Here is a 126768-nt window from a genome sequence, read left to right as displayed (position 1 = left end):
TTTTTTTTTTTCATTTTTTTTTCTTTCAAAAATTATATAAAAAGTTAAGAATTTTTAGTTTCAAATTAAAATACGCTCACATTGAAATACAATTTTTTTCATCAAAGACAATTTTTTAAAGAAATTTTATAACTTTTTGTACTTGTCTATTAACACCTTTTTAAAATTATTATTAGAAAAAGTCATAAAAGCATTCTTATCTCGCTCAAAAACAAAAAAAAATAACGAAAATTTTGTTGAAAGTTCATCGAAGAACTACCACGTCGCTCTGTGTCTCCATAATATTCCGCACACACAACTCTCATCTCAATTAATCCATTCATCTTGCATCTAATTAAGAAGTAATCTGTATGATAATCACCCAACACACGAACAAAAAAAAATTTAAAATTTACACAACACGAAAATGTGATTATTAATGCGACTTTTAATCGTCTGACAGTTTGTTTTACCATATTTTATTAATTTATTATTAATCTTCTTCTTCTGCGTCTCTCGTTTTTCGTTTCAACCGAAATTCAATTATCATAAATTTCTGTGGTTTTCTGATGTCACTTCTTTTATCTTCGTTTTTTGTTTATTTCAAATTTATTTTACAATCATGCTGTTGTCACATCGCTGCTACTGGACTGCAAAAAAAAAATGTTTGAAATTTGTCATTCCGCCGATGTTGTCGCGTTGAATCGAGTTTTTGGCATGGAAGGCAATCATCACAAGGCATGTCACGAATTAATAAATAACATTTTTTTCGCCGTGCAGAGAAATGGCTAAAGGCAATTTTATAATCGACCGCCAAAAAATGCGCACGAAAAGACAATAAATACATACACCTTCCAAAAAAAGCAGTTTTCAAAAAAATTATATTGCTGCGATGGTGTGTAATAATAATAAAAATTAAATAAGTACAACATCGTGATCAAGTCCAGTTCAGGTAATTTTTTTCTCTCTTTTATTTTCCTTTTTTAAAGGCATGTAATCATTAATTGGACACAATAAATTTAAGTTGTAATTATGTTCGTTTTTTTTCGGCTCTGTACATGGCAAACAGGCAACTTAACTTGTAATTTGGAACGGCATGACAATTTGTGGGCCCTTTATTTTATCTGACAAGTCATTGACAAAAATGGACTCAAGTGCTTGCATGTGTTTTTTTTCTCATTCGAACAAGTTATAAACAACGCAAGGAACGTAGGAGTTAAAAAATGAAATAAGATGGCAACAATGTAAGGAAAGTCAAGTCAACATGTCAAGAAATATGTGTTAATATTGCAAATTATCACGCCATCGCAGTTTTTTGAGAGAATTTTTGATAAAATGAAATATGTTGATTGGGCAAGTTAAATTAATGGATTTTAAAATTATAGTTTTTGTGAATTTTTATGACATTTTTCGTGATTAAAATTGACAGAATTACAAATAAAAAATCCTCTTATCTTAAAAAGTTACAAATTCTTTGTAAAAATGTTCATTTTGAACGTAAAAAGTTAAATTAAAATTAAAAAAAAAATAAAATGTCAATTCAAAAAATAACCGTTGAAAATTTGAAAATCGCCTTCTTGCTAATTCAACTTTAAAATACTTTTAATGTGAACCATTTTTCTTTAATTCTTCAGATTCATTGATAAAACGAAAAAAATACTCTCAAAAGATATTTCACTAATTTTTGTCATAACAACATTGTCGTTGCTGATGACCAGAAGTAAGATTTCACAAAAAAACACAAAATTTAAAACATCATTATACGAAAAAGTTTGTTAATATTTATCGTTAATTTATGTAAATTTTATGACACACAAAATGTATTTTATTGTCGCCGTTTTTAAAAGATTATTAACCATTTATAAACATTATTATCGGTATATTATGATTATTAATATTTATATTTCTACTCATTTATTTTATTTCAACTTTAAAATTTTATTTATTTTTTTTTGTAGAAACGCGAGAATATTGTTGAATAATCATAAAAGTGATAATGGGTACACGTTAAGTATAAATGATGGTTACTATTTGGACGTTAATTTTCCATTTTATTTGTTTGATCTTTCTTTATTTATTATTTTATGGCCTTTCGAGAGAGCGAAGACAACTAATTTTTTATGATTTTTTCAGCTTCTTTTCTTTGCATACGAAATTATTATTATCGCCATCATTAAAATAATCGTCAATAAAATAATGGGTATCCGATACTGAAACGAAATTTATGTGACACACACACAAGGGTGGCATCAGGATCGGGATTTGCTTTGAAGATTTGCCGACGCGCGCGGCTCTTTTCTCTCTCGTTTTCTCACTTCGCTTCGAATTGCGTCGTAAAATTTGCATTTTGTATCATTTCCTTGACACTTATTAGAGTGTAAATTATGTTCATTTCCAAAAAAGGTGAATTAATTTTATTTTTTACGACGTTGGTTAATTTTTAATGTGTGGGGGGATTTTCAGTGTGTCCTTCGACATCTTGAGTAATTAAAAAAAAATTTTTTTGAATAAATCTGAAACTCGTGTCAGATTCGTAACCAACGCGTAACTGAGTCAGAAAACGATTATCTCGTAAATTATTTGACATTTTGGTCATTATTCCGCTCGATACATAAATTAAGATTAAATTTTAAATTGACTGTTTACTTAAGAAGGATTTTGATCATCATCGTCACACCGCATCGACGACATATTTGGTCATCATCAAACATTATTATATTATTGTTATTACTCATAGACTGCCATTTATTATTATTATGGGCTATTATCGACAATTTATAACGACATCGCGCATATCGCAATAAATTGAATTTTATTACAGTGTGACAGCGTCTTATCTCAATCAATTTATGACATTTTACCGGTAAATAATAATAATATGAACGATGATCGTAGATGATGGCGCACCCACAGTTTATTCATCATCTTTTTTTTTTCTTTTGAAACGAGAAATTGACGTGGGCTCCGATTTATGATTGACGAGCGTCGCCCATGAAGTTCAATGTCAATTTTCTCACAAAAATTTTAAAATAAAAAAAATTATCATGACGTTGCAGTCGATAAACGATTGGAAACCCGAATTCCGTTCAATAACTATAATCAAGAAATAATTACATTTCGATTAAAATATAGCCTTTAAATTTTTTGAACTCATTTAATCGCCATAAAAACTGCAACAACGCTCGATGAAAGTGTGTAATTTAACGAAAAAAATGGTTTTAAGCGTTGAAAATGATTTATTGCATCTTGCATGTAAATATCGCACATGTACTTGTTTTTGTCCGACGAGACGACGACGAGAGATAAAAAGTGTGCAAGTAGTAATGATAAATGACTTGCAATTATTTTAATCGATGCAGCAACACCCTTTTGATTGGCAATTCCCAAAATTAAAAAAAAAACATTTCTCGGGTATATTATCAAAAAATTACATGACCTTTTTCCACGAATTGGCGATCACCTTTCAAAAAGCCCAATTTAAAACTGTTGATCAATTTGTGTCGATTATAAAATTATTACCGAGCTGAGCATGACGAGTTTCATCAACGTTAATGATGATTTCCTTGATGATCGCGATGCGAGTGTAAGTAGACACCTGTCATCACATTTGTTCAATAACACGCACTTAAAATAAAATCATTCGTTCACAGTTTATAAATTTGCCGCTTAACTACGCGGGCGCGCATCACGGCGTGGCAAGATGAAAAATAACAGAAATCGTTTGACACATGATCGTGTTTTTATATTTGTTTGCCTCGTAAAAAATTCTTGTTTGATCTTATTTACGCGCGGGGAAATTTACTGCGCGTGATGATGGATGAATTTGAACGAGATTTCTTCGAAATTTGCTATTTCATGGCTTTTTAATGTCTGTCTGAAACATTTTTTGATTTATTTTAAGATATTGAATTGAAATTTTTCTTATTTTACGATAATTTAAAAAATTCTATATTAAAAAAATAAAAAAAAATATATAAAATTTTCTTATTTTAAAAATTTTTCAATTTTTCATGCTCAGTTTAAATTTCTTGAAACAGAATTTTAAATTAAAAATTTAAAAAAAAAATTTTTTTTTTAACTTTTCATGCTCAGTTTGGATTTTAAAAAAAAATTTTAAATTAAAATTTTTCAAAAAAAAAAAAACTTTTATTTTTTGTTTTTTTTTTTTATTTTAATGAGTTTGGATTTATTAAAATAAATTTTGAATTTGAAAATTTTAAATAAAATAAAACTAAAAAAATAAAAGTTAAATTAAGTTAATTTTCATTTATGCAAAAAAAAATCAATTTTTTTACCTCACACTTGTAATTAACCCAAAACTTTCTCCGCGAGACCCCCAAAAAAGTTAATCGAAACCCAAAATCAATAAAATGATAATTATAAAAAATATTGCGACAAAACTTTCATCATCGTTAACAAAAAAAAAATTAAAATACGACGACGAAAACAAAAAAATTAAAAAATTAAGGTGAAAGTCTGTCATTTCTGTTTATTAACTTTTTATTAATTTTTATTGCCACACACACGCATTTTTATTTTTCGGACTGAAACGAATATTCAAAAAAAAAAAAATAATTAAATTTAAAACACCATTCACATAAATAAATTTGAATATCCATCCATTTCGGCGATTATTAATTTGTTTAAAAAAAATTGGTCGTCGCTAATTTTCCACGCATATTCATCATCCGCAGTCGCAGGAGAGGAAAAAAAATATTTTTTTCATGGACATAACACCCATGGAACGAGTGAACGAAATTTATTAATAATAAATAAAATGTCAAATCAGATTAAAAAACATTCATAACATCACAAACTCATAAATATTCAGAAAAAAAAAATTTATCGCAAAAAATTGATAATAAAATGTTTTGCACACATACTGGATGCTCTTGTTGATGACGACAAAAATTATTGTGTTATAGTATTTCAACACCATTTTTGTCGCATTTTTTACCCGATATGTGTTCATGTTCGTGTTTTTGCACGACAACGACGACGACGACACATAACGACAAAGTGCAAGCAACAAACGGAACTCATGTGTCATCGGGATGCCATTTTATTGTATTTCTGAAAATATTTTACTAACAAACTACGGTACAGGAGATAGGAGACTTTTTCTCTGTATGATTTATGTTGACTTTTTGTTGTCATGTCGTTTCGTCGTTTTGATAACCACTTTTGTACATGCGATGGAAAAATGCTGGACATTTATTTCGCAACACACACACAAAAAGTCACAACTGGAGTCAACTTCTTGTCAGTCACTCATTCATCAGAGACATTTTTGGGAAATACGAACTTTTTCTCTGTGCAGGCACGTTTTCGCATTCCCCCATGACTGTACCTGGCAGCTCTTGACAGAAATTTAATCAAACAAACGATGATCCTATTTCCTCCTTTTTAAATGTATCTTATTGTGTGTCATGTGTCTTCCAATCCGGAATGCTCGTTGCTCGTTGCAAACGACGTGCTTGCACAAATGCAGCATACCTACAACATAGAATTAATCAATCAATGACAATTTATCAGATTGAATCTTGTCAATAATTTATTTTATATCGCATGACTGTGCTTCTGTGCTATTATTATTGCATTGCGATTATGTGAAAACGGAGCAAGAAGCAGTAAATATAATTTTCGAGTTCGAGAGACAACCCGATGCATGGCATGGGGGATAAAAAAAATTGAAAATTGACAAGCAATGTCATTGCATGTCGGTTAGAGAAAATATGCCATCAGCAAGCAAACACACACAGAAAGTAGTTATGATACGTTTCAACAGTGACTTGACTTGACATAATATTAATATTTTTGCTTGTTTGTTTGAAAATTGAAATTATTGTTGTTGTGCAAATACCGAAATATGTGAGGCAAAATATTTTCGAAATATAGAGTTATTTGTGAGATGATGCATGCTACTGTTATCAAAACATTGTAAAGTGCTTTTCTCGACATCATCGTCGTCGTCGTCGTCTGTTTCGTCAGTCAGTAAATGATAAATGCATTTGCGATGCAACCAGAAAGATATTTTCTATGTGCTTTTATTATTATTGCTCCGTTCACAATGGAGATATTTCAATTGCAACAACAGAGTAGAGTAGCAACAAATCATAAATTTGAGGTCTTTCAAGCATGAATCGCATGGGGATGATGGAAAATTGATAGAATTTTGAATCCAAACTCTAAATAGTCTCCATGAGAAATTTATTAAATGATTGAAAATTATGTAGACCATCTTGTTTTGTATGAAAATCGATGCAATATGAGACAAAATGAAGAGAAGCAAGGATTGCAATGACGTATGGCGGTGCAATGACACGAAAAATAAATCATTGTTGGTCTTTTGGGGACACAAAAAGTCACTTAGTGTACAAATATCAAAGGAATTTGATTATTTGAAGAACCTGAATTTCGAAAAATGCAATTTTAGGTGAATGTAATTAAAAAAAAAATATTTAAAAATTAATCTTATCAATTATTTTTAAATTTTTTAAATAAAAATTTGCTAAAAAAATCTTGAATTAAAATAAATATATTTAAAAATGATCATTTTTAAAAAAAATTATTAAAAAAAAACTAAAATACTAAAAAAAATTATCCATCAAAAATATTTGAGAATTTCAATTGAAATTTGTATCATTTTTAACAAATTTTCATTAAAAAATCTTAAAAACAAAAAAAAAAATTAAATCAAAAAAAAAAATAAATAAATAAATTTTAGTTTGAAGTTATCCAAGTGTATCATTGTTAATAAATTTTCATTTAAAAAATCTTAAAAATAAAAAAAATATTTCAATTTTAAAAATTTCAATTAAAAGTTGTAAAAATTAACAAAATCTCAAAAAGAAAAAAAATTATTATTATTTTTTCAAATGTTAAGAAAATGTTTAAAATTATTTTATAAAAAAAAATATTTTTTTTATAAATTGAAAATTTTTCGTTCGTTACTTTAACAACCTTCAGCACTCGGTAGTCTGTTGAGCACCCAAAAAGACGACAAAAAAGCCTCTTGAGAACGGCAAATCTCATTAAAATAAACTTAAACTTCTTCCTCCATACTCGAGTGCTCGTCTATCTTCATGGCGAAAAACTTTCAACACACACAGGAAATTTTAACATTTTATCGCAAAAGCATTAAATGAAATTATATTGCCATCATTACCCCTTTTCTTTAGTAACTTGCTTTCTTGTTTGTGAACAACACAAAAAAAAACTAAGTAGTAGAAATGTTATTATCATCACAGCGACTCTTCCATAGTGCAAAAGAGAACAAGATGCTAACACATCAACATACACAGAAAAAATTTCCTTTTTACAAATTCCATAAGTTTTTTTCCCATTCTTTTGCTTTTTCTTATCAGTAAGTAAGAAAAAATTTGTTCAATACATTTGTTTGGAGAGTTTCTTACAAATACAACAAACACCCCTTTCTTCGTTTTTTTCGCTCAAAAGAGAGAAAAACTGCTGTTTAGGAAATGGCTGTCGTCATTTCCCGAATGAGTCGTTAAATTGCTCCTTTTTTAAAGGAACGTCTATCGCAACGACTTTTTTTTCTTTTTTAAACCAAACATTATGATTGTTATTAGTGTGCTTGTGCGATACTATTCGAGAGGATCCCAATGTAAAAAAAAATATCTAAAGAGTTTATAAAAAGGGTGATAATAGTTGATGTGTGTCGACAAAAGAAATGAACAATTCAACTATTGTTGTTGCATGTAGTTGTCGAAGAGCGGAGAAAAGAAGAAAAAACTCGCAAATGCGGTGATAAAATTTAGTTGTTATCACTCACATTTCGTAACGAGGCTTGATAGATAAAATAATAATCATAATCGTAAAGTTACTGAAAGGTGAGTTCATTTTTTTTTGCATTTTTCTTTTTTTTTCATAACAGACACAACAAAGTGTTATCTTAATGCTTAATAAATTTTACGATTATTTTTTTGTTTGTTTTTTTTTCTCCTCTGCAGATAAAAGTCCTTCGCTTGAGTTAATTTTTTTGTAACATTGTAACCACAAACAACACCCTTCATCCATATTTTGCTTCCAAACGTAAATTATAGAATATAAAATTACACATGATTATAATTTACGATCTCTTAGCACACTACTATATCATTTAATTTTCATTTCAGCAAGCAGGGCAAGCAACAGTAGCTCCTTCACAGAAAAAATGTAAATAAGGTAAAAAAAACGTTAGAAAAAATTTTTATGATTAGTTACAATGTGTTATTAAAACTAATTGGTACTTTTTTAATAACGTGCTTGGATCGGAGGTTAAAAATGTGTTTTTAGTATGAAAAAAAACCTTTGGTAATTTGTTGGTTATTTGTATTGTTATGATCGAGTAACACGTTTACTTACATAAAATTTGAATTTTGTGCAGGTTTTTTTCCATGGAAAATTACTTGGTTTGCATTAATTGAAATTAAGTTTTAGCTTAAATATTTTTTTATTTGAAAAATTGAAGAAAATTTTTAATGAGATTATTAAAATCTTTATTTTAATTTTTTTTTTTATTATTTTTTAATTTTTCATTTAATTTTTTTTTAATAATTTTACTTTTAATTTTATATTTGTTTTTAATTTAAAAAAAAATTCAAATTTCCGAAAATTATATTAAATTTTACATTAATTAAAATTAAAATTTTTGTATTTTATCTAAAATAAAATTGTAAAAATTATTTTCTTAAAAACTGCTAAAAAATTTTTTAAAATAAAATTTTAAATAAAAAAATATAAGAGAAACAAATTTTTCAAAATTAATTTTTAATTTATTAAATTTTTTCCATAAAATATGGCAAATTTTCAAATAATTTCAACTCACATTAATTCAAATTTTTCCTTTAAAAAAAACGATAATTTTTTTCATTAACCATTCAAGAGTGTTGCTTAAAATCATAATTTCATTATTTATTGCAATAAAAATTTATATCATTTCAAGTCATGCATCAACCTACATCGAAAAAAAAAACATTGATCATAACAAACATAAATACAAGGTACACGATAATAATAATAACAATGCAAATGCACATGGCAAAATTAATGATAATGTTGTCGATTTATAGTTATTTATGAAAAATTACACGTTTTACTCACTTATTATCATTATTTTTTTTTACTCTCTCGTAAATATGAACATTCAACGCTACAACGAACAAACAATATAATCATAAATGTTGTTGTTTTGTAAGGTTTAACGACATCGTAATGCATGTTCTGTTACCTCTTGCCATCATTATTTACTTAATTTTATAAATATGCAACAGATCTAATCTCGGGCGCAACAACGAAAAATGCGAAGCTTATTACAATGAAAGCAACAGCAGCGCACTGCACGAACAAACATTTTTATTATTTATTTATTTATTTAAAAAATGAGCATTTTTCAACACAAAAATGGAATTAAACGTATATTTATTGTGTGTTGTGATGATGATGATTACATATATTATGACTACCAACATTTTTTCATATTTATTTGCTTTTAACATGACATCAAGTATGATTAATTTCGCATCGTTAAAATGGCATGCAAGCGATTTTAGGGAAGAAAGCAAACGAAATTGATGAACGTCGAATACCTTCTTGACAATTCCAATAAATTAATTCGAGAATACGGGCGAAATTTATGAATAATTAATGAAAAGTCAGCTTGTGAACGCCAAGACATTTGTTTCGCTTGCCAACCGCAATGACGTTCGTACTTAATCATCAGCGATGCGATGAGAGAATTAATGAAAAGAGCAAAAAAAGGGCTAACGAGGATCAAGGTCTCGGCGTGCATATGAAAGTAGGATGCAAAAAAATCGTGAGAGCATGATCGCGTTTCAACATTCACTAAATCAGAACAAAACGTAACTCTGAACATGGATACGACACGATCTTGATTCTCTCTGTTTTTGGGTGCAAATGTAAATTTTTTAAAGACACGAATACTTTTTTTTCTGCCTTCTTCTTGTTTGAGCAAATCACGGCACAAAATGGGTAAGTACAGAAAAAAGGCAGGCAAGAACTGCACTTTTGCTTATAGTATTTATAATTTATCACGCGAATTAATTACTATTTTTACACCAACATTGAGTTCATATCACACTCTCGCTTCATTGAATTGAAATGAAGCCAAAGTGAGAGAGCAAAAAAAAAAATAATAAAATAAAAAAAAACGGTCAACATAAATTGACAACAGTCACTTAAATCGAGTTTTTTGCAGTGACATGCACTTCGAATGCAGGGATGGAGACATCAAACGGTGACATTAAATTTTTACATTGGAAAATACATCGTTTTAACAGTTTTAAATTAAAAGCTTCGAGCTAACAAAGTATTTTTTCCTTTCAAAAATTATTTCCAAAATTATTAAAAATTAAAAAAAAATATTTTTCAAAAATTAAAAAAAATTTTAAAAATTTTTTTTTTTTTATTTTTTTTTCGAATATTAAAAATTTCGAGTCAAAAATTAATTTGTTTGAAAATCTAAAAAAAAATAATTTTTTTATTAAAAAATTTTCATTTAAAAAAATTAAATTTTTCGATTTTTTTTTCTTTGACTTTTTTTAACTTTTAATCCCTTGTTCGATAATTAAAAATGAAAAGTAAAAAATTTATTTTTTTTAAAAACTGAAAAATAATTCTTTAAATAGATTTTTTTTCTTTTTTTTTAATTTTTAGCTTTATGCCTATCAATAAAAAATTTTAGGTTAAAAATTATTTTTTTTTTTAAATTTAAAAAAAAGGAAATTTTTTAAAAATTTTTAATTGATTATTTTTAAAATTTTGTTTTCAAGTTTCGAGATAAGAAGTACGAAGCAATCAAAAATAAAAAAATAATTCAATTGACGATCGAAACAATCTTTCAACATCCCTGTTTGTCATCACATCAGAAGCATTGCAAGTTAAATAAAATTGTAAATGAGTGTTAATTACTTAATAAGGCAATAGATCTTGTCTATAAAATATGGTTGTGACACATCTCGTCGAACGACGAACAACGACGTTGTCGGTGCATTTTTGTGACTTGCAATTTATTTTACTCCGCATGCAACTTCTTGAATCACACTCAACGACGACGACAACGGAAAAAAAACTAAAGCAATAAGTCTTTCAAAGCACTTTATATATGGTAGCTGTCAATCAATCTTGTTTCGATATGTTTTTTCGCGAACACTTGTGTACGCTTGATTTTTTTTTTCATTAACTGCGATGCAGTCACTGCTGTCAAGTGAATGATTTAAAACTGATTCGAACGCGATGAAAGGCAAGTTAGGGAAAAACGTTTGAATTCATCGTTTTATCGAGATTTTCTGACGATCGCAGGACTTTTTGCGCAGCGGAATGAGACGAAGTCACAAATTAACTTCAAAAAGCGCGATAAAAAGATCAAACTATTTAAAATATGTGCATTTTAAGCGGTTATTGTAGCAGCAACAACCAAGTAATAACATAAAAATATGGCAAGTGAGATATTTTTACAAGGAAAAAAAAAATTGTGTGTATTGGAAAATTATTCCAACGCGACATTCCGCATCATTTTTTTTTCTCCCTGTCTTGTCAATTATTACCTTTATGTCACTTCGTACGCAGCACACGAAATAATAATGAAAAAAAAAATGAAATATTTATTTAGCAGCAAAAAGGAATGCAATGCGTGATTATGGCTCGAACGAGCACAAATAAGGAAACAATGCGATAACAGCCAAAGTAGCCACTGTGTGAGAGAGCAACTACATGTGCATCGAACGTGATATTATTTGTCACTTGTTGAGGCAGCGCAGCGGTACTGCATGCTGGCGATGTGACGACGATAAAAATTATGAGCGGCAAATAAGCCGTGAACAATTCCATACACGGTTGCGGGCGCGATAAAGAAATAAAATTGCAATAACGAAGCAGCGAGTAAGGTAAAGGCAAAATAAATTGTCTTGTAATAAATTAATAAATAATAATTAAATAATAATAATAATCATGATGTTGTTTGTTGCTCGCTTGGCTTGTAAAGCATTGCATTGTGATTGCTGCTATTGGTGCTATGTTCACTTTTTTTTTCGCTTCGCTCGTACATAATAAATATTTATGATAAATAAATAAGGTAACATGCATTGCGAGTAATTATCTGACATAAAATGCGATCTGTTTCCAAGTAAAAATAATAAATAAAAACATAAATATGAAATGCATTCATTGAATTACTTATCTCTCTTTCTCGCTCCGTTGTTGCCTTTTTTGCCATAGCGCTTATTATTATGGCTTATTACACCTTTTTCATGTCTTTGCATTTTTCGTTTCAGGTGTTGCGTGAGGATTTCATAACAAAAAAGGACCTTATCGCATCTTAAATTGACTTAAAATCATCAAAAATGTTACTTTTTGTGACTTTCAGTTGAATTTATTAATGAAAAATTGTCAAAAAAATTTTTTTTTTGAACTCAGAACTTCGAAATAATTTTTTTTTCTTCGAAATTTTATGAAAAATTACGTGAAAAGTTTATTTTTGAGATTTTTGAACTATTGAAATCGACTTTATTTGACTTATGTTGGTCAAAAATATCATAAAATTGATGAAAAAATTTTCATAAAAAAAAATTCTTCATTTTGACTTCATTTTGAAACTAGTGTAAACACTCGCTGAATATTGAAGCACAATCAAATTCTGCTCAAACAAATCAAAATCATGAAGAATCGCATCGACACTTTTTTGTGTTGCCCAAAAATCCAACTGATTTCCCGCAAAATGAACGTATCTCGATTTTGGAAATTTCGTCGATAACTTTTCACAATCCTTCATATTTGAAAGAACATCAGATTCAAAGGCGCAAATTGCTGTTGCAATTTTAATTGGCGACAAATCATACTCTGGAGGCGTCTTTTGACCATAAATTCGTTTGTTTTCCTCTTCGCCATAGTCAAATCTCGCAAATTTATGCGATTGGATAATTTGGTTCAAGTGCTTGACGGTATTCATTCCCACGCAATCTCCAATAACGTTTAATGTCAAGTTCAAAATGGATGTCTAAAAACATGAGATGAGAAATTTGTACAGAATTTTTGAAAAATTTCTTACATAATCCAAGTCGGGATTGAATTTTCCAACAAGTAAAGCTGTTTCTTGCATGAAACGATCAACTTCACTTTTGCTTTTTAAAATTGGTTCCATTTCTTGATACAAATACGGATTTCCAATATCCCAAACAATATTATAAGTCAACGGATTAAGAAAATTTTCCTGAATTTTCTTCAAAAATTTCGAATATCCAGTTTGAATTGAAGGCGAAACGTTACATTCGTAAAACGGCGCAATTAAATAAGCCCCGAATATTTTTCGATTGTATTCCGGTTTTGTTGCGAGCAACATCATCAAAAGACTCGCTCCTTGCGAAACTCCCACGTAATTCAATGGTCTTTCTGTTTTCTCGAAAATGTAGTCGATGGAGTTTCGCACGTCAAAAAGAGCAAGTTCGTGCAAAGTAAAATTCCAATAATAATGAACCGATGGATCAATTGTAAGATGCCCGAGAGATTCTTTCGTGCCACGATGATGCAAAATCCAAATATCGTAACTGCTTTCGAAAATACTGATGGCGATTGGTTTTGCATTTGGTTGAAATGGAACAACCCAAATAACGCCTGACGTTCCCATCGGATGAACAAGCAAGACAGGAGCTCTTAAAGGGGATTTTATGCGATGTAGAGTTATGATGTATCCATCTTCCGTTGTTACTTCATGTTTTTCGACGGCATGACCTGCTTTTTTGATAAAATCTTCCTAAAAAAGGTAGATTTTGAGAAAAAAATGATTTTTTTGAACATTTTTAGGATTTACTGTTGCACTTTCAGCTCTAACTTGAAATCCGATGCAAAAACAAAGAAAAATTGTGATGGTTTGAACTTGAAGCTTCATGATGCAAAACTGAACTGAACGATTTTTTGTGCTTTTGAACCTTTTTAATGTCAAAAATTTGTCTAAAATCATTAAAATCGAATTATTTATAATTGCGCGACAATGAGAGACTTCCTAAATGACAGTTTTTGATCATGATTCAAAATTTTCCTAATTGAAAATATCATAAAACGTGATGTTTCATTCTCGCACGACGCCCCGCTTTATCATAAATTCACTGTAAGTAAGTGTTTTTTCATTTATATTATTTCACATTCTGGCGAAACAATTATTTATGGTTTGGGCCGGTGATCAATGTAATAATATTTTTATATATCGCTCGTACATTCGCTCAAAGGCCAGCAAAAAACAACAACAACACAGATAGTGCCTTTAATTTTTTTTCATACTTTTCTCGCAAATACATAAATTATTACACTGATCGAGTCACTGATAGGCTTTTGTTTCGCATATTACCTTGCGCTTCTCGTCGTCGGTTGATTTGCGCGTTATCCAACAACCTCTTTTTTTATTGCACTGAGCGACGACGACGACGATTGTAAATGTATTTACATTTATTACATCGTTCAACGTCCTACGCGTACACTCACGATTTATTATGATTATTAAAAAAAAGTACGCGAAAAAAAGGAATAAAGATGTGAATCGATATTATTTTGTTGTTATTTAAATAACGATCTTCATTAAATAATTGTGGTACTGCGTTTTTTCGAAAGTTTTTTCCTCATTTTTCAGTGTAAACAGCAATTATTTCAACAACAACGAACAAGATGAGAAAAATTAAGTGAACATGTTGTTAACAGAATGCCGAAAAGTATTTTTATGTCGTTTTTTAAAAGTAATTTATGTATTCGAAGGGATTTTTTTGCCTCAGAAAAGTAGTTTTTGAACAATTTTTAAATTTTTAAAACAAACGAGATTCAATTTTTAGAGAAATTCACTAACCTGCTAATTTCACGTTGGCTTATGCGAAAATTTCAAGTATAAAATACAAAAATATAGGTACCTAAAATAAAAAGTACGGAACTCCTCATCATGAAGAGTTCCAAATTAGAATGGGTTCATTGCGAATTAAGAACTTACCTGATTTTTTCATTTGCCTCGTGTCAGAAAAAGATCCCATCCTGCTTGCGATGATCGTCTCTTCTATGTTTTGCCTTTTTCATCTCATTTTTTGTATGATCTCCATCATTTTCTGTGCGAATTTTTCATTGCGTTGCTCGTCCTGATTGAAAAATCCTTAAAAACCATCATTTATTGGGGGAAATTTGATAAATTTTAAGACCTCGATTTGGTTGGCGTCTAAAATGGCGGGTTTTTGACAAATTTGCTTCACGCTAATTCAAATATTTATTTTTTAGTTCTGATTTTCGCCATAGATGTCGCTTCAAAAGATTAAAAAATTAAATTCATCTCTTTTTCTCTTTATTTTCAGATAAATTAGCAATTATTTCAACTCCAAGATAGATCAAGAAGATAAAAATCAAGTCAACATTATGTAAAACAAGATAAAAAGCAAGATTTCTGTAAAAGATAAAGAAGGAATGCAACTCGATACAATACGCAAAATACGTAAATTTGTTTTTGGGCTCCTGTAAATTTAACGCAAAATTTGTAATTTGTAGGGCTCCTAAGTAAAATTTATTTTTACGCAAAACATAGAATTTGTCAAAATACGTAATTTTGTTTTTGGGCTCCTGTAAATTTATTTTTGCGCAAAAGGCATTGTGACCTATTGTAATTTGTAGCTTTGAATCATATCTTTCAAACGAATGTAAATTTGACTGTCTACGATAAGTACAAAGCTAAAAATATCAAATTAAAATATACGTAAAAAATAAAATACGTAAAAAAATCATAAATTAGACTGTCTACGATAAGTGCAATGCTAAAAATATCAAATTTCATGATATTGCAATTTTCACGTAAAAATACGTAAAATACGTAAATTTGTTTTTGGGCTCCTGTAAATTTATTTTTGCGCAAAAGGCATTGTGACCTATTGTAATTTGTAGCTCTGAATCATATCTTTCAAACGAATGTAAATTAGACTGTCTACGATAAGTGCAAAGCTAAAAATATCAAATTTCATGATATTGCAATTTTCACATGCAACAGTGTCGCACATAGAATTTGTCAAAATACGTAAATTTGTTTTTGGGCTCCTGTAAATTTATTTTTGCGCAAAAGGCATTGTGACCTATTGTAATTTGTAGCTCTGAATCATATCTTTCAAACGAATGTAAATTAGACTGTCTACGATAAGTGCAAAGCTAAAAATATCAAATTTCATGATATTGCAATTTTCACATGCAACAGTGTCGCACATAGAATTTGTCAAAATACGTAAATTTGTTTTAGGGCTCCTGTATAAATTTATTTTTGCGCAAAAGGCATTGTGACCTATTGTAATTTGTAGCTCTGAATCATATCTTTCAAACGAATGTAAATTAGACTGTCTACGATAAGTGCAAAGCTAAAAATATCAAATTTCATGATATTGCAATTTTCACATGCAACAGTGTCGCACATAGAATTTGTCAAAATACGTAAATTTGTTTTTGGGCTCCTGTAAATTTATTTTTGCGCAAAAGGCATTGTGACCTATTGTAATTTGTAGCTCTGAATCATATCTTTCAAACGAATGTAAATTAGACTGTCTACGACAATTTGTAGCTCTGAATCATATCTTTCAAGTGCAAAGCTAAAAATATCAAATTTCATGATATTGCAATTTTCACATGCAACAGTGTCGCACATAGAATTTGTCAAAATACGTAAATTTGTTTTTGGGCTCCTGTAAATTTATTTTTGCGCAAAAGGCATTGTGACCTATTGTAATTTGTAGCTCTGAATCATATCTTTCAAACGAATGTAAATTAGACTGTCTACGATAAGTGCAAAGCTAAAAATATCAAATTTCATGATATTGCAATTTTCACATGCAACAGTGTCGCACATAGAATTTGTCAAAATACGTAAATTTGTTTTTGGGCTCCTGTAAATTTATTTTTGCGCAAAAGGCATTGTGACCTATTGTAATTTGTAGCTCTGAATCATATCTTTCAAACGAATGTAAATTAGACTGTCTACGATAAGTGCAAAGCTAAAAATATCAAATTTCATGATATTGCAATTTTCACATGCAACAGTGTCGCACATAGAATTTGTCAAAATACGTAAATTTGTTTTTGGGCTCCTGTAAATTTATTTTTGCGCAAAAGGCATTGTGACCTATTGTAATTTGTAGCTCTGCATCATATCTTTCAAACGAATGTAAATTAGACTGTCTACGATAAGTGCAAAGCTAAAAATATCAAATTTCATGATATTGCAATTTTCACATGCAACAGTGTCGCACATAGAATTTGTCAAAATACGTAAATTTGTTTTTGGGCTCCTGTAAATTTATTTTTGCGCAAAAGGCATTGTGACCTATTGTAATTTGTAGCTCTGCATCATATCTTTCAAACGAATGTAAATTAGACTGTCTACGATAAGTGCAAAGCTAAAAATATCAAATTTCATGATATTGCAATTTTCACATGCAACAGTGTCGCACATAGAATTTGTCAAAATACGTAAATTTGTTTTTGGGCTCTTGTAAATTTATTTTTGCGCAAAAGGCATTGTGACCTATTGTAATTTGTAGCTCTGCAATATCTTTCAAACGAATGTAAATTAGACTGTCTGCGATAAGTGCAAAGCTAAAAATATCAAATTTCATATATTTTTCACATGCAACAGTTCGCACATAGGCATTGTCAAAATACGTAATCTTTGACTTGTAAATTTATTTTTGCGATTGTGACCTATTGAAATTTGTAGCTCTGCATCATATCTTTCAAACGAATGTAAATTAGACAAACGAATGTAAATTAGACTGTCTACGATAAGTGCAAAGCTAAAAATATCAAATTTCATGATATTGCAATTTTCACATGCAACAGTGTCGCACATAGAATTTGTCAAAATACGTAAATTTGTTTTTGGGCTCTTGTAAATTTATTTTTGCGCAAAAGGCATTGTGACCTATTGTAATTTGTAGCTCTGAATCATATCTTTCAAACGAATGTAAATTAGACTGTCTACGATAAGTGCAAAGCTAAAAATATCAAATTTCATGATATTGCAATTTTCACATGCAACAGTGTCGCACATAGAATTTGTCAAAATACGTAAATTTGTTTTTGGGCTCTTGTAAATTTATTTTTGCGCAAAAGGCATTGTGACCTATTGTAATTTGTAGCTCTGCATCATATCTTTCAAACGAATGTAAATTAGACTGTCTACGATAAGTACAAAGCTAAAAATATCAAATTTTATGATATTGCAAAATATTTGTCACGTTTGCGCAAAAGGCAAAAATATATCGTCTACGATAAGTACAAAAATTAAAATATACGTAAAAAATACGTAAAATATACGTAAAAAATACGTAAATTTGTTTTAGGGCTCCTGTAAATTTATTTTTGCGCAAAAGGCATTGTGACCTATTGTAATTTGTAGCTCTGAATCATATCTTTCAAACGAATGTAAATTAGACTGTCTACAATAAGCGCAAAGCTAAAATTATCAAATTTTATAATATGTATTTCAATTTTCACATGCAACAGTATCGCACATAGAATTTGTGAAAATACGTAAACAACGCAACTTAAACAACGTTGATCAAATCAAGAAGATCTTAAATTTAAGCAAAAATTTCCCATTTATTGTCTCACTTTATTACGTCATAAAACCTCCGGAAAGTATCCTGATGACGATAATGAACTGCTGATAACACATTTTTGTAAATATTTTCTATTTTTTTGTTCTCTTTCACGCAGGTCATATTTAAATATGCTTCGCCGTGCTTCACAGATAAAGAGAAAATCACAAGCTTAGGTAATGCGGTAGGTGTAAAAGTTCAAATTTAATATCCTTTCTTCTCATCTTCTTCTTTTTTATCCCATTATGTGTTTATTTAGTAACCTGAACGAACGGCGACCACGGATGTGCAGAAAGGGCTTAAAAATTCCGTGCAACCGCTAAATGTGGCAATCTGCGATAAAGTACATAAAAAAGGATAATGGCAAATAATTTTTTCCTTCGTGCGGTTAGCGAGAAGTACGGAAGAGGAAAACAAACAAAGCAAAGAGAGAGAAAAATCGGAGAGTGGTAATTTTATGGTTTACCGCGATTATTTTGCACTATGGTTTCCTTCGTTGTTGGAATTTTATCACTTAGTCCATCTTCTTGCGCTCCTTTTTTTATTTTATTTCATGCCATTATTAGCACATTCGACACACAATGCGACGTTAATGCTTGCTAAGCTAATCTAGATACGAAATATATCGGATAAAATGACATTCGGAGTAATACATAAGAAGAAATAATCTGCTTGTTTAATCTCTTTTCACGACTAAAAACATACACAATTCGTGTAAAATTACCTTATTACAATTTTTTTTTTTCATGTGCACAATGAAAGAGTGCAACATTAATATTATTTACACTTTTTTTGTCGGATTTTCTTTCTCCAATTTTGACAATTTTCGGTGCAAGACCTGTCGGATTATCGTCAAACGTATAAATAAATAAATATAATTAAGGTTTTGTGTCACAAAAGTTGTGAATGACAACAAACACAATTGTCATGCGAGTGTAATAGGATGAGGATTAGGGATTAAAAAGGAGTTCAATTGAAATTTGAATGCATTTCAACAGATTATTGATACTTTTTTTGCATTGACATGCTTATGAAGAGGTTGTTGCATGAAGTGTGAGTAATCTAAATGGAATTTTATGATGAAATTCGATCGTTTTGAGACAAGTATTTGATCACTTAATTACAGGAACTTTAATTTTTTGTATTTTTTCTTTCAGATCGACATCAACGAAGGACGGTTCAATGTTAGAAACAACGACACGAGTTATACAGGGTTTTTTGTGTTTAACCACTAAGTACTTCAACAAGATCAAGGTCGAGTTAAATGTAAATTATAAACATTTTAATTAATAGTAAGAGGCAAAAATTGTCTTCGACACTTTTTAGTTCTATTTTACATCATGAACAAAGCAGTTGGATACATTTTTGCGATAATTTTTTCAATTATTCTTATTGAATGTCGAGCGAAAGACGCTTTAACAGTAATTTTTTATCAATTTCCTTGACAATTTTTTTAAAAATTTATCTTTTTTAGGAGAATTTCATCATTGCAGCTGGATTTCCTGTAGAAACTCATCACGTTACAACCGAAGATGGATATATCTTGACACTTCATCGCATTCCTTCAACAAATCGATCATCAACTCCTGTACTACTTGCTCATCCATTGTCGTCTTCAGGCTTGATATGGGTCCTTTCTTTAGTTCCCAAACTAAAACCCATCGCTTTTTCGCTGTCAAACAAAGGACATGATGTCTGGATTTTACATCATCGCGGAACAACAGAGTCTTTTCGACATCAAACTTTAAAACCCTCGAATCAATCTTTTTGGAATTTTACGTTACACGAGCTCGGAGTGTTTGATATCGCCAATTCTGTGGATTATATTCGACACGAAACAGGAAAAAATCAAATAAATTGTATTGGAATGTCACAAGGATCGACAACGTTACTCATGTTACTCGCTTCAAGGCAGGAATTCAATCGAAAAATATCGACAGTGTATTTGATAGCTCCTGTTTTCGAATGTAAATATATTCCGATGTCGGTCAAATTCATTTATGGATCGGATTTGATGGATTTTTTGTTGAAAATTTTCGATCCTGATGGAAAAAGTTACGTCGCATTGGGAGATATGAACTTTACAGAAAATGTCAGTTTGATAGCTTCTCACGAAATTTTGATGAAAATACTTTTGGAAAGTGTTTCTTTAGGAATTGGAAGATTTGATCAGGATTTGGATTATGTAAGAATTTAATTTTTTTGAAAATTTTCTAAAAATTATTTTTTATTTTTTTACAAAATTTATATTGTAAAATAATTATAATTTAAAAGTTTGACTATGTTTAACATGCTTTATAGAAAATTTTTTTTACTCTCCTCGAAGTTAACTTTTTTAATTTTTTTTAGAAGTTGAAAAATTCATTAAATATTTTTTTTAAATTTTATTATTTTCATATTTTTACCGCATTTCGAAGAAAAAATGCGGTATTAAATTCGACTTGTCGTCTGTGTGTGTGTCCATCAAAAGTTTACTTAAACTTGACTTGAAAAATTTCATGACCGTTTTTAATTTTTTTTTCAAAAAACGGTCATGAATTTTTTTTTTATTTTTTCAAAAATCAAGGAAATTTCGATCGAAAAAAAAATCTTTAGAATGAATATTTTTTTAATTTTAGGCTTAAAAGTGATCAGTAACGCTGTGCCCCAAAAAAATTTTTTTTTATTTATTTAAAAATCATGGAGATTTTGATGGAAATCATCTTTAGAATGAATATTTATTCAATTTTAGGCTTAAAAGTGATCAAAAAATGACTTGAAAAAAAATCAGAGTTTGAACCTCCAAACTCTGATTTTTTTGTTACGTCAAATATCGACCCAATATGAACAGAAATGAACTTTAGAATGAATATTTATTCAATTTTAGGCTTAAAAGTGATCAAAAAATGACTTGCAAAAAAAATCAGAGTTTGAACCTCCAAACTCTGATTTTTTTGTTACGTCAAATATCGACCCAATATGAACAGAAATGAACTTTAGAATGAATATTTATTCAATTTTAGGCTTAAAAGTGATCAAAAAATGACTTGCAAAAAAATCAGAGTTTGAACCTCCAAACTCTGATTTTTTTGTTACGTCAAATATCGACCCAATATGAACAGAAATGAACTTTAGAATGAATATTTATTCAATTTTAGGCTTAAAAGTGATCAAAAAATGACTTGCAAAAAAAAATCAGAGTTTGAACCTCCAAACTCTGATTTTTTTGTTACGTCAAATATCGACCCAATATGAACAGAAATGAACTTTAGAATGAATATTTATTCAATTTTAGGCTTAAAAGTGATCAAAAAATGACTTGCAAAAAAAATCAGAGTTTGAACCTCCAAACTCTGATTTTTTTGTTACGTCAAATATCGACCCAATATGAACAGAAATGAACTTTAGAATGAATATTTATTCAATTTTAGGCTTAAAAGTGATCAAAAAATGACTTGCAAAAAAAATCAGAGTTTGAACCTCCAAACTCTGATTTTTTTGTTACGTCAAATATCGACCCAATATGAACAGAAATGAACTTTAGAATGAATATTTATTCAATTTTAGGCTTAAAAGTGATCAAAAAATGACTTGCAAAAAAAATCAGAGTTTGAACCTCCAAACTCTGATTTTTTTGTTACGTCAAATATCGACCCAATATGAACAGAAATGAACTTTAGAATGAATATTTATTCAATTTTAGGCTTAAAAGTGATCAAAAAATGACTTGCAAAAAAATCAGAGTTTGAACCTCCAAACTCTGATTTTTTTGTTACGTCAAATATCGACCCAATATGAACAGAAATGAACTTTAGAATGAATATTTATTCAATTTTAGGCTTAAAAGTGATCAAAAAATGACTTGCAAAAAAAATCAGCGTTTTTACTTCCAATCGCTGATTTTTTTGTTACGTCAAATATCGACCCAATATGAACAGAAATGAACTTTAGAATGAATATTTATTCAATTTTAGGCTTAAAAGTGATCAAAAAATGACTTGCAAAAAAATCAGAGTTTGAACCTCCAAACTCTGATTTTTTTGTTACTATTGAAATCCATCGAAAGTTGATTAAAACTTGACTTGAAAAATTTCATGACCGTTTTTCTTCTTTTTCGAGGAGTACTAAATTGTGAAATTAGGGGTACAAAATTATGAAATATATGCAATTCAATGGAAAGTCTGTAGTTGATAAAAAGTTCGGAAAATTGAAATGAGGAGTATGAAATTGTAAAGTGAGGACAACAATAAAGATATGTATATAATATCGAAATGCGGTATAGTATGTCGTTCTTTAGACGACTACTTTTTCTATTTTTTTTTATTTTTTTTTTCATTTTTTTAAATATTTTTTTAAATTTTTTTTTTATATTTTTTTAATATTTTTTTAATTTTTTTAAATATTTTATTAAACTTTATTTTAATTTTTTTAAATATTTTTTTTAATTTTTTTTAAAATATTTTTTTTTTTTTAATATATTTTTTTTTTAATTTTTTTAATATTTTTTTTAAAATATTTTTTTATTTTTTTTTTCATATTTATTTTTTTAGCAATCGTTCATTAACATGGCATCAAAGTACGTTGGCGATAATATGGGAGTTCGTACCCTTGAGCATTACAATCAATTTTTCCGTTTTCAAAGATTTGCAAGATTCGACTATGGAGAACGTGAAAACTTGATAAAATATAAGCAGAAATGTCCTCCAAAGTACGACGTGACAACCATTGACATTCCCATATCGATTGCTTCGTTGACATCTGACATTGTCGCAACTCCCAAAGATTGTCGATCTCTCAAGAAAAAAGTTAAAAATTCAAGAATTCGTTTCTTCGTCGGCAATCATTGGGACTTATGGGCCTCGCCTGCAACAACGAACAAAATTGTCGACGATTATGAAGAATTTATCGATTCAGTGAAAAAAAGTCATTAATCAACATATTTAGTCATACACGTGCATCTGCAATAAAGCGCGTCTTTGCAATATTCAGGTCAAGTTCAAGATAAAATATATGTTCAATTTCAAGAAATTTTAATCAGTTGGTATGTGCAATATGAGGCAAGCAGTCATAAAAAAATTTTTCGCCTTAATTTTATGTCTTTTTCTTCGGATTTGTCAAGCAAAGGATGCTTCAACGGTAATTTTTTTCAAATTTTCCTTAAAAAAAATTTAAATTTTTGCTTTTTTAGGAAGATTTCATCATCGCAGCAGGATATCCTGTTGAAACTCATCATATAACAACACAAGATGGATACATTTTAACACTTCATCGCATCCCATCGACAAATTTTTCATCATCTCCTGTTTTACTCGTTCATCCAATGACAACTTCGGGCATAATTTGGGTCCTTCCATTGACACGAAAAGCAAAACCAATTGCTTTTGGCTTATCAGATCTCCAACATGACGTCTGGATTTTACATTTTCGCGGAACAAAGGAGTCTCTTCGTCATCGTTTCCTCAAAGCATCGAATATTGACTTTTGGAATTATACAGCACACGAACTCGCAATTTTTGACATTCGTAACTCTGTGGATTACATTCTCGAGAAGACAAAAAAGGAAAAAATTAATTATTTGGGAATTTCTCAAGGATCGAGCTCTTTAATGATGCTTCTCGCGACAAAACCGGAGTACAATGGCAAAATATCAGCAGCTTATTTGGTGTCTCCGATCTTTGAAAGCAATTTTATCCCATTTTCGGTTCAAATGATCTACGGTTCTGACTTTTCGGATTTGTTAATTTTCATGTCAGACACTGAAAGAAAGAATTTTGCGGATTTTGGCAATAGAAATATGCTTGAAAGGATGAAGTTTGTAGCTGGAAGTGATTTTCTCATCGATTTGATGTTGAAAGGAGCTTCTCTTGTCGTTGGAAATTTTAATCCAAATGTTAATTATGTGAGTTTTTTGAACTTTTTAATTATTTTTTACTGAAAATTCAATTTTTAGTCCTCAATTTTCAAAAATTTCAACGTAATTGGAGACAAAGTAGGACTTGGAACCGTCAAACATTACAGCCAAATATTACGACATCATAGATTTGCAAGATTTGACTACGGCGAAGATGAAAATCGACGAGTTTATGATCAAAACTGGCCTCCAACGTATGATGTGACAAAAATAAAAGTCCCAACGACAATTGTTTCGCTCAAATCTGATATAATTGCGAATCCCGAAGATTGTCAGGCGCTCAAAATGCAAATCAAAAAGTCGAGAATTGTAGATTTTGAAGGAAATCATGTCGATTTTTGGTCGTTGCCACAAACGATTAACGGAATTACGGGGGATTTCGAAGAATTTGTTTCGAAAAACCGTTAAAATCTCTCACGAACATCTTAATTACCCGCAACAGAAAATAATTTACTTATCGTTGACCCTTGACATGAAGCATTTTGTTCATCCTCCGTTGTCGCATCATTAACAACACAAACAATTTTAAAATTCCTCGTAAAATAAGGGAAATATTTCAACATGAAACAAACGAGACAGCTATAAATTTCAAATTACTTCACTTCTCAATTTTTTTTCCTCAGTTGCGCGACGTACCTACACACAAATCCATAAATTATCTAATCAAATGCATTGCACACCACATGAAAATATTTGTTAGAAAATAAGATTTAATGCGAATGTTAATTGAGACGAAGAATTTCTCTCTCTCGCTGTGTGACATTCGACGGGAAAAACGACGCGGCGGCGGAGAACGAATAAAATGAATTAATTTTGGGACGCCCCTTTTTGCTGCTTTTTCTATAAATCTATTCTGTATATTCGCGATGTCGACAGAAGAAGAAGCGCGCAACGTCTTTTTTTGCCGGTGATAAATTTTGGTCGTAATTTAAAGTACTTGTCTGACAAATATATTTAAATGCTTTATGTCAAACAGCTGAAAGAACATTAACTATGAAATTTTAATTTCTTTATGACCGACAAACAAACACACGCAGACTCTCTCTGTGCTGTAAAATAAATTATTTTGAAAACATTCTCAGATTCTATTAAGTGATGTCGTAAAATTTGTTGAATGATCTCATGTTTTATCTTCTGTGTGATGTTTAATTTGATGAAATTAATTTAGTAGTTGGAGGCAAGAGTGTCTCGTCGTCTCGAACAAGCACAGAATTTCTTTACTGCACAAACGCTCACTCTACGGGATTTTTATTATCCCTCAATGTAATTAATTTATCTCTTGTCTTGTCATATGTCACGCCACTAATGTCATTTCATGTATTACTCAATTATTTTTTTTTTTTTTTAAAGAAAAGTAATTTTTTGTTTGGGCACACAAATAAGTAAACTGTCACAATACTAACTTAAGTCAAGTTGAATAAATTCTAAAAAAAATCTCGGTATGGGACTTTTTTCCGACGTGATATATGGGAGTCGTTGATAAAATGCAGCTGTTTTTGTTTTTTTCTTTAGTCATGTCGAATAAATGAATGGAGAGAAAGAAAGCGACAAGACAAATTTACTTTTAAAAGACATGATGATAAATATAAACAAATAATTTAAAGGGATTAATTCAAAAGGAAGATGCGCTCTGTACACTTTTATCATTATTTGTCATTCAATTAATAGAGTGCAAGCGACAGTTTTTTTTTATAATCTTGAATTTGTGAGTAAATATTTAAGAAGAAAAAAAAGATAAAATTGAAAAAGGGAGAAGACTGTAATTAACGACGTTTTTTTTGTCTGCAATTAATGAATGGATTTGATTTTTGGATGTTAAAAGAATTTCAGGGGAGATTTTTATGAGAAATTTTAATTTTTGTTTGCGAGAATTTTCAAAAAATTTATTTTAAGAAAATATAATGATAATTTATCAAAAATTATGCAAAAAAAAAATATTAATTTTTAATATTCATGAATACTGAAGAAAATAAAATTTTAGAAAAGTTATGAACTTTAAAATTATTCGAAAAATTGTTTAAATTATTAAAATTTAAATTTAAAAAAAAATATTTTTTTAAATTAAAAAAAAATAAATTATAATTATTAAATTAAATAAATTAAAATTAAATTTATTAAAATATTTTAATAATTAAATTTTTAATTATTTTATTTTTTAATTTTAATTTTAAATTTTGTTTAGTTTTGATAAATTAAAAAAAAAATCGATCAAGATTAAAAATTTGCAATCTGTTTCTTAAAAAATAATATTTAAAAAAAATATTAAATTGACATCAAGGTTAAAAAATTGAAACCTGTCTTTAAAAAAAAAATAAATAAATAAAAAATGAAAATTGAAAAAAATTGACCATTGAAAATTATCAATATTCATTTCGATCTGTGCATATCGAATTCAATATATTTCGCAAAAAAAAAAAGAATTGAAACCATGTGTCACAAAGCATCCCGCCAAAGAAACAATTCCGCACAAAAAAAGCTTTCCTACTTTTAGAGAGAGCGAAAAAAATGGTGATAGCAATAAAAATGAATTATGAGCATTACTTGGTCTGCCATGAAATCGGATAACATATTTTTATATACGGGAAATATTATTTATTGTGCACTAAGGGCGTTATTTGCTACTGTTGTGCATGCCGTGTATATTAGCTAAAAATGTGTGCAAAGTAATTTATTAGATATTTTTCTCTATTTTTTATGTTTTTTTTTCACCCGAAAAATTATTACACTCTATTCGGCTCCGTACTCCGAAGGACAACAACGAAAGCTTTATTACATATTTTCATAAATATTTTTATTATCATCATCATTATTTTTCACATTTTTATTTATTAATGGGCGAGTAAATAAAAAATAAAACATTTGTGCGTTCCTTTTGCGACTTTTAATGTGTGATAAATTTATTTGCGTCGTCTCCAACGCGCGCATTTGCGGTTACCTACACACAACTCCCCGCCCGTAACTCATCTTTAATGGCACTTTATTATCCGTTGTTGCGTCGTCGTCGTAACGGACCTCCGATGGAACGAACATGTTCATCAGCTGCTTCTAAGTAATTAATTTTGCATGAAGACGACACAAAATTCGAAAAATTTAAAGTAACTGTGACATAAATTATGAAATATATATTTTTCATGACACGTTAATTATTTCTGCATCGCGCACTTTTAATATATCGAGAGCTTCTTATACGGATTTTCGTCGTCGTCGTCGTCGTGTTGCTCGCAATTCCCAGTTGGGTATGCGACAGACAAAACAAACACGCTACAGAACGTTCATGATACAAACTAATTTATTTATGAAAAATCTTGTAGCGAAATTAACTATCGCATAAATTTTGTGTCATGACTTGTGTGTGGACAGATTATAAAATATTGTTGACAGTAGCTGTTAAATGAATGAAAACACACACTGTGCGTTGCTCTTTGGAAAATTTTTCGCTTTTGGGGTTTGATCTGCTGGAAAGCGTAATTTATGTCACAAACGCCCACGTTTCAATTTTTTTTCCATCTCGATCCGCAATAAATGACCGCTTGTACAATCAATAAATCTCGACGCGTCGCCCATCATCGCATGAAAAGTCTGCTATTTTAAATATTTAAATATGCCTTACATAAAAATGTCTTCTTGACAGTTTTTATTACACACACACGAACGGAGCTGCTTTTCGGAATTAATGTGCCACGCTATTCATTTGAGTGATATATAGGCTAATTATCGTCTTTTTTCACGTTATGTCGCATCATATGTACAAACAGCGAAAAAAGAGCTGCGCGGGTGATTAGTAGCAAAATGTTCGAGACAGGTGCCGACAGAATTTTCTGCTTGATTTTCTGTTTCCTCTGAATCTTTTTTACTACACTACTTAGAAACAGTAAAAAAAATTTAAAATAAAAACGAAAAAAGAGTACAAGTGACATGAATGACAAAATTTATGAGTCGTTTTATATGAATAAATTTTCATTTTGTGTCTTGTTTTGTCATGTCGTACTCGTTGGAATGAGATGGCGAAGAAATTTTCCGTTGAAAAGTGAAAATAAGATAATTAAAAAGTCAAATAAGTGACTTTTAGTGTTGCGATGGCATGCGGATTGGAATTCCTTTTGGATGTTTGTTTGTTTTTCGGTTCGTGTGTGTGTTGAAATTGAACAAATTCTAATGGGTTTTGAGGCAATACAGGATGATTTATTGCCATGAACTTGAAAAATGTTTTTTCGTTCATTTTTCTTTTTTAAAAAAAAAACCTTCAGAGACTCGAAAAATGATGTAAATTTTCAATTTCTGAAATAAAAAAAATAATTATTAAAAAAATTAAATATTTTTATTTTTCAAAAAAGAAAAATCTTTAAAACCTTCAAAACCTTTCAATGAAAAAAAAAATTAGTTTCATTAATTTTCTTAAAGAAAAATAAAAAAAAAGGTCGAACATATTCAACTAAAAATTAAATTAAATTTTAAAATATTTCAAAAATATTTACTTTAAAAAAAAAAAAAAATTAAATTTTATTAATTTTTTTTTTTTTGAAAAATTTTTATTGAAAAAATTATCCTAAAATAAAAATAGAAAAAAATCAAAAGTTTTAAACCTTCAATTTTTAATGAAAAAAATTTTTAATTAAAAAAAAATATAAAAAATTAAAAATTTTAGTTTTAAAGAAATAAAAATTTTTAACATCTTCAATTTTTAATGAAATTTTTTTTTTAATTTAAAAAAAAATTAAAATTTTTTTCTTTTTTTATTTTCAGTGTTTAATAAAAAAAAACATTTATTTCTAAAATTAAAACTAAAAAAAATTAAAAATTTACTCATGCCTTAATTAAATTTTTGCAAAATTTTGAGTTTAAATTGAATTGAAACTTCAAATTTGTCACTTAAAATTAATTTTGTTTCAAAATGTAAAAAAAAACTTTTTAAGAAATCGAAAAAAAAATTAATGTCAACCAAACAAATTTAAGCGTGTCAAACCCCCAAAATGACTTCTATTGTCTGTCGCTCGTTAAATATCTCTTAAAATTTGTTTATTTTTCGTGTGACAAGATAAAAATGTTGATTGTTATTTTTTTTTTCGTAAAAACCGCAACGAGTGGGCACTCTTAATATTTATGAGACTCACAATAATCACCTATTTTACTCTTTTATCACGTCTAAAAGAAATTTTTCATCAACATTTTTGTGACAAGTTAAGCACTTTTGAAATTTTTCCGCTGTTTTCGTGTCACACATTCACCTAACACTTTAACGCTTTCGAGTCTTTCTATTTTTGGGAGAGAATCCATGAGTTAGAAAATAAATAAACAAGCTTCGCAGCACGACACTTGAATAAAGATGATTGCAGTAGTTGATTAATTGATGAGCATCGCGACTTTTATGGTTCACGAGATGGATCGCGATACGAAGAAAGAGACGAAACAGGACGTCGTCGTTGCTCTGCAAAAGGGAGTCAATTCCTTTGAGGCACAATTGCCATAAAAGACGACAATATTTCAACACGTTATTGATTTATGTGACAGTTTTTATGTTTTATTACTCGTTGTTTGTTTGATTTGCTGCTCACTCACAGCTTTGCACTCTATTTCGCCCAAGTCACGACATTCCGCGTTCGCAAACCTGTAAGCAAGAAACATTGTGTGTGATAATCAACTAGTTAACTGCTATTAAATATATCGAAGTTTATATCGTGCCTTCCTGCCAATCTCGCTTGCTTGCCTGCCATATAATAACAAAATCGATTATTTTGAGTTAATAATATAATAAATTTATTATATGGCTTGCAGTAATTTTATATTTAATCATATTATTATTATTGTTGGAGTCGTGAATGGACTTGTATGGCGAAGCAAGTTGCCGAGCTTTGTGAGTAATGGGCAGCAATGAACGAACGAGCGAGAGAGAATGAGAGACTTGCCTCGTTTATTATTACAATTTATTAAACTATAAATTTATAATCACCTCTGACAAGGAATTAATTGGTCATTATCTATGCAACAGCGGAGTTTAGTTGAGATTTAATTTATTTATGAGCGAATATGGAATATTGCACTTACTTTGTGGTTGTCGTGAATTATGAAGTTGTTGGAAATTTAGTGCCCGATTCTCGGAAATTATTGATTATTGAGAGCCATCTATTGAGATTCAAAGTAAATTTATGTTAATTTTTGATGTAAAAATATATTTTCAAGATATTTAAAATATTTTTTTTAATTTTAAAACGTTATCATGTTTAATTTTTTAAGAAAAATTGAATTTTAATACTCAAAAGACACGAAAAACTAAAAATTCATTAATTAAAGCGCCATCTGTTGTTCGTTTCAAACATTAAAAGAACAATTTCTGAAGACAATTTTTAAATAATTTTTTTTAATAATCTTAAATTAAAGATTTTAATATTTATAAACGGAAAAAATTGATTTAAAAAAGAAAAAAATAAAAATTTTAAAGCGCCATCTATTGTATAAATTACCTTTCCTTTCAGCAATTAAAAACTTTCAAATTCTTCAGAGCCCTTAATTCCGTGAAATCGATATTCATACGTAACTCCCCTTGTTAAAAACAGTAAACAACTTCTGTATTTCATTAAAAATCAATTAATCTCTTGCATGTTTGGCTCATAAATGTTCGAACAAGAACAGGCAATAACAACATGATAATTATCTCGAAGAAAAGAAAGCAACTTGTCAACCTTCTTGCATATTTCTTATGCAAAAAAACATACCAACCATGCAAAAATGGGTTAATTGAGTTTCTCTGCATACACTTTCATGCCTCGTTTTCCTCAAACGAACGGAACGGAACATATCTTTTTAACACAAAATCAATTTCGTATAAAATTGTTTATAAATTACCTCATTTCAATAAAGCGATAAGTCAATACATGCACCTTCTTCTATATTTCTCTCTCTCTGTTTCTCCTCGTAGTTTTATGATAAATGGCAGAGGTGATTATTATTAAGTGTCTGTTGTTGTGCACGATGCCACAAAGTATCATGACGAGAGGGAGAATACCGCAAGCCTTTTATTTATTATAAATAATCATAATATAAAACGTGCGAACGAGCATAAAACTTTGTGTTGTTGTGAAGTATGTGAAACGCAGAAAAAGGAAAAACCGACAACAGACACTTTGTAGCAAGCAAGCAGATTTTGTGCATTTATAATTTATTTAAGCCTTCTTGTCTACTAAGTCGGGTGTTATGTGCACTTGCTGCCGTTATTGCTGTGAAAAATTCATTTTTCGCAATTTCTCATACAAGAAAAAAAAATTTTTTTGATCATCAATTTTCCATTTTTTTTTTAATTTCATGATTTTATGAAGAAAAAAAAATTATAGTAATTTTTAAAAATAAAATAAAAATTTAAAATAATTATTTTAAAATAATTTGTGAACAAAATAAAATTTTTAAAAAATTTTAGTTTTAAATAATTTTTAAAAATCCAACATTTTATGATGTTTAAACTATTTTTTTTTTATTTTGAGAAGAAAAAAATTAAAAAAATAAAATTTTTAAATAATTTCTCAAAAAAAAAAAATAAATAAATAAAATAATTAAATTTTATATCAATTTAATTTTTAATTAATTTAATCTCAATATTAAATATATTTTAAATTTTTCAAAAATTTTAGTTTTGAAAATGTTTAAGAAATCTGAAATTTTATGATTTTAAAACATTTTTTTAATAAAAAAAAATTTTGAAAAATTCTTCCAAAAATTTTAATTTTGAAATAATTTAATTTAATATTTATTTTGAATATTTAAAGAAATTTTAGTTTTTTATTTTTAATCTATTTTTTATGATTTTTAATTTTTTTTTTTTTGTGAAAAAAAAATTTTTTTTCGAGACATGAATTTTTCATAGCAAAGTATAATTTTCCATCTCGGTAAGATGCAAAAATTTTATTTATTTTAAATTTTATGTTGTGTGATGTTAGTGGCCTGTCTTTGGGTTTTGCTCACATTATCTACTGCTCGCTTGCTGTGTTAGAAATTGTTGTTGATGTGATAAATCGGCTTGACTTGTATAAGTTAATGAAACATTTAGCAACCGAGATAAGATAAATAAGACTTTAAGCTCTTCTTTATTATTACTTTTTTCAAAAAATAGCGATTTTTCTAACTCTGTCATATATGAACTTAACATTGATTGCATTGAAATAGTACATTTTTAAAAATAAATGTCAATTAAAAAAATAAAAATATCTCTCAGGTTCTAAATAGAAATTAATAACAACAACAACTAATTAAGTAACTTTCGTTTGTTAATAAAAAAGGAAACAATTGAGCTAAAATTTGTCTTCACACGAAGATTTCAAGACACTTGTTACGTATTATCAACTACTTTGTTGCGATTGATTCTTCAACTTTGCTTGATGCTCGAGTCGTTGTGCGTAAATTTCACTAACTATCTTCTTCACGAACGGATGTTGGAATTTCCCTTCCGTGCTGTCGAAGAATTCTTGCAGTCTTTCGGGATTTTCGTCACGTTTTTCGTACTCAAACGCTTGCATTATCAAATCCAAACGATCCAAATCCTTCACGAACTTTGCTTCCGGCGTCTCTCCCTTCTCGTATTCGTGAAAAAGTTCCATGAGTTTGTCACTGCCGGAGTTTGTGAGTTTCGCAATGTCTTTCATCGCTTCCAATTCGCGTTGTTGCTTCTCTTCGCGCGAAATGCCGCAATATGGCGTGATGTCGCCGACAACAGCTTCCGCCAAATCGTGCACGAGAGCCATTTCCATGCACTTGACACGATCCAAATTCTCGTTTTCGGGATTTTTCTCCAAAAGGAACGTCATAACACTCATGCGATACATGTGCCCGGATATCGATTCACAGTCTTTCACATCGCGCAGCACCCATCCTGTGCGTTTGATATGCTATGGAAACGAAACAAACAGATTTTTGGTAAGAATTTTTTTGATTTTTCTTGAAAAAATTACCTTTAATCCGCCAACCAACTCCAAAAACTTCACGTAATCCTTGTATTTGTTGTCTGTGCTGCTCGCAGAACTCATTTTTCGACCAAAATATTGATTTTTAACCAAACTTCTGAAGAACGCTCTTGATTCAATCACGGAAAACACTGTTCTACTACTGCGGGCAACCAAATTCATCCTTCGCTGTGTGTCCTTGTACAAGTTGTGTCGTGTTGTATTTTCAAGGTGCTCACTTAATTTATCGATTTTACGCTGAAAGTTTCGATAATTCTCCAATTTTGGGACATATTTGTCCGAAATGTGATGCTAAAGTTTCTTTAACGACACCAAATGACTCGAATTCCAATGATTTTCACGGAAATTTAGACGAAAAATGCAATTCCGAAAATTGTGTGAGTGAAAACAATCAGCTGTTTATGTTTTTGTCCCATGACAAAATTTGAAGACATTCCAAATGCGCAATGGCATTGAACAGGGTCGTAAAAACTTTTGACTTTTACTTTTGATTTTAGTTTTTAAAACTTAAGTCAAGTAAAAATTTTTTCTTTATCTTGTTGCCTTTGCTTTTACTTAAGTCAAAAGTTTTTTAGACCCTGTTAGCGTTTCAATGCGTTAACCAATTGAAAAATTAAAATTTTAACGTATTTTTTTTTAATTTTAGGAAAACAGCATTTTGGAGATTTTTTACGAAAAATTCCACAAAATAGGACTCATACAAATCATAACATGAACAATAGATGCAAGAATTCAATTCTGTGAAATCAAGAAATTCACAAAAACTGATTTTCAAAGGATCAATAAGGAATTTTTATGACGACAAATAAATGGAATTCTCATAAAAATAACAATTTTTAGTTTCCCAAACGACATAAAAAAAATGTTCATAAGTATCCATCAACATTTCAACTATTTTTCTTTAACTCTTGTATTTTCAACTCTTTTCCCCAACCAAGTCCATTAACTTCGCCGATCGTCAAAAGGTAAGCATGCCACTAATAAAGTAATATAAAAATAAACAATTTTCAGATTTATCGCAACGAAAAGACGGCAAACAAAGTGCTACAATCTTATCTTTTGAATGAAAATTATTTTACAACTCGACACAAAACAACAACGAGGAAAAGCGACGTCGGCGCAAACGAAATCCTTTTATTCATTCATTCTTCTTCCCATCCAACGTACTATGAAGTCTAGAAGAAGCGCGAATCCTTCGCACAAGAATTTTTACTCACTCATTTGTATGTTGATCGTTTACGAAGTTGGATCGCAAATTCATCAAGTAAAAAAATATTTTTTTGAAAAAACAAAAATCTCAAAGAAAAATATTATTTTTTGCAGTAAAAACGAAAAAGTGCATAAGAAGAAAACTATCAATAATAATAATATAGTTGCAGACATGCTTTTAAATGAAGATTGACGGATTATATTTTTCTATTTTTTCATGACGAACGGTGAAAATTCATAAAAATAGAAGAACCAACGAACGAAAGAGGGATTATTGCCCACATTTGAAGTTGTGCAAAAAAAAAAAAAATATTCAAATACAGAGAAATTCATATAGAAAAATCAAGAAATATGAGCAATGTCATGAATCATAATTTCATTCAATTACTGACATCAGTTTTGATAGTGTTAGTGATTGCATTTCCTTTGAGGATATTTTGTGGACTAACTGATGTGTTGGGTAAGTAAATTTTTTAAGAAGTTAAAAAAAAATCTAAATTGGAAATATGATTTCAAAGAAAAATGAGACAAGTGCGTGATAAGCTCTGATAATAAATTTTTGAAAGTTAATAATGAAAATGCAAAAAAGTAAGAGTCATGTGGTTAAGATAGATGTTCAAGATATATCATGTAAGACAATTGTAAATTTTGCACTTTTTGCTTTAAAAAATGGGGATTTGTGACATAAGGTCGAACAATGTAATCTTCAAGGGGTGTACGAGCCGATTTATTTTTGTATGAGAAATTAAGTTTTAGTGTAAAGTTTAGGTTTTTTTACATTTTCAATTTTAAAAAATTTTATTTTCAACTAACATTTTAAAATAAAAATTTTTTAAATTTTTAAAATGAGAAATTTCATCGTTTTCGTAATTTTTTAATTTAATTATTTTTATTTTGTAATTCTTAAAGTTTAATTTTTTTTTTTCAATATGATATAAATTCTAAAATGAAAAAATATTGTTTTTTTAATTAATTAAAATAAAAAAATTTTTTTTAGAGTTTAAATTTTTAAATATTTTTTTTAATTTTTAAATATTTTTTTTTTCAATTTCGTAAAATTTTAAATTTCATTATTTTTATTTTGTAATTCTTAAACTTTAATTTTTTTTTTCAATATGAAAAAAAAAATCCAAAATCCAAAAAATATTTTTTTTAATTAATTAAAATTAAAATTTATTTTATTTATCAATTTAAATTTAAAAAAAAAAATTTTAGAGTTTTAATTTTAAAATATTTATTGAAACCCAATTTTTAGATTGATTTTTATGAATTTAAAAAATTTTAAAATTCTCAAGAATTTTTAATTATTTCGATAGTTAGAGGTAATTTATTAATATTTTTATTTGAAATTATTTTTTGTTTAAATTTTTTTAACATGAAATAGAATTTTTGAGAAATTTCATTCTGAAAAATTAAAAAAAAAACAATTTTTTTTTAAATAAATGAAAAATTTTTTACTCAACTACCCCTTGAAACACATGACTTCAATTCGCATCATTTTCAACTTTCACTTTTGCATCATCCATTACCTAACGTTACACAAATACGTGTAAGAAAAACATTTTAACACCTCTTTTTTCTTCGTTCTCATACGAAATCGTTCTTTTTCTTTTCTTTCTTATTACCCCATCGTCTCACACAAAATTCCAGCCAGCTCATAATCTTGATCATTTACATTTATTGTTCTTATTATTTTAGAAAAGTCGTTTTCTCTCTCTGCGTTGTTAGAAATGAAAAAAAAGTCTGTCAGTAACTCATTTTTTTTGTTCGTGTTGTTGCCATGATTGTTTCACATGATTTGTGGTTCGTTTTTGTCCTCCTTCTCCTCTTTTCTTGTTTTCGCATCCTAACAAGCAAAAAACCGATGAAAACGCACAAAATAATAGTTTTTACGCGCGCACTGAAAATTACGGACAAAAAGTTGACAAATTGCCACATTTTGAACCGAAAATGTGTGAAAAAAGCAACATTTTTAAATTGGGTGTTTAAAAAGTTTTTTTTTTTTCATGAACGAAAAATATAATTTTCAATGTTAGTAACGGAAATGAGCTGTAACGACACAATTTTATTGATAAAAGTAAAAATTTCGAGTGACACGAGCCAGAAGAGGAAAACTTTTCGCAACACACAGACAATAATTTTCCAATTAACGTCGAGCGGGAGTCGACTGTTTTCCGTCAAAGTTATTATCACACATCGCGTCACAGTCGATTAACTGCACTGACATTTTGGGAAAACTTTTATGGCGAAACATTTCCTGCTTCTCAACGATTTTCCTCTCTCTGTACGAGAAAATGTGAGGAAAAGCCAACAAAATAACAAATGCAATGAAATTACGTCACAGACATTGCACACACACCTGCTGATTAAATTTAGCTCATAGACAAGGTGAAGGCAGTACTTTTGCTGCAACGAAAGTGGCATGTTGCTATTTTTTTTTTCAAATTCTTATCGAAAATTTAAATCGCCAACACACAAATGTTATTTATTTTTTGATTGCTTCCCTTACATGTCATTATATTTTTTTCTCTTCGACTTTCTTTCATTAATATAGTAGCAAGGAATTTTTTCACCCCATAAAAAGAGGAGAGAAATAGCAATAAATAATAATATGCCAAGAAAATCACACAGAAGAAGAAAAATAACCGCATTCAAGTTTAATGATTTTCCTCACAAAGCCACGAACCAAAGTCAAAGTGCACAAAACAAAAACATAGAAATCGCTGAACGTTTACACCTCATCTAATTCGCAGGGCAATCAACCTAACGCCCGCACAAAATGCAGGAATTCCCTGCTTTTTATTCGAGGAAATCCGTTCCTCTGTAATTTGCATAAATTTAAAACGCCGTAATTTCCGTGTGAACGTTTGGCAAAACTTGAAAATGTGATGCAAAAATAAGTGTCTAGACTTGAATAGCTTTGTGTGTTTGTCGCGTTGTTTGCGTCGCGTGTACCTAATGAACGAATAATTACGGATTTTAAAGTCGAGAAAAATAAATAAAGCTCGAGTGACATAACTCAATTAGATTTATTGACATTTCTATTAGCGGTCAACGAAGCAAAAGGATGAAAAAATTTTATAAATTAAAAATTCAATTTTTTATCCTTTTAATTTTTTTTTTTGTTTGAGGTATACACAATAATTTGATTTTTTCCCATTAATTAAAATATCTCACATTATAAAATATTTTTTTAAAAAATAATTATTTTTATAAAATATCAATAATTAACTTTAATCATTTTAATAATTTTTTTAAATTTAAAAATATTATTTATTTATTTTTAATTAAATTTATTTTTTTTAAATATAATTTAATTTCTTTTGAATTAAAACAAAAAAAAAATTATTACATTTTTTTTCAAAAATTTATTTTTTTTTTATTGAAAAATTTTATTTTTTTTTATTCAAAAGAAAATTAAATAAAAATAATGAAAAATTTTCTTTTGAAAAAATAAAATGATAAATTTTTGAAAAAATGCAAAATAATATTTTTTTAAATATTTGTAAATTAGAAAGAAATTTTTATTTTTTTAAAAATAAATTTTAATTAAAAAAATTTTTCAAAAAATTAAAAAAAAAAATAATTTTTAAAATTGATTTAAATTACTGAAATTAATAATAATTAATTTTTAATGAAAATAATATTTAAAAAAAATATATTTTTTAATGTGAGAAATTTTTCCATATTGCTTCAACCTAAGGTCAAGCAAACTCCAACAAGCACTTTTTAATTGCTCACTTTTTTTCACTTCTTGTAAAGAAAATCTTTTCTCCCCTTTTTTTCATTCACAAACACACGAATACACGTTCTGTGGGCGAAAGAAATGGTCGACGCGAGCATTAAAACCTTTTCAAAAATAGCCATAATCAAGCTTGTATTCATAATATTATGACAGAGAACAAATATGAACACACAAGCAAAGCAAGCAACGTGAATGCTCTTAAAAACTGTAATAAAAAAGTAATAATTTGAACGCAATCCAAGCTTTTATCAGGATTTTTTTTATATTATTATTATTTTTACTCGACTTTCATATACTCAAACACTCGAGTGTGTATGAATTTCTCCGCCAAAACAGGTAAAGAAGGTTTTGTAGGAAGAATGTTATGAGCTGCGAGAAAAAAAAGAACAATAATGTCATAATAAGCAAACAAAAACCGGAAGAAAATGAAGAAGAAAATTAAAAAATTAAAAGTTGAGAGTTAATGAAATAATTAATTAAAGCGCATTTTAAATTATTTTTCAATTTTTGAACGAAATTCGATAAAAAATTTTTTTGGAAAAAAAATTTTTTTTTTTGTCTGAAGGAAAATTTTTCCAAAAATTATTAAAAATGCAAATTTCATAACAAAAGAAACAAAAGATGATGTAACACAAAAAAAAAATCTTAAATGCTGAAGGTCGTCTCAAAATTTTCCTTTTTATCTTTTCAGTCGATCCGAGTTTTACGTCGCCAATCACAAATATTACTGTACCTGTGGGTCGAGAAGCAATTCTCACGTGCACCGTTCATGATTTAGTGAACTTTAAGGTAAGTCACATCAAAGTTAATGGATCAAAATCACTGTAATTCCGTATTCAAATGAGTGGCGAAAGTCCATTAAAGACGCTAATTGACAAAAAAAAATTTGCCATTTCCGAATTCCTTATGGGTTTCATTTGTAGGTAGCTTGGTTACGAGTTGATACGCAAACAATTTTGACGATACAGAATCATGTGATTACCAAAAACACGCGAATTGGGATAACGCACACGGAAAAGAGGATTTGGCAGTTGCGGATTCGAGATGTGAAGGAAGCTGATAGAGGATGGTACATGTGTCAGATAAACACGGATCCGATGAAAAGTCAAGTTGGGTATTTGGATGTTGTTGGTAAGAATTTTTTTTAAAGAAAATTTTTCTTCTAAGTCAATTTAACTCAAAGCTTAAAAAAAAACAAATTAAAAAAATCAAAAAATTTTAAAGAAATTAAAAAATTTATTAGTCAATTCATCAAATCAAAAATATAAAAAAAAATAAAAAATTTCATTTTGAAGAATGAAAAAAAAAAATTATAAATTGCATTGAAAAAAATAAAAAATTTTTGAGACAATATAAAAAACTTAAAATTTTCAAAATTTTATTGAAAAATGAGAATTTTTTTAAATTGAATTTAAAAAAAAAATTTTTTTGATTAAAATTAAAAAAAATAAAAGATTTTTAAAAAATTTTTGAAAAATTAATGAAATTAAAGGAAAAAAAATAATTTTTGAATAATGAAAAACAAAATTAACAAAAAAATTAAAATGTTTTGAGTTTATCTATGTAAGAAAAATTTAAAAATTTTTCAAAAAAAAAAAAAAAAAAAAAAAAAAAAAAATTTAACAAAATTAAAAGACAAAACTAAAATTAATACAGTTGGAGACTTATCATTTAACCTCATTGACGCCTATTTCATCAAATTCAATCGAATTACAGAAATAATTGCATTGTCTGTTGTTCTATCGTCACAAAAGTCATGCTCGATTACAATTTTTCTCCGAGTTTTTTTATAGAGCGACGATAAAACAATAAAAATACAAGAAAATTTATTTATTGAATGCAAGAAAAAAGGATGCAAGCAACTTTATCTGATTATTTAGTTCTCAATAGGATGTCCGTTTTTCCATTTTATGCATTTTCCTTCAACGAATCGTTAAAGTTTCGCCATCGGTCGATGCACAAACAAACATCTAAAAGTAGAACAAGAGAAAAATTGTTAAAATTATGAAGGAATGAGAACAGCAGTTAAAGATGAAAAGCAAGAAAAAACGTCTTATTACCATTACGCCATGTGAAGGCGGGCGGCGGAATGTCTCCACAACTACTGAGATATAAAATAAAATAAAAATCATTGCTCCAATTATACGAACGCGTGCTTTTTATTCACTTCGATACGATTCTAAACAACAAAGTGAAAACAAAGCACTGACTTGATCTTTTGTCAGTGTAGCTTTTATTGCTGTTCTTTGCTTCAAAACTGAATACTAATGTATATCTGTCTCTTGTCTATCGTACATTTATTCAATTCCCGTCGTGAAACTTGACGTCGTCTCGTTTCTGTTTAACGATATTATTTATCCTTGTACAAGAACATTTGCATTAACCCCGAGATAATCTTCAATTCTTCTCGCAAATCACGCTGCGTAACAGTCCCGCCAGATATACTCGACTATCCAACAAGTCAGGATATCGTCGTTGAAGAAGGACAAAATGTAACCTTGACATGTGCAGCGACGGGATCTCCTGAACCAATCATCAATTGGAGACGGGAAGGAGGAAAACCACTTTTCAAGGGAAATAATGGAATGGAAGGTAAGATTTATTTTTAAGTTTTCGATGAAAATTCATTAAAAAATTTATTTTTTTTTAGTTTTCAACTATGAAGGAGCCTTTTTAGATATTCCTTTCGTGACACGATATCATATGGGAGCGTATTTATGTATTGCCTCAAATGGTGTTCCTCCATCTAAAAGTAAAAGAATTATCATTATAGTTAATTGTAAGTAAATTTTCATTAAATTTCATAAAAATCTATTAATAAAAATTCTTATTTTTTAGTCCCGCCTGTTATTTCTGTGAAGACAAGACACGTTTATGCCGCCATGGGTGAACGTACAATGTTAGAATGTCATTCAGAATCCAATCCAAATACTGTCAACTATTGGATGAGACACAATAAGCAAGACACGAAACGAATTGACTTCGTGTTAGGCGGAATTTATGAACCAAAGTTGGAAGATCACATTTATCGGATGGTTATGAAGCTTCCGTTGACGATTCACAGAGCGAGTGATTATGGCTCGTACAAATGTGTGGCGAAAAATAGCTTTGGATTGTCAGAGGAGATCATAAAAGTGTTCCGTAAGTACTTTTGAAGACCTAAAATGATAAAAAATTGTAAATTATTTAAATTTTTAGCTCTTCAAAAAACATTAAATCACGTTCAACTCGAAATTCCCGTGTTGGAAAGGGCTTTTGCAACTAACGGTAAGAGTTTTTTAAAAATAAAATTAATTTTTTTCATCAAATTTGTCTTTTTAGAAACATCCCAGCAATATCTCAGCGATGCATGTGAGAACCGAAACAGGAAATTTTTCACTCTACTACTTTGCCTTATATACCTCAGACGGTTTCTAATCCTTTAAATAAATCAAATTATGTTTAGTGTAACAGATAATTGAGGAATAAAGTTGAAATGTGTAAATGTTTTATGCGTTTCTCCATTTCCAGACACCTGTAAAAACAACCAAAAGGTAAGAAAAAAAACGTAAAAAATGGTAAGATATATGAGAAACTGCCATATTTTCCACGTTATTACCTTCGTTGTTTCAACAAATTTGTTCCGAGACATTTACTTCTTCAACGCACAAAAAAAAACTGACCATTCAAATTATTTTTAGCCCAATTTTTTGTTCAAATGTTTTTTCAAGCTCGAAATTTTCAATCATCATAATTTTTATTGTATTTTGACTGTTTTTTTTTTCTTTAGTTATAAACGACCTCGAGGGATTTGGATTCTCCCGCATTTTACGCGGCGGCGTATGTTCCAAAAAACAACAAGAAAATGAAGAAAAAAAAGAAATAAGGGAGCAAATTGAAGGGAAAATGTTTTGACTGCGATAATGAGATAAATTGGATGAAATTATTATTATTTGTGTCTGTCTGAGTGTTTTGTTCCATAATCGTTTGTTTGCTGAAAGAAAAAGGAGAAAATTGGAGCAAAATTATTTATTTATAATGAGAGGAAAATTAGAAAACAAGTAAAGTTTAATGATGTTACCTCGTGATTTTCTCATATATGAAAAAGAAAATGAAACGTTGAACATGTGTTGAAACGCGAATATTAGCTTCAGTTTCGTTTTTAATGTTACATAATATTTTTTTATTATGAGATGAAATGAAAATTTTAAAATTTTTATGAAAAAAGGTTTTGGAGGAAAATTTAAAAAAAAATTTTCGAGCATTTTCATACAAAATAATTGTAAAAAATTTCAGATTTTTTTTTTTGTTTAAATTTAAAATTTTTTAATTATTTTTTTATATTTTTTTTTATTATTTTTAATATTTTTTATTTAATTTTTTTTTAAATATTTTTTCATTATTTTTTTTCTTCTAAATTTTGACTCTAAATCTTTTTTCAAAATTTTTCTAATTAAAATTGAAAAAAATAATATTTTAATAGTTTCCATACAAGAAGATGATTCTTGTTTTGTAAACAAACCCATGTGTTATCCTTTTAATAGTCTTTTTCATTTCAGATTTTTCAAAATTTGGGCATGCGCTTTGAGTTGTCCTTACAAAAGAACGCCATCTATCGTACAATGAATGAACTAAAAGGATTTTCAACTTCAAAAAGGACTTTTTTTCGTTATTTCTGGTTCAACATCTTTGACTTCGTTGCATGAGAAAATTTTTCGATTTGAATTTTGCTGAAATACAAAAAAGTAAGTAACAATTTCTTCAAAAACTTCCTTACCTTTGCAACTTTTGGTCCCAAAGAACAACTTTTCAAGTTTTAACAGCTCGTTCAGACAAACAACGAACTTTCTCATCAATAATTAAAATTATTTGTAAACCTCAAACATTCACTTAAAAATTATTATATTCTTCCCATACAGGTCTCATGAAATTTTTCGCATCACGCTGCTCACATTTCTGTGTGTTTTAAAATTTTCATGCAAAATTTATTTTCCACACGATTGCAATTTAGTTACTTTTCTCTCTCGTACAACTCTTTCCGGGTTTACTTTTGCCCCGTACACACAAACAGACACATAATGCGAGACATACGGATTACATATTACAATTACACCAAAAATGCCACTGTTTGAAACCTTAATTTTAAACACACACACACAGACAAACGCCTCGCCTCGCACATTTTCATTTCTAATTCACACAGCAACACACACAAAACTTTTTGCCTGATTCTCCATTTCCACGCTGCTGCTGTACTTGAAATGTGAAAATTTGCAAACATTGTTGTGCATTTGAATAGAAAATATTAACCTGGATCCAGATGGGTTTTTCATTGCACTTGTTTTGCATACATATGTTGCCACGTTGCATATTAGCTTGCGAGGCACAAGACGAAATCTGCTGGAATTTGCATTTGTACTCTCGGCAAAAAGAATTTGACGTCTCTAATTCGTTGGAAAAAAATTATTAAATGTGAGATGCGACTGTCAATTGACCTCTTTAATCATGACAAATACGAATAATGACGATGTAAATTACGAAACAGACACAAAACCAACAAACAAGCAACGCGTCGAGCCAGCAACGTACGATCAAGAGCAAATATCATTAACAACATGAATAAATATCATTAGTGAAAATCCATATTTGTGGTTTGCAGTAGTTTTCAATGTGATTTATTATTATTTCATTACAGCACGGGCAGTTGGAATTTTAAAAAAGAGAGGTTTATCGGTGCTCATCCGCAAAAAGCCAGCGATTTTATGGCAAATGAATGACCGAATTAAGCAGAAAAGCAGAAAATCAATGCTGTTTGTGTGTTTTGTGTAAAATTAATGGTGAAAAGTTATGTTAGACCGATATAACTTTTTAAATTAGACACGTGTTTAGTTAATGACCATTTTGTCCTCGTTTGCAACAATTTGTGTGTCTGTGTGATATATGGAATGTCAACAACATTAGCCTTTCATCACATACAGAAAGACAAGGATTCAGATTCAGGAAGGAAATTACTCAACTAAAAATATTGAAGTAAGATTTTTTTTTTTTGAATTTTCAGCTTATTTAACAACTTTTGCAAAAAAAAAATTTTTTTATTAATTTTTACATTTTAAAAATATATTTTTTTATTTTTAAATTTTTTTTTATGTTTTAAAATTTTTTGATGATTTCTTATTCTTAATTTTTTTTTTATTTTTTTGAAATCTTTCTGAAAATAATTTTTGCAAAAAAAAATTTTTTTTAATTTTTTTTATATTTTAAAATTTTTTGATGATTTTTATTCTTAATATTTTTTTTATTTTTTAAATTTTTTTTTGTTTTAATTTTTTTATGATTTCTTAAAAAAAAATAATTTTTGCAAAAAAAAAATATTTTTTTTTTTAATTTTTAGAAATTCATATTATTAATTTTTCAGTAATTTTGTTAAAAATTAAAAATGTATTTACCTTAATTTTTGCGAAATATTTGAAAAAAAAAAAATTTTTTATAGAATAAGGATTATGAACTGATACATCAAAAATTTTGAAAAATTATTTCAATTAATTCAAACCAAGCAAAAAAATTTACCAAAAAAATTTCAACTGAGTAAATCAAAAAAAGGACATTTTTGGTTACATTTCCTTTCAACTCCTTTTTCGGATGTCTGCGTTTGTCGTCATTCCATGTCTCGTTTGCCATTTTTGGTGAATATTTGTCTACTTTAGCTTCGAATTACAATCTGTGGTTGCAAAAATCGATACAAAAATAGAAAAACTCTCAAATTTTGCGATCCAAAGTTCATTGCTACGAACACTAAAAGCACTTTTATCTCGATTCTTTTATGTTTTATGGTCAACAAAAACGACGCGCTCGACAACAAACAAATGATTTATTCACTTTTAATGCACAACACGGCCTTTTGTTTGCTTGTCGTAACAATGTCTCAACATACATTCCCCTCTCGTCGTCGCATCGAACGAATTGAATTGAAATCCAACAACAAGAGGAAGGGACATTGATTTTTTTTGTCTTGTTTTCGGATCTTATCTCCGGAGGAATGACACACAGACACCAATAAAGAGATAAAGGAAATTCGAGATGACTCACCCATATCATCCCCCTTTTTAGTTTTTTTGTTTAGTTTAGAGAAATTCAATTCACTTATCGTTCCGCATCATCATAACGATGATTAATTTGTATAATTCCCGACGACGAGTGCATCACTCTGGCGCCAAATATCAAATATCGCATTTTATTGTTCGGGTATGATAATGACGACGAGAAATATAAAAAAAATCATAAAAGTGACGTTTTTCGCCCCCCTCTCTGACTTTGTTTATTTATCACATCGATATTCATTCTGTGAGTGAATTTCGAACAATGTTGAAAAAAGGGATGCAGTCTCTTAATTTGCTTCCCTTTTTCCGTGCATCGAATGAAAACGTGTGATTCATCAAATGGATGTCCGTTTGATATTTAAACGGTTTCCTCTAATTTTATTTTATTTCATTGCACTTTGTTTGACGATTAAATAACAATGAAATCAATACTTAAATTGATTAATGAATGTATTTGTCTTCTATTTCATTGCGAGCAATGATTGACCGAAATTGATGCAATTAGAGGAAATTGGAGAATGAACATTTTTCGGATAAATATCAAAGGAGTAACTAATTAAATTGAGCGTTTGTGTGTGTCAAATGACAATATTTTCATTAAGAGGCGATAAAATATTATTTTGAAGTTTCAAATAAATTAGAGAGAATTTTTCTAATTTATTTATTTTTAAGTTTTCAGAAATTTTTCTTAAATTAAAAAGAAAATAATTTAAAAAAAAATTTTTTTTTTTTTTTTTTTTAATTTTTACATAATTTATATTTTTATGTTTAGAAAAATTCAAAAATAATTCTGATTTTTTTTTTTTTTGTAAAAAATTTTTTATAAATTTTCTTCACTTTTACAAATTTCATATTATTGAGTTTTAAGAAATTTTCTTAATGTATATTTTTTTTTATTTTTTTTTTAAATTATTTTTTGCAAAAAAATATTTTATACATTTTTTTGTGATTTTTTTTCCAAATTTTTACAAATTTCATATCATTAAATTTTCAAAAACCTTTCTGAAAATAATTTTTTGCAAAAAAAAATTTTTTTTTGAATTATAAAAAATAAAATTAAATAAAATAAATTTATTTATAAATAACACAAAAAATAGGTTTCAATGACAAATAATTCCCTTGACCATCACTCAAGCACACACAAATAAGAAACTTTTTAACCACTTTACAAATAATACTTTCTAACAAGCCCTAAATTTATACCGAAAAAAGAGTTTCTACCCACAAGCACACGAAACACAAACAATTTTTAAACCATTTAAAAGATTAGCTTTTCTAAAATATGTTCCAACAATATTTTCTCGGACAAAAATCTAAATAACTAGGTAACATTTTTGCTCGCACACACTCACACGAAACACTGACAAAATTTATTTGTATGAAACACAAGAATGTATGTCAGATAATGTAGTTTTGTACTTTTGCGCTCCAGATTGCATGCATTTTATAAAATATAATGGAAAATAACAGGAGAAGAGAGAAGGAAAAAGTTTTTCGGTAGGCTTTTTGCGTTGTTAACCTTCTCGTCGTCGTTGTTCCCGAAAATATACACCCAATTTACTATTATTTTGCTGTTATTATTATGAATGTCTGGAGTCGAGTCGACATCGTGTGTGTGTGTGAGTAAAACTTTTTGTCACGAGAAATAAGCTAAAATCGTTTACATTTTATGGTTGACCACGAAACTTGAACGTGATTACAGATATCCTGAGGAGAGTCATGTTTCCGGTTTTATCGTCCTTGTACTTCTTTTATTCGTTTCTCGTCTCATCTCGAGATGGAATGAAAAAAAATTCTTGCATGATGCAAATAATAATGGATGCAAGTGCATGGCAATAAGGTATCAGGCGTTTTTTGTGGAAATTTTTTTTTACTTGAAACCAACCACAACAAACCAATGTACAAAACCTGTTTTATTACTGATAAAACACTAACGTCTAATATTTGTTGCTCGTGTTCTCCTCGTTATATTGTTCTCCCCATTTATATTTTATTTATAGTGTGTTTGTGTGCGTTGGTGTTGTTTGTATTCGTTTCGTTCGTTCCGTCGCTCGCTCGTTACAACAACAGCCTCAGCAACGAACAAAAATGAGACTTCAAGTTGTCGTCTTGAATTAAACGAAAAACTTCAATGGATTTTTTTTTTCGTATATTCTCATTCTAAAAAAAATTATTAATTTTCAAAATTTAAAATTTTTTATAAAATTATAAATAATTTTCATGAAGTTTTCAACCTTTCAAAAAATTAATTTTCATGAAATTTTTATTTTTTTCAAAATTTTTTATTTTCATGAAATTTCAATTTTTAAATTATAAAAAAAAATTTTCATGAAGATCAACTTTTTCAAGATTTTTTTTTAATTTTTTTTAAATTTTGAATTAAATTTATTTATGATTTAACTAAAAAGTTTTTCAAAATTTTTTTGATTTTTGAAAAATTTCAACTTTCAAAATTTTTATGTATTTATAAAAAAAAATTTAATTAATTTAAATTTCAACCTTCTCAATTTTTCTTTTTTTTTTAAATATTTTCAAATTCTAAAGTTTTCAAAAAAAAAAATATATATGAAGCTCAACTTTTTAATTTTCCAATTTTTATAATTTTTAAAAAAATTTTGAAAATTTTCAAGTTTTTTTAAAATTAAATTTTTTTTTAATTTTTTTTAAATTGTTTTTTTAAATTTTTTTTTTAATTTTTTTAAAATTTTGTTTTTTTTTAATTTTTTTAAATTTTTTACAATTTTTTCAAAATTTCTCATCGACATCTAAAAACGAAAATTTTCTTCGAAACGCGACAGAAAAAAAATATACGAAAGAACAACAATGTTATAATATAAAATAGTTGTATCGCATCTATTTATTTATTTTGCCAGGGAGTTGTTTTTGTTGTAACTGTTGTTGTGTAAATTCTAAGAAAATTTTACTGCAAATTTGTTTGAATACGTGCTGCTTGCATTTCGTTCGGTCCGCTGTTGTAAAGTTTTATCTTGCAGACGCTTGTTTGTTGTTTCTCTGGAAAAGAGATAAATTATTATTTATTTTCTTCATACAAAAGTCAAACAATACGAGAAACTATCGAAAGTTTTCTCCCCTTCTTCCTAAACATCACATTTCATTTCTTTTACTCTTATTAAATTTTCACTCAGACCATAAATTTCGCCATCCAATGGAAATTTTGACCAAATTTAATGTAAAACAATATCAATTTTCAATAAACTATCAATTTGTCGGTCCCCTACTTCGTTCTCGGTGCACGGCGACAAAAGAGAAACAACAATAGGAAACAACCGATCGACGACAAAAAACGCATATTTTCCATAAAAATGTTTCCCATATTGCTAATAAATCGTAAGCAAGGACTGCATATTATGATTTTTTTTAACGCCATCCAGCATATTTCCCGATTTTTTAATATTTTTTGCTGTGTTGGAGACATTCAACATTCCGATATTCCGCAATAAGGCTTATAAATATTATTTGTTGGCGGTTTGCTGCAACGAACGAACGACAAAAACGGTACAACGGGGAAAAAATCCAACAGTCAAAATCAATAAAGTCATTGAAACATGAAATGATAAGCTTACAAATGATTTAATTCTCTGTTATTTTTTTGTGCCTTTCCTTTTTTTCCTTCTCACAGCACATTGGGCTCACGCAGACACAATGGAAAATGCGAATATGCGTGACAAGGAGTGAATTTTGGATTTCAATTGGAATGTTGAAAATATGATCACAAAAAAAAATTTGTTTGTGCACCCAATTTTAACGCATTAGTGAATTTTACAATTTTTGCGTTCATTCGTTCGTCGGCGACGTTCATGAGTCATGACAATAAACACAACAGCATTGAATGGAAAAATGATGAGGATTTATGGCAAAAACACGAGACAGGCGGGTTAATCCCGTCGAGTTGTTAGCCGATTACGAGTTAAACGGATTTTCAGGTGAGTTAAAGAAAAAAAAAGTTTAAAGTGAACTGCTTTGTGCTCGTTTTTTTGTGAAGAGATTGACCATTTATCTCATGAAAAGCTTTAGATTTTGATTCAATTCTCTTAATGGTTTGCAATAAATCAATGAATTTTATTTTACATTCTAGTTTTATATTCAAATCCAACAAAAATATGTGAAATAAATAGTTGAGCATAGCCAGATGTGGATGAATATTTTTCTTGAAAGGTATCAGCACAGGTGAGAAATTTAATTTCATGTAAGTTTTATTTAAAATATTTTCCTTTTTTATAAATTTTTTGTGCAAAAGTTAAAAAAATTTATAAAATTTATAAATTTTAGTTATTCAATTTAACTATTAATTTTTATTTAATTTAATTATTCTTTTTTATAAATAGTTTTTAATGTTTAGAATTTATAAAAAAATTTTAATAATTTTTTTTTTTTCAATTTTTTATAAAAAATTTAAAAATTAATTTTAATAATAAATAATTAATTTTATAATTTATTAAAAATTATTTTTTTATTTTAAAATTTCTTAAAAAAATTATTTTAATTTTTTTTTAAATTAGTTTTTTATCAATTCAAAATGAAAATTTTATAAAAAATTTAAAAATAAATTTTATTATTTTTTTATAAATATTTTTTAATATTTAGAATTTATCAAAAAATTGTTAATGAAAAATATTTAAAAATGCATTTTTCAAACATTTAAACTTTCTTAAAAAATTATTTTAATTTTTTTAAAAATTTATTTTTTTTTTTTATAGAAAAAAAAAAATTTTAATTTTATTCAGAATTTTCTGCAAAAACTTAAGAGAAAATATATTTTTTTGAAATAAAAAGCTGACATTCGCGAAATTTCTGCACAAACTTATTATTTCATTCCTTAGCATATCTCAAACCTTTTCAATAAATTCAAATAAAAGTAATTGATATATAAAAATATGAGGATAAAATATTGATAAAGATGTTGAAATTGAAAGATAAATTATTATCTGACTTTTTTTCCGTCCTGCTTTGTATTCTTTCTTCTTTTATCTCTTGCTTGGTTGGAGAGAAACCTTTTTTTGCCGATATAGCTCTGAATAATAATATGAAAAGTAGATCAATTGGCTCGCTTTTTTTTCTTTCTTTTCATGTATTTCTTCTGCCCACACACAAAAGCACAACAGAAAACAAACAGAGACGAGATGAAATCGCATCGCAACTCAATTCAGCAAAAATTTGTTTTGATTTATAATCATAACGTTTCTTTTATTCCCGAAGAAAAACTGCGAACAAAATTGAAAATCAATGGAGATGAATAGAAAAATCGTTTTTGTTCTCAAGTACAGTTAAGAAAAGTAAAAAAAAAAGTGCATGCTGCTCCTTCGTTTGCTTTATTAAAAACAGATTAGTGCCGATAAAAAAACGAAAAAAACTCTCGACACACATTTCAATTTATGGATTTCGAAAAAAAAAATTTCTCATCAATTCTTACATTGTTGCTGTAAGAAAAACGAAAACTGCTCGTAAATCGTGTACCATTTTGATAGTAAGGAACGTGACTATTATTTTTCTTTTTTTTTTCACATTTGAAGAAAAATTCTAAAAATTTTCAGTAAAGTGACTCTCGAACAAACGAAAAAAAAATTGAAAACATCTGCTACACACAAATATTTATTATGATAGTTTTTCAAAGACATGCGAAAATTGTGAAATCGTTTAACGAACAATGGAAAAGAACAATCACGTGCGTCGTCAAGAAGATAAATAAAAAAAAATAAGAAAAGAGTGAAAAAGGATATTTGTCATAAATGACTAATATGAGACGAAAATCGATGAAAAAAAAATTTGATCATCATCATTTCAGGAGCGAAATTTTTTTGAACACTCACGAAAACCCATTATTTTCTCCGTTTATCCAATAAAACAAAATATTTGCATAAAAAATGCAGAAAAAAAGAGTGTGTGCATGATAAAAGCAAATCTTGAAAAGAAATAAATAAAAATAGAGTTCGTGTTCTTTTTTAAATATATTTTTTTTTGCGAAGAGTGAAGTGAAGAAAAATGACGTACATTGTTTTTTTTTTTGCAATTTTCATATTTATTTGGGGATGTCTCCAATTGAATTCACATAATGTGTAAATATTTACATTTTTTTCCTTGAATTTTTTTGTTTGTGTTATGCAAAAGAAGTATATTTAAGTGATTCAAAGCTGTTTTTATGCTCGTACGGCAAAATAATATCAATATTTTATTTATTTATTTACAGCAAACACAAGTTGCTTTGATAAGGTGTTGTTTGCATGTTTTCAAAGGCAAGTGAAAGTAGATCCCTCTCTAACGCCAAAGCAACAAAGCAACGAAAAAAATAATGTGTTACCATAAATCTCGAAAAGAGAAAAAAAAATTATTTACATTTACGACACTTATATGTCGTCTTGTGTCTTTGTCACTCCATCAGCAATCGATATGCCGATATTTTACTTTACGCATCAATATTTATTTAAAATATACATCAGACAGCCAAATACCCGAAACGTATCGAATCATAAAAAAATTTTCCGTACATCAAAATTTTTATTTATAATGTGTCAACGGCAAACATACTCATCATCAATATTATTGGGGCGAAGCATGGCAAAGTAGACAACGACGAAAAAAGACGTAAAAAGGTGTCTTTATTGACACGCAAAATTTAATGCGTTAAGACAAGCTGACGACAGCACCGAAAGCTCTCTTCTCTCACCTTGGGAATGTGATAAAAATATGTTTTACGACATTGAACTCCTTTTTTATTTTCGTACTTTTCTCTCTGTGGTAAGCCATAAAAAATACGAACGAAAAAATCAAATTCACCCCAAATTTAATACAAATTAAGTCCTCTCAATTACCGGCTATCATCATCATGCCAGAAAGTAAAAGAGAATAAATGATAGCTATAAAAACGGCAGACAAGTAAATTCATATTCACAATTTTTTGTCTGAAAATTTTCTTCTGTGTGTGGGAGAGAAAAGTTAAAAAAGAAGAAGAAGTTAATGTTCATTTGAATTTAATTAGAATAAATTGCCGACGTAAATGTAAATGTTATTTAAGGTACCATTTTATTATTATCCGGATGTTTGCCTTGCTTGCCCGTGTTTGTTTACCAACATACTCACACATCTGCCTCATTTTTTTTTTTTCGTTGATAATATTAACTTTTTTCCCTTTTTTTATCCTCTTCACAGGGACTCAAGTACGCATCTCATCATACAAAAGCGCGACAAACGACAAACAAACACAAAAAAACGGCAATCAGTGCACATCAGGGTTGAAAGAGACGAGAAGGTTGTTTGTCTATTTACTTACTTTTTGATGAAAATCATTTTACTTCCAGGTTTTTAGCTTGTGTACACATATTATCAACGACGCAGAGTCTGTTTGTGTCATGTCGTCATGTATTTTTCTTGTGGGTCAGCGAAAATAAACAATAAAAGACATTTGTATAAGTTTGTTGGCTGTTGCCTGTTCTGCATCATTTGATCAAAATGAAAAAAAAAGAAAAGAAAGGAAATGGAAAAGGCAGACATTTGAAGCACGATGGGCTGAAATTCTTATGGTAAATTCTTATACAAAAACAGAAATTTTTTGAATTTTGAACAAAATTTCGATTTTTTTTTCAATTTTTAAAAATGAATTTTTTAATTTTCAATATTTTTTAATTTATTTGAAAATGAATTATTTTTTCTAAAATTTTTATTTTAAAAAAAAAAAATTTAAATAATTATATTTCTAAAATTTTTATTTTAAAAATTAATTTTTTGAATTTTTTTTTGCTAAAATTTTAATTTAAGAAATTATAATTTTTTTTTAAATTTTTATTTTAAAAATTATACCTAATTTTTTAAATAATTTTTTTCTAAATTTTAATTTTTTAAATAATTGTTTTTTCAGATGAAAAATTTATAAAACCATCAAAATTTAAAACTTGTAATTTTGGATAATTTTTTGTCAATTTCATCCCATTGTGAGTATTTCATTAGTACAAATTTTCTTTTCATTTGATCATTTCTCAGCATTGTAGGCTCTTGTGAGAGACGACTTACTTCAGAGGATTTACAATCAAAAGGTAGCCAACGTAAAGAAATCTTTTTTTAATAAAATGAAGAAGAAGACGACGTCAACAAAAGGCTTTATTTATAACAAAACGAACGAGTTGCAGATGTTTCGTTTGGATGGTTTTAATTCTCCAATTCCATTCCAATCTCGAGGAAGAGAAAATTGAGATGTTGATGTAAGCATAATCAAAAAGCAACCGAATTTAATCAATTTTTGGCAATTTTGCCTACATTCCAAGCCACATTTTTTATTCTCTTCCGTATCTCTGCCCAGTCCTCTTCATTATTCCAATTTGTGACAGATGAAAACATGCATCATTCAATTTATCGTGCGATACTGGGCTTCATTATATTCCATTTTATGCATGAGAAAAGCAAAATATGTTTTGTGAATTGTTCATTACAAAATGCTATCATCCGTCGACGATGTCGAGAATAACAACAGAACACGGAGAACGGAGAGAGAAAGAGTGAGAATGGAAGACAAACTAAAATAATATCTATATTTCCTAACAACTAACAAGATTATTGTCACATTTCAGTAGTTCCAATGTGCTACACTGTGTGTCTGTGTGTCAATTGTTTATTTCTCATCTCATGTGTCTGTTTCTTTGTAGCTACAATGCATTCTTTATCAACCTTTTCCCTTCCTGTGGTCTAAAAGAAGCTGCTCTCTGACCATCGACACACACAGCGTTTGGAGTTATTTATTTATTTATTTGCAATATCAACAGAAAACAGCAATATTTGAGCAAATATAATTGTGTGATGCGATAAAATGGAATGTGTAGTGTTGTAATTGTAATAACACGAACACACAGAGAACTTACAACACGAAAATTGTTTTGTATGACGTTGGATATTGAATTTTCTTCTTACTTCGAGCAAGCAACGACAATGTTCATTTAGTTATCAGAGGATTTTCAGTTCATAAAACTAAATTAGTTTGCAGTTTTTGGGGTTTTGCCTGAAAATTTTCATTTTAGACAAGAAGCAGCGATCGACGCAAGGCAACGCCATGAAATAAGAGAGACACCAAATCAAATGTACAAGTTCGTCTTTTATTGTTATTGTTGCTCGACGTCTTTTTCAGTCGCAAAATTGCATTATTTCGCAATATCGCACGAGTTTTAATTTACATATGCTGGGTGAGTAAATTTTTGTAATAAAGTTGCTATTTTCGCATTGCGCTTTTATTTTCAACTTAAAACATTTGAAATTAGATTTTCTTTCAGATTTGGACTGACTTTTCTTTGAAAAAAAAAAAATCAAAATTTTGATGAACATCTTTGCTCTTCGAGGTATCTAAGTGCATCATGTGTGTGGTTTGCTGTCTTTAAGCATTTGAAATATGTTAATTACAGGAAAATTCGTGATAGTACGACGTTTTTAATGTAAATATTTAGTAATAGGGAAATGCTTGCCTTCAATGAATAGATTCTAAAACTAAACAAAATTATGTCAAAGAAATTTTTTTTTCAGTTTAAATTTTTTGGCAGTTTTGAGTTATAAAATGATTAAAAATGATAAATTAGAGCCGTCTGACAAATTTTTATCCATTTGGAGCAAGATTTGACAAAAATTGCTTTGACACAGTTTTTGACATAGTTTTTGACACAGTTTTGCTCTTGATTTAGTTTTCAAATCAAAACTGTGTCAAAGAAAAAAATTTTTTTCAGTTTCAATTTTTTGGCAGTTTTGAGTTATAAAATGATTAAAAATGATAAATTAGAGCCCTCTGACAAATTTTTATCCATTTGGAGCAAGATTTGACAAAAATTGCTTTGACACAGTTTTTGACATAGTTTTTGACACAGTTTTGCTCTTGATTTAGTTTTCAAATCAAAACTGTGTCAAAGAAAAAAATTTTTTTCAGTTTCAATTTTTTGGCAGTTTTGAGTTATAAAATGATTAAAAATGATAAATTAGAGCCCTCTGACAAATTTTTATCCATTTGGAGCAAGATTTGACAAAAATTGCTTTGACACAGTTTTTGACATAGTTTTTGACACAGTTTTGCTCTTGATTTAGTTTTCAAATCAAAACTGTGTCAAAGAAAAAATTTTTTTTCAGTTTCAATTTTTTGGCAGTTTTGAGTTATAAAATGATTAAAAATGATAAATTAGAGCCCTCTGACAAATTTTTATCCATTTGGAGCAAGATTTGACAAAAATTGCTTTGACACAGTTTTTGACACAGTTTTGCTCTTGATTTAGTTTTCAAATGAAAACTGTGTCAAAGAAAAAAATTTTTTTCAGTTTCAATTTTTTGGCAGTTTTGAGTTATAAAATGATTAAAAATGATAAATTAGAGCCCTCTGACAAATTTTTATCCATTTGGAGCAAGATTTGACAAAAATTGCTTTGACACAGTTTTTGACATAGTTTTTGACACAGTTTTGCTCTTGATTTAGTTTTCAAATGAAAACTGTGTCAAAGAAAAAAATTTTTTTCAGTTTCAATTTTTTGGCAGTTTTGAGTTATAAAATGATTAAAAATGATAAATTAGAGCCCTCTGACAAATTTTTATCCATTTGGAGCAAGATTTGACAAAAATTGCTTTGACACAGTTTTTGACATAGTTTTTGACACAGTTTTGCTCTTGATTTAGTTTTCAAATGAAAACTGTGTCAAAGAAAAAAAATAAAACTTTTTTTTTCAGTTTCAATTTTTTGGCAGTTTTGAGTTATAAAATGATTAAAAATGATAAATTAGAGCCCTCTGACAAATTTTTATCCATTTGGAGCAAGATTTGACAAAAATTGCTTTGACACAGTTTTTGACATAGTTTTTGACACAGTTTTGCTCTTGATTTAGTTTTCAAATCAAAACTGTGTCAAAGAAAAAAATTTTTTTCAGTTTCAATTTTTTGGCAGTTTTGAGTTATAAAATGATTAAAAATGATAAATTAGAGCCCTCTGACAAATTTTTATCCATTTGGAGATTTGACAAAAATTGCTTTGACACAGTTTTTGACACAGTTTTTTTGCTCTTGATTTAGTTTTCAAAACAAAACTATGTCAAAGAAAAAAATTTTTTTCAGTTTCAATTTTTTGAGTTTTGAGTTATAAAATGATTAAAAATGATAAATTAGAGCCCTCTGACAAATTTTTATCCATTTGGAGCAAGATTTGACAAAAATTGCTTTGACACAGTTTTTGACATAGTTTTTGACACAGTTTTGCTCTTGATTTAGTTTTCAAATCAAAACTGTGTCAAAGAAAAAAATTTTTTTCAGTTTCAATTTTTTGGCAGTTTTGAGTTATAAAATGATTAAAAATGATAAATTAGAGCCCTCTGACAAATTTTTATCCATTTGGAGCAAGATTTGACAAAAATTGCTTTGACACAGTTTTTGACATAGTTTTTGACACAGTTTTGCTCTTGATTTAGTTTTCAAATGAAAACTGTGTCAAAGAAAAAAATTTTTTTCAGTTTCAATTTTTTGGCAGTTTTGAGTTATAAAATGATTAAAAATGATAAATTAGAGCCCTCTGACAAATTTTTATCCATTTGGAGCAAGATTTGACAAAAATTGCTTTGACACAGTTTTTGACATAGTTTTTGACACAGTTTTGCTCTTGATTTAGTTTTCAAATGAAAACTGTGTCAAAGAAAAAAATTTTTTTCAGTTTCAATTTTTTGGCAGTTTTGAGTTATAAAATGATTAAAAATGATAAATTAGAGCCCTCTGACAAATTTTTATCCATTTGGAGCAAGATTTGACAAAAATTGCTTTGACACAGTTTTTGACATAGTTTTTGACACAGTTTTGCTCTTGATTTAGTTTTCAAATCAAAACTGTGTCAAAGAAAAAAATTTTTTTCAGTTTCAATTTTTTGGCAGTTTTGAGTTATAAAATGATTAAAAATGATAAATTAGAGCCCTCTGACAAATTTTTATCCATTTGGAGCAAGATTTGACAAAAATTGCTTTGACACAGTTTTTGACATAGTTTTTGACACAGTTTTGCTCTTGATTTAGTTTTCAAATGAAAACTGTGTCAAAGAAAAAAATTTTTTTCAGTTTCAATTTTTTGGCAGTTTTGAGTTATAAAATGATTAAAAATGATAAATTAGAGCCCTCTGACAAATTTTTATCCATTTGGAGCAAGATTTGACAAAAATTGCTTTGACACAGTTTTTGACATAGTTTTTGACACAGTTTTGCTCTTGATTTAGTTTTCAAATCAAAACTATGTCAAAGGAAAATTTTTAATAATTAATACTTAATAATAATTAATAATTAGCCTTAATACAAAAATATTGAAAATAATTTTTTTATGATAAAAAACATCTCAACTTGACATTTGAAACAAATTCATGAAAAAAACGATCTCTTAGCAACTTTATGGATAATTCTTTGGCAAAACAATAGCTAACAACAAGCATTATATATCCTTTTGTTGATTATTATTATTAGTACAACATTTAAAAGCATTATTTTCCTTTAAAATTTCTCCCACAGACACAGGAATGAAATGTATGTACAAAGCATATTATGGCCTATTGTTTGCGGAAAATGGGAAACTCTACAACTACTCTCGCACACATGGGTTTCAGAGTTTCGAGCAGGAGTAACAGCAGCATTAGTCGAGGAAATAGACTTAAATAGACAAATAAAATGAGGTAATTCATGCAAAAGATATTTTCTTCATGGTTTACGTTACGCCATATGGATAAATGTATTTCAAGCTTACCAACTAACCCAAAACCGAGCAAGAAAGAGAGGCAAAAGTACAATGGCAAATTACAACCAGCATTCATGATGACATGATGTCATAAGGATGAAAATGCTATCAAGATGACTTTCTAAAAAGAAGGTTAAATGTTGCATATTAAATGTTTGAGGTTTTGTTCTTCTTGCATATGTACGAACGACCAAAGAAGATGCAAAATGAAACGACGACGACGACGAGGAATTAGCTTGAAACTAAACAATGGAGCTGCTTATCAAGGTGTGTAATATGATAAAGCACATTATTCCGCATGACATGAGATCGGTTTCCTGTCTTTCATCAACGTAAGCCACGCGACATAATTGCCATGGAGAAAAAGAGCAGAAAAAAATATTGATAACTTTGTTTTCCTATCTATTATTTCTCAATTAAATTGTTTACCGTCTGCAACCCTTTCGTTTTTTTTCTGCTCTTTTCTCTCCCTCTTTTCTGTGTTATTATTATTATATTTTGTATTCTTAGCGCATTACAACTTTTTTTTTATTATATTAACTTCCTTCTTTCTTTCTGCTTCCATTGTAGGCGCAAACACACTGCGATGAATATATAAAGCTATAATTGATGTCGCTGTTGTTTGACTTATTATCGTCGTTCAAACATCTCGCTTCGATAGTTCGGAAGGAAAACAAACTAAAAATAACAATGAAAGACAACAAGAAAACTTTTCGTTCGTAGAAGAGCAAGAGAGTAGAACGACGTTGGCGTCATGACCTTTTATTGGGTGCTGTACTGAACTGAATGCAGGAAAAGTTAACTAATAAAGCGAAGAAATTGAACGTGAGCGGATTTTAGGGATTTATGGAAATAATCAAAGAGGAAATATGACTCATGATGGTAAGAAATTTAATTAAATTTAAACTTCAATTTTTGAAATTCAGTTTCACGATTTTTTTTATATTTTTATCAAAAATTTCCTCCAAAAGACAGAAAAATTTTTAAAAAACGTATTTTTTTAATAAAAATGTCATTTAAAGACAGTGTCATGTTTACAAAAGCATTAAATTAGTGCGATTTGCACTTTTATTATAATTAACTCGGAATGACGCAACAAATTTCTTCTCATTCTTTGTCTCTTTTTTTCATTATTTTACAACATTGAAATCAATAAAGTTGTTTTTGAACATTCTCGTTGGCATCTCATAACAAAGCCTTTAGACAAACATTGCTTAATTGTCACTCCGGTGCATTTATAGACATTAACGAACAAACATGCGAGAGCATTTGTTGTTTTCTCAACAACATCCAAAGTAAATAATCATAAAATAACAAGAAAATGAACTAAACTTGAGGCTTTGTCACCGCAAACTCACACACGACGCACATAGAAATGCTAAAATTTTGTTATTTCTGCATTAAAATAAATGGAAATGATCTTGTTGATTATCATTCGTCGTGTGTGTGTTTGTGTGTGACATAAACAAGAGATAGATCAAGTAAATTTTCTTGTTTATGCTTACCAAAGCACACACATCTTTCCGTCTCGTCTACTAATGATGATAAATATTAATTATTATTATTTTAATGTCAAAATTTTGCTCGAGTCTGTGCCAAATTTGTCAAAAATAATCACATTAATATCCGATTTGATGATCTGTTTACAGCTCCCGCACGTGCCGTGTCGAAAAATTGAAAAGAAGTGCGAAAAAAGGGCGAACGATGAAGATGATGATACCTCAAACAATAAAAATAATAACAATAACAGCCCAAATCAGCTAAATCTAAATCTAAATCTTGATATCGCTTTTCAAACAAATCTTCCTTTCTTCACTCACTCACTTTCCATAAGCATGGCATGGCACACGAAAGCATTTACATGCCACTTTAAAGCCTCAATTTCGTTTTATTTTATTTTTTTGATACAACGCAAATCTCTTTGTCGAACGAGAACGATGTGAAAGAAAAGAGGGTGAAATATTTACAGACACACAAAAAAATGTTTGGAAAAATATTTTTGTTTTGTGATCTGTCTCGTTTTTGGTTTTCTTTTACAAATATTTATGTTGTACGGAGGAAATTCAAGAGAAAATATCGTCTAAAAAGCGCTTTGAAGAAAAAATTTTCGGTAAGAAACGAAAATCTCTTGAACATTCATATTATCGCATGTTACAAGCAATTGTTTTCGATTATTTTGTATTTATAGGTTTGTAGGACTCAGTTGGAAATATTTTGGATTTTACATTTGGTTTAAATGATTTTTTGAAAAAAAATCATAAAAAGTTAAATAAAGAATTTATTTAAAAATCCAAATATAAGAAATTAATTAAAAAATTAATTTAAAAAATATTAAATTAAATTAAAAAATTATTAAATAATATTAACATAATATTAAATTAAATTTAAAAATTAAAATTAAATTAAATTAAATAAAAAAAAAAATTAAAAAATAGTAATAATTTGAAAAATTAAAAATATCAAAAATTAAAAATTAAATTAAATGAAAATTTATTTTTAAAATTTTAAATTAAAATAAAAACAAATTTATGTTTTTTTTTTCAGAGATCGTTTCAACCAATGATGTCCAATACGAGATTTTGTTCAATAAATATTTCTAATTGAGTATCGAGAAGGACAAAAAGCAGAAGGAAACGATTCTTTTGGGGGTATGAAAAGTTTGCAATTGTAAATGTTTAATGTTTTTTTTATTCCTTATTTTGTGTGTAAACGTCTCACATTCTCTCTTTCTGCTTGTTCGTGTCTCGAACATACCAAATCTTATGAAACTTTAATTCTTGAGTTTTCTTGCATTGCACAAAGTATTAAAAAAAAAGTAAGAAAAAGACCGATTTAACTTGGATTATTACTTTTGCCAAGTAAGGCACACACTCGAGTCGGATAAAAATATATAAGTTTTTCGTTGTTTGTTATTATTATTATTATTACATATTAAAAAAGTCAATGAATAAAAGAAGAAAAACTCGTATAAATGCTAAAATTGACATTTTTCACACTCACAGACTAATCCCGCATCTTTAACACTTACACAAACATTACAACAGTTTTTGACACGTATTTGTCTGCTAAAATACATCATCATTCCATTCGCATCGTAGACTCGACGACGGCACGATATCTATCCATCCATCCAAAAACAACCCGAAATGTTAGAAAAATATCAGATGGATGTTATTCTGATATCATGCAGGATTAGGTAGATGTATTAACTGGGATTTACTTTTGTTTTGTTTGTGAACAGCTCTGTCGTTTCTATGGCGGATGATGCCGCAGCAATGCATGCGGTGCGAAAGTTGATAGCTTTTGCAGATAATATTTGTTCTTGTCGGTTTTTTCTTGAACGTTTTTATCTTTAAGTGTTCGAAAAAAATTTTTTTTATATATTTTATGTTTAATTCATGGATTGGTTTCGTTTATTTAGAATCAAAAAGAGGAAAACTGCAGAAGGGTGTCTTATTGACATCTTATCTTTTGTTACAAGTTAATCCAATTTCGGAGATCAACAATGAACTGGACAGGATATTGAAGGGAGTTATTAGCTTGTCATCGTATCGCATCCGAAATCAACTTGATAATATTGATGTTTTAGCAAAATTTGAACGAAATTTACTTTCAACCTCGAAAGTTATACAATTTTCTGAAAATTTTGTCATAAATTAAAGTTCAAATCTTTACTTACCAAATTCAACTGTAAAAAAAATTAAAAATTCACTCATCAAATTTGCATATAATTTTCCTATTTTATTCATTCAATTATTTTTTCTCTTAATTTCTTTTATTTTTATATATATAGATTTATATAATATGCTCGGTAATCATCCAATATGCTTTTCTATTTTTTTTTATATTGCGCCTGTATAATATTTACACATATTTACCTTCTCGCTTCTTTATTACATTTTACAATTATTTTTATTCATATTTTACTTTAACTTTATGCTACAGCTACAATAGTTTGTCTATAAAGTCTGTATAGTTGTCATGATATAATTCCATCTTTCTTCCGCGCGCGCAGTTTTTAATATTTTTCCCAAATATTCGCACGTAATAAATTTACTTTTCTGTCGTTTCATATTTTTTTTCATATATAAGTAGATATATTTTTATTTCCATCACATTTATCACTTTGCAATATTTTTCGCTTTCAAGATGATTATATTTACTTTGAATTTTATTTATAAACATTTTTTGTTTTGTATATTTATCAGTGAGTTTGTTTTGCACTTAATTATAATTATTAATTAATTTAAACTATTTTTTCAATTTTTTTTTTATGTTTGCTATGCGCGCTGTTTGTCGTTACTTTACAGTGAATTTTTACTTTCTGAAGCGTATTTCGTATAATTTTTGTCTAAAAAAGAGAGCTTTTGAACAAAAAAAAAATTTTATCAAATATTTACAAAGCAACAAAAAAAAATTAGAATTAGGAAAAATTTCATCTGCTATTTCCTGTTGAAGCTCCTCGTATCCTCGATGATGACGACATGAAATTCGTTGTTTGCAGGAATAAAAGGGAGTGACAAACACTTATGGTAATTAAACTGTTCAAAATGAGAGAAAGCATCGCAGTTACAGGTTGCGACGAAGAATTGTATGCTCCGGGAGGATTTCGATGGTATGGCGGACCGTTAGATGTTTGATCTGGATCACGTAAGAATTAAAAATTTTAATTTTTAAGTAAAAAAATTTTTTTTTTTTAGAAACTTACCTTGATGTATCAACTGTTCAACGCCAAAATCGTTCATTCCGTAAGGTTTTCTGTACTTTGAACTGTCTTTAGGATATGGTTCTGTCGTTGAAATTGTCGTTGGTGCGGGAATTTCTATATAAAAATTATTTTTTAGAAAATTTTAATCCAAAATTTGAAAGAAAATTAACTTACCATCTAATTTTATGTAACCATCAGTCTCTCCAAGACTATTTTTCGCGACGCAACGATACGATCCAAAGTCTTGCGCTGCAATTTTTCGTATTTTTAACTTCATATACTTGCTGTATCCGTTATTTTGGGACATTGTTTCGTACTTGTCACCCGCACGTGATGTATCTGTAATAAAAATTCCGTAATAAAATAATCAAATATATATAAATTTTTGAACATCATCCGTCCATCATCGAATATCGACAGCAGATGATGAAAAATTTTTGTGTGTATATTGTAATTATGGGATTATTGTTCTTTTTTTGCAAGTTTGTTCCGTTAAAAAAAATTGTATGAACGGAAAATAAAATAAAAGATTCACTTTTTTATGACAAATACAAAAAATATTTGATTTTTTGGAGAGTTTTTATTTTTTAATTAAACTATTCCCGCAAAAACAACAACAACGAGAGACAATAACAGCTCAGCACAAAAAAATGATACAACGATAATAACACGAAAAAAATCTGCTATTTGTTTGTCTGCATTCCATAAATTTTCATGTAAAAAGAGATAAATTATTCAGGAAAAAATTCTATTTCTCCATACGGCGAAACGCGAGAGAGAATCGTTGCACAACCAACAAGGAATTATATGCAGATCAGCATTTCATAACAATAATTTTTTGTTCTGGAATCAGTCATACCATCGCAGCGCACTGAAGTTACGTACCGAGAGGAGAAAAGCAATAAATTAAGAACGCGAGGACCAGAACAACTTCAGAGAATGTTTGTGTGAATGATTTACTGACGCGTGTGCGCGGTACATGAATGAATAAACGAAAGCGTCGACGACGACGACGAAAAAAAGGCCTGATTTTTCTCTGCAGTTGTGTTGGACAGCGGCAGGCAACAACAGCAGCAATTTCCCATCAAAATGATATCATCATGTCTCATCTGCAGTCAAGTAAATGAAATCGAGGCGGCATGTTGTTGTCATTTGGCAAACAAGCGCGCTGCTATTGCTCGGGCACTTGCTGCGAAATTGTGAAGTAAATATTTTGACGATGTGACGCCAGCAGATGGAAGTAATAGACTTTAAATGGAACGGATGTGTGTGGTAATTATTGATTTTAATATCGGGTTTTTATTTAATTGGGCTCGAAATTTTTATTCGCACAAATAATGTTTGAAAAAAAAATTTCATTGGATTTTTTTTTTGAATCAGAAGAAAAATTATATATTTAAATTTTATGAATTTTAAAAAATACCTTTTTTCTAATTTTTTTTTTAATTTTTCAGATATTGAAATTTTTTAATGAAAAAAGTTAAAATTGAATATTTTTATCAGTTTTTTTTTAAATTTAATGTAATTTAATTTAAAAAAAAAAAATTATTTATATGATCAATTTTTAAAAATTATGTTTAAAAAATTAAATTAATTAAAATAATAATTTTTAAAATTTATAAATTTTATAAAATTATGCAAAAAAAAAATAATTTAAAATTAAATTAAATTAATTATATTAAATTAAAATTTAGAATTAATTTTATAAATTTTCTTTTTTTTTTTTTGACTGAATTTAATTTTTTTTACACATTTATAGGAATGTTTTTCAACAAATACAATTCAAAATTTTTACAACGCTCCAAAAAATGAAAATAAATTCACACGAACAAGGTACGTAGTTAAATTGACAGGAAATGAATGAAACCAGCTAGAAAACCAAGAAAAGATATTGTCGGATTGTCATTGATACATGTCGCTGTGTGTGCATCGTTGTACCACAAATAGGAGTGCCATGTATATGCAGATAGAGATAATATGTCTCTCATCCGGTTTTTACACACAAATTCGCTCACACAAACATGATAGATTTTCCGCTTAGTCTAACACACACTCAAACATGCAACGAACAACGGTGTCAGTTGAAAAGTTTTTTTTTTGTTAAAATTCAAACGATTTAAATAAATTACCTTGAATTAAGGTTTTTTACGGCATAACAGAGAAATCCTATACCCCTGAGAGATTTAGGCGTTTGCGTTTTGTTTGCTTATTTACCGTTAATGATCATCATCATCAAGGCAGAAAACGAATGCTGATTATCACAATCGCCATTCACTGACCAAACCGACAAACAAAACAATAATTTATTATATTTTCCCGAAAAACGAAAAAAAATCGTTTGTCGTCCTCATTTAACACACACACCCGCCCGTTACTCAAATAAAATTGTGATGATACGCCTCTCTACGTACAAAAACCAAATTAACATGAAAATGACTGGGTTTTTTGTTTGCCGCATTAATTTACGATTAAGATATTATCTGTTTTAATGACGTGGTAACATTTATTTTTGTGACTGTTTGGTTTGGATAGCTGCGCTCACGGATAGGGAACAGAATGGAAATAAGTCGTTTATTATAAGTGGTTGCCATTAAACCCTACTCATTGTGATCGTCATGTGTCCTCGTGATTTATTTTCCATTTGTCATCAAGTAAAGCTTTGCATCCGGGAAAATTCAGTTTCATAAACTTTTATGGCAAAATCGATGCTCGGCAGAAATTTTATCCCAAATTAATGAGTTTTTGCGAGCAATATGCCCAATTAGAAATTCTAATGTCTCATTAAATTTTAAAATTTTATTTTTTTCAGAAATTGATTTTTAACACAAGATCTGAAGGATATTTACGGAGGTAAGTTTTAAATTTATATTTTTTTCTTAATAAATTTTTATAATTTTAAAACTTAAACGATCTAATTAATCCAAACCAAGCAAAAATTATTTCAAATAAAAATTTAATGATTTCCATTTGATTTCGAAAATTATTCAACACAATTTCGATCTGAGTACAACCCAAATACCGCGAATTAGTGCTGTAATTTGTTTTGCAATTATTTTTCGGCATGTTCGACCATCGAGAGTGATAATAATAATTTTACATGTACTTTAATTTATTATCTAGACGAGTTTTGTGAACATCATCGCGTTTCAGTGTTGAAATAATATGATGTAAATTCCCCATGGCATTGCACTTTTTTGTTGATTAACTGAAATTTATATTAGACTTTTTTTTTAAACTACACTTTAAAACCCATTTCGGGCATAAAACGAGGCAATTTCAGACAAAAAAGTAAACTTTTGAGTGATGTACTAACAACATTAAGCATATAATGTTCCGTTCGCCACAAAATAATTAAAATGTATTTAAATATTTATAAAAGCGAGCCTTTTTTCTCTCATATTTGCTTTGATTCAACATTTTACATCGCATGTTTTTTGAAAAAAAGTAAACGATAATAATTTTTAAAATAAACCGAGCACAAAGTCGTTTAAATTTAATTAAAAAAGTGTTCGTTCCGAGAAGAGAAACAGAGGAAAAAAAAATAAAACTCACCTGAAATAATCATGTCACCTCGTTCTGTGGTCCAATAATTAATGGATGCGGGATATGCTTCAGTGTGACATTCGAGAACGACATCCTGCCCAATGTACGCCGCCTCAAGTTGGTTTGGGATTGATAACATTGGAGGAACTATTTAAAAAAAAAATTAAAAAAAAAATCCGAGAGAAATTCAAAATGGACTTACATTGCACTTTCAACTGCACTCGTTTACTAATTGATGGCGGCACTCCGTTAGAAGCCACACACAGATACGCTGCCATATGTAAACGACTGATTTTTGTGATTGACAGGATTTCGCCATCGACAACGTTCACTGAAAAAAAATAAATAAAAAAAAATAATGAGAAAATTAAAATTGCAGAGTAAATTATTATTATTAATAATGAAATTTGTAGAGAAAAATATAAACAAACTCTTGCTTTTCTTTTCTTTCATTCTACAAATAAAATAAAAATAATAATAAATTCTCGACAAATTTCATAAACTTTCAAAAGAAAATATTTTCTTATGTTGCAACTTCTTCTACGATGTCTCAATTAATTTTTTATCCTTTTTTTCTGATGCGAAAAAAAATCGCTCTAAAAGAGACACAAAACTTGTAAAAAATTCATTTTCTATCTATTTGAATTTCCGCAACACATTTTTTCTCTCTTTTTCGTCGTCTTTGCGCTTCTTCAAATACCATTAAATACGATGTTTTTCTTATCCATTGCGCTTCTCCGCTTACCAAAGTTTCGTGCAAAGCAGTGTAAAGGCAAAAGAGGCAGACCATCATAAAAAAATATAAACTCAAACAAATTAGTCGAACACAGAGAAAAAGCGATGAAGATGCAACAGCGAGTAAAGTGAGTCTTCGCTGATGTTTGTGTTGTGTTTTTGCTAACCGAGATATTTAAAGGGATAAAAAAAAAATGGAATTTTTTCATACAAAAAAGGAAAATAGTTAATCAAAGAAAAATTGCCTCAGCTTTGCAGTTCCTTGTTTGTTATTTATGATAAAACGTAAAGCCTCGAAGGATTTTTTCTATTCAAATCAAATTTTTGTCCGTTTCTCCGAAGATACGAATGACAAAAAGGAAGCATATTTTATTACTCTATTGACACTGTCTCCATATTTTATTTATTTGCATAAAAATACTCCCATTCATTCCTTTCTTCTTTTCTCTAAGACATTTTTCCTATTTTAGAATTGTAGAAGAAGAAGAAAAGTTCTGTCGTTATCCTTTTTACAATTTTTATATTGATTTTGCTCTACAAAATTTGTTCCTGAGAGGTAATCTCGAAAACTATACGTCTCAGAGCATATGTTTCATGGAGAAAAATGTTAGTTATGACATGCCCGAAGTTTTTCACGAAAAAAATTTAAAGTAGTTGATGACTTCAAAAAAAAATTTTTTTCTATTTTTATTAATAATTTTTTTAAATATTTTTTTAATATTTTTTAAAAAATTTTTTTTTTAATATTTTTTAAAATATTTTTTTTTATTTGCACTTTTTATTTATTATGGAGACCTCATAGACTTTTTCACACATACAAAGAAAAGAAAAGAAAAGAAGAAAAACATGACAATGAAAAATTTTACTTACCATTTTCACCTCCGATTTGCATTTCATTGCCATCTTCTCGTCGCCACATCACATACGGCTCAGGATAACCTGTCAACATGAAAAAGTTTTAGTTTCACGAAGATTTCTCGGAATAAAAAGTTGCTTTATAAAAAATCATGAAGATGAGTGAATGGCTGATGAGCTTGAAATATTGATAGAATGTCAGTTCAGGAAAAAAAAGTTTTGTTATTAACTCGCTCAGTCGTGAAAGACACAAAAAATGGTTAAACTCGATGCGGGTCGTCTGTCAATATTTATAAAAAGTGACATTTTGACACTGTTGGCGTTCCCGAGAAATGTCGATAAAATCTTCGAATTAAATTTGTGAAAAAATGCGCTCTCATCAATTTTAGCGAAAAATAATCCTTTTTTCAGCCAACCATAAAGGAAAACCTAAAGTGACAATGACATGAAATTTACCTTTTGCTTTGCATGTTAGCGTGACATTCGTTCCTTCTCGCACAACCATATCGTTGCTCGTTTGAGATTCAATTATCATCGGCGGAACTGTTATACAAAACGCACGCAAAAAAGGAAAAAAAACGGAAATTTATTAAGTAACAAGTCAACACAGTCCCGTGTAAAAATGTTTTATAAAGAAGACATAAAAACGATACTAAAACACACATTAGAACAATTTAAAATAATTTATTAGCTTACCAACCACTTGAAGATATCCCTTGCGTGACCTCATTGGATCTGAAAAGAATGAAAGAGGGACAAAAAAAGGATGAGACTAAATTTTTACGCAATAATTCTTCTGTTTCTTACCTGTATTTATTTGACACATATACCATCCCCGATCGCTCTCCTCAACTTCCTTTATATGCAAATACCAACTGCGATGATCGTTATATGATAAACTTATTCTATTATTTTGTGTTATCACTTTGTGATGAATTGAGAGGATTGTTTGTGTATCGACACGAACCCATGCAACCTGAAAATGTAAAAAAAAATAATTTAGTTTAATTTGTAAAGTACAAGGCGTCTCCATTTTTTACCATATTTCGATAAAAAAATGCGGTTATATGGTAAAAATTTTAAAATTATGAAATTTTTTTTTCAAAAAAAATTTTTTTTTTTTGAAAATTAAAAAAAAAAATTTATCTTTAAACGTTAAACGCCTTCCCATGAAACTTGTCTTGAGCAATGTTTTTCATCAAAAAAAAAAAAAAAAAAAAAATTTTTTTTGAAAATTTGGAAAAAAATTTGTATTTTTAATAAATTCATCAAATTTTTGACATCAAATGTTAAAAAAAAATATATAATATTTAAATAAAAAAAAATTAAAAAAAATTATTTTTTTCAAAAATGAAAAATTTTAGAATATAAATCAAAATAATTAATTATTCAATTTTATTTTATTTAAAAATGATGAAAAATCAGAAAAAATATTTTTTTTTTACATTTTAAGGTCAGAAAAGTCTTAAAATCTTGAAAGATTGAAAAAATAAAATAAGATTTATTTTCGAATTTCAAATATGATTCGATTTGATTTCCTGTTTCAGAGACAAACACACCCTTTTTTACACGTGAAACGTTCATTTGAATGAAATATAGCCTCATTACTCATCTTGTCACCTTTTGCATTCCGCGTGTCGTTTCAAAATATTAATATACAATTTTGTCACTATTTTCCACACGGGCGCATTCGTAACATATCTAACGAGGTATTTCAGCGTGCATCGTTTATCGTTTTTTTTTTCATCCTGCGATCTAATAATAATAATATAAATAAATAGTAAGTATTCGCTGGCTGTGTTTGTTATAGCGCAATTTTGTTTAATAATGGCCTCTAAATTATCACAAATAAAACATAAAATTTTCGGAAAAAGATACTCTTTCACACAGTGCAAGTTGGCGGTTTGTGTGCGAATATACCCGCATGCACGCTCCGAAAAACTATCAATGTTTGTTTATGGTGTCGGTTTGTAGTTGCCGTTGTTGTATATTTGTTGGAAAATCGCTTAGCACGGAAATGTCGGAGATAGTGTCGCATAAAATTTACGTGTTTCGATTGTTTGTTGGTTCATTGTCGACACACTTTGTCCGTTTTTTCCTTGAAAATCATTAGAAAGCTCGAGTTTTTTTGCTGCAATTTCGTGTCACCCTATTACAGATGCGATAAAGTAGGAAAGAAAAAAATATTGAATCAATACAAAAATAATCATCATAAAACCACACAATTGTCGATATATTTGCACACTCACATTTCGATATTATAGCCGACAAGCGAGCGAAGTAAACAGAATTTTTTATGTTTTTTTATTTGTAGTCTTCCGTTGCATGGCGCGATGGCGTATTTTTATTTTCCGTGTCGTATTGTGGCGAATGTCTTTCAAAAAGCTCCGAGGATGGTTTTTTCGTGACAAGAATACACTTTTTTCCACGGTTGCATAACATTAACCACGATATTATGGCTTTTTTGTGCAGACTTAAAGTCTATCAGGTAAACAACAAACATAGGGCACACAAAAAAATAATCGACCACGAACGTGAGCAATTGTCGATTTTGTGTCTTTTCTGATGTATTTGTATACGAAAGTTCACGACGACGATAGCAGCTATCAACATATCTATAGTCCGTGCTATTAAAGAGGATATTATTAGAGGAAAAAAGTATACGATTTTCGCTTATATTATTTGCGCAATAAAACATGAGTTTTATTACGGATTGTGGATCAAAGCAGATTTCATGTACGAAGGATTTTTCTGCGTTAAAGAGAATGTGTCGGAAAATTGTTGGTCATCTGGTTTTTTCTATGTGAAAAAGGTTGGAATGTTGCACAATCAAATCTCGCCATCATCATCATCATTAGTATTATCACGAATAAGCAGAATTTTAGTGTGCAACAACCATTAAAAACAATGCGAAGCAGAGCGTAATAGAAAATGAGGATGAGAGAGTAAACTGTGTGACATTCACGCTTTAAAAACTATTTAGGATTAGCGTTAAAAGTTAACTTATCATCTTTTCATGATTTTTTTTTTTAGTTTTTCAGTTGCTTTCAATTTTTCACTTTTTTTAGATCTCTTTTGTAAATTTATATTTTTTCACATTCTTTCATTTAAAAAATTTTTATTTTTTAAAAATTTATTTAAAATGTTCACTTTTTGACTTTTGCTTATAATAATATTTTTTTTTATCTCTTTAAAAATTTTCACTCATTGACATTTTTTTAATAATTTCAATCTTTCAGATTTTTTTTTATAAAGTTTTAGTTTTTTCATTAGGTATCATTTTTTTTTTCTTTAAAATTTTATATTTTTAACCCATATTTTTAAGTATTTTTTATAAAATTTATCATTAAGAATCATTTCATTAAAATTTTTAATTATTTTTATTTCTTTAAATTTTTATTTTTTTTATTTCTTTAATTTTATCATTTATTTTAAATTTTTCACTTTTTGACAATTTTCATTTTTTAACCATTTTTTTAATATTTCAGATTTGAATTTTTTTACATTTTTTTAAAATTTATATCTCAAAATTGTTTATATTTTTTATTTATTTGAAAATTTCATATTTTTTATTTCTTTAAAATTTGTGACTTTTTCACTATTTTTTCAAAATTTTAAAATTTAAAAAAATTTAAAATTTTTTTCGTTTTTCGTCTTTTTGAGTAATGATTTCAGATTTGCAACAATTTTCACAATAAAATCTGTCAAAATTTCACTTAAACCTTAATAACCCAAATTTTCAACAACAACGAATTTCACTCGAACTGTACGAAACACAAAAAATAATAACACTTTACGTGTTACTCGACCATCATTTGCAAAAAAAAAGCTTGTATGCACAATCAAATCATCAACAGAGAACACAAAAAAGGGTCAAATTAAGGCTGTTTTAACTTTATTTTTATTACAACATACAATTTTTTTTTGTTTGTTTGTATATTTTAATTTAAACAATAACAACATTAAATTTGTGTATATTGCATACGTAAAATTTTTGCTAAGCTAACATGACACGGAATTCCATTGAAATCGTCAATATGTTCTGCGAGCGAGCGGGTATGTTGTATATTTTTCAATTAAATTTCAATTTAGATTTTGTTTTTATTTTATTTCTATGTTGGTAATTGTGTAATAATCGCAAATGGGCATGTCAGCAACGAACGAACGAACGACGCATTAGAAAATTTTCAGTAATTTTCAAGCCATAAAAAAAGGGATGATGATATTTTTGTCTCACCTCCGTCATTTTCAACCACGATAATAAAAAAAAGACGAAAACGACTAACAGGTCACACGCAATATTACCGCACAAAAGAAACATCTCAATTTGTATTCTCTTCAGAATTTCAGACACAATGCGTCAATATCACGAGAGAGAGCAAAAAAAGGAAAAAAAAATAATATTCAAGCTATCATCCATTTTATTGACACTATCATTTCACACGCTGTCTGTACACGTGAACGAGAGGATTTCAACAAAAAGAAGCTGCTTTGTTATTATTGTTGCTGAATTATGTATAAGCAAAGGCATTGACAATGGCTAACAAGAAGAAAAAGAAGAGCGAGATGCAAAAAAGCGGCTGAAATTGGCACAAAAGAGAGCAACGAACGGGATTTTCGACGAATTTCATCGACAGATTCACCCAGATGACCCAAAAAAAGACGAGGAATTCTATTGTCAGGCATAAAATATACATAAAAATTATGTATGTAGGCAAAAAAGGAGGAGAAACATGAATTCAAACTCATTTTTTATTCAAAACATAAAATGATAATCAATTTTTTCCATTTCACACGTTCACGTTACTTCGATTTTGGTCTATTTTCGGCACTGAAATTGTTTTAAAAAGAGATTCGAGGTCAAAATTATCATTTTACATCCGAGGAGGTTGAAATTTCTTGAAGAAGTGAAATAACCAGGCGCTTCCATCGACGGATTTCGGTCAAATAAGCGAGATTTTGCGAGAAGAAAAAACATGAAAACAATGCCACTGAAGCTCGTACGTGATTGGAATGCGAGAAAAGACGAATTCGGGGTGAAAATGGGAGTTTATCTCTGCCATCTAACAAGAAAAGTGAGGAGAAGGCGAACGGAAAACGTTCCGGAATCGAATAAAAATGAGAGGAAACAGACAAAATTGGATAAGCAGTTCGTTTTGTTCGTCGTACAATCAATTGTCTTGCAAAACGCGCTAAGTACCTTGAATTGTCTGTACATGATCTGGTTAATATCATCATTTATTTTGTTATCTTATTTCATCTCAATTTCATTGCTGTTATATTGCTGCGCCGCAACAATGCCCGAGAACAGCAAGCGATGAACAAAACATCATTTGTTGAATGAAATGGAACGTGATGGTGTTAGACACTATTTAAATGATGGAAAACAAAGGCTCAACCGCGTTTTTTTTTTTTTTGCTTCGCTTCTCTCGCTCGTTATTGCGGTAATTTGATATCGTTTGAGACCAACTCTACTGTGAAAGGTTTTTTATTTTATATGAAATTGGAGTCTAGACGGTTTTCACTTCGTTGGCAATTTTGCATGCAGAGGAAAAAAAATATAATTCGCTTATTAAGCTATCTTTGAATTGAATCCAATTCAATGAAACAATATCCGAGCAAATCCCGAATACTCGAACACAAATGCACAACAATAAAAATAAAATAATGATGGGATAGAAAAAAAAAAATACAAATAATCCTCTGTAAATTGCATGTCCATTCATTTGGCAACTAATTCTCTCAAATTCTCATGATAGTCTGGAAATCTCCATTAAAATATTTATAAAATTCTCACAGGACACATCTCACGAACGCTTATTCATTCACGTATTTTGCATTTTTTTCTACTTTTTTTAGCATATGGCAACGAATGGATGACCAAAGCCTACTTGGTTGTTATTATTTCATCTTTTGCATCTCTCCTTGTTCTGCTATTTAGTGAAGGGATTCTAACGATGGAAGAGAAAAATTAGCTGTTAGTATTGAAGTGATATTTGAAAACCGGTAAGAAATTATTTTTTATTTTAAAATTTTTAATTAAATTTAAAATTAAAATTATAAAAAAATTGAATTTATGAAAAAAATAAAAAAAAAAATTGAAAAAATAAAAAAAAATTATAGAATTTCAAATTTTATCAATTTTTTATAAAACAAATCATAAATTTTATTTTTTTTTAAACAAATCCAAAAATTTTGAAAATTGTATCGAAAATCACAAATTATTGAACAAAAAATTTTAAAATAGTAAAGAAAATTGTAAAAAAATTCTTTAACATTAATTAATTAAAAATTGGTAATTTTTTTTTTCTTAAAAATTCTTTAAAAACAAAAAATTTTTTTGAATGATTTTTAATCCTTAATTACATATTTTTAAATATTTTTTTTTAATTTAAAAAAAATTGATTAAAAAAATTTTTTGACAAAAAATAATTATAAAAAAATTTTTTTTGAAATATTTTTTTCTAAAATCACGAAAATCTTAAAGAAAATTTTAGTTAAAAAAAAATTATAAAAAAATAATTAAAAACCGTTAAATCCAAAACCATGACGTTTCATCTCTATTTCAAGCACTTTTTATGGCACTCATTCACAAATGCAGTTGTCGCCGTTAAGAGACTATTATTATTTTTTCAGTTGTTTTAAGTGCTTTATTTTCTATGTGTTTCTCTGTTTGCAGCGCATCACAGAATTCTATATAGGTAAGAATTGTCCATTGGGAGACGAAAGTGTTTAGCTCGGGTTTTAAATTTTATTTTTATACTTTTTTAAACTGCCAGCGAGAAATGAAGCGAGAGGATTACACGAGTAAGTAAAAAACAAAGACAAAAACGAACCTCTCTTATGTAATCCTTTTTTGCACTTGTTTTTCTTTTCTTGCTCGGTAAATCATATTAAATAAATAAAATGCTCATAAAAGTTCAGTTCGTTCGAGTCATGGTCAAAAAGAGGAGGAAAGAAAAGCAAAAAAGAAATGTTTATGTGAAAAGTGATCAAATTCGGTTCGAATGTTGTGAATGATTGTACCATCGAGACGTTGTTTTACCGTTTCTGTAATTCAATTCGAAAAATCTTCTTTTATTTCGTTCGTTTTTTTTCCGGAATTTTATTGCAAATAATATCTAATGTGATAGCTAAATGGGCATCGTTTCGTTGCTTCAGTTGCCATTGTATTTCGGAGCAGCAGAAACAAAATTGGAAGAAAAATCATCGTTTAAATGCAATACAATCTCCCTTCGAAGTTGCTTTGTACGGAACAACTATAAATTGTATTCGCATTCAGTTTCAAATTCAATAATTTTTTGGAACAACTCCTACTTCTGCTTTCTCTCGTATTCTTTCAAATTGGAACGTGATCTGAGTTTTGATTTTATTACAACACACAGCGTTCGACCAGAAAGAAATAGATATTGAACAGCAATCCAGCCGCACAACTCTTTATCATCATTTCAGAACATTTCACACGATGAAATAAAAGAAAACAGAAGAAATCTGCCAAATGCCTTTATTTCAGCCATATCTTGATGCTTTATACAAATAAGCTTTACATGTTCGTTCATCCATCCATTTATTTAATACTTAATCTTGATAAAAAATTTAACAAATAATTTTTATACAAATTTATTGTTTTGGTGTTTAGAGACGTGCGATGCATGTCTTAAATACAATCCTTTCACGGAATGCGAGCTGAAGAAAACGAACGAACGGAGGTGCTGAATCATAAAATAGAATTAGTGTTCCAGATGGGAATTTGTGCGTGCGTGACAATACAAAAAAAAAATTCGCTCCAAATTTACGGCGCATTGTACAAAAGGATTGAAATTCGTAACGTGGAAAAATTCTAACGATTTATTGGAGATTTATTTTTTTTTTCACTCAAAAATTATTTTTTGTGCAAAAACTCTTTGGACATGCCTTAATACGACTTTAAAGAGCGTACAAATTATATTTTATGATCTCCATTGGGAACCATATAAAATATTAGCTCTAATATATTTTCTTGTTTTGCTCCGTAATAATATTTCTCTACCTCTCTACGTGAAACTAAATTAAACAATCGACAAAAACTAAAACTTTTCTCTCTCACACACACACTCTCGACGTCTTTCTGAGAACTTGGTTCGTTAGATGATTGTCTCCTCCGTACTTTTTTTTTGTCTTTTGGTGCCAAAACTTCCAAACTTGTTCATTGACTTGTCTTTTTGTCGAACAACAGAAAAACCGAAAAGTGTGGTTTTTCAAGTAAGACGTTTAAAGAGAGAGAAAGAGTTTCGAGAAAAGTTCGACACAAAATGAAATTCGATACTTACCCTAAATCCTTTTAAATTGTCTACAACGCAAGCTAATAATGCATCTCTACCTATCGTTACTGTGATATTTGGTATTGGTTCGGCAAATCGGGGGAAATTTGCTTCTGGAAAACAAAACAACAACAAAATGTTTATTGAAAATGAGGGAAAATATTTGCATTTTATTTGTTTTATTTACAAATAATTCGGGTTTGCAAATCAATATTTGCGTTTTGTGTTATGAGAGAATAGAATTTGGTAAGTTGGTTGAATTTATTTTTAATTATTTGTTATTAGTTTTGGAATTTTAATGTACGTGCAAAAATATTTTTTGATTAAAATTTTCATAAAAAAGTTATTAAAAATTACAAATGAATTAAATTATTTTAATAAAAAAAAATTATTTTTAACATTAAAAAACTTTTTTTAAAATTTTTAAATTAAATTAACTTTTAAAAAAATTGAAAAAATGCCTTACAATATTTTTTTTTATATTTTAAAAATTTCGAAAAAAAAAATTTTTAAAATTAATAAAAATAAAAAAAAAAAAAATTTTTTTTAATAATTTCAATAATTAATATTCATTTAAAAATCAAAAATGTTTTTTTAAAAAATTGAATAAAATTAAATTTTTTTTGCTAATTTTTCAAAATAATTTTTTAATATTTTTTTTTAAATTTTAAAATAATTTAAATTTTAATAACTTATATGCATTTAAAAAAATAAAATATTTTTTTGCAACCTAAATAAAATTTTAATATTAATTTTATTCCAATTAATTCAAACCAAGCATGAAAATCAAAAATTTTTCATAAATTTTAAACAGAAATTCCCCAAAAAGAATCAAAAGTAAAAAAAAGTGTAACAAATTCTCATAACAATAATAACACAATACTTACCATTACTATTAGAATTTGCATCTGATGAATTATCTAAAGTAGTTTTACTATTACTATTGTGTTTAGCTGCAAGAAAGAAAAAACGAAAAAAATCATGTTAGCGCAATGTTTATGTTAGTTTCACATTTCAGTTCACTCCAGAATAATGTTCAATTTGCATAAAATTATATATTTTTTTTCGATCCGCATCATTTGAAATGCAGGCCTTTTTTGTACATTCACACAGAAACACGATTTTGTGTTCACAGATGAATAGAAGCAGACACTGGAAATAAAGTTTTCATAATAATAATATTCATTTTTTTATGATTGCTAAGAGCGGAGAGGAAAAAAACATGATGTTTGTTTATTTATATAAAACACACTCACTGTGATGTTCGTTCGTTCATTTCAGGGATGTCGAACTGTCGGTCGATGGTCATCGCGATTAGAATCTGAGCAATGAACGGCACTGAAACAGTCGAAATTCCCACACAATCTGGCATCACTTGATGAAATTGCATGGATTTTCAAAACAAACATTAAAGTTTTATATCGCTTTCTACAATCGTTCGCGCTGCGAGTTGCTAACACAATGACTGACTGGACTGACACACACACAGACAGCAAAAAATAGTTGAAATAAAATAAAATTCATATTAAATGAACGAAAAAAAGGATTTGGAGCAAAAGCGAGATCGACTGACATGGAACGAAAGACGAAAAAAAGGCAGAAAATTTTCCCTTGATAATAATTTTATGCAAACATTTTATTATAATAACATTTTTCTCTCCCATACTCCGTAGTCTGTGTTGCAAAAATGATATAACCAACTAAAATGTGTTAAAATTTTATTGCTCATGTCCAAGTAGAGTTTATTTTCCAAACATTTTACTTTAATAATTTGCCGTAAACGAACCATTTTTACCCAAAAAAGTTGAAAATTTTCAACTTTAGCCCAAAATCTCTCCGTCTCTCGAGACGACAAAAAAATAATTTGCATGATAAATTATTTCATAAACATATATTTGTCACTTGATTTTAATATTTATGATTATCCTCGCAGTCGAGTCGACGTCGTCGTCATCGTCATTCATCTCGTGCCTCATTGACTCATTATTTTTATGATTGTTTGGATGTCTCTTTCTCTCGTTCTCGTTCTCGTACGACTATCATTTATTATTACATGGCTGATGGCCTCTATTTAACATATTTTTTTCATTCGTCGTTCAAATGTATTTAAATGGAAGGAATATGTTACGAATAAAATGGAAGAAAATATGCAAAGTATGGCACTGAGGCAGTGAGTGCAAGCAACAAAAAAAAAAGAAAAGAGAGAGAAACAATATCTGGAGGGCATAATTTCGTATATTTTTATTCAAGCAATTTTTTACGTTCAATTTTTTTTTTGTGAATGTAAGGCGTTTGGATGAAATTTGTGGGTTTTGCGGGAGAAAAATTTTCCATTTTGAGGAAAAATTTTGTCTTTATTGACGATCTTGTATTTTTTTTATTTTTTGAAAAAAAAAATTTAAAGTGAATGTTTTTTTTATAAAAAAAGCTAAATATCTTGACATGAAAAGAAAATTTTAAAAAGCGCTCGTCTTTTTAATGAATAAAATTTATAAAAGATATTTTTCGCGCACAAAATTGGGGTAAGAATTGTTCTTTTATTTAAAACAGAAATGTATGTCATCATTATCTTCGTTCATTTTTTTTTGTCGTTATACAGTCAAAAACTTTAAAGATAAATTTTCAAAAAAATTTTAAAGTCAACTTTTTCTTCTTGAACAAAAATCTAATTAATTTTTTTTTTTCAAAATTTTTTATGTATCAGTTCATTAGTTCATAATCTATTTATTTAAGAGTATTTAGACCCTCATTATTAATTTAAGCCTTTATTTGCTTAATTCTGACATCTGGAAGAAAAGTTACAACTATTGAGTGAAATTTTTTATTTTTCATAATTTTCATATTAATAATTGTATATGATCGTTAAGAATGAACAATTAGACATTGAAAAAAAATTTCAAATTTTTTACGTTTTTTTAATTTTTTTTACGTATTTTCATATTTTTCCATTTTAAAGATAATAAACCCTCAAATAGATGTTCAAAAAAAGATTTCGTATTTTTTTTTTCAATTTCAAGCTTTAAATAAATTTTTACCAAAATTATCCCGTAATTTATGAAATTTTTGACAAAATTTTTCGGCTGCATTTTTTTTTTTTTGACATACGAAAAGGAAAATGATCGTGAACAAAATTTTTTTTTTTAAATTTTAAAGAAATTTTTAAAGTAATTTTTTTTTTTATTTTCAGATTTCAGATAAAAACTCTCCTACTAACCCATAAAAAAATTCACTTCAAACGGAATCTTTTGATGTCGCGTAAACAAACTTGCAATCCGATGCAAAAACAAAACAAAAAAAAAGAACTCAACAGAAAAACTTCACAACAAGAGCACTTCTCTCTGTATTAACTACAATTATATTCACGTGGTGTGCAACGCAAAATAGCATTAAATTAGTCAGCATGAAATGATGAGGCACACGAGAAACAAAAAACAAGCAACGCAAACCCGGCAAGACATTTCAAGTATTTCGAGTGGAAAATGTTTAAAGAGTTTTAAATCATCAAGCACATCAAATAGACGTACTGCTTATTCATGTGGCGCAAAATGTAGGTAAAAGGGAAAAGTTTTTCTCGGCATTTGTGTTTATTAGTGTTGCGGCGTGTACAGATGCTCTTGAAACAAAGTCTTCTGCTGTACTCTCGAGGCGAATACCTTGATTTGCAATTCATGCGGAACGCTCTCTGTGCCACAGAAACATAAATAAAATGTTCGTTTCGTTATCATTAGCACGAGAAAACTCCCCGAAGGAATAAAAAGTTTTTCCATGTGATTTGACAAAATAAACAAACAAAAACTCTCGCACTTTGGAACAAACTACCAGACTTTGTGTGAGAGCAAAAGTCGCACAACTAACACAAATGAAGTGCAAAATTGCGATATCTTTAAACAACAAAAAAAAAAGTTGAACACTTGACACTTTGATTGGCATAACAACATTTTTCTTGTCGACGACGTTGTTCGCCGCCCTTTCCATCAAGCAAACTTTTTTTTATCATCATTTATCCTGATTTTACGACCATTATGTGGCAACAATATAATTTAAGTCAAATCACAAAATAGCTATTTCAGGGATCATTACCACAAAATTAGATCTATTGAAACGACATTATGCGACGATGACATCATCCTTTGTGGTTTCGCCATGCTGATAAAGTTATCACGACGACGGTGTGCCTTTTTTTAATGAATTTGCAACTCCTTCTTCTCTCGACGTCTCTTCGAGTCTCGTGTAAAAGATACAATCAAATCACGTTTTTGATGAACATTCCAGCCAAATCACATCATAATATCGCATTACTTGTCTAAACACGAGAATGTCGAGTGTCAACAACGAGGCATGCACAAGACATGAAAAATTGTCGCCACGTAGAAAAAACATTTTGAATCAAAATAACTCGAGAAGAGCGTATGTCGCGTCGACGTCGTCGTCATCGTTTCATCTTACAACATTGTAATAAATGTTTGCTCGATTGCTATTATTGGCTCAACTTTCCGAAAGATTGTTACGTCGAACGAGATGGAAACGAGGGAACGGGAATCATTCTTCATTCTTTTCTTTTCTTCATTCGTGCTTTTTGCAAGTTTTCACCTTTTTTAGAAAAAGCATTTCCTAAAATTTATAAAAAATTCGTTTAAAAAAAAATTAAAAAAAGAAAAATGATAAAATGAAAAATAAAATTTAAATTAAGAAAAATTATTAAAAAAATATTTAATAATATTAAAATTATTAAATTATTAAAAAAATATATATCAAAAAAAATTTTTTTTGATAGTAAAAAAAATAATTTTCAATTTTGTTTTTCTGAAATTTTATAAAAATAATTTGTTATTTAACTTTTTTATGAATATTTTTATTATTTTGAAAAATGAACAAAAATTCGTCAAAAAATAAATTAAGTTCAAAATTTTATATTTAAATTATTTTTTTTAAATATTTTAATTTAAATATTGATTAAAATTATTTTCATAAAAAAATAATTTATTTTTTTTAATTTAATTTTTTAAAAATTAAAATAAGCAACTATAAAAATTTAAAATAAATTTTATATAATTTTATAAAAAAATTAAAATTTTTTACAAAATTCTACAAAAAAAAAAAATATTTCAGAATTTTTTTTTCTTTAAAAATATTAAAAATACGCTTTCTTATTCTTTTTCAGATACTTTTCAACCGCATTTTTCTCTTTTGTATCTCAGTACGGTTGACACAATTGTTACAAGAAACGCGATAACGGAGCTTTGTTCAGGTAAATATTTAAATCTGGCTTTAGAGTCGTGTAACAACCATAAATTATCCTAATGACAAGTCTCTCATTCCATTTTTTCGCACGGAGAAAAAGAAAGAAAAAAAAGAGAATTTAAACAGAAAGTGTCGTAATCTTGCGTTTATTGTTGTTGTCGCCCGATAAAAGACGGAAAACAACAATTTCTGCATCGAATCACACAAATGTAATTGATAAACGGCCTTAAGCAGTAAAAGCTAATAAAAACGATAAAAGATATCAAATTCGATTTTTGTTTGTTTATTTTCCTTTCTTCACTCTCGTCTTTTCGGAAAATAAACCTGAAAATAAACACGACATCGATAAAAATATAAAATAAAGACATTTTTCTTTTTCGTTTCGAGACAAATAACAAAGAAAAAACCGATTTAGTTGAATTATGTTGTGAAATAAAACGAACTAAAATCCTTGTGGGGATTCATCTGCATTCATTTTCGTTCGTTTTTTTCTCTTCTTCGCCTTTCTACACTTGTCGCTCGTCGTCGGCAATGTTACCTCAGAAGAAGAAGAAAAATAAAACGAAAAAAATGTACTTACTTGAAAAATAACGCAGAGAGAGACTATCAGCTGCCAGCTATTTGTAAATTTATGGGGCATGTAATTTATATCCTTTCGAATGTAACTTTAAATCGTTATTGTTATTGTGCACAAAATATCTCAGAACTTTTTTTTTATCTTAACTTGTTTTGTCTTGTCCGAAGTGAGTAGGAGAAAAACATTTTTTTCTTATTTTTTTATGTTTATGTTTCAGATTTTCTCGACGAATTTCTTTGATGTGATAAGCCAGTTACAGACATTTTTAGTGTCTTTGGCAACAATTTATCACGAAGGCTTTGTTTTGGAGTTTAGAGTCATTTTAAACTGATTTACGGCAGTTTTTGTAGAGATTTCGGATAAAGACATGACGAAAGTTGATCTGAAAAAAATGTTCGAGGGACAAATTTGAAAGTTTTTGAATTCTTAAATGACGTTAATTTAATTTTCACTCCATCCTTTGAGAGTTAATAAAGTTTCCTTTTGACATGGCGCGGCGATTTTGAACTATTTCCCAACAGAATTCTGTTGAAGACTCAAAACTTTATCTTCTTACCTCATCAAATATTATCAAACATCTCAAAAGGAATCCTTTGGCAAGAAACTTTTGCTTCGACAACTCACATTTTGTGACAATTTCACTAAAATTCAAAGCAACGTACATTAATAAAAGATTTTGTGTCAATTTTACCATATTTCTCTCGAATTCAATTTCGATATCATCGTCTCATCTCACCTAAACACATGGCACGACAGAAAATCGTAAGTTAAATGTTTAATTAGATCAATGATGCTTGTTTGCTTGCTCGGTTAGTTGTCCTTTTTGCGGAATCGGATTTCCCTTTAATAATCGTCACTTTTCTCTCTATTTCTCTGCAAATAACGTAGTCAAACAAACTTTTATCGACTCGGGTATCATGTCAAGCCAGATTGAACCAAAAATTATCGGCATTTATTTTGATAGCTATAATTTCTACGTTTGTACAAAAAGAGACACGGAAAGATGCGGGAAATGTGAAAAAACGATAGAAATTAAAATATTTTAATTTTTCAATTTATTTTAAAATAAAAAATTTTTATTGATTGTTGAAAAATTTATTCATTGTTAAAAATTTCACAAAAATTTAATTTTTTTTTAAATAAAAAAAATTGATAATTTTTGAAAATTTTATTTTTTTTATTTTCACGAAATTTTTATAAAAGTTTTGTTTTGAATTTTTTATATAAAATTGATTTTCATTAATTTCTAAAAAAATTTAAAAATTTAAATGAAACAAAAATTATAAAAAAAATAATAATAAAATAAAAACTGAGAATAAAAAATATACAAAGTGTTTAAAATTTTCACAAATTTTCTCATATTTTTGTCTTTATTTTAATTCTCATATATTTTATATTTTTTTTTTAAACTTAAATTTTTTTTTTATTTTGTTTTTGATTTTAAAAAATATTTTTTTTAAATCTTTTAATTTTAATTTTAAATTAAAAGATCAAAATAATTTGAAAAATTAAAATATTTTAATTTTTTCGTTTAATTTTAGATTTCCCGCATCTTCAAGAGACAGACGTTGTTTATGTTAATCGTTGTCGAGTGTGTGATGATGATCAGCATTGATTACATTGCTGGATAAGTTCTGACTATAATTAAAGCAAATTAAAGGGAAAGTTTTTGGCATGAAACGATTTTCGATCGGCTTTCATAAGATTGTCACATAATTACGGATTTTTGGCAGCAGTATACCATGAACAACGCATTGAAGCGAACACAACGAAGGAAGGCCCGAACGATAAAGTAAATATTTAAATGGCGTTACTGTAACAACATCCAGGAAAGAAATGCAATGAGAGTTGGAGAGAGAGACGAAAAAAAAATACGAGAAGTAAGTAATTTTATTATTGTTTCAAACACTCCTACCTTCTTCTGTTCCGTTAAGAGAACAACCGTCTTGCTTGGTTTGCAGAATGCAAATATAAATAAAATAGAAGAAAATTGTTCATTGTGTTCTTCTTGAGCATTACAACATGCAATGCACGAAAAGTACGCAGAAAATGTTTTAAATTGCGGAATGAGAAAGAAAAATTTACGGTCAAATAAAGTCTTTTATATGAAAATAATAATAAAGAAGCAAATATTTTACACAGTCGCCTTCTTCTTTTTTTTACATCTGCTTCTCTTTCTCGTAGAACTCTTCCTACTTTATGTACGGGAAAATTTTTAATGAATGCAAGAAAAAGAACCAAACTGGAATGTTGGTTAGAAATTTTCCTTCCATAAGGAACGCAAATCTTGAGCGGATCAAATTAAATGTCGATGAAGTGCTTCGTCAGCAATGGGCGAGCAATGCAGTGAAAACAAGGAAAAAATGGAAAATCTATATTGCTTGCAAAAAAGAAATGAAGAAAAATATTTTTTCATTTCCAGTTCGTTGCATTCAAACTTGCAACTTCTGCATGCAAGAAATTTTCTCTTTTATTTGTTTTTTTTTTCTTTATTTTAATAAAAAAAATATTTTTTTAGATGACGAGCAATTTTTTCAATAAAAAATCAATTTTTACGAATTTTTCGAGTTCTGAGGAGACGCCAGGTAAGAAATGCAAAATCTGTTAACCAATAAAATTTAGCAAACCATAAATCACGACGGCGATAAATTTATTAAAATCCCTTTTTTTATTCATTTTTTTCCCCTGCCTCAACGTCAACACACAGAAAATTTACATCTCGCTGTGTTAATGATGCGTTTCAAATTTCCTGCATGCGGCGGAGAGAAATACGGAGAAAAAACGATTGAACGAGCAAGAGGAAAAAAAAATTTTTTCACACAATCATCAAATTACATGCCATGCCACACACCGTTGGTTTCACATCATTCTCATTATTCATTTTCACATTTTCACTTCAATCAAAAATTTACCCAGCTACACGTACGAAAGCCGCTGCCGACGACGACATGGAGTGATGTGAAGAGCATTGGTTTCAATTTCGACTGAAATCTGACTCGACGATGAGTTATTGAAGTGAAGTGAATGGGATTTGATGTGTGTTTGTGTCAGAGATGGGAAAATGTGCGGTAATAGCATTTACGTTATCGCATTAGCAACGGAGACGACACGTTCCTGAACAGATAAATATTTGAGATGGAGTAAAATTTTACGTCTCATTTGCTATTTATAGACGTGTCAAGTTTTAATTTTTTATTAGGTCGTTTGGAATTTGATTTTAAATCGATTTATCGGGCGTTTCAGTTGTTTTAAGGCATTAACGATTTTCGGAAAAACGCAAAATACAGCAAATAATGGCACGTATTATATTCCATGTCCAAATGTAAGTAAAACTTTTTTAATCATTATAATAGCATCGGATTATTGTGCGCCGCGTGTATGTGTGCGAAACAAAAGTTATTCATCAATCCTATTATTAGTGCATGACTGCGCTTATAGCGCTTTTGTTTTTCATTTTTCGAAGGACAATAGAAGCTGTCAGTCATCATTCATCATTACTTCAAGCATTGTGATTATCATCAACATACAGGTCAAGTTTTTCCCATCATCGCCGCGTTATCTCACTTATTTAACGGATTTTTGTACGTCGTCGCCACAAAACCCATTTCACTAATATATTTTTGGCTAATTGTCCATTATCATAAACTACAGCAACAACAACAACAACCATCAACAGAATAATTTCATGTCACATTAATAGCTCTTGACTATATAAACACGACACACAGCGATAAAACAAATAAATCAATGTTTGCCCAATTTACCTAGATTACGGCTTTGCTTGCTCGCAACAACCATAAATAAAGTATGTATAAGTTATTAATCACCATCCAAATAACCATGTGCCAAACTTTCAACATGTTATAAGGGACACGTTCATGGGAAGCAGAGATGAGTAAAAATAGGGCTCAAAATTTTTCAAAAAAAAATTTTTTTGAATGAAATTATTTCTCAAGTTGGTAAGTTAAAGCTTAAAATCTTTTCCAATTAATTCAAACCAAGCATAAAAATTTATCCAAAAAAGATATAAGCCGCTTCAAATGAAAATAAAAAATAAAGTCCGATGCCTCATTTCAAAAGTCAAAAACTCAATGGGGCAAAATAAAAAAAAGTTGAAAAATTTAAAAACTACCGATTTTCGGTATATTTTCATAATTTTTCAAGAAAAATTTTCAATTTTTAGAATTTTTTGTATTAAAAATCGTATTTCTTTGAAATTTTTGTTCTAAAAATTTTATGAAAAAAATTTTTTTTCAAAATTTTTTGACAGTTTTTAAATGGTTTTTTTTCTATTTTAATTAATTTTTATGAATTTTTAATGCAAAAAATTCAAAACAACAAAAATATTGATAAACGATCAAAAATTTTTAAAATTTGTCATTTTGTATGAAAAAGTATTTCAATTTTTTTTTTTTTCTCATTTTTTATTTTTAAAAATTTTCATTTGGAGCGCCTTAAAGCTTAAAATCTTTTCCAATTAATTCAAACCAAGCATAAAAATGATTCAGTTCACAAAAAAATATCACGTCACTGATGGAAACCCATAAAGTAAAAGGAAAAAAAGTTTATGGGGAATCATTAAACCCTCATTAACTCTAACTGTTGATGTCTCTAATTTCGGTATAAACACACACGGAAAAAACGAACATTTATCGCTACTCAGTGGGTAATCATAACCTTTTGTCTCGTTAACATGCCTAATAATGATATTATTACTCAAAGTACTTAACAGTGACAAGACACAGCACATAACCAACCCAAAAAGAGGTTAATTATCATCATCATCGAATTGACATTGTTTTATGTAAGTACAGAAAAATTTTGTGCTTACACAGATTAATAATGAATTATTACCATTTTTCGCTTGTTCAACCAACTTTTTGTGTGTGTGTGTGTGTGCGAAACATGAAACCGACAAATCATTTATCAATTATATTTTTCATTTATTTTCCCAATTTACGTTGTAAAAACCTCACTTCTCATAATAATTGTTTGAAACATGAGCGCGAGCGGTGTAATAATAATTGCATAAATTAAACTCACAGGATGGAGAGAAGTTCATGAACGGACGTCTTTCGGAAAATAAAGTATTTCCGGTGTTATTTTAAAATGAATGTTGAAAAAGTTCCGTTTCACTCTCAATATAGAAAGTTTGTGTGTGTGTGTAAGAACTGGAAAAGTGCTGATCTTAATTTTAATTTAATTTTTTTAATTAAAAATCGGTTCAGGCGAGTGGAAATAAAAACATAATAAATGTTGCAGTATTGTACAGAAGAGTAGTTTGCGAACTTATTGCATTGAACATAGTAATAAAATGAGGTAGTCGATATAGAGACAATGGAATGGGATTTAAAGTTTTAAAGAAAGATTTTATGTGAAAATTTGTACAAAAATCTTTTCTAATTGAAATCGATAAAATAATTTGTAATAACTCAAATTTTGATTTACGGATCATTTTGAAGCTTTTGGTAAATTTATTCGTCATACATAGAAAAAAAATTAAATTCGTTTATTTTAAAAATTTAAATTGTCAAAGATTTTTATAAATAATTTTTTTTTTTAAATTAAAAAAACAGATTTAAAAAAAATCAAAATTAATTTTTTTTTTATATATTTATTACAACTTATTTTACTTTTTTTAAAAATTAAAATCTTAAAGATTTCTATAATGAATTTTTTTTAAATTAAAAAAAATCCTCAGATTTTTTCAAAAAAAAAAATAAAATTTTTTTTTTGATATATTTTTTTTCAAGAGCTTATGATTTTTAAATTTTATTTAAATCATAAAAAATAAATTCTGTAAAGATTGTTCAACTTCATACAACATGGAGCAAAAATTGAAGAATTTTAAGATGATTTTTAATATATTTCATTAATTTTCTTTAAGATTAAAGTTCAAAAATGCTCAAAAATATGTTCATAAGCGTCAAAAGCAGTTCATCAAATAATCAAAGTCTCGCTTGAGGCATTCAAAATTCGTTCTACAATTAAATTTTCACCTTTCCATCTATTTTCAGCGCAAACCTCCAACAAGAATGCAATGACAAATCGATGTAAAAACCAATCTATGACTGACGTGGATGGATTTCACTCGTTGAGCGGGAGAGAGACAAAATGCCTTGCGGCACTATAATTAAACATTTGTTACCACGCTGACTTTGACATGACAAGCTAATAGCTGCGGGCATCTGAAAATTATTATGACAAGCGTTTCACATAATTATGCGGTAATAACCTTTTTAAATAACATTTTAACTCCATCATCGTGGTCAGTCATTTATTTTCCCAACTTTAAACTCTATTTTTCAATTTTTTCGCACCAACTGAGGCTTTTCGCGGAAGAAAGCACAAGAAATTTAATAAATTTCATTCCATAAATCAAAATGATGTCACAAAAGCATCACTTTTCTATCTCTCTAATAATAATTTTTAATAATAATAACACCGCAACTTTTTCCCGCCGCACATTTTATTACGAATGTAAACGGAATGGAAAAACAATAATTTATGACGTTATTCGCGTTTTTTTGTACGACATCGTTGAAAAATGCTCAAAAAACAAAGGAGACAATGAGAAAAAGCGTTGATGATGTTCTACTTCTGTTTCTTGTCCGTTTGTGGCTTCGTCGTCGTCGTCGTCAGCGGCGGTAAGTTTATAGACAAAAGTTACCATTAGAGACACAAAACGAGTGTCATTTATCAAAGGATTTAATTGTGATACTTTTATATTAAAATGAAATATAATAAATGTGAGGCTCGAGCGACAAAAAATGCTGTTCCACTCGAAACAAAAGACAAGAAGGGAGGAAATGTGATGCGGCGATGCGACGACATAATAGAAAATATGAAGAGAAATTTTTTTCTTTTTCTATTTTTTTTTTCGTGCTGCATGATAAATTTTCGCTACGTTCATGCAAGAGCGGTTGACTTTTTTTTGTCGTCGTCGTCGGAATTATGTAAATATGTTCTCTCGTTTTCTCCTGCTTTTTTTGCTTCTTGTGACAAAGTTGTCTCATTTTGTGGTTAGTTATGATGTTTTGCTTGTTAAAAAGTTGTTTTTTTGTGATGAAATCAGATAATGATGTAAATAAAAGTGAATCTTGTAAAATGTTTCATCGCCCTCGTTGTTTGTCTTGCAATGAGTCATCTTGCAATAACAATAATTTACAACAATAACATCGGAAATGACATGACATTTTAATTGAAAGTCAATCGTTCCCCCCGTTTTTATCGCATTTTTAAAGATTTCCTTGATGATAAATGGAACACACCCCGTTGCGATGTTGATACTTTCCATTCGCATCCGCATCACTTGAGTCAGTGACCTAATGTCGTTAAAATGTTAACAACAAACAAGACGTCTTTTTTCATGTTTCGCAGCGACGACGTTGTTCGTTACTCATGTCGTCAACGTCGCACCCTTCTTTCCATATCCGCATTTCATCACAAAGCACACAAGAATGGCAAGAATGCCAAATCCACACATATAAATAACATATTTTGTGTCCCTTTTACATATTTTATCAATGAATCTTTTTTTTTCTGGCTCTTTGCTTCTGTCCCGCACAAGAAAACAAGTAAAGTCAACATTATTTCATTCACTTGAGTGAAGCCAAATGAATATTATGTTGTCAGATTTTTCTTTTTCCTTGCTTTTCGGCTCATATCTACTTCATCTTGGGCCATTTCAACGCAATCTTACGTTGTTACAAGAGGAAAGACGCACACACACACATCCTCTGACTGCTGAGTGATAACAAAGATTTACGATCTCTTGGCCCATGTTTATTTCCATGTGTGTGTGTTGGGGATATTAAATGCCATGCCATGCCAAGTTAGTTAAAAAGATGTACGATGAAGACGTTTTTGTACCAAATTTTCTTTTCCTTTCTTAAAGTTTCGTTTTATATTTAACTAAAAAAAATGTAAAAAAAAAAATTAAAAAAAAAAATTAAAAAAAAATATTTAAAAAATAAAAAAAATATTAAAAAAATAAAAAAAAAATATTTAAAAAAAAATATTAAAAAAATAAAAAAAAAAATATAAAAAAAAATATAAAAAAAAAAAATTAAATTAAAAAAATATATTTAAGGAAGTTTTCAACTTAAAAAAAATTTATTAAAAAATTTATTAAATTTATCTATTTTTTTTAGAAGTTGAAAACTTCCTTAAAAACTATTTTTTTTAATTTTATTTTTTTTTAATTTTTTTTTAATTTTTTTTTTTTTTTTTTTTTTTTAAATATTTTTTTTTTATTTTTTAATATTTTTTTTTTTGATTTTGGGTGAAATTTTTTTAAATTTTTTTTTGTCGCTAACATTGTGCGCTGACTCGAGTAGATAATTTTTCTCCATGAAACATATGTTCGGAGACGCATCGTTCTCGAGTTATAAGGTCACAACAGATCTTGTAGAGCAAAATCAATATGTATAAATTTTTTAATTCAAAAATTTAATATTTTTATTATTTTTTATTTTTAGGTCAAAAATGGGTTCATTTGCTCGTAAAGAAGATTTTTATACGCAAAAGAGTGAAGACGAAGAAAAAATCACAGCACTTTATATTGATATATGCGAGAATTTAGGACTATTTTACCTCCCATTGGGACACGCAATGGTTATTAAGGAGACATAAAGTGACAAAATCCGCTTCTCACTTCTCAACTTGTAATAAAAAGCTGAAAAAGAAATCCATGCTCTCTTGAGAGCGAAAAAAAACCCATCGAAGCATTAAAGGTCAAGAGGTTTTTTGATTGATTAAGGTCTTTGCATACGATCGCTCACTTACGCACAAAAATCATTTATTTTCATTTTTCCAATAAATTGACAACATTGTGACAGACTTTGAATAACGAGGCATGACGACGAAAAAAATAAAATAAATGTAATAATCAATAACCTACATTTATATTTTACATTCAGTCATCCGTTCAAAAAAAAAAAGTTAAAGTTCAACGAGCGACATCCATCGAATCCCGTCATAAAAAAGTAATATAAATGCACTTGATAATGGCAATACTTCATAAACTTTTTTTTTTAGCAAACAACACAATATACACGCGAATGGCAGACAAACAACAACAACAACAAACAAGAGAAAGGGAAATCTGTGAGTGATATTTTTATTTTTATGGTTTATTTGTGACTTTTATTAGCCCCCTGCCTCGACAATTTCCTTTTGTCTGTCGTTTTTTTCAACGTTACGCTCAGCATGGCTGCGAAAAAAAACGTAAAACGAAGGAAAAAGTTGTTATTATTTTTATTGGTTTATTGTTCATTCAAATTTTATGAATTTAATGGCATAAAATTTGTTCGGAAAAGCCGAAATCATCATCGTAACAATAATCTCGCACGAGAAAAAAAAATGCCTTTTTAATACGCAAACGAGAAATATACGACACTTTACGCATCATAAAGTCTAAAATTTAAAAGTTTTGAGGGTGTACCTGCCCAATGTAACACTGATCTAATTTTTGGTTATTTTTTTTTTCGTCGGTTGTCAATTCGATTACCGCGCACAAAAATAAATCGCTTCATGGAACACGCATCGAAATTAGTCGTATGTCATGTTTTGATGCTGCGGTAAAAAAACAACAACAAACATCGAATGATCGAGGTAAAAAAAACTGTTTGCACTTCTTTTTTATTTCAATTTTAAATTAGATTACTCCGTGCGATGCAATGAGTTAACTTGAACATTTCGAGCAGAGATTTGTGTAATGTAAAAAAATATTTGCCACACTTGTTTGTTTTTTTTATTCCTGTTTTTATTTACAGAGAGGAGTTTTTCATGAAAAAACCGGAAAAATATGGTAATCTACATGGAGATAGCGAATGATGAGGGATATGACGATGGATTGAATAAATAAACAAATATTGGTAATGTAGACCATCTCTCTTACAAGTGTAGATATGAACGAAAAACATACAAATCCTTTGAAAAATATGCATTGCCTTAAGCATTAAATGCATTTTTATATATTAAATTTTTTTTTTTCGAAGAAATTTATGAAAATTTTTTTAAAAGTAAATTTTCATAATTTTTAATCCTTTTTCACGTTTCATGACTTTTCCGAGAATTGCAGTTAAGCTTCTTATTTTCATGAAATTTCCCTCAAATATTAATTTTTAAATCCGAACCAATTAAAGATAAATTACTGATAAATGCCAATTTAAATTCATTGAGCTGAAACTGCAACTCGGGTTAAAATCGCTCGTACGGAGAGCATCAAATGTCTAAATAATAATTGATCTAACATGAAATCTTCTGCTTCGTCAAACAGCTTCTCTCTATCTTCGCATTTTCCGAGAATCTCCAATTATTGTCGCAAAACACGACACGAATAAACGATCCTATTACAAGTGACAATCTGCACTAATGACTCCATTTTCCATGCGAGACATTTGAAAAATTCTTGAAATGTCTATGCAACAAAACACGACGACTCGTTTACGACAAAACGGAATATTTTTGCCATTCAGTCACAAATGCAATGAATAATTTACTGCATGACGGCACAAATTGCATCTCTCTCTCTCGTACTGAACAGGCGTTTAACTCACTTTTTTTTTAACGCGTTTCTAAAAAAAAAAATTTAGAAAAAAAATGTAAAAAAAATTTCAAAAGTAAAAAAAAAAATAAGAAAAAAATTAAAAGTGAAAAAAATGAAAATTAAAAAATATAAATTAAAAACTTTAACAACGAAAAAATTAAATAAAAATAAAACTTTTTTTAAATTAAAAAAAAAAAATAAAATTAATTTTAATTTGAATAAAATTTAAATACTAAATTTTGAATAAAAATCAAAAACTTTTAGATTCAATTAGATTCATTCAAAAAAAAAAAAAATAAGATAAAAATTACAATTAAAAAAAATATTAAAAACTTCGAAAACTTAAAAAAAATTAACTTTTTAAATTAAAATTTAAATATTTGAAATTTAATTTTTTTTAAATCAAGTAAAATAAAATATTTTGATAAAATTTAAAAAAAAAACAAAAATTTCTAAAAAAAATTCAAAATGCGATAAAGTTAAAAGTTCCAACTATTTAAAATCTTTTTTCATCTCGTTTTCTATTTTTTACATTTCACGTGTCTAACATTACCTCCGTAATTTTCTATTTAGTTTTTCAGCACTCATACACACGTCGCTCGTCATCTCGTATTTCGAGCAACATAAAAAGCAAGATGAAATGCAATCCAAGGTAAAGCCCATTGTCATGTAAAAATATTTTTCCTCTCGTATGTCATGTTACTTGTGCGAAATGTCTGGAAGGTAATAAAAATAATATTTTAGACGACGTTGTCGAGAGCAAAGTAGAGCAGAATGACGAAAGGAATTATTATTAAGCTACTCATGCCCCAAAAAATTATGATGATGTTCCGAAAATATTCAGTCATTATCACTTGAATCCATGCATGCAGAAATTATGCATGTTGTTGTCGACACACGAAAAATTTTGTATGAATGAACAATAAAATAATTTAAAATTTCATCCGGTTCCTGCGTTGGCACCTATGCGCGACATCAACATACACGCGTTAATAATAATAACGCTTATGCAATATGTTGTCGTCATCATCCCGTTCGTTCACTCGTAGATGTCCGTTTTAATGCATTTTGCATCAAATTATAATTGAATCTCATGCACAATTATTATTAACACCGACGAGTAGCGATGTGCGAGGCGTACATAGCTCAGAGGTAACATCATCATCATCATCATATTTTCATTAAGTATGTTCGTTGGAATTATCGTCATCCGCCTGCTAATGTGTGTCATGGGAACAGCCTTCGATGATAAATTCAGATCCAATTTTAGCTCCGTGATTCCATCGTCATAAACCCATAAGCTAATTACGAAGACAAACATTTCAATTCAAACAAAAATGGTGAAAATGGAAAAAAGTGCAAATAATTAGCTTAATGAATACAAAATATTTACCAACGAACGCACACAGTCATCATCGCGAATGAAATTTTTCACCGGAAACTTTAAAAAATATTTCAATACGGCTTTCATTAAATAGATTTTAATTGCCTGCCTGTCCTCTCTCCTTCTGTTGCTTCGGCAAAGCGCAGGTTGTTTCAATTTTTAAACAGTAACAGCTTCGTACAGAGAAATAATTGAATAACTAACCGACAAACAAACAATTTTACAGGGGGCTTGTAACAAGATTATTTTAAAATCCTTGTTGAGTACACTTTTGACAGTCAAGTGATCTTTTGTTTTTGTTGTTATTCTCGTGTTGAAATATTTTTTTTTATGTTAAAGAGTGAATCTTTAAAGTTTTTTACGTTTTTTTCTTGTTTTCAATTAATTATGGAGATTTTTTTATTACTAAGAAGTGTTTAAATAACGTCGATTCTAAAGAAAATTTAAATGGACGCTAAATTCTAAGTAAATTTCGCTACTTGATAAAAAACCTGCTCGAAGTAAATAAAGTTTCATCAGTTCTTTATTGAAACTCGACTTCACAACATGAATTTAGAAAAATTAATTCTTTTCACTTTTTTTCATTTCATGATATTTCGACCTGGAGTTCAAACCATGGAAGTCTCGGATTCAACTTTAATTAATTTGAGGCGAAACTTCACTTATCCTGTCGTTTTTGAGACATTTTGCAAAAAAGGCTTTGAAAGAGACGAAAAGGGGATTTGTGTCAATATCCACAAAATAGATGCTTTTTTCAACAAAATATGGAAAAAAATTAAAAAATATTTCAGAACGCCTGAAAATGTTCAAATGATGCCTGAAGAAGAAGAAGAAGAGCCTTCTGATGATTGTGAATGCAAGAATCCGCTGCAAATGTGCCCAAATGGTTTGGAGAGATTTTATTGGATTTCATCTGTTTTTGCTGTAATGTTACTCGTCAGTGTTGTCAGTTCTATACTTTGTTATCGAAATATTCTCCCGGATAAAAGTTTGCCGTGATTAATTTTTATTAATAAAAAAGCTTACAATAATAATAAAATTAAATGATTAAAGTGACATTTATTAACATAATTAAACCGGTTATGATAATAAGTTATAATAAGACTGCAAAACAAGAATTTTATCAGATAAAAAATTAAAACAAGATTTTTTGTATTTTATATAAAAAAAAAAATAAATTTAACAATGAAATAATTTTATGCCTTAAATTTAATATTTTGAACAATAGTTCAAGGACTAAATAATTGAATACAAAGAATGAAATGCGAAACTTCAACAGTAAATAATAATTTGAATAATGGTATAAATATTAAAACCGAAGAATTTTTAAATCAGTTTTTATTCTTAGTTCAACGTTTTAAGACAAAAAAATTATTTAAAAATAAAAATTTACATTTAAAAAAATTTATAATGAAAATTAGTGTTTGTCAAATATTTTTGATAGTTTTGATGTCAGTTCAAATGCTGAATGCAAATTATTATCTAATATATTATCATCCAATAATATATGGACAATCTCACGAACAACTTATTACATACGATGTTAATAATAACAACCAACCTGTAATAAATTATGATAAACTAAATATTAAAATATGTATTTTATAATCTCAATTCAATTTAGTTACAGCTCACAAAAAATTTTGTCATAGCAAAAACACACTGCGAGCCAGGATATGTAATTGATGAAAACGGAAAATGCAAAAAAGTATACAAAAATTTTTTTTCGATTTTCGGATATTAGACCTTACTAAAAATTCTTCAATCAAATCCTTCAAAATCCCGACGAACAAAACATCAGCAAATGTGCAAAATAGTGAGAGATTTTAATTTTCAATTTTTTATTCGGATGTAGATAATTCTTATGAAAAAAAAAAAAATCCGTTACAAATTCAAAAAATGCTAATAATTAATGGAACATCAATTTTGAAGTCAATAGAACAATTTCATTAATTTTTGGATTTTTTAGCAATTTTTTGGACAAATTTTAAAATATTTGTCATAAAATCAATAAATTAATTAATAAAAAAATCGTTATTCAAAAGCTTTACGTAAAAATGTTAATATAACGAATTTTAAAACCTATTTTCGTTAATAGAACGGATTATTTTTTTCCATAAGAATTATCTACATTGCGGCAATATAAAAGCTCATAAAATAATAAAATTAAATGATAGGAGTGACTTCAATCAAATCCTTTAAAATCCCGACGAACATAACATCAGCAAATGTGCAAAATAGTGAGAGATTTTATTATATTTCATCTTTTTTCGTAATGTTAATACTCAGTGTTGTCAGTTCAATATTTTGCTATCGAAATATTCTCCCGGTTAAAAGTTTGCCGTGATTACCGTAATGTAGATAATTCTTATGAAAAAAAAAATCCGTTACAAATTCAAATCCAAATCCAAATTTTTGGATATTTTAGCAATTTTTTAGACAAATTTTACAATATTTGTCAAAAAATCAATAAATTAATTAATAAAAATTCATTAAAATAATTCATTCTCAAAAATTTTGTTAAATATATTGAAAAATTTTGAAATTTCGTTAAAAATTAAAAAGTTTTACGTAAAAATCTTTTCGTTAATAGAATGGATTATTTTTTTCCATAAGAATTATCTACATTACGGTAATATAAAAGCTTATAAAATAATAAAATTAAATGATTGGAGTGACTTTATTAAAAATTAAACCGGTTATGATAATAAGTTACAATAAGACTGCAAAACGAAGAATTTTATCAGATAAAAAAATTAAAACAAGATTTTTTGTACTTCATATAAAAAAATAATTTTGGCAATGAAATATTTTTTTTAAATATTTTATGCCTTAAATTCAATATTTTGAACAATAATTCAAGGACTAATTGAATACAAAGAATGAAAGTCGAAACTTCAACAGTGAATAATAATTTAAACAAGACCTGTAATGGTATAAATATTAAAACCGAAGATTTTTTAAAATCAGTTTTTGTTCTGAATTCAACGTTTTAAGACAAAAAAATTATTTAAAAATAAAAATTTACAATGAAAATCAGTGTTTTTCCAATATTTTTGATAGTTTTGATGTCAGTTCAAATGCTGAATGCAAATCATTATCAAATGTATAATCCTCCAAGTAAAAATGGACAATTTCACAACCAACCTGCTACATACAATAATAATAATAACAACCAACCTGTGGTAAATTATGATAAACTAAATATTGAAATATTTTTTAATGGTTTTTTCAATTTAATTTCAGTATTCACTTGCGGCCGGTGTAAAGGATAACTGCAAGGATGGATATTTTTTTGCAAAAGAACAAAATAGATGCGTAGAACGATTCGATTTTTATTCTCAATTAGGACAATAGACCTCACAAAAAAATCTTCAATCAAATCCTTCAAAATCCCGACGAACAAAACAGAAGACACCGAGAATAAAAATCTAATCATCCAAATTCCCTTTTTCGATAGACATTCTCCGCACTTTTCCAACCTGCATCGCCATAATTGGCACTTGTCCGACATTCAAATTCAATTTAACTGATGATGATGATGATGAATCGCCACAAAAAATTCATCCTTTGGCTACTCCCGTTATTTTTTTTCTCGTCTTCTATCTTTGATGATTACCCCTATCATCGAAACCGATTGTCATTGAACAGTCCAGTTCTCGCGAAACGTATGATTCAGAGAAGAAGATAATCAAATCAGCATTTGCCATAAAAACCTGCATCGAGTCGCGACAAAACAATGCGAAAATTTTTCAAAGAAATAATTGTTTTTTTTTTCTTCTTTCATTTGTCGTCGAAATTGAAATTTAGTTTTTGTTTCAAAAATTAAAAAAAAAATTTAAATAAAATAAACCGAAATTGAATTTTTTTTTTTCTTTCAGCATTTCTTTCACTTTTTTTCTTGAATGCCATTAAAAGCAGTTTAATTTTTTTCCTTGCGGATATTAATAACACACACGAATGAATATTAAAGTTTCACACCTTCATTGCAGCGCGCACAGTTTTTTCTTCGTATTTAGGTATTGAACCTTCAATAAAAGTAAAGGGAAAAAATTCTTACCTAATGTTAATCCAAGTAGCGTAGGTAAGAATATCCAGCAAAATTTACGTTTAATCTCCATTGTATTGCACCGCATATTTTATTATGATTATATTATATTATTATGACATACACGATAACTATTATTATTTTAATATTAGTATTTTTACGCTCGTTCGCTGCCTTTGCTGGAGCTGTGAAACTGGAATGCAGACGAAAGTGTGCCAAATTATCGTTATTTTGATTTTTATTTTAGATTACTCGACAAACATTTATTTTTTTTTTCGCTTTTTTCTTCAATTATTATATTTCTTTATTAATTTTTTGCTTGCACTTTTATTTAATTTTTTTTTTCACTTTTTAATAATTTAAAATTTTTCAGTTTTTCGAATTTTTTAACTTTATGATAATTATCATTTAAAAAATAAAATAAAAATTGCACACACACGCACACACGCGTATCCGCCAACACTATATCTCGCGTTAATGATAAAAATAATTTTGTCCTTTTACTCCGTTCCGTATCTGTTATACAACTGACTCAACTTCATTCACAGATAGCTCGCATAACTCGATTGCACTTTCCTCGCCAACGTACTTTTCACGTTATTTTCGATGATTCCCCTCTCCCTCGGTGCCTTTTTCGAAAATCTCATGGTCCGTGTTGTTCGTTGGGGAAGGCACTCAGGACGAAAGATGACGCGCGCATGCTTGTTGCACGAAGAAATACCAATCGGAATACGAAAATCCGTGCTACGAGACGCGAAGATACAGCAAAAAAGGGTTTCCCGCCTAATGAGAAATGTTATTTTAAATGGAAATCACTGTTATTTGTGTTAATATGATGCTGATGATGCAAATACGAGGCGTACGAGTACGTTGCAGAGGTAAATTGATGTAATAATGATCGTTTATGGGATGTTGCCAAACGTTCGTGCAAGGTGCATCGATTTTCCGAATATGATGAACAATTTTTTTTTCGTTGCTGAGAAAATGTCATGTGAAGGAAAATCTACAGAAAAAAATTATTTTAATAGTCTCATAATTTTTATGATACAAAAAAAAATGCAGAAAATTATTAACAAAACAGTAAATTTGTCTCGCGTGGCGGGCGACACACGCTAAAAGGCATAAGACGTCAGACTTGATTATAAACTGAGATATTAATGTTCTTTTTTCTCTCCGTAGAATGGAAAAATGGAGTGCAGCAACGACGCGATGATTGTTATTATATTGCAGTAACTACCAAGTTTTTAATGCTTTAAGCCTTTATTATTGCGCTTTAGCACCATTCAACATTGCGAACGCATCGTCGTCAAGCGTCGCCGATGGAACACACAGTTGTTGGCGTTTTATTGTTGTCATAACATTCAATGAATTACCGTCTCTCGTTTTTGTGAGAAAAAAAATTTATTTTAGAAATTTTTATATTTTGAACGATTTGAAGTCTGTCTGAAAATATTCAAAATTTGTAACGAATTAATTTGAAATTTAAAAAAAAAATTAGGCGAAAATCCAAAATAAAAAAAAGGTAAAAATTTTATCAAATATTACCTTTTTTGTGTATTTTAATTATTTTTTAAAAAAATTTCAAAAAAAATTTTCGATTTTTACTTATTTTTGTTTTGAAAATCATATTTTAACTTAAATTTCTTTAAAAAACGAACTCAAAAAATATTTCTTATAAAATTACTGAATTTATTTTTCAAAATTTTTTGACAGTTATTTTTTATTAATTTTTAAAATTAAAAAAATTCTTTAAATTTTCATATGAAATATCTTAAAATATATTTCAAAATAGCAAATCTGAAAGTAAATAGAAAAAAAAACATCAAAAAATATTATTTAAAAAAAAATTTCTTTCAAAAATTTTTGAATTATTTTTGATTTAAATTTGGAGCGGCCTTACAGCTTTTAACAAACTTTCAAAAATTAACTTAGAGAGATTTTCCTAAAAAAAATAAAAAAAAATTGAAAAATTTTTTAAAAAATTACAAAAATATAGTTTAAGCTTCATTGCATAACCAAAGGGGTAAAATGCGCTTTAACAAAATTTAACAAGAAATTTTCTAATATTTTTTTTTTCAACATTTTAATATTACAAAACATTTGTAAGCCAGAATATTTAACAATTTTTACCGCAACAACGTCGACAATAACAATTGTCATAAAATTGTTGAAAGATTTCTTTATGATTATTATTTTGTTGCAGCGAAAAAAAAGCTGAAAATTAAATATTGTTCATTTTTCATGATGATTACTTTTTTATGAATACATTTTTAAAGATTTTTTTTTTATTTTTTTGTGGAAAGGGTTTTCAGACAATTTTATTTTTTTTTTCGTCAATCACTTGCCCGAAACCAACTTCAAAAAATTTTTAAATGAAATTCAGAGAAAAAAGAAATCCGAAACGCAAATAAAGCAATCCTTCCAGATTACAGATTTTTCTTTCGTTTCAAATAATATATTTTTCTTGCACAACCTACCATAAAATTCTCGTATTTTTACGTCAAAAAACCAAAGAGAGAGAGAGATTTCTTATCAATACCAACAATCTTAATAACATTTTAACTTTTGTAGCAAGCAGCACTGTTGTTGTAATAATAGACGAATGAATGTTGCCATATGGAATTTAAAATAGGCGCAAGGACATTTTTATTCCCTCTATTTTTTTCGTCGTCGTCTCTCGGATGTTGGATCTCTCTATTCATGAGACATTCAATAAAATACGATTTAACGGAATGGAGGGCGGATTAAATATTTTTACCTTTTTTTCGTTCGATATTTGAAGAGACTTGAAATGTGCATACAATTTGAATATTTTTTTGCGGATTAAATGAAAATGAAAAAAAAAATGTCTGTCTCTGTAAATCTTCTAATAAGTGGCGAGATCATGATCAACATGACATGTAATAATAATAAAAACATGACCCTCAATTGACACGCATCAAAAGTTGTCGTTTGCCTCTTCGAAGATGCTGAAGCAAACTGAAAGAAAGAAAAACATCAGGGATTACAAAACAAACGAAAACTTTTTCTTTTCCTTATATTCTTTTCTGTATTGCTTCTCATCGCATCTCATTTTCCTACTAAAAACCATAACTTATCTTGTTAACATGTTAAAAAGATTATCTCTTGTTTGCTTCTTTTTTGTATTTTTTTTAACTTTCACACTTCTTACTACATGGAAGGTGCGGGAAATTTAAAATAAATCTAAACTAATAAAAAAAATAAATTTTTAAATAATTTTTGATTTTTCTTTGATGGTTTTTTAAAATTTATTAATTATTAAAATTAGTAAATTAATTATTTTTGAAATTATTAATTTATCAAAATATTAAAATTTTTCATTTTTTTAAAAACATTTTTTTTTCATTTTTTTTTTAAATTATTAACAAATTTTTTTTCTATCGATAAAATAAAAAAAATATTTTAATAAATTTTTAAAACATTTTTTGATTTTTCATGAAAGTTTTTAAAAATTAGTAAATTAATTATTTTTAAAATATTAATTTATCAAAATATTAAAAATATTAACCTTTTTTAAAATTTTTTTATTAATTTTTTTTAAATTATTTTTTATATCTAGGTATATGAATTTTTTTATATAATTTTTTCTATCTATAAAAATAATTTAAAAAAAATAATTTAATAAATTGTTAAAAATTTTTTTTTAATAATTAAAAAAAAATCAAAACTTAATTGAAAATTACTTTAGTTTCAATAATTTATAATTTAAATAATAAAAAATTTATAATTTTTGTTTTATTATTTTTTTAAATTTCCCGCAGCTTCTTGAAATGACACGCACACGCAAATACAACAAGAAAAAGTACGAGAAGCATCTGTTACTTGAGAAAGGTCTCCTTTTTGCTGTTTTTGCCATTCATTTTTTTTTCTGCGAAAAAGGGAGGAATCGACAGAAAAAAAATCTGGATATAAATCATGTACTTACACTTATAAACTGACGACGAACACAAACTGCTGCTTACTTTATCAAGTCGTCGAGGTACACAATTATTTGTTATAACTTGAATCCTTTTTTATTTATTATTATTTTTTGGAAGAAAAATTTCCTTTTTGAAGTTTTTTTTATTCTTCTTCAACGCGTTCTTCTTCACTTATCTTGATTGTAAATTTCTTACATATTTTTCCGTTGAACCTGGAAAAAAAATTTGTTTGCAATTTATTAATCTGCGCAATAAAAAGCGAAGGCAGCAGGTTGTTACTACAAACGCTATTAATAATAAAAATGATGGAAATGCGGCAAAGGAAGGCTTTTCAAAGAATGAGCATCGCAAAAAAAGGTCAATCTTCCCTTTTTATTTGATGAATTTATTAAAAATAACAAGGTCCGCATATATGGAAAGTCCGATAAAAAAAAGAATCAGAGAAACGCTCAATTCGAATAAAATAAAATCCCATATTGATGTCTAATCAATGATGCAAGACGCACTCACATTCACCCTTTTTGTGTCTTTGGCACGAAGTAGAGGCAAAAACTAACGGAAATATGTCGAGTCTCGAGTACGAGAGTAAATTTTAAGCCTAATGTTTTATTATTGCTTCGATATTTTCGATACGGTCCGAGCACCGCACGACACAAAAGACGAAGAGAGGAGCAAATGTTCATCAGGGATTAAGTCAAAGATTAAAAAGGAGTAAAAAGTATATGCACGAAAATGTTAGAAAATCGTTTAGCACAGGAAAAAACTACATAATCCCCTTGTTTTTTTCGTATAGAGGTTAGAAATACCTGAACAGAGCATTAAATTTTTGTCTTGCCACGTGAATGCACAGAACATCCTTGAATCCTTCAATGACGACGACGAAAAAACTCCCAAACAGAAAGATAATGGACATATTTTATTGTCATTGTGCACACACACACAAGAAAATATAGTTTTCCTCGTTCAAGATGACAACTTCGCAAGAGCAAATGATGAGCGTTTGGGAACGAGAGGAAAAAAAACGTAATCTGCGAATATAATTTTGCCGAGCACTATTTTGAATACATGTGCATGCGAAAAACGAGAGAAAGAACGGAGAAATATGGGATAAAACTTAAAAAACCGTATATAATTTAATCAACAGACCCTATCGAATTTACGAACCATGACATCCAAGTGTGTGTCGTCTTCTCTTCTTCTCGCAGCACGAAAATCTGCAACAACCAGATAGCAAGAAGAATAGAATTCGAATGCGGAAACTGCCTTGTTTCTTTAATTTTTTCCGTAAATAAAGGCCAAAAGGTGTCCTTGGCGATGCTTTTATGTCTTTAAATCTTAATTTATTTCAAAATTTTTGCTTGTTACGAAAAAAATTCAATAGGACAAAAAAATTTAAATAATTTACTGAAAATAATTTTAATAATAAATAAATAACAATTTTAAAAATTAAATTCAGAAAAAATCGAATTCAAAATAAATATTAATTTAAAATAAAAAAATTAATACAATTTTGCATATTAGAAAGGTAATAATAAAAAAATAATTAATTAATTAATTAAAAAAAAAATTTTTTTTTTAATTAAAAAATATTTTTGACAATTTTTTTTTTATTTTTTTATAATTTTTTAAAAAAATTAAAATTTATTTTGAACTCGAATTTTTCTGAATTTAATTTTTTAAATCTGTTAAAAATTTCTTCTCTCATCGATCGTCATATTTTCTATTAAATTACAATCTCATTTAATGCTAATTAGAGCACACACATCCACACACCTGATACTCACACTTTAAACTCATAATAATTATTATACGCTTGATTATGATTTCGGTATTTGCGCGATGGATAAATTTTTGCATACACACATGTGCAAGCGACATCATCATTCAAAATTAAATGATAATCGATCAATCAATTACTGGAGCATAAATTAAACATGTAAACATTTTTGTCTCTCTACTTCACTACTACTGCTAAACTATTCTACTGCTATTTGAGGTACATACGTTCATTGTTGTTGTTGGAGAAGGATGTTGAATTTAATATAGTTCGTTTTTGCTGCGTTATTCGTTGAAACGACAAGCCTATGTCAGACACATGCGGTTGAGGAAGAGCATACTCGTGTCATGTTTTTACTTATTACGGTTTAAAGCGCGTTGCTAACACAGAATTTTGTGATTAAAAGTTTTGAGGGAAATATGTTAGACATATTTTATTATAAAAATTATCAAAAATTTATAAAAAATTCAAAATTTTGAAAAATGTATTTTTTTTAATTCATTTTTTTATTATTTGTAAAGTTTTGAATTTAATTATCAAATTATTAAAAATTTATTTAAAACAAAATTTTTAATTCATTTAAAAAATATTTTTTTAAAAATTATTTTAAAATTAAAAAATTTCAAACTTTCAAAATTTTTGAGATGCCCCCTTTCAAAAAATTTATAAAAATTCAAAATTTAAAAAATGTATTTTTTTTATTATTTTATTATTTTTAATTTAATTATTAAATTATTTATTTAATTTAATTTTATTTATTTAAAATTTTCACTTTGAAGAAATTTAAAGCAAAAATATGTAAATGTCAATTCAAAAAATTACCGTTAAAAATTTGAAATTCGTTTTTTGCTAATTCAAACTTTTTTTGCAAGAAACAATTTTCATTAAAAAATTTAACAACACAAAAAAATGCGCTCAAATATCATCAAAAAACGAAATTTTGTAACATATTGATTAGAATTACTCTTCACCGCACACAAAAAATGTGCAATTACATGTTTCAACAGCCGTTTGTCGCGGTTAATTTGCGTTTATGATTATTTAATTGCTTGATTTGTAATCGTTTTGCACGTTTTTATAAACGTTTTAATTTGTCTGAAAGCTTCGTTATGACGCACATTTACGAGAAAAATTCCGAGAAATGCAACAAATCCTTTTTTCTTCTTCACTTTTTCTTGTCCTTCGTCTTTTCTTTCAATAAAAATGCAGTTACAGAAAGAAAGAATCATGAATTCTAATTGGATAAGTTTTGAGACTACTTTTAGTGCTTCTCTCCTATTCTTTTGCATTTTATTTACTTCTCTTGCAATTTTCCCGACTTGCAAATCTTTACAACATTGATTTTTAATACCATTAATTTTTATGATGTCAATGGCCCGTTTTTTCACTCTTTTGTTCGTGTCTCGCTCTTGAGAAAATTGGCAAACTTTTTCTTTTCTTTATTAATTATGATCATTTTTATTATTACGACGGTTTGCTTTTCTTCGACATTCGAGGAAAAAAAATTGAGAAAAAATCACGTTTTTAATAAAGAAGATTCGTCGTCGTCGTCTTCCTGAATGATTAACTTTACGAAAAGAAACCAACCAGAAGCAAACACGAAAAATATAATTCTTAAATCCAAAACTTTTTCTCTCTTTCGCAAAAAGTTACCAAGATGATGATGAAAAAAAAAACGAAGGATTAAAAGTTTCGCGCAAAAACTGAGGGAAAAGTAAAGTAGAGCAGTAGTGATTATTATGTATCTCATGCACCTGCCGTTCATTTCCTCATCATAACTTTGTGCGTTCATGTGACTACTGACTCGAAAAAAGACGAACATTAAACCGAAAACCCCTTTTTTGCTTGTTTTTGCTCATGAACTCTCAAGTATTTTCATCCAATTATAAAGTTGTTGAAGAAAAATTCAGTCAATTGATCATTTTTTGTTGTAAGTTTTTTTTCGCTGCCTTTTTTTCTGTTGAAAAATGATGAAAAAAGATGCATTTTCGGACCATACCATAAATATTGAGCGTTACTGTGGTAAGGCGAAGGATGAAAAAAAAGAATGAAAATTATTCGCAAACAAGAAAAAAAACGTTTCGTATGAATTTATATTATTTGCCATTTTTTATGCGAAGCTGTAACAAGAAGACGTTGCTCCATAAGAAAAAAAAATCGAAGAAAAATCCTATCGAAGAGTTGGCAAGAGTGAATGTAAATACATACAAGTTCAAATTTATGGCGCCCTTAAGACAAGCAACCACGCCACACAATTTACATGGAAAATATTTTAAAAATAATTTATAATGCAAATTAAGTACCTTCAAGTGCCATTATTATAACGGCAGTTTGGCTATTTATTTTGCATCGTTATTGATTTATTGAGTCCGTTAAAGTTGCTTTCTGCAAAATACAAAAAAAAAAAATTTTTTTTTGAACAAAAATAAAATGAACCTTAATCATAATAATAATTTAAATGAAATTAAAACGATTATCTATTTACTCATAAAATATCCAAATTAATTTTAATTTTTCACTTTCACACCCCTCGTTTTTGTGTGTTTTATTTATTTTCGCTTCAGACATAAACAAATACAAAGTACGCTTACCTGTATGGCGTTCCGTGTCGTTGACACAGAGAGAAATAAATTTTATCTCATGACACACCTAAACCATCTTTAAATTGAGGGAATTAAAAGCTTCATAATTTTCATCATCAACAAAAAATTTTGTGTGTTGTCGACCTTTTTATTAGATAATATTTATTGCGGGTTGACATTTTGACCAAAAATGCTCTGAAAAGAAAAATTAAAACAAAATTTTATGAGAATTTCTTTTTTTTTATTTTTTTTATTTTTATTAATTTATTTTTTATTTTTTTTAATTTTTTTTTTTTAATTTTTTTTAATTTTTTTATTATCAAATTTATTTTTTTTTTAATTTAAAATTTTTTAAAAATTTTTTTTTTATTTTTTTTTTATTTTTTTTTTTGTTCATGATCAAAATTTTTTCATGAGAGGTAATTTCGAAAACTATGCGTCTCAGAACATATGTTTCATGGAGAAAAATGTTAGTTATGACGTGCCCGAGGTTTTTCGCGAAAAAAATTTGAAGAAGAAGAAAACTTCAAAAGTGTTTTTTTTTCTATTTTTTAAAATTTTTTTTAAATATTTTTTTAATTTTTTTTTAATTTTTTTTTTTTTAATATTTTTTATGCTTTTTGTCTTTCCGACAAAAATTAGTCAGTAATCTGCGTGACTAACATTTACCGCAAAACATCCCGTTTTTTGCTTCTTGTAAACAAATATAATAAATCTTCTCACCTTCGCTGCGATTTCATGGCTGTTTATTTCCTTTTTTCAGTCAAAACACGTCGTCGACGTCGTGCTTGTATTTTTACGCTAAATTTCCTTTTCTCACCTTGTCCCTTTTTGACAAGTGACTTGTTTTCCTCCTGTTTCGAGCTTTTTCTTGCATCGCAAGCAAAAAAAACAAAGATTACTCTTATGGACTAACCGCCCAAAATGATTGATGATTTTTAAACAACATTTATTTTAATTTGTTTTTTTTTTCTTGAAAATCGCCGATGAAGCTCAATGAAATCGGTTTAATGTCAATTACGGCCTGAATTTTCAATCGTGTTGACTTGCACACGTATGAAAGTGCGAAAATTAAATAAAATGATTAATGATGCCGCAAAGAGTGCTCGGTTATTGTTTTTACGGCGAAGCAAAAACGTCACTCGCGCGGGATTTACGACGGATTTGGGCGTTAAAAAAGTGAAATAAATGAAAAAATGAGGAAAAAGGGATTCACACAAACAAGATTTGTGTCATAATCTTCACGAAAGAAGTGAAAAATTTATCTTCTTCTCGTAATTTTTCATATTTGGTTGTCTGTGTGTGTGTGATGAAGACTAACAAAACGGAAGTAAGACACAATTTTTCATATTCGTTCCATATTTTTCCTTTCAAATCCAAAGAAACGACAAAAAAGATATTAAATTGAAAATATATTCCATATAAGCTTTTCCTCATTCGTTCGAAATCCAAGACGAAGAAGACAATTGTCATTCACATGAAATATTGTCGCTCGTTGCATTACCTGCTGTTGGTTTTTTCATCAACTTCACGCCAAAAAATACAAATAAATCGCACATTTTGTAAATAAAATATTGTGTGGAACGTTTTAAAAGCATAATGATGTTCACTAAAAATTGCAATTCATTCTCTTTCTACGAATTCTCTCACACACACGTGGCTCTACGTGAACATCCGACGAGTTTTAAATGCAACTTATTTGATAGATCGCTGTGTATTTGTACGAAAACTGATGATATATTAGTTTAAATGAAATGGATAAGTCTCGACTACATATAGAGCTTTACGTAGCTTTTTGGGAAGGTAGAGCAAGAAAATAAGAATAAAAAGGAAGAAAATGCTAAAAATGTTTTCCAATTCATCACTTTCCTCATTAAATTTTATGAATTGCAAGCATTATTTTGTCGCATTTTCATAAAAATTTAAAAAAAAAATCGATTTTTAACTTTATTTTTTCGATTTTCAAATTTTAACGCAAAATTTTTGAATTGACAGCTGTCAAATTTTTCATAATTTTTGTATTTTTTTTTTTAATTTTGAAGTTTTAAAAAGATTTTTAAAGCAAATTTTTAATTTTCATCGTTTTATAATTTTAAATTTTAACGGAAAATTTTTGAATTGACAGCTGTCAAAATTTTTCATAATTTTAGTATAAATTGTCGATTTGGAAGTTTTAAAATCATATTTTAAACGTTCGTTTGATAAACTTCATATTTTTAACAATTTAAAAAATTTAGTTAAAAATGTCAAAATAAATAAAAAATTAAATTTTGTGAAAGATCAATATTTAAATCATATTTTAACATATCAAAACTATTTTGTGGTTAGTTTTTCTCAAGAAATCAATTCAAAAGTTATTTATTAGCATAATAATTTCTGAAGAAATTAATTTCCATTAAAAAAATGCTGTAAATGCACTTCAGTCATTTTCCATGAAAGAAAAACGAGAAATTTTCCCTCGTTGACATTTTATTATTTTTCCATTGAAAAAAACTGAGCAGTTGCAATAGTGCTCAAATAATGGCATTCATTCAATTGGAAAACAGGTATGAAGAATTTTATGACTTTTTTCTATCGTCAGACTTTTCAAACTTTTTTTTTTGCAAGTTCAGATTTTCAACATTTTTTTTCTCACTTTTACAATCAAGCAACAACCCGTCAAATCAATACGACGTAACAACACCTGTCTCACGTCGCCTATATTTTTTTTCGCTTTGTAACATCCACAGATTTCCATCATCATCAGCCAACGAACAGTATTGATATGCAAATTAGTTCTCATGAAATAAATCTAAGCCAATTTACTTGTTCATTTGAATTTAAATGGGAAAAATATATATTTATTTTAGGCAATTCACTTTTTTTTTCCTTCTCGAGTCGTCGCTCTTCTGCCAACGTCAACGGGAACGACAGGAGTCGTGTATGCAGATTTCTTGTTGATAAAAATGAGGAATGTAATGAATTGTGTAAATCAAGTGAAAGAGATTTCCTCCGTGAAATTTATTTCATTCATTCGACGATTTTTTGCCTTTGGAGCGTGCACGAGACAAGTGCCTATTAAAGAAGAAAATTCAAATTTAATGAGTTTGGTTTTGTGATTTTTCCTAAATTTTATTATCTTGCGTCTTTCTTCGAACGAAATTACCTTTGCCAGACAATTAATTTTGTTGCTCCTGGGTTTTTATCGATTTGCGCATCGAAAACATGATTTTTCTGTCGTTTTATTTATTTATCACAGACCACACGATTGATTTGTGGTTAAAAATTTTTACGTGCATTGTCGTTCAGTTTCCTTCCAATGAGGCCATGATTTCAACATTTCTCGTAAAACTGTTCCCGGTCGATTTACTCCCGCAATTTGACATAATCCAACCATTTCGTAATCTTCGTGGATGTATTTTGCTCTGACGCCTTCTTCAATTAATGCGAAATATGCGTTAATTTGATCCTCTGTTGGGCGTTTGAAGTTAAAAGTCCCAATGAAGGCAATCACGTAACAATTTCCTCCCTCAGGTCGAACATGTTGTCCCGATGCATTCCATCCTCGACCTTCATAGATGGCGTTGAAGTCGGCAGCGAGAAAACTGTGCCCAATATCATCCCACGACATCTTCAGAAATTTTTCTTGTTCAGCACGAACGATTTTGATGCATGAAGAATTCGAATTGCATGGGTTTGAATTCGTTTCAGTTATCACAATTGACTTCACAGGATGCGAAATTGGCTCTAAACCCGTTGGAGGAGGGCCAACAACCCATTCAGATTTGGAAATGAACGTATAAGTCAGCGGAGGAAGGGGAGTTGTTGATGAAATTTGTTCGACGGTCGATGACGGAGACTCTGTTGATGAAGAAAAAGTGCTTGAAGAAGTGATTTCTGTAGAAGTTGTCGACCAAATTGTTGAAGTTTCAGGTTGTTCTGATGTTTCTGCTCCATTATCGTCTTTGAGATTCATTAATAAAAACGTTGCAACGATAGCGGATATGACTAAGATGATGCTGAATGTCACAAAAATCAATATACATGTCTTCCATCGTTGACAAAATGTAATTTTTGTAGTTGTTGAAGTCTTTTTGTAAGTATCTTTTTGTTCATTTTGTAATTTTTCACTTAAACTTCTTTCCAACGATAGCTCAAAATTATTTCCAACTGCTCTGTCAAAAATAACTGTGCCTTCAATGAACGTTTGATTACCAACTATGACCCCTGTTGAGTTCCTAACTTGCAATTTGTCAACTTTTGATCCGTTTTGCGGTGAATTATTACCAAAATTAGCATTTTCAGTATTTGCAACTGCCGAACTTTCGCCATAAACGTCATTTTCAAAGTCTCCAAAGCCCAATGATGAATCAGAATCTGTGCTACTTTCGCTATTTATGGAATTTCTTCTGCTTTGTACATGCACAATTTGATTTTCTGATGAATTTTGCGACATTTTTGCTCAATTGAGAGATATGAACAACGCAAAAGTCGAAATATTACTAATTTAATCGGTATTTCAAGCCATTTATTGAACTTTATGGCATAAATATAAAACAAATAAAACTCAGATAATGATTGATAATAATTTCTTATCTAAATAAATACTTGACGTTTCTTATCAAACTGCAAATAACAGTGAAAAAAAATTGTGATTTTAATAATTTGCTTCGAAAAGCAAGTTCAATGAAAACGCCTTCAATGCAAAAAAAATAAATATTTTAATTTTTTTTTTTTTGTAAATTAGGCCACTCCAAAAAAATTTTTTTTTTTTTTTGTAAACTTTTTGTCCCTTTTCAAAAGTCGAAAATGCAAAGGAGCAAAAAATTTTTTCAAGAAATTTTCAAAAATTTTTTTTTTAATTTTAATTTTTAAGAATTTTCAAAAAATTTGACATGAATTTTCTTGTCATGACATGAAAAATATTTTCAAAAACATCTTTTTTGAAAATTTTTAGTTTAAATTTTTAACTTGAAATATTCTGAGATCAAGTTTGAATTATTAAATCTCAATATTTTTATAATAAAAACAACTAAAATATTCATTAATGTTAAAAAATTGTTAAAATTTTGTCATTTTGTATGAAAAATTATTTCAAATTTGTTTTTTTTATTTTGTCCCATTTTAAAAAAAATATTGGGACAAAAAGTTCGAAAAAAAATTTGAAACGGCCTTAATTCACAAAAAGTTCAAGAATTATTTTAAAATGAAGCACGTGTTAATTTTTCGTTAAAATAAACAAAAAAAAAATGTTTGTCAACAAGAAAAAAATTCAAAACAAAACTTGTGCAGTATATATACTCACAACATTTTCTAAGTAATCATCAGTCAGTGAATCACGTGAATTCATATCAAAATGAAATATTTCTTCGTATCTCTTGCTTTAACGATAACTTTAGTGCATCTCACACTCTCTTTCAAATGCCCAAAAAGTCCTAATTTCCTGAAAAATTGTGGAAAATGGAATGATACTTCATGTTTATTCCCGGATCCCAAAAACGCAAATCGATATTATCAATGTGACGTCAATGGCAGGGCTTTTCACATGAAATGTTTCAAAAATTTGGAGTTCAGTCGAACGGAAAAAGTGAGTTTGAAGGAAAATTTTGAAAAAATCTTAATTGATTTAAATTTTAGGTCTGTTTAATGGCTGGCGAACCCGGAACGCCTTCATTTAAAGCTGAAATGTTGCCTGACGTAGCTGAAATTGAGAGCGACAAAGGCGAATATTATAAGGAATTGGTACAGAAACTCAAAGAAGCTCAAAAACAGAAAGAAGTTAACAATCCTGTTGCTAAAGTAGAATAAAATTATCTCTAACCCTCACAACTGACTTCGCTCAAAACCAACAATTCTCGATTCTCATAAAAATTGCACTCAAAACAGGCATTTTGCTTCAGATGACTTCGGATTCTCATAAAAATTGAAATCTCATCATAAATAAATATTTTTAATAATAACGAGCTTCATCATTATCTACTACTCTACTCTACTTTTTTTTCTTGCACTTACCATTCTATGTAAGTTTTTTCTTTCTTCTTTTCTCAACCACTCCAAACTTTTTTTTTCATGACGTGCACGGAACAGGCGATAGTTTAGGGATTTTATTCCCTATTTCTCTCATAAATTTCTGAAGAAAGTACGAAAAAAGGAGCAATTTTTTAAATGACAAGCAAGTGACTGGCGTTGTAGCTCCCCAAGAGGCGCGCATCTACATCGCAAATTGAGGGAAAAATAGAAAATAGTTTAAAGAACATTGTGCCAGGAATAATAATGAGACGACAACATTGTGGACTACTGTCGCGCGAGAAGAAAAAAAAATCATCTTATTCAAATTTTTGCAGAAAAAAGCGAATAAACTTTCTTCAACCACTTATATGCAGCTCATCATCATCCGTACATGGCATGAAGTCAACGTCGTCGTCGTCGTACATCTTGAAGAGTGAATTAAAATTAGTTTAATTTATTTTAAAATGCGATTCGCTCTTCTTTCCTCATCGTTGTCAGTTGTTGCTTTTCTTTTGTTATTTTTTCGAAAATTTATCTCATTTTTAAACTTATCCAGCATTTTTTGATCATTATTTTTTTTTTGCTCTGTAGTTGTTACTGCAAAACTTTTTCCGCTGATATCGAAATTAATTAAATCTGTAGAGATGTCTTCCGTTTTTCGCCGAAAAGTGAGAGCTGTACCCTTGCATAAAATTAATATTTACTGTACAACTTTAAAATACAGCCAAATGAAATATTTTCCGGTAGCATTGTTTGCTTGAACGTTTGAATCGTACCTCCATAAAATTTCCATAATTATTTTAAACTATTCGAAAATATTGATTTTTCGCTCAAATTTAATTATTTTATATTTTATTTAAATAACAATAATCATCATCTGCGTATCCATTCACGAAAACTGCGGTGTTCGAATTCGGTTGAAGCACTAATGGCTGTGGTAAATCGAATTTTATTTCATTGCCAGACGTCTCCATTCATGAATTTATTCATTTTTCTGCCTTTTTTGTTTGAATAAAATATTTTCAAGACGGCAAAAAAGTCAAGTTCATGAGTCGACAGTTAAGATTCTCAACACTTGTTAAACAACTTCATTTTATTTAATTACTCCTTTTTGTCCACTTTTCTTTATTTTACGATAATCTTCATCATTTACAATCTTGTACTTTCTTTACGTACCGTTTGCGTTAAATTTTTGTACAACTGTTGAACGTTTCACTTTTTTTTGTACCTACAACGAAAAAAATTACGGAGCATTTAAAAAAATGTTGATATACCGCGACAACGACGAAAAGATAAAGAAAGGAGACAAGAAGCTGTAATAAAATGGTTTTTTTTTTAAATAATGTAAGGTATAAGGTATGAAAGTGAGCAACGACAAAGATGCGTTGATTAAATTTTTCATTTTTTTTTTACAAAAAAAAAAAAAAAAAATTTAAATTAAGTCTTTGAGACACTTTTAAATTTTTTTTTTCTTCGAATTTTAAATGAAATTTACTTTTTTTCTGTTTAATTTTAGGTAATTTTTTAAAAAATTTAAAAGGAAATTACGGAAAATTACCTTTTTCTATAGAATTTGTAAAAATTTCATTAATTAAGAGACCACGAAGGTTAAACAAAACATTCCAATAAATAATTTTTCACAAGAAATTCCTCACAAACCGCAAAAAGGAAGTTTGTTCAGTGGTTTCCTTCTCTCTACCCTTATCATCTCTTTCGCACTCACTCCGAAGTCTCCTCATTATTTAACTGTTAATCACATCTGTTCGTTTATTTACCGACAATGAACATCAAAATCACGCAAAAACCAAAACTTGTAAAGTTAACACTTGATTTTCTTGCGAAATTTTAGGGGGAGTGAGAGTCGTCAAGGCAAGTCATGTAAATAAAACGTCAAAATTGGGTTAATTTTTCGCACATAAATCTTGCGTCTCGGCAATCTATCTTGTTGTTGTGTCTCAATTTCGCTGCCGTGCCGCCGCCTGCTGTTGTTTACTTTGCTCAAATGACGTCGAGGATGTGTCACACCTCGCTTTTATTTACGTTAACGGCGGAAAAGAGTTTTCTTATTAAGGAAGGAAATGCTTATGCGAGGAAATTTAAAGGCATTTTCGGTATTTTTCCTCATTCTCGAGTGCTCGTACGCGGAATCTGTTACAAACAACGACAAGAGACCATAATGGAACACACATTACACGAGATACGCTTTGTGATGTATATTAGATGTCTGCAGGGCGTTATAAATTTCAAATGAAAAACTTTTGCCTATGTACGAGCATCATCAGACGACGACGAAAAACGTTGCATCAAGTTAAGTATGTGCCACAGTCTATGAAAATTTGCCTAAATTTAAAGTTAAAACCATGATAAATACACGGGACGTTCGTCTACCGGAAAGAATTTAGTTAAATTAAGGTAAAAATGAAAGAAACTTACCTCTAAACAGATTTATTTTCAGAATTTTACTTGATATCGTCTTCTTCCGGTTATTTATTTACCTTACGTTACGCAAGAAAAAAAAATAATACGAGAGGAATTTTCCTGTAGACGAGATTTTGTGTATTTTCTGCTCAATTATCTACCACAAACAACAAATGCCATGCCATGCCACAAAAGTATATTAAATGTATCATTTACATGACAAGATTTACCTGACTCTCGACTTTCCTTCTTCTTCTTTCTCCGCTTCCATGTACTTCTCGGGCGAAAGACAAAAATTTAGAGATAAGCAGACGAAAAATAACAACAACGAGAATACTTGAGAAATATTTTGTAGATATAATTTTAAAAGCATATCATTTACGTGAGAGTACAGTACACTGCCTACCTGAGAACATCAGACGAGGTTTTTGCTTATGTTTTTCGTAATGAGATCTACTTCACTGCAATGCTGCGCCGCTCGTACAAATGTTGTCATATTGTAATTTAAGTCGCTCGTTTGTTCTATTTTTTGAGTGAGTGAGTGTTTTAAGCAGACACAAAGCTTTTAAACGTTTTTTGCACTCTTTCGCGCCCTCTTAAAGACAGGAAATTCATTCATATCGTTGAAAATGTTCGTGAATGAATGCGTGAAGAAGATGAGGAAGAGTTTTTGAAGAGCTTGAATGGATTCTGTAGTGAATAAATAGACAAATAAATGTTAGAATTTGTTGCTGAATGATAAAATTTGTAAAAATGCATTTAATGTAGATGCAACTTTTTAAAATTTACAAGTAAAAATAATTCAGTTTAAGATACTTTTTGTAAAAAAAATAAATTTTCATGGTTTTAAAATAATTTACAATGAAAAATTCATAAATCTCTTTCTAAATTTTCAGTTAAAAAATTTGAAAATCGCATTTTCGCTAATTCAAAGAATTTTCAATCAAAAACTTCTCTTTCAATATTTCTTCTTTGTGTGATGCATTTTTCTTGTTATTCAAGCAATAAATTCGAAACCAATACCAAAAAACACACATTTGGAAAAAAAAGACGAACGTACTTACCAACAAAAGTTTAATATCATTTTCTTCGTATTTCCTTTTGTTTATTTATCTTCCAAGTCATCGCATCGTACATTCGAGTTTGTGCGAGTCCAATTCTAATTTTAAATGTTACAAGCATCAACCACGAATGTAAATCTTTGTAATGTTGCGGTGAATGTATTTTCTCGTAGAATTTTCTCCAAATATAAAAACAAATATATTTCACTCAAAATAATATGTTCTCTTTTGTGGATTTTCTTGCGGCGAAACGGAATGCCCGCTCTATGGAATTTATATTTGTCGATGCATTTTTCTTATTTCCCTCGCTCGAACACATCGTATCAGTTTTGAACATCAATTGTGGTTCGCATGCATCGTCCCCGAGACTAAAATCTACTTGAGCAATTTAATTAACAACGAACATACGATGCGATAAATGGACCGCAAACATTCCAAACAGACACACACTCTCGAATGAATTTTGAGTATTTTGTCACTTACTCGACACTGAGCGACATTTATTTATCGAAATGCATCATCGTCATCATCATCATCGTTGTCCATTGTTAGTAAGTAGAAGGACATTGTTGAGGTAAAGTGTTTGTTATTAAATTTCAAAAGTTTCTCTCTTTAGGTACCTGTTACAATAATTTATTCATTGCGTATCTCTGACCTGATAAATTTCGTGTTAAATGTGTGGTTGTCCTCCCAGCTCGAGATGAATTTGTTAAATATCTGCCGTCAAAGGTAGTTGTTTCATCAATTTCGAGTAAATTTTCAAACAGACAACGCAAAGGACAGTGATAGATTGTTGGTAATTTGATTATTTGTTACATGACAATGGACAAATTATTACAATTTTCCGACATGAAGGCTATTTAGTGGCTTGTTTCGTTCTAATCATCTAATCATTTATTGCGTGTGTGACATTTATTCCGAAATTTATTAATTTAAACAACATGTTTGAATCAAGCAATGAGACACTGATTGATTGGGTAACTGTAATCCAAGTATAGCTTCAGATCATCGCCAAAAATGTGAACTAAAACAAACAAAAATATTAATTAGGCCATTCCAAATTTTTTTCTTATGTTTTTGTCCCATGCCAAAAGTCGCCAATGGGGCGAAATAAAAAAAAAGTTGAAAATTTCATCAAAATTGACAATTTTTGGTCTTTTTTATATTTTTTCAAAAAATTTTTAAAAATATTTTCAATTTTTAAAATTTTTTAAAAATATTTTGAACTTTAAAATTTTTTAAGAAAATGTTCAATTTTTTTGAAAAAGAAAATTCAACATTTTCTTCTCTAAAAATATAAAAAAAAATTATTTTTAAAAATTTTTTGATAGTTATTTTTATGAAATTTGTTAGGTACTTTAAAATCAGTTTAAAATAATCAAATCACAATGTAAATACCATAAATATATCTAAAATATTCATAATGATCGAAAATTTGCTAAAATTTTGTCATTTTTTTGAAAAAGTATTTCAAAATTTTTTTTTTATTTTGCCCCCATTTTGAAAAAAAAATATTTTGGGTCAAAAACATCGAAAAAAAAATTTGTAAAGGTTTTACTTACATTTGCAATTCCTACAAGCGAGATATTTAATTCCTTCCGATTCAACAACTAACCGAGGTCTATTCTCATTAATCTCTGAAAATTCAATAAAAGAGACGTTTGGATCGTAATTCACGCTGAAACGATTTCCCATGTAAGTTAATCCATGAATTTTGAATTTTTGTACATCAGGTAATTTTTCAGGATTTTTGATGAGCAAATGATCCAATCGTGTTCGAATACCCGCATATCCCGATAAAATTACTTGAAGAAATCCGCCGGCTCCTGTAATGAAATTTACTGCGCCGCATCCTTGTGATGTGTATTCGCACCAAACGTTGAACGGAGAACGAATGTAATCTGCATAACTTTTGTTCAAAAATCGATCAGCTTCGGATTTGTGTTGCAAATCGAGATGGTTGATAGCATGCATGCTCCATGTCATTGCGGGACCCGAAGCACGAGTGACTTTTTCGTAAATTTCGAGATCATTTGCGCGTGTTGAGGCATTCATGCCTTGATATTCAAGCGGAAATCCAAGTAAAATTGTGTCAGCTTGTTTGATGCTCGTTCCAATTTTATATCCGTCAAATTGGGGATGATAATCGTTCACTGCATCATAATTGATATGTAAATTATCGGCTATTTTGTTCCATAATGATGTTTCAGGAGAATTTTCGGGATAGTAATTGATTAGTTTTGAACACAAACATTCCGTGAAAACGCCAAATTTGAGAGCGTAACTCGCAGCAACGTTCGTAAAAACATTATTATTGATCAATTTGTTGTCTTCATCAGGTCCAATTACTTCATTGATGTCATATTTTCCCGTTGTTTCGTTAAAAACACTTCTACTTGCGAAAAATCTCGCAATTTCTCGTGACATTTCACAACCTTCATCAATAAGCCATTCCTTATCGTGTGTCATTGCGAAATATTGTCTCATTGCGAAACTCACATCAGCTGTTATGTGAATTTCGTTCGAATAAATAGGCTCTGGCGTAACTTCTCGTCCTGTAAATCCGCTTTCCCATGGAAAACGAGCTCCTCGAAAGCCTGTTTCGTTAGCGAAATCCATAGCAGCTGCCAAAACGAGATATCGATAACCCAATAATTGACGAGCCCAACCCGAATTCATGAAATTCACCGTTGGAAACATCCAAATTTCAGTATCCCAAAAGTTATGTCCCCAATAATCTTCGTTAAAACCTCCTCTTCCAAGCCCATTGGGACTCAAACCGTAAAATTGCGTTTGTGGTTGACGTGTTACGGGCGAAGGAAGATTACTTGCAAGATAAAAGATGCTTGCATGAATTGCCGAAGCAAGATTCGGATCGCCAAATAGATGAATATCGAATTGATGAGACCAAAAGTTGTTCCATGATCCTTTGTGAGAGTTAAAAATGACATGATCAGGTAAGAGAAGTACTAAAATAAAAAATTTAAATGTATTTTTATAAATTTTTTTTAAGTAAATTAACTTACAATCGGTGATTTCCGCCCTCGCAACTTCTGTTGATTCATCTACTGTCATTATAAAAGTCCAAATATTCGAAAATTCATTAATTTTCATGACTAAAGTTTGTGGTATATCAGTATAGAAGACACAAACTGCACGAGTTTCTTTTTGGTAACGTTCATCTTCGACAATTAACGTGTTTCCGCATTTTCGATGCACAAGACGATTTGTTATTATTTCACTCGATGTCACATTGAAGTCAATATCAACACGATCAGGATAGGAAAATTTCTCGTATATGCTTGAAGGGCCCGGATTTTGAGATAATTTTAATGTTAAATCTCCTAAAAAAACAAAAAGGTAATTAATTTTCAATAAAATTTTCATTTTTGAACTTCTTTTTTTTTAATAACAAAATTTACTATTTAACTTTTTTTTCTAATTTTTAAATATAAAATTTTTTTTTTGATTTTTTTTTTATTTTGTAAATATAAAAATTTTATTTTTTTTGCTATTTTAATTTTTTAGTATAAAAATTTCCTTTTTTAATTTTTTTTTAATATAAAAATTTCCTTTTTTAATTTAAAAAAAAAAAAATTTCATCATTATTTTTTTTTCATATTTTCACAGAAAATTTCATTGCCAAGAAACAAAAATAACAACAAATTTGATAAAAATTTCTTACCATTGTTACTTAATCTCGTCACACTGATTTGATTGATAATCGCCCGATTAAAAATCCGATGAGCAAAGATAACGTGCTCCAGATGGAAGTCTTTTGTGCGAATTGTCTCTCGAAAAACGCCGTCTTTGACATTCAAATTCCATTCGCACTCGTTCGATTGTCGCGATGTGCAATAATCCATTCGAATGTTCGCCCAATTGGGAATTCGCGCACGTGAACTGTCACCTTCCTTGCCGTTATAAACGCCATTCATGTATACATTTTGGCTAAAGGCAGTAAATCCAATGTGCCCGTTGCCCAAAGTCGGCAGCAAATCCAAATTCGATGGCAATTCGTTCGTCACGAAATTATAAGTTGTGTCTGTTTTTACGGCAACGACGTAACTTAAAGGGCCGAGTAATAAAATTAATATCAACATGTTGCTCTCCGTTCCGTACGAGAGCAAGAACCGAACTGAACATGATTTGATTTTTAGTTTGTTTTTCGTTGTACGCTCGTTTAATAAGTTATTTATTATCGTTAGATTTTCGCGTTGCAGGGCAGTCGTTCGGGTGTTCGCGTTGTACACGCACTTTAAAGTGCTTTCACAAGAATCGTGTCAAAAACATGTAATTGACATGAATGACAAATACACTTGTAGTGTCTGGTTTATGTTTGTTTATTATTTTTTCTGTTAATATTCACATCGAAATTCGATATTTGAACACAATGAAAATGTCTCGATACAAAATTAAAAAAAAATCGTAAAATTATATAAAAACTTTATTTACCTGAAATTCTGAATTCTTCAAACAACTGTTCAAACACCGACAATGCTGAAACGCTCGACAATCGAACAAAAAGTGAGATAAATTCATTTTAATCGTCTTTCAGATAAGTTCTTCTTCTGCAAAATAAAATAAAAAATGATCAAAAGATATTGGAGACGTTCAAAAATTTTTACAACCCAAAATTTCTTAATATTGGCAGTAATTCTGACAATTTTTTACATTTGCAGCTTAAAAATCAAACGAGAAATTCCAATTCCTGTTCGTTTTTTAGCACAAAATAAGCAACAACGGGTCGTTGAACATGAAGAAAATTTAGAAAATCAAGAGGATTCGGTAAATGATGATCCTCCAGTTGAAATCGAGGACGAATCTGAAGAATGGAAAATGCTTCGTAAATTATGGGAAGGACAAGAAAACTTCATTTTTCGAACGAGTTTGTAAGTTTTAAAAATTAAAAAAAAATTATTTAAAAAATTTTTTTTTTTAATTTTTTTAATTTAAAAATTTTTTTTTTAATTTTTTTATTTAAAAAAAATTTTAAATTTTTTTTACTATTCTTTTTTTACAAAAATTTTTTTTTTAATTTTTTTAAATTTTTTTTTATTTGTTTTTTAGTTTGCCCAAAAATGAAAGTTCTCTCCCCTTTCTTTCGAATGGAAACATCGGATATCGTGTTTATGGAAATGCGGTTTATGTCAATGGCTTATATGCGGGCAAAGGAAACGCGAGTCATCGAATGTGGATTCCAAATGTTTCAAATGTTCGCGTGTATTATTGCGAATACAACAAAAATTTAGCCGATAGCTGTGAATGGGCTATGAACATTCGTGACGGCGTGTTTATGGAGCATATTAAAGATGCAAAATTTGAACTTTTTCACGTTACTTATGCTCATCGAAAGTATCCCTCAATGATGGTAAATCAGGTTTACATGAAAAGATTGCCCGGAAATAACGAAAAAATCACTCTTAATATTTTGCATTCGACGGGTTTTGAAGAAGATGACACAGGCAAACGAATTAATCCAATGGATTTCATTGTCAAAGACGAAAAGACAGTAGAAACTGATTTCGGCGACAATATCATCGTGAAAGTTGGAAGAGCATATGAAGTTGATAAAAATCCGTACCAAATTGAGGATGAAATCAAAGTGATGTACAATACGATACCGCAACAACTCACATTGATGCCCGATGAAAAATTATTCGAAGAAAAATATTTGATGAGTATCACAAATACGATGGATGTCAGTATAAATTCTCGGTTTGAAGAACTTCTTTACATGCCAAATGAAGTTTTGTTACAGGAACACACTGAAGAATGGAACAAATTTTGGGATACGGAAGCTCCGAGTGTTTTTGCGACAAATAACGCAAGATTAACTTCAGTAATTCAATCGACAATTTTCACGTTGGCAAGTTCAATGTCATCGAAATTTTTACTTACCTTCGTAAATCCATTGGACTCCGATTCACGAGGACATTTGACATCAGATACGGAAATATGGACAGCTGGCGCCATGAATTTCATCAATACAAATTTCTCACGTAAGATTTTCGCTCGTCGATTTATCAAACAGCATCTTGCGAAAAGTTACGCTGAAGAAACGGGCTACAAGGGTCTTCGATTTCCCACGCAAACGGATAAACTTGATAGGGAATTGTCACGTTTTACGAATAAACTTCATTCAACGGGAGATTTGAGCTTTGCAGTGAGACAATTTTTCAGTATGACACGAGATAATGAATGGATGAAGTCAGTTGGATGCTCTTTGTCGCAAGGGATTGCGAGATTTTGGGCGAGTGTTGCACAATTTAATGAAACAACGGGCTATTATGAGATCAAAAGTAATGAATTTTTGAAAAATTTAACGATATGTTAAAAAAAACTTTTTTTCAGATGTTACGGGACCTGATAGTAGATCTAAAGGAGTCGATAACGATATTTATACGAATGTAATTGCTGGATATTCGCTCTTTTTTGGAAGGTTTGTATCTGATTTTTCAATTATTTAGTCTAAAAAAGTTTTTCTTTACAGATTTACGGATTGTTTGTGTTCAAAAATATCCAAAGATTACCTTTCAAATGCCACGGAAGCAGAAATGTTCGATCATATTGGATCTCATCTCCTTTTGCCATTCGACAAAAAGGACAAAATATATTTGAAACACTCAAATTTCAACGTTGAAGATGGTTTATTCTCCGATTTTCCTGATGTTATGATGCTCAACTATCCGTTAAACTATAAAATTCCTCCAGTTGTGCTCAAAAACATCGATCAGCTGTACACAACCCTCGTTGATTTGGGCTCTGCTCCAACTCTATCTTACGTTATTAATGCCATGGCTCTTATTTCACGCGGGCGTATGTTTGATGCAAACGACGATTTCAAAAATAGCCATCTTGAAGCTGCTTCGGCGCCATTTTACGCTTGGCATGGAATAAATATTGAAAATTATCTCATAAACGCAGGAGCTTTCCTTCAAATGGTTTTTAATGGATACGCTGGAGTTCATCCCCAAATTGATTCGTTGGTCGTTAAAGGATCAAATCGACTTCCATTTTCGGGAAAAACAGAATATAAAAATTTGAAATACTTGGAGTCCAAATTTACGATCGTTGTTACGAAAAGTGATGCAAAAATTGAGTTCAAGAGTATCGCAAGGAAATTACAGATGAGACAAATTGGTTCGAATAAAAAGTTTGCAGATATTAAGGAAGGAAAACAATGTAAGTTTTTTTTTATGATTTGAAGGATTTTTTTTTATGAAAAATTTGATTTTTAGATGAAATTCCGAAACAAGGACTAAAAATCAGATTGAAGGATAATAATTTGTATGGATGTAAACTTCCGTTGGAGGAAATTGGATTGAGAGTTGGGCACGAAAATGATCCGAAATCAGAAGAAAAGTTTGTAATTGGTCCATTGAGGCGTGGATTTCAGTTGCCAGAGCCTGAAAAGAAGAAAGAAGAAGCTAAAAAAGAAGAAAATAAGGAAGAAAAAGCTAAAAAAGAAGAAAATAAGGAAAATAATGAGAAACCAAAAGTCGAAAAAGAAGATTTAAAAGCTAATCCGATTCCTGAAACTCCTAAAAAGGAAGAAATTAAAGAAAAACCGAAAATTGAAGACAAACCGGATGAAAATCATGCAGAAGAAATCAAAGCAGATCCAATTCCTGAACCTATTGACATCAAAAAAGAAGAAATGAAAGAAAAACCAAAAGTTGAAGATGAAGCCAATAAAAATCCTGAGGGAGATATCAAAGCAAATCCCATTCCTGAAGCTCTCAAAGAACAAGAAATGAAAGAAAATCCAAAAATTGAAGACAAACCGGATGAAAATCCTGAAGAAGAAATCAAAGCAGATCCAATTCCTGAACCCATTGACGTCAAAAAAGAAGAAATTAAAGAAAAACCAAAAGTTGAAGATGAAGCCAATAAAAATCCTGAGGGAGATATCAAAGCAAATCCCATCCCTGAAGCTCTCAAAGAGCAAGAAATGAACGAAAATCCAAAAATTGAAGACAAACCGGATGAAAATCCTGAAGAAGAAATTAAAGCTGACCCAATTCCTGAACCGATTGAAAGCGGAGAACCTGAAAAACCAAATGAAAACGAGAAACCAATGAACGAAGATGTCGAAGAACCTGAAGAAATGCTTCAAGAAATTCTCCAAGAAAATATTCAAAATGAAAACCTAAAAATGAATCAAGACGACTACAAACAAATCTTGCCCAACGAAATCGACAACAACAAAACTCAATGATTAACGAACAGCTCTTGTATCTTTTATTTTTTCGCCTAATTCAATATTCATCAGATGTCACTGACGATAATTTCTACTTTTTTGAACAATATTCAAACAAAGTCTTCGCTCCGCCATAAAATTTCCTTAAAATATAATTCTCTAATCACACTTTTATGTAACGATTATGTAAAAAGTTTTGTTTTTTCTTCTCTTGTTTCCGCTTCGATATTTAGATTTTCATCGGGCGAACATCGGAGTGCGAACATAATCGACTCGAAACAGCTTTAAATCTCGATTAAATGTTAATTTGCAGTAATTTTGTTGTTTTTCTTTTTTTTCGTGTTCTTTTTTGGCATGATTCCGATGAAATTCTTATTAAAATGAAATGAAACGACAATTCTTATAATAATTTACGATTATGGTGTCAAGTTTTTTACTTAATTTCAAACACAAAGATTCATATTGCAAGTTTTCCCGTAATTTTATTGCTCTAACTGCCTTCAATGCGGTTATCATCTTTGCAGATCTTACCTTTCTATTCTTTTATTTGTCTAAAAATAAAAAAAGAGAAACGAGAAGAAATATTCCTTGCACGATAACGGAGAATAACACGAAAATTGAAGACATTAAAAAGGGATTTTTATTGGTACTTGTTTCCATTTCCATTCCAATTGTCATCATTTGCGCAAAAAAAAAAGAGGAAAACCCACAAAATGCAAGAGCAAAAGGTATTTCGCGTTGTTATCAACATTCACACATAAACTTCCTTGATTGCCTTTAAATCCTTTCGTTCGTCGTTCGAGGAAGGTGAGGCAAGTCAAGCGTGATTTCGCGCGCGCTTTGTCTTTTGATATTTAAATCCACAGTAAATCGCTTCAATTTAAAATGAAAAATGAGTAAATCTTATCCGAGTGGTTTAGCGACTTTGACTCATATTTTCTTATGTGTTATTTTTCATGAGAATTTTTTAAGCGACACAAAAACATTGAAATAAAAGCTGTGGTCAAGCCATTTAGGCGCCTTGAACAGACAAAAAAAAACATCGAGCATTACTCTCAATTTTTTGTTACTTTTACTTTAAACATGTGACTGAACTCGAATTCTCAAATAAAGCACAAAAACAAAGTATTTAAAAAAAAATATAAAAAAAATATTTAAAAAAATAGAAAAAAATTTTTTTAAGTTTTTAACTTCTAAAATCATTTTTATATTTTTAAAAAATTATTTTTTAAACATTTTTGACAAATCTTGCTCCAAATGGATAAAAATATATCAGATGGGCTCTAATTTATCATTTTTAATCATTTTATAACTCAAAACTGCAAAAAAATTGAAACTGAAAAATTTTTTTTCCTTTGACATAGTTTTATTTTAAAAACTAAATCAAGACAAAAACTGTGTCAAAGCAATTTTTGTCAAATCTTGCTTCAAATGGATAAAAATTTATCAGAGAGGCTCTAATTTATCATTTTTAATCATTTTATAACTCAAAACTGCCAAAAAATTGAAACTGAAAAATTTTTTTTCCTTTGACATAGTTTTATTTTAAAAACTAAATCAAGACAAAAACTATGTCAAAAACTGTGTCAAAAACTGTGTCAAAGCAATTTTTGTCAAATCTTGCTTCAAATGGATAAAAATTTATCAGAGGGCTCTAATTTATCATTTTTAATCATTTTATAACTCAAAACTGCCAAAAAATTGAAACTGAAAAAATTTTTTTCCTTTGACATAGTTTTATTTTAAAAACTAAATCAAGACAAAAACTATGTCAAAAACTGTGTCAAAAACTGTGTCAAAGCAATTTTTGTCAAATCTTGCTTCAAATGGATAAAAATTTGTCAGAGGACTCTAATTTATCATTTTTAATCATTTTATAACTCAAAACTGCCAAAAAATTGAAACTGAAAAATTTTTTTTCCTTTGACATAGTTTTATTTTAAAAACTAAATCAAGACAAAAACTATGTCAAAAACTGTGTCAAAAACTGTGTCAAAGCAATTTTTGTCAAATCTTGCTTCAAATGGATAAAAATTTATCAGAGAGGCTCTAATTTATCATTTTTAATCATTTTATAACTCAAAACTGCCAAAAAATTGAAACTGAAAAATTTTTTTTCCTTTGACATAGTTTTATTTTAAAAACTAAATCAAGACAAAAACTATGTCAAAAACTGTGTCAAAAACTGTGTCAAAGCAATTTTTGTCAAATCTTGCTTCAAATGGATAAAAATTTGTCAGAGGACTCTAATTTATCATTTTTAATCATTTTATAACTCAAAACTGCCAAAAAATTGAAACTGAAAAATTTTTTTTCCTTTGACATAGTTTTATTTTAAAAACTAAATCAAGACAAAAACTATGTCAAAAACTGTGTCAAAAACTGTGTCAAAGCAATTTTTGTCAAATCTTTCTTTGTCAATTTTTTTTTATTTTTTTCAAATATTTTTTCAAAGGCGCAGGATTTCGCGAATAACATCGGGCACATTATAACTAACATTTTCCATGAAACATATGCTTTGAGACGTATAATTTTCGGGATTACCTCTCAGTAACAAATTTTGTAAGGCAAAGTCAATATAAAAATTGTAACAAGAAGAAAAGACGACGCTTTAAATGCACTAAATACAAAAATATTTTTCCATCTTTTTTTTAATCTCTTCATATTATTGCTT

At 28.8% G+C, this 126768-nt stretch overlaps 8 protein-coding genes across 8 annotated transcripts; 3 read left to right on the top strand and 5 right to left on the bottom strand.

Moving 5' to 3' along the window:
• Positions 1-12571: 12571 nt before the first annotated feature.
• Positions 12572-13882, bottom strand: LOC134832527 (lipase 1-like). The gene is made up of 3 exons (XM_063846586.1): positions 13805-13882; positions 13046-13747; positions 12572-12994 (listed from the first exon to the last, which is right to left on the bottom strand). Exons 1-3 carry the CDS (start codon positions 13880-13882, stop codon positions 12572-12574), a joined length of 1203 nt encoding a protein of 400 aa, XP_063702656.1.
• Positions 13883-19933: 6051 nt separating this feature from the next.
• LOC134832525 (lipase 3-like) lies at positions 19934-20790 on the top strand. The gene is made up of 2 exons (XM_063846585.1): positions 19934-20014; positions 20068-20790. The coding sequence occupies exons 1-2, from the start codon at positions 19934-19936 to the stop codon at positions 20788-20790; spliced, it is 804 nt and encodes a 267-aa protein (XP_063702655.1).
• Positions 20791-23137: 2347 nt separating this feature from the next.
• LOC134832524 (gastric triacylglycerol lipase-like) lies at positions 23138-24891 on the top strand. Its single transcript, XM_063846584.1, has 3 exons — positions 23138-23485; positions 23761-24471; positions 24523-24891. Exons 1-3 carry the CDS (start codon positions 23138-23140, stop codon positions 24889-24891), a joined length of 1428 nt encoding a protein of 475 aa, XP_063702654.1.
• Positions 24892-32527: 7636 nt separating this feature from the next.
• LOC134830689 (5'-deoxynucleotidase HDDC2) lies at positions 32528-33819 on the bottom strand. Its single transcript, XM_063844245.1, has 2 exons — positions 33417-33819; positions 32528-33353 (listed from the first exon to the last, which is right to left on the bottom strand). The coding sequence occupies exons 1-2, from the start codon at positions 33588-33590 to the stop codon at positions 32808-32810; spliced, it is 720 nt and encodes a 239-aa protein (XP_063700315.1). The 5' UTR covers positions 33591-33819; the 3' UTR covers positions 32528-32807.
• A 4709-nt stretch (positions 33820-38528) lies between these two features.
• Positions 38529-41807, top strand: LOC134832523 (neurotrimin-like). The gene is made up of 8 exons (XM_063846583.1): positions 38529-38589; positions 39074-39171; positions 39306-39513; positions 40813-40974; positions 41033-41161; positions 41221-41523; positions 41581-41649; positions 41704-41807. The coding sequence occupies exons 1-8, from the start codon at positions 38529-38531 to the stop codon at positions 41805-41807; spliced, it is 1134 nt and encodes a 377-aa protein (XP_063702653.1).
• Positions 41808-62616: 20809 nt separating this feature from the next.
• Positions 62617-98291, bottom strand: LOC134832519 (lachesin). Its single transcript, XM_063846578.1, has 12 exons — positions 98137-98291; positions 77210-77275; positions 76332-76435; positions 68830-68998; positions 68719-68757; positions 68479-68565; positions 68038-68106; positions 66635-66763; positions 66442-66579; positions 63064-63228; positions 62890-63003; positions 62617-62822 (listed from the first exon to the last, which is right to left on the bottom strand). Exons 1-12 carry the CDS (start codon positions 98210-98212, stop codon positions 62617-62619), a joined length of 1362 nt encoding a protein of 453 aa, XP_063702648.1. The 5' UTR covers positions 98213-98291.
• A 10835-nt stretch (positions 98292-109126) lies between these two features.
• On the bottom strand, positions 109127-110872 carry LOC134831453 (N-acetylmuramoyl-L-alanine amidase-like). Its single transcript, XM_063845184.1, has 2 exons — positions 109570-110872; positions 109127-109478 (listed from the first exon to the last, which is right to left on the bottom strand). Exon 1 carries the CDS (start codon positions 110857-110859, stop codon positions 109693-109695), a length of 1167 nt encoding a protein of 388 aa, XP_063701254.1. The 5' UTR covers positions 110860-110872; the 3' UTR covers positions 109127-109478; positions 109570-109692.
• Positions 110873-116516: 5644 nt separating this feature from the next.
• On the bottom strand, positions 116517-119908 carry LOC134831293 (protein-glucosylgalactosylhydroxylysine glucosidase-like). Its single transcript, XM_063844991.1, has 4 exons — positions 119577-119908; positions 118918-119235; positions 117454-118860; positions 116517-116915 (listed from the first exon to the last, which is right to left on the bottom strand). The coding sequence occupies exons 1-4, from the start codon at positions 119827-119829 to the stop codon at positions 116842-116844; spliced, it is 2052 nt and encodes a 683-aa protein (XP_063701061.1). The 5' UTR covers positions 119830-119908; the 3' UTR covers positions 116517-116841.
• Between the last annotated feature and the right edge of the window lie 6860 nt (positions 119909-126768).

The sequence above is a fragment of the Culicoides brevitarsis genome, chromosome 2, assembly GCF_036172545.1.
Source record: "Culicoides brevitarsis isolate CSIRO-B50_1 chromosome 2, AGI_CSIRO_Cbre_v1, whole genome shotgun sequence".
Classification (NCBI taxonomy): Eukaryota; Metazoa; Arthropoda; class Insecta; order Diptera; family Ceratopogonidae; genus Culicoides; species Culicoides brevitarsis.
This window is presented reverse-complemented; position numbering and strand designations above follow the sequence as displayed.

Excerpts from the sequence above, each read along its gene's own strand:
- LOC134832523 (XM_063846583.1), top strand. The coding sequence starts at position 38,529 with ATGACAGAGAACAAATATGAACACACAAGCAAAGCAAGCAACGTGAAT. Across the intron at positions 39,514-40,812 it reads TGGGTATTTGGATGTTGTTG|TCCCGCCAGATATACTCGAC; the intron begins GTAAGAATTTTT and ends GCTGCGTAACAG. Across the intron at positions 40,975-41,032 it reads GGGAAATAATGGAATGGAAG|TTTTCAACTATGAAGGAGCC; the intron begins GTAAGATTTATT and ends ATTTTTTTTTAG.
- LOC134832519 (XM_063846578.1), bottom strand. The coding sequence starts at position 98,212 with ATGCGGTGCAATACAATGGAGATTAAACGTAAATTTTGCTGGATATTC. Across the intron at positions 68,999-76,331 it reads ACAATTTAAAAGGATTTAGG|GTTGCATGGGTTCGTGTCGA; the intron begins GTAAGTATCGAA and ends TTACATTTTCAG. Across the intron at positions 66,764-68,037 it reads GCAAATCGGAGGTGAAAATG|TGAACGTTGTCGATGGCGAA; the intron begins GTAAGTAAAATT and ends ATTTTTTTTCAG.
- LOC134831293 (XM_063844991.1), bottom strand. The coding sequence starts at position 119,829 with ATGAATGGCGTTTATAACGGCAAGGAAGGTGACAGTTCACGTGCGCGA. Across the intron at positions 118,861-118,917 it reads GAGGGCGGAAATCACCGATT|TACTTCTCTTACCTGATCAT; the intron begins GTAAGTTAATTT and ends TTTTTATTTTAG. Across the intron at positions 116,916-117,453 it reads CGCTTGTAGGAATTGCAAAT|TTCACATTTTTGGCGATGAT; the intron begins GTAAGTAAAACC and ends TGTTTGTTTTAG.
- LOC134832527 (XM_063846586.1), bottom strand. The coding sequence starts at position 13,882 with ATGAAGCTTCAAGTTCAAACCATCACAATTTTTCTTTGTTTTTGCATC. Across the intron at positions 13,748-13,804 it reads TTAGAGCTGAAAGTGCAACA|GAAGATTTTATCAAAAAAGC; the intron begins GTAAATCCTAAA and ends TACCTTTTTTAG. Across the intron at positions 12,995-13,045 it reads TCAATCCCGACTTGGATTAT|ACATCCATTTTGAACTTGAC; the intron begins GTAAGAAATTTT and ends TCATGTTTTTAG.
- LOC134831453 (XM_063845184.1), bottom strand. The coding sequence starts at position 110,859 with ATGTCGCAAAATTCATCAGAAAATCAAATTGTGCATGTACAAAGCAGA.
- LOC134830689 (XM_063844245.1), bottom strand. The coding sequence starts at position 33,590 with ATGAATTTGGTTGCCCGCAGTAGTAGAACAGTGTTTTCCGTGATTGAA. Across the intron at positions 33,354-33,416 it reads AGTTGGTTGGCGGATTAAAG|CATATCAAACGCACAGGATG; the intron begins GTAATTTTTTCA and ends TCGTTTCCATAG.
- LOC134832525 (XM_063846585.1), top strand. The coding sequence starts at position 19,934 with ATGAACAAAGCAGTTGGATACATTTTTGCGATAATTTTTTCAATTATT. Across the intron at positions 20,015-20,067 it reads GAGCGAAAGACGCTTTAACA|GAGAATTTCATCATTGCAGC; the intron begins GTAATTTTTTAT and ends TATCTTTTTTAG.
- LOC134832524 (XM_063846584.1), top strand. The coding sequence starts at position 23,138 with ATGGCATCAAAGTACGTTGGCGATAATATGGGAGTTCGTACCCTTGAG. Across the intron at positions 23,486-23,760 it reads ATGAAGAATTTATCGATTCA|GAAGATTTCATCATCGCAGC; the intron begins GTGAAAAAAAGT and ends TTGCTTTTTTAG. Across the intron at positions 24,472-24,522 it reads TTAATCCAAATGTTAATTAT|TCCTCAATTTTCAAAAATTT; the intron begins GTGAGTTTTTTG and ends TTCAATTTTTAG.